The 112,725-nt window shown below is 57.2% G+C and overlaps 8 protein-coding genes and 3 long non-coding RNA genes across 22 annotated transcripts; 6 read left to right on the forward strand and 5 right to left on the reverse strand.

The window, feature by feature from the left end:
- Window positions 1-1,550: 1,550 nt before the first annotated feature.
- Window positions 1,551-6,983, reverse strand: GHRH (growth hormone releasing hormone). Its single transcript, XM_035548396.2, has 6 exons — window positions 6,474-6,983; window positions 5,486-5,617; window positions 4,498-4,602; window positions 3,765-3,902; window positions 3,332-3,428; window positions 1,551-2,340 (listed from the first exon to the last, which is right to left on the reverse strand). Exons 1-5 carry the CDS (start codon window positions 6,551-6,553, stop codon window positions 3,365-3,367), a joined length of 519 nt encoding a protein of 172 aa, XP_035404289.1. The 5' UTR covers window positions 6,554-6,983; the 3' UTR covers window positions 1,551-2,340; window positions 3,332-3,364.
- On the forward strand, window positions 3,387-15,108 carry LOC126913506 (uncharacterized). The gene is made up of 3 exons (XR_007708928.1): window positions 3,387-3,939; window positions 13,015-13,141; window positions 14,677-15,108. It is a non-coding gene; the product is annotated as an uncharacterized LOC126913506 (long non-coding RNA).
- A 668-nt stretch (window positions 15,109-15,776) lies between these two features.
- On the forward strand, window positions 15,777-24,567 carry MANBAL (mannosidase beta like). Of its 5 annotated transcripts, XM_035548389.2 has the most exons (5): window positions 15,828-15,865; window positions 17,615-17,663; window positions 18,926-19,006; window positions 19,386-19,580; window positions 22,093-24,567. In XM_035548389.2, exons 4-5 carry the CDS (start codon window positions 19,431-19,433, stop codon window positions 22,198-22,200), a joined length of 258 nt encoding a protein of 85 aa, XP_035404282.1. In that variant the 5' UTR covers window positions 15,828-15,865; window positions 17,615-17,663; window positions 18,926-19,006; window positions 19,386-19,430; the 3' UTR covers window positions 22,201-24,567. The 5 variants fall into 5 exon arrangements, with proteins under 5 accessions (XP_035404278.1, XP_035404284.1, XP_035404282.1 ...); XM_035548385.2 differs by lacking the exon at window positions 18,926-19,006 and having other exon boundaries at window positions 15,777-15,865; XM_035548386.2 differs by lacking the exons at window positions 15,828-15,865; window positions 18,926-19,006 and adding an exon at window positions 17,140-17,248.
- Window positions 24,568-30,146: 5,579 nt separating this feature from the next.
- Window positions 30,147-31,789, reverse strand: LOC118248897 (uncharacterized). Its single transcript, XR_004778893.1, has 3 exons — window positions 31,664-31,789; window positions 31,002-31,117; window positions 30,147-30,486 (listed from the first exon to the last, which is right to left on the reverse strand). It is a non-coding gene; the product is annotated as an uncharacterized LOC118248897 (long non-coding RNA).
- Window positions 31,753-58,438, forward strand: SRC (SRC proto-oncogene, non-receptor tyrosine kinase). Of its 5 annotated transcripts, none has more exons than XM_035548334.2 (13): window positions 31,753-31,864; window positions 44,955-45,020; window positions 47,385-47,634; window positions 47,859-47,958; window positions 51,524-51,622; window positions 52,052-52,155; window positions 53,462-53,611; window positions 54,117-54,272; window positions 54,381-54,560; window positions 54,642-54,718; window positions 54,856-55,009; window positions 55,171-55,302; window positions 55,410-58,432. In XM_035548334.2, the coding sequence occupies exons 3-13, from the start codon at window positions 47,394-47,396 to the stop codon at window positions 55,616-55,618; spliced, it is 1,602 nt and encodes a 533-aa protein (XP_035404227.1). In that variant the 5' UTR covers window positions 31,753-31,864; window positions 44,955-45,020; window positions 47,385-47,393; the 3' UTR covers window positions 55,619-58,432. The 5 variants fall into 5 exon arrangements, with proteins under 5 accessions (XP_035404227.1, XP_035404225.1, XP_050569984.1 ...); XM_035548332.2 differs by lacking the exon at window positions 31,753-31,864 and adding an exon at window positions 32,398-32,492 and having other exon boundaries at window positions 55,410-58,438; XM_050714027.1 differs by lacking the exon at window positions 31,753-31,864 and adding an exon at window positions 35,271-35,515 and having other exon boundaries at window positions 55,410-58,438.
- Window positions 58,439-61,932: 3,494 nt separating this feature from the next.
- BLCAP (BLCAP apoptosis inducing factor) lies at window positions 61,933-63,567 on the reverse strand. Its single transcript, XM_035548331.2, has one exon. It carries the CDS (start codon window positions 63,565-63,567, stop codon window positions 63,304-63,306), a length of 264 nt encoding a protein of 87 aa, XP_035404224.1. The 3' UTR covers window positions 61,933-63,303.
- Window positions 61,933-77,482, reverse strand: PIGT (phosphatidylinositol glycan anchor biosynthesis class T; the record flags this gene model as incomplete). The annotated part of the gene is made up of 13 exons (XM_035548327.2): window positions 61,933-63,650; window positions 70,877-72,051; window positions 72,437-72,520; window positions 72,657-72,822; window positions 73,359-73,559; window positions 73,664-73,829; window positions 74,108-74,205; window positions 74,288-74,375; window positions 74,693-74,779; window positions 74,895-74,995; window positions 75,668-75,795; window positions 76,594-76,771; window positions 77,359-77,482. Coding segments are annotated over 12 exons (1,674 nt in total), but the record flags the coding sequence as incomplete, so codon positions are not given.
- An 883-nt stretch (window positions 77,483-78,365) lies between these two features.
- On the forward strand, window positions 78,366-83,293 carry LOC126913505 (uncharacterized). Of its 2 annotated transcripts, XR_007708922.1 has the most exons (5): window positions 78,469-79,722; window positions 80,587-80,715; window positions 81,209-81,436; window positions 81,983-82,120; window positions 82,217-83,293. It is a non-coding gene; the product is annotated as an uncharacterized LOC126913505 (long non-coding RNA). The 2 variants fall into 2 exon arrangements; XR_007708923.1 differs by lacking the exons at window positions 80,587-80,715; window positions 81,209-81,436 and having other exon boundaries at window positions 78,366-79,722.
- A 7,936-nt stretch (window positions 83,294-91,229) lies between these two features.
- Window positions 91,230-95,106, forward strand: TP53TG5 (TP53 target 5). Of its 3 annotated transcripts, none has more exons than XR_004778892.2 (5): window positions 91,230-91,339; window positions 93,100-93,290; window positions 93,969-94,034; window positions 94,111-94,247; window positions 94,654-95,106. XR_004778892.2 is itself a non-coding variant. In XM_035548325.2 (4 exons), the coding sequence occupies exons 2-4, from the start codon at window positions 93,978-93,980 to the stop codon at window positions 94,970-94,972; spliced, it is 513 nt and encodes a 170-aa protein (XP_035404218.1). In that variant the 5' UTR covers window positions 91,252-93,290; window positions 93,969-93,977; the 3' UTR covers window positions 94,973-95,106. The 3 variants fall into 3 exon arrangements, 1 of the variants encoding a protein (XP_035404218.1); XR_004778891.2 differs by having other exon boundaries at window positions 91,251-92,670; XM_035548325.2 differs by having other exon boundaries at window positions 91,252-93,290.
- Window positions 95,107-96,879: 1,773 nt separating this feature from the next.
- Window positions 96,880-100,944, forward strand: LOC126913508 (neuritin-like). Its single transcript, XM_050714087.1, has 3 exons — window positions 96,880-96,931; window positions 97,433-97,568; window positions 100,704-100,944. The coding sequence occupies exons 1-3, from the start codon at window positions 96,880-96,882 to the stop codon at window positions 100,942-100,944; spliced, it is 429 nt and encodes a 142-aa protein (XP_050570044.1).
- Window positions 100,945-105,103: 4,159 nt separating this feature from the next.
- On the reverse strand, window positions 105,104-107,373 carry SYS1 (SYS1 golgi trafficking protein). Its single transcript, XM_035548324.2, has 3 exons — window positions 107,175-107,373; window positions 106,644-106,711; window positions 105,104-105,972 (listed from the first exon to the last, which is right to left on the reverse strand). Exons 1-3 carry the CDS (start codon window positions 107,334-107,336, stop codon window positions 105,732-105,734), a joined length of 471 nt encoding a protein of 156 aa, XP_035404217.1. The 5' UTR covers window positions 107,337-107,373; the 3' UTR covers window positions 105,104-105,731.
- Window positions 107,374-112,725: the final 5,352 nt, after the last annotated feature.

The raw sequence follows: 112,725 nt of genomic DNA on the forward strand, positions 1-112,725 counted from the left end.
ACTAGTCCCTTGACCTCCTCTGCACTCCTTCAAAGAACTGATCTCATGCTGCATTCGAGCCTTCTGGGAATAAAGGAGTTGTAAGCAAGAAATAGTTAAGCTACTATTTACACTATTTTACCCTGGAATTCCTTTTCACTGAGTTTTTGAGCCTTTTTTTTGTTGTTACTGCACACCTATCAGCTTTGTTTTATAACTTTGTTTTATAACTAATCTGCTGATACTCACACTATGACAGATGCTCCAGTACTTTCCCTGTAGCAGATCTCTGGCATGTTCTCCAATGACAGTGCAGATGCAAAAAGAAAATCATGCAGTTCTGTGATGCATTTTCTTTGAGCTCTGCTTGTTGCTGTTTTTTTTTTTTTTTTCCTTTTTGGCTATATGTTAGGAAAGGATGTTTTTTCTTCCTGTGGCCCTTTATTCTTAAGACACTTTCTGATTTGCTTTTTTTAAACATTTCATCTCCCAGAGTTTGAGCATTTGCTTCCTCATTTTTATTCAAACCAAGCTTTCAAAGGAATTTCTTTTATTCCAGATAGGTACACTCACTCAGCTGTTTAATCATACAGACTTAGGTATTTCCAAAGTATTTTATGATACATCTTTTGATTTAAAACTATTGAATGTAGTGTAGTGTCTGCATATAGCTTTCATGTCACTTGTAATTTTTTTGCTGCCTTGTTTACTTTCTAATTTATGAATATGCTTTTGGATGGGGGGGTTCCTTTCCTTGGAGCAATTTGTAATGGCTTCAGGCACGGTGGCTGGTGTTAGACAACAGCTTTACAAACCCACTTGGAAGCAGTCCCATTCAGGCTGTTTCTTCTGTTCCAGCTTCTCTGTCCAGCTGTACTGCGAAGCAGAAGCATGACTAATGTCTCACTGTGACAGTTCTCTGCTTGCATAAGGGTAGTGGATTACCCATTAGGGTACTGCTGCTGTCGTAGCTTTACTGATGGACCTCAGCATCCCCCCGTTGCTTCCCCCCCTGCTGGGCAGTTGATAGTATTTCTGTAGTGCTACAGTTGTAAAACTTCAACAGGGAGAATGTAATCTATAGGGATTTGGTGCAAGTATGAACTCATTTCCATGTGTGCTGGAGCCTACTGCACTATAACATGATCACCTGAGGAAAAAGGAGATGGTAAATACTGTGAATTACCAAGGAATTGTTTGGGTGCAGTGAGGGATACTTTAAGAGGCCCTCATATGTTTGCAGGTGTATTTCCAGCCTGGTTTTAAGTGGTTGGCACTGGACCCAGTGCCTTTGTAAGCACAGCTCTGAGTTGTCCTCTGTGTTCTTCCTGCTGTCTTTGAGCAACGTCTTCCATTTCCATTCTGTGCCTGGAATCAAGAAACTAACATCTCAATACACACAGAGCCATCTTGACCTGCTGTTGGACAGGTTTATTTAGAACAACTTTTATCCCCTGCTAATGATGGGAAAGCGTACCCCATCCTGATACTATTTACATTTCTGAAGACAGAAATATTACACGAACAATGGGATAATTGGGGTGACAGAGAAGGAAGTAGTTATGTGAGAGATCACTGGGTTAATAACTTCTTGTAAGTGGTAGTGGGAACGTTGACAGCTGTAACCCTAGCCATGGTGGCGTTCAGAGCCCCTGGATGGCACACTGAATTAAAGCAGTGTCAGCCCAATCTAATGCACAGGGCTCTCCTTTTGCTCTTGCGGAGCAAAGCTGTAGGCTCAGTGTAAACACCTCAGGGCTGAACAGTAACTGCTTGTCACCAAGCTTTTTAGAGCCCAGGTTTGCTGCCAGGGCTCTGTCCAGGGGCTGGGCAGTGACAGCCCCCAGCGGTGTTTGGAGGGTAGACTGGTGGATTTATGCGTTACCTCACCCTGCTCTAACTGTGTGTGGTTGTGCCATCAGCATCTTTTTGGAGGAGGCTGTAATCAGTTCACTAAACTGCCAAAAGGTGCCTTTTGGTGGCCTCATATTTATTAATCAGGCCCTCAAACAGAATGATGACTTGGCAGAAATTTTGCTGCACTTCATGATTTGAAAGCCTTAATTAGTAGACAATATGTCTCCAGGATTACAAGTGTACTCGTTGTTTTAGCCTTTATATATAAAGCAGCCTGAGGTTAAACCACAGAGGTATTTTTTTCCTGGTTCAGTACACAAACCAATGTTTAGAGAGGGGAATTAAATTGTAAAGACTGAAGTAAATTAAGTAGTGCATCGGAATTGCATTCCTTTAAACGGATTTGAGGACTGTATGCTTCAGTTCCAGCTGGTCACCTCCAGGAATGTCTTCATGGCTGTGAATGGCTTACTGTACAGTTAGATCCATGAGCTCCGAGTTATTCTGTGCAGAAGCAGGAGGAAAAGAGTATTACGAAAAAGCTATTGGTGAGTGCACACTTCTTTCTATTTTGAGGCTTTTCCTGGCTGACCTCATTTGTGAAAAGAAGTGAATGTAACCAACTCAAACATGGCAAGAGATGCTAAAATGCCATTCTTTCCTAGCTGAATCCATACGTATGATTTATGTACAGTTCTGGTCTTTCTCCCCTCCTCCCCCCCTTTTTTTATTTAATATTCTCACAGATCTCTCCACACTGCCTCATATTGTGCTGACTAGGGTTAGACAAGCTTAATTTCTGAGACAGGAGTAAGATGAAATTGCTTCATGGAGGAAAACACATTTGTCTGAATGAAGGTATTACCAAGGATGGCCTGTGTGCTGGCTCTGAATCCCCCAGGGCTGGCAAGGCTTAGAGCATATTTCAAGCTCCAGGTGACTAATTTTAGGACTGAGGGGAACAGAAAACTAAGGTTTCATTTCCTGTCCAGTGCAGCGAGAGGGGAAAACCTGCAATGTACTGGGCATCTAGAGGAACGTTCTGTGCCCTGGGAGAAGATTTTTGTCTGCGTTTAGGTTAGCTTCAGCCCCGGTGTCCCTCAGCTTTATGAGGATGTTTTGGTTGCTACCAGCCTGTTCCCACACATCCAAATGGGTGTCTGAGTTCCGCTGGATTTGCTGATAGATCTGCCATGAGAGCCGTGTTTGTGGTAGGGCTCAGGCCAGAGTAGTTAGACCAGGGGGCCTTTTGTGGAAACACGTGCCTAGGTGTCTGTTCAGACTAACAGGTCTGAGTGGTACTAATGCCAAGTACCTAAATAAGGTACTTGACAAAATTGGTTGGGAGCTTTTGTTCCCCTCAGTTGCAGTCTACACCCTTTTCTCATGGGCAGTGGTGGGAGTTGGCTTTGCTAAGGGAAAGCCTTTGGACCACTTGTTGGGTGCAGTGCAGCAGCAGTGTTACGTACGCAGTTGTGCAGGGAATGGTACTCACCAGAGCACAGGGAGATGAAAAAGGGAGAAATATTTACATGAGCTTAGCCAGGGTGTTGGGAAACCCTTCTAACTGGCTGCTGTTTACGTCCCGAGGCCTGTGAAAGAAGAGAATAGGACAGTGATGACATAATTGAGATTGAGTTTTTTTTTTCTACTGCTGTTTTACTGAATTATGGGGGTGAGGAGGCAGCACAGTGATGTGCTGCTGTGTGCTGCAGGCTGGCTCAGGACAGGCTGATCCTTCTGTGCACCCTACTTGCCCGTGAAAGGGAAGGGGTGGGTTATGGAGTCAGGTAGGAGCTTTATTTTTTTCCCTGGGTGTATCTGAAAGGTAGTACTTAATCCAGTAGCTTCACATCTAAAAGCCAGACAGCAGAAAGGACCTTGCCTTATTCCTGCGGAGAGCAGGTTACAGAACGATTCCCACCTACCTTTGATTCTGCAGAATGGCTCCCAGGAAGTCCCTCAGTACCATCCGCTGGTGGTAGCGGCTGTCCATCAGGATGCTGTCGGACTGGCGCCTCGTCAGAAGCTCGTGCACCCCTTCTTCTGGGCTGCTCTCACTGTTTCTGTGATGCGAAGATGAGAACCGTCTTTGTTTCAGAGGTATGTTTTAGTCCCTCAGGCTGAGCAGCGTGGCAAGGAACCTGCTGGGCCTGGGGCTGTTCTGCCTCATTTCAGGAGGAAATTGGGCAGCTCTTTGCTCCTGTGGTAGGAGAGGGGTCAGAGCTGGCTTGCATCTGACTAGCTGGTCGTGTTTAGTGGCAATAACTGATCCATCTAACCACAGCTGCCCAAGTTGTAGTGGAGAGGCTGTCTTCTGTGTTCAGACCAGGCATAACAGCGTAACAGTGGGTGTTTCCTAACAGCAAATGATCATTGCAGCTATTAATCTGCAAAGACTGTTGCTCATTGCTAGCATGGTACAGCTCGCAGCTGATCTGACACTGATAGCCTCGGAGGGATGGATTAATTAGGCCGTTTAATAATTGTTGTGATTAGAGGGATCTTAGAAGTGGGGATATAGGATGCCCTTTGAGGTGTGGAGCAGCAGGAGATTGCTTCTGTTGCAGTGGAAGGCAGCTGTTCCTGCTACATGCATTAAAAAAAAAACACCCAGTAAGCAAAGCACTGTCTCTGGGACAGCAAACCCCCGTGGCTTACCTGAGCCGCTTCCCAATGATGGTCTGTAAGAATTTGCGGGCAGAAATCTGCCCCAGGAATTTCCGGTAATTGTCAGTGAATATGGCATCTGCGTGGCGCTGCATCCTAGGGGTGAAAGACAAGCACAAGGTGTGCTCACTGAGCTAGCAGGGAGCTTTCTAGGTAAGAAATGGATGTTTCAGATGTCAAAATACACCAGATGTAACTGCTGACATCAGGGGTGTAAACATACCAAAGTCTTCTTAGTATTGGACTGAGTTAGTGTTGGAGGGTGAAAAGATTTAAGGGATTTTTGGTTCTGACAGGGAGGCAGCCAGAAAAACAAAATATATCTGTTAATCAGTATTTGCACTGAAACAGCTGATGGGAAGTGCCTGCAAAGCAGCAGTGAGGTCAAAGAAGCAGCAGGAAGGAGAACCAGAGGCTGGTAGAGGGCAGAGTTGCAGCTGGGACACTACTGTGCTCTGTAGCACCACTGTCACCTCCTGAGACACCCCTGTGGCTGGGGCAGGGTGACAGGAGCCTCGGACGGTTCTCCAGCTACAGAAACTCCACAGGTAGCAGAAGCACAAGCTATTTGCATGGTCCCCACTGTTGTGAGGATGAATCCACTGTACTTAAGATAAGCAACCATCCCTTGTCTCCCAGCAGGGGTGGAAAAGAGGCTCTGACAGCCTTGCAGGTGGGTTCCCAGAGCTTGGTGAAAAAGTATGCTTCCTGCTGAAGCGCTGGGCTTGCAGCCCTGCCCGTCAGAATGCTTTGTGCTGCTGGGGGAGAGCAGGAAGCAGCTCAGGACAGCAGCAGTGGTGGGAGCTGGCATGGTCCCAGCCTTCTGCTCCAGTTTCAGGGTTCATCTGCATTCTCCCCCTTGAGCCTGGCCTCTGTGGTGCTGGTGGGACTAAGTGACCTGCTGGTGTGCTCCTGGGCTGCAGGAAAATTGTAACCAGCATCCTCCGTGGCAGTGGGGGGTGAGAGGCGAGGTACAAACCTTTTCTCAGTAGGGTCTGGTAACAAACCCTCCTCGTCCTGTTCCTCTGTTGAGGGGTTATGGCTCTGCAGTGGGCCACGGTCCTGCAGCTGGAAGTTCATGGCCTTGCCAGTAACAGGCCCTGGGCTGTACCTGCAAAAAAAAAAATATATAAATAAAAAATGGAAAAATAAAAAGGGCATATTGCAAGACATGGTCAAATGCTGGTCAGGGTTCTTGACTGCTCCTCCTCGTTCTGCTTTTTCCTTTCTCTCTCCCTTTCCATCCCTACCTCATCACTAACACAAGCTCTGTCTGTCACTCTCCCCAGCCAGAAACTGCCCTGAAGCTGTCACAGCAGTGAAAAGGCAGTTAGTGAAGCTGCCCCAAATGTGTTTTCCCCTCACTGAGCTCCCAGCAATGTCAAGCAAAACTCCAGTGCTTGTGGTATCATCATGCCATGGCTTTGGCACAAGGCCTGAAGCATTTTCTGTGGGATGTTGTGAATCCACTTTAGAGAACTCTATGCCCAATTTTGTACATCCATCAATTTGTAATAGTGAGAAGTAATACTAACTTCAAACAGTTGGCGAGGAAATACTTGAAATATTAATATGCAGCTGCTGAGTTCATGTACTGAAATATCTGTGGCTCCGGTTTCAATGCAGGTAGCCTGCAGGCACAAATTTTAATCAGTGACAGTGCTGGTGGTGCTGGCTGCTCTGGAGTTCGCCAGATTCCCCTTCATAGAATCCAGCATTCAATTCCAAAACCAACTGTTTGGGCTGAAATATCCCGTGTTAGGTGTCTGCCTTCTTTGGAAACCACTCCTAAGCTAGTGGCATTCCCAAAAAAATAAGTCAGGGTAAAGAAACAGGTTCACCAGAGCACGTACAGTTTATCTGGCTTTCAAAAGGGCTGGCAAACTTAATTTGGCACGTGCTTATTTTGCAGAAGGTCAGAGCTAAGGCAGAGAGTTACAGCATGGATGAAGCATTCAGTATCTTACCTGAGAGCTGGGTAGAGAGGAGAGGAGATGGAGCATGCAACTAAATGCAGGAACAGGAGCAGGGTGGCCTTATCCAGCATCTTCCACCCTTTGGACTCACCTGAAATGCGGAACTGAGTCAGTGGCAGTGTCTGCCTAAAGCAACCTCCTCACCAGCCTAGCATCGCTGCACAGGACCTTCACCATCTGCAGCTGTCCCCCAGGACCTCTCCTGCCCTGCTGCGTCAAGAGGAGCCCCTTCTCCACTGGTCAGAAATGCCTTCGCAGCTCTCAGGACTTCGGTGAAGGCGGGATGGATCCCACCAGCGGTGTGTGTCTGCCCAGAGACAAACACTGTGGTATTTTGCACCCTGGGGCTGGCTGAAGGGCTGTGTATCCACCATCCCAGGTGGATGACTCAGGGCAGAGAATCACCCGAGGTCGCACACCATCAGAGCTGAATGCAATGCTTTTGTTACTGGAAGCGAGACGGTAGGAGAATATTGGTAGGAGAATATTCCAGTTAACGCTCTTCCTCGCTTTTGATCAAAAGCAATTGATCTTTAGCTCAGAAAAGATTCTTTAAGAAAGTAGAATGTGGATGGAAGTCTTTAAAATATCAAGTGTCCTTGTTCTGCTATGTTATTTTACACAAGAAAAGAGCAGAAAGATGTTTGATCTCCGTAACAGAAAAATGTTCAATTTTTAAGGAGAAAAAAAAAAAAAGCTTCCCAATGTTTAACAATACTTAGTTAAAAAAAAAAAAAAAGGAAAGAAAGAAAAAAACACCCCCACATTGCCAAATGGAAAGGTTTTGGCTGGGCTTCTAACTTCCCCAATGAACTACCCAAGCAGTGGATTTTACTGACGGTGGTGGCAGGAGGGGGCCCGTTCTGGTGGGAAACATCAGCAGTGGGGACTGCTTCGCTGCTCGGATATAGCTGAATGGAGATGTCTAATTAAGGGCTTGTGTGGTACCCACGCAAGTGGGTTTGATGTTGATCCCATGGAAGCTAACACCAGGATTAGGCAGTGCCCTAAGTGCCTGGACAGACATGGGCAAGGTGCTGCACTAAGAATTAGGGTTTCTTGCCACAAGCCCTTGCTCGGCCAGCTCCCTCTTGCCAGCTGCTCACACGCTCGGCCCGCTTCCCACCCGCTCCCTGGGAGCAGAGCCGATGATCCGACCCGAGCAGAGCTGACTTCTGGCAGCTGCAGGAGGAGCACCCCTTCCCTCCGAGACCTGGTCTCCTACAGAGCTGCTCTTGCCCCTCGGAGAGCTGAGGAATGCCCAGAAGCAGCAAAATAGTGACAGAGGCACACTGACAGAGCTCCTGGTCCTGCTGCTGCTTTTCCTCTCTTTCATTTGAACTTGAGAAAGCATGTCCCTTTTTCCCCTAAATATCTCTGAGACAAATCCCAAATCAGATCTTGTTCTAGATAAAGGAAATGATCTAAAGCATATGTTGGAGGGTACCAGGAGACCACGGCACCAACATCTGAAGAAAGTGCCAACCAGGAGACTTATTCAGCACCAGGAGAAGCCGTTACATGAGCTGTGAAGTAAAATATCACTAAGTGAAAAGAAAACCTAGCCCAACGTTGTCTGCTTCCCTTTTTAATTCCTAGGATACAGCCCTGATTATCTGAGTGCTGGGTTTTCCTCCAGGAAAAAAAAAGGTTTTCCTCCTCACATTTTGTCCCTTTGAAATTTTTCCTTTCTCTACTTTTAGTTTTTGTGATTTTTTTTTTTTGCTTTTGCCTTTTATCTCCTGTCTTGCTTTGTCTTCTCTTCCTTTGCTACAGCCTGCTTCTCATCCCTTCAGCTTTTTGGATATTTCTGTCTCCGTTTCTCCCTTGCGAAGGAGCCTAGAATGAAAGTCCTTCTCCCCTTTCCAGAAGTGCCTGCTATTTCAGAAAAGAGACTGGAGAATTTAAGTGTCACCCTGCGTACAGGCAGCTTGACAGCTCTGCAAAAACCTTGTCACCTTCAAAATTCTCCAGGGGCAAGAGATGCCTTCTTTTCTATTCTGGCAGCGTGTGAAAGAAAATGATTAATAATTTCCCCTTCAGATGAAGAGCTCTTACACCATTCCAACAGATAAAGCACAGTAGCTTCATTCCATCCTGGGCAACGTTAACACAGCGGCGTTTGTGAAAACGATGTTGGAGAGATTGGGTGACTGCTTCTGAAACCTTACCTGAGCCGTCTCAAAAATACCTCTACAGAGATGAAATGGAGCTTTCACTGTGCCTGCAGGTTTATGAAGTTCAGACTTTCATACTCGGATTTCTGCTTTTCTCACATCCTATTTCAATTTAAGTGGCTTACTCTGCGTCGTTGTGGCTGGCTTCGCGTTATCCGTGACACACAGCTGCCTTTCTCCTCACACTTGGGGATGGTGCAAACACAGTTTTATTGATGGGTGAGTAAAGCAGCGTTCATTTTCCAGGGTAAAAGGAATTTGCACGAGGATAGCAAATGAGGAAATCTCTGCTTCCTCTAGTAAATGCCTAAGAGTTTTACAAGGCTCACCTACAGCACAGCTCCACTGATCTGCACTTATCCACAGCCCAGCTACTGATTCGTTCTCTAACTTGGTACAAAAAAAATCCTTTTGATACGAAGGGCACTGTATCTGGCAAAGCTAATTACTGATGCCAGCTTTGATTGCATTTCGGTGTAGTTTAATTGCCTCCAATTTCCAAATAGACATTATCTTGTTAAAGCCACGTACAGAGACCCACTCTTACCGTTCCCTTAGACCACAGGCTCGTCCTGGATCGGCTCCCGCTGAGGTGTTCCCTTCCCCTCTCGCAGATACAACTTCTCTAGTGCTGCTTCTGAGAGCCCTGCTGGATGCGTCCCCTCCACCGGTACCCGGGCAGGACCCTGCGAAGCCGCTGAGCAGGGAGGACACGCGGATGTGCCCCCAGCTGTCCTCTAGCTGCCAGGGAGGTGCAGCTCCTCCTTTTATACCTGTGCTCCCTCGGGAGTCCCGTGGGCTTCTACGCGTCAGAGAGTCAATTATCCTCCTGGATTTCAAAGGCTGCGCTTAGCATCCTCTCTTTTTGTGTGAGCAAGGACGCATGCAGGGAGGTTGTGGGGAGGGGGCTGTGGCTGTAGTTGAGGGGTGTTTGCGTGTTTTCTCTGCCTTCTTCACAGAGTGAAGAGCAAATAACAACAATGATAATCCGGCAGGGTGAATGACAAATTGGCTTTGCAGGGTAAACTTCTTTCCCTTTACGATTGCATTTTTTCTTCCTACCCCACAATAAGGCAGTTAACCATTAATACTTTTTCACGCTGCCTGCTCAGGAGGGTTTATCTCTTTGCTATTTTCTTTCTTTGATTATCAGCATTTTCCTCCTTCCCTTTTGTTGCCCACACCTGCTAGCATTAGCGGGGCACTTCATGCTTCAGTCCCTCACAAACATCACAGCTTCGCACCGAGCTCACAGAGCAGCTGGGGAGCCCTGCTCTGTTCGTGTGCTCTGGAAAAAAGGCAAGGAAGGGTCTCCCCTGGGGTGCTCCGTGCACCAGCAGCTGTTTTCATTCTTGGAACAAGGAATGAAACCCCCATTAAAAAGAACACACAGCTGTGATGCCAGGAAGACCGGGACAGTTCAGAGGAGTTTAAAAAAAAAAAAAAAAAGAGGTGCCAGCATGAGTTCCACCTGCCAGATTTTTAGCGTTGGTTTTATAATGCCCAGAATTGATGGGGACCCAGACCTTCCCATCTCGGGGCTTGCGTGCCTTGGTGCTGGAAAGAAGTTTCAGCAGGTGAGATGACTCAGAGCCGCCTGCTGCAGAATGCCTTCACCTTGCACCAGGGAGCTCGTCGCAGCTACGGCTGGCAGAGGCAGAATGCAGGGAAGGACGCCGCATCTGGTGTGCGCAGGGGGCCAGGGCGTTCAGCACTGGTCTCTTTGCCATTGCTGAGGTGAGAAATCAGCACTGTGATTATGGCTCGCTTCTTAGCAGAACAGCGTCCTTCTGAACCATGTGCTCTTGGTAAGCAGCAAGCCAACGGTCAGAAAGACTCGAAGGAGCTCAGCACACCAAATAACGCCGTGGAATTAAATAGTAGCTGCTCTATACCTAGGCAGATGTGCGCTGTCACCTCTTGCTCTGCCTGCTTTGAATGCTCCAAGGGCTCGCCTTCCATTTGGTATCACATCAGTGCCAGGCCACTTCACAGAGAAATCAAGGAAAAGGACTGAAGGGACCAAAGCAGGAGCTGGCCCTGAAGTGAGCGGCTGACCAGGGGACTTCTGATATAATCCAGAAACAACCACGTGGAGAGAGAGCAAGAACTGCTGCCTGCTTTCCAGCCGTAAGAAGTGACACCAGCCAGTCAATGGGGAGATGATCTGCTGTACAAGTCAGGTGATAAACGTGTCTCATCCTTCCTCACGAACCCCAGAGAAGACTCTTTCTAGGCAGTACGGAGCAGGCTTTCCAAAACCACTGTACTGGTGCACGCAGCTGTGTGCTCTCTGCAACTGGAAAGGGATTTTTGTCTGTGTTTTTGAAACAATCTGTTCATGTTCTCTCATGTGTGAGGCTGGCTGCATTAATTTTTCAGCATGACTTATTTTTCTTCCAGTCTTGGTGCTACACTGGCTGAACAGATGAATCAGACCACGTTGTTAAACCAGTTGAGAGCCAATGCTATTCCAAGATATTATCCTATAGCTTGTTTTTGAGCTAATTCTCTATCTTCCTGGCCCGTTGCCTTACACAGAGCTGCTCTAAGACCCGGGGCAATATCTTTCTGATTAAGGGGAATCTGCCTATAATTGATTTGTTTATAGCTGCCTGCTGCCCAGCTTGGATTATGAGGGCTGTGCTCTGCATTCATATCTCAAGTGAGTTGCTATCAAAGAAGGCTATATAAAACTCCATGGTCCTAGGGGTTTCCTTGTTCTGCCTGGGCTGGGTTCCTGTCATGCACAGCTGGACCAAAGAGAACCCACACAACAAAAAGCTCTCTTTATGACCAGATTAATTGTGGGAGGCAGCAGAAACTTCTAAAACCCCTTCAGGCTCCGTCGGGTGGATACTGCTTAGGAGTTCTTAAATAGCATGAAAAGAGCAGCTTTTCTTTCCACAGCATTTCCTGTTCTAGCTTTCATCATAGCCCTGGTGTCGTCCCAGGGCCGATAAGGGTCAGTTCTGGAGCTCCTCTGCCAGGATCCTTCAGCTCTCCCTTGGCTAGCGAGGCCGCTCCTGGGGCAGCAGCGGTGGCTGTGATCCCCCTGCTGCCGGCAGCTTGAGTCCTGCCATGGGGGCTCTGGCTGCTGACTGCTCAGGACGAAGCTGCTACAGACTGCGGTAGGATCCAGTGCTGTTTGGAGCCAGTTCTGCACCCATCTGTGTCACAAAATGTAGTTGAACTGGGAGCTGCGCTCTTTGTTCCTGTGGTCAGTGTTTCCCAGCAGGGTGGTCGCCCAGGTGGATCCGTGCCCCGTGCAGGTACGCGTGCAAGCAGCGTGAAAGCATTCTTCATGGGAGCTTCATTTTAGGAGTAGCAGCAATTATAATTTGGCACAACAAATGACAAATTCTCTTTGTAAAGGGAACAAACAGCTTTTTCCCTTTAGGGTTTCTCTTGATTTGTTCCTAGAACCTTCCAGCTCTTCCCCACCTCTCCTTCCTCCTGCAGCCGGTTCTGTGGGCATTCTGCTGGCCCCCAGAACACAGGGCATGTGAATTTGGGATTACCCCCAGAGGTCATCACTTGGGGTCAGCAGTGCCCGCTGGATAGCTGTCTATTTGCCTAAGCCTACATCATTGCAGGGCGAATGCAGTCTGTGGCCAGGTACAGGCCACCACAGGTACCTTCTCCAGCTGGAGCTGCTGCATTTTGGAGTCACATGCGCGTAGACCAAACCTCCCTGGGTGAAGCACATGCCAGGTAGAGTTATATTTCACTGCTAGTCCTTTGCTGATGAAGGACACGGTGTTAGGATCCTGCAGCAATTTCCCAGGTATTGATTTCCTCTTAGCTTTACCTCCTCCAGTCTCCATGCCATGCTTTAAAAAATCGCCCCTGTCTATTCCAGGTGCAGAACGGGTAGGTCCAGATAAGCTGAACAGCATGTGAAATGGGTCTGCTCACCCTGGGAGGCTGAAACTAATGACAGTAAGAAGTAACCCATCAAATGACAAAAAAAAAAAAATCTTTCCCTATTCTCAGCTGTCAGGAGCTTTTCTGCACTCCTCCGGAATGTCACAGACAATGACTGTTGGCCTCCAGTTTCTCTAATCCCCAGTACTCCTGATGGAGCCACACACAATTGTTTCCTGTGGGTTTCTTTTACTCGTGAGATGTGGTGGTGACCCGCTTATCACAAGTGCCCTAATGGTATATTCAACAGAACTGACTAAGAAGATTAGGAGTTTTATTTTCTGCCTAAGTTTGCCACCTTAGAGATAGGCTGGGACACATTTTAGTTCTAATTTCTTATCCCGCATAGCAGACCTAAGACATATTATAAATAAATTGACCGTTATTACATTGTTGCTGGTACATACCCAGTATTTTTCATTCCAAAGGTTTTTTGCAAAGATGCAATAATTTCTGTGGAAAGCAAGCAAAATGAGATGAGAAAGACAAGGCTTGACCTGTGTTACCAGTTACTTCTACGGAAGAAATGGAGAACCCAAATCCCAAACGCAGCAGGTATGGTAAGACTTGCCTTTAGAAAATTATACGAGACTGGGTTTTTCCACCTTGGAAAGATAAAGTGCTGGGATTTGGATCTTCAGAGCCTCCAGAGTCGATCCTTTGAACAACAATAGGTATCCTGGGGAGAAATTTCCCTTGAAGAATTCAGTTTGGTAGGAACCTGAATACAAACAATTATCAAAATAATCTCTCGCAAAAGGTCCCTCTGGATGGGAGCGCAGTTTGCTCTGTGAGAATGAGTCTGAAGCAAGGGCTCAGATTAAAAATAGACAAAATAAATCGGTAATTCAAAACGTACAAGGAAGTGCTATTAGAAAAGACTGTCTCAGAGAGTTAAAAGCTTGCTTGAAAAGCCTACTTAATCTTCAAACATTACCGTATCACTGACACTACAATAGAACAAATGGCACCAGCCAGCAAGATACGTATGTATCAGGAGGCCTGATGTGCTCTGCGGGTGAGAACCATTTATAGAGCTGCTACCTGTCTGGCTCTGTTTATCTCCTGGTGGAGCGACAGGAGCATTTCAGCATCACCCAAGTGAACCGCCGGGAGTTTCAGCCAGATGTCAGCATCCTACAGTCAGCTGAGAGTCACTGGTTCCTGAATTTCTAGCTAAATACCAGCTCCTTCCTCTTCCTACCCAGGCAGACAGAGCTCTGATGCCAGCAGTGAATTCATCTCTGGTCTTCCACTCTCATTTCAGTTTGGAAAGGAGCTTTGCCTAGAAAGTTACACAGCACAATACAGCCACGCTCAAGGAACAAGGAGAGCTGGCGTTAAAATCCTAACCCTGTCACTGGCTCACTAAAGTCCTTCAGCTGCCGGTACCCCTCCTAAGGAAACACTGCTTTGAAAGCTTCTGATGAAAAAATCAGAGTTTAAGTAAGATGTGTTAGTTTATGGAGATGGAGTGAGGAAATTCGTGTTTCCAGTAAGGACCAAAAAACAAAGCAGTTATTTCTTCCTGGCTCAATAATGACCTGAGGATGAAAAGATCAAGGTGAGCAAGGATACGTGTGCAGTGTATGGTAATAAACAGGTCTCACTGCAAAGACTTGCAGGGAATACTGCAATGCAAACCAAACAAGGAATTTAGAAAGAAATAAAAAAGCTACGGATGAGTTGGATTTGGGAAAAGACTTCACATCTGAGCTCTGTCTCTGTTCAGAATTGGGTGCTGACAAAATTGCCGTTTCTGCTCGTTGAATCAATGCTAGCTTTGAAACCCACACAAATCTCGTAGGCTTTGGAAAATCATCCACCCAGCATACACCTCCAAACAGCCTCCTCTTTCATCATTTCGAAATCAGCGAAATGAACGGGTCAGTGCGGTGCAGGTGAAAGGCGCGCAGCCAGGGCGGGCTGATGGCACCACCTGCTTGCAGCTCAAAGGCTATTTCCCTTGCGCGGAGCCTGGCATTACCACCAAGGCGTTTGATGGTCTGCCAGGGGGCTGGTGGTAGAGGGAATGGGTGGGAGTTGTATAAAAGCTGCAACTTCTGTCTGCCTATTTCTCCTTTCAGTAGTTAGTGCCAGTTTTGTTGGCAGAGAGAAGGGAAGAGCTTTAACCTGGAAGGCGTACAGTACTGGCCGGGAGCCGTGTGTGTGCTTTCCCCTCTGCCTGCAACCTTCAAACCCTGAGGATCGGTGCCCGTGAGGAGGTGTACGTGGACAGCAGCACCACCCAGCTCAGCGTACTGGTAGTATGGAAATCATTTAACCTGGTCATTTAAGCCACACTGATAGGATCTCTCCTGACATTCGCTTTCACAAGTTATTTCTCCATCCTCAGTGGTTTTGTATCCTTGATGCTCTGTGTTCAGGACCTAAAAGGGCAGGGTTTATTGCTGTTCCTGAGCTCTGGGTTTATCCCTTGGCCATCACAGGTAGTGAAAGCTTTGATCATTATTTAAGAGTAATTTTTTCTTAATTTTTCAAGCCAGAAAAATTGCTTTGTAAAATGTCTTTGTCCTCTGTAACTCACAGCTGTGCACATTCTCTCGTTGTCCGTAAAGTCTTCTGCATTAAAATAAAAAGATAAAAGGTTTTAAATCCAATTGCTCAAAACCTTTGAAATTGTTTTTGTTAATACCTATTTAACTGAAATGCTTGGTAGCAGCCTGGAAAATCCTTTTACTACAAATGCCATCCCTTACATCCGCTGTAGCGAAGTAACTGATTTTTTTTATCAGCAAACTGATGAGGATTTCCTCAAAGTATTTAGACTCCTGGACAATAAGGCTCTGCAGCAAAACTAAGCTGGCACTACTGATACTTCAGGGTTAGGAAGAGGGCAAAGCAAATCAGATTCTTTAAATACCACGAAGAAACAAAGCACAGCACAAGCCAGTTTTCCCCCTTTATAGCTCATCTCATCGAGGCATCTCCATTTCAGAGCCGGGCGGGGGAAAAGAAAGAAAGAAAGAAACCCAGGCGGGAGCAAAGCAGCAGCGGGAGGCTTAACTATCGCTGCCCGGGAGTCCGAGGAAGCAGAACCAAACCCCCCCGGCTGAGGAGGGGACTGCGGGGCGGGGGGCCAGGACCCGGCGGCTCCGGGCGGCCACCGCCGTGCCCGAGGCTGGAGGGGGGGTGGGCGCTGGGCGCGGCCGGGCAGGCCGCCCTTAGCAACCGGGCGGCCCCGGGCGGTTGCTAGGGGCGGGCCGAGGCGGGAAGCGCTTCCGGGGCGGCGCGGCCTGGCCTGGCGGCGAGCGGGCGGTGAGGGGCGGCGGGGCCTGGGGGGCGCCGAGCGGGGGCCGGGAGGGGCCGGGGGGACCCGGGGGGTCGCGGCGGAGCGGGCCGGGCCCTGCGGGCTCCGTCACGGAGCGGGAGGGAGCGCCCGGCTGCTGCCGCGGGCAGGGGCGGCTCCCGCTAGGCCGGGTCGCTCAGGGCCTCGTGCAGCCTGGCCTGGAAGGCCCCCGGGGCTGGGGCACCCACAGCTCCTCCGGGCGGCCTGTGCCAGGGCCTCAGCGCCCTCTGAGGGAAGAATTTCCTCCTAACCTCTGAGCTAAATCTCCCCTCCTTCAGTTTAAAGCCGTTCCCCCGCGTCCTGTCGATATCCGCTTGAGAACAGAGTCGCTCTCCTGCTTTTTTATCAGCCCCCTCCAAGTACTGAAAGGTCACAGTGAGGTCCCCCCAGAGCCTTCTGCAGGCTGGGCAGCCCCAGCGCTCTCAGCCTCCTGTGCTCTGTGCTGAGCCTTGGCGCCTCGAGAGGGATCCAGTGTGTGTTACGTGAAGTGCTCCTGCGGCCTTGTCCTGTGTTAGGCATTGTACGCAGTGGTGGGGCTTGGGGGTGCCTGCTGGGAGGCGCGGGACAGCAGAAGGAAAGGTTTTATCTGCCCCTGCTGGGGTGGCTCGTGTATGGCCCTGAGCCTGAAAGCACGAGGTTCTTTATCGTCGGGCCCGATTCTGCCCCCGAGTGGCACTGAGCAAAGCCTCGAGCCAGGGCCCTGCAGCCCCACGCTGATTCCGTGGTGCGGCTCTGGCTGTGCTGCAGGAAGATGTACTTGTGGGTGGCAGCAGCTAGCTTGCTCTAAAGCCCTAAGAGTAGTTTTAAACAAATAATCAAAGTCAGTTCCTTTAGTGCGGTTCAGCTGTGTTTTTACCTGCTTCCACTGGTGTGTTCCAGTGAGCCAGCAAGGCCTGGGGGGGGAGGCGATACCTACTGTTAAACCAACTGGGAGAACTGGGGAGGGCCATGCTGTGTCATACGCTTATGTCTTTTGCCAGAGGAGTATAAACCTTTAAATACAGCCTAAGAACATTTACTTTAGGTATAGGTAACAGGCTAGGCCGTCTGGGGAAAAAGGTGGCTGAGCCTGTGGAGAAGAAGAGATGTTAGCAAGGGAAGAGATGGTGAAATTGTAGCCTCCCTGGAAGAGGGAGGAAGAGCCAACTATCGCTCAGGGACCTGTTGCATTGGCCGCCAGGCAGAGCGTGACGAGGTAGCTCCCTGGGTGAGAAAACTCCCTCCTCGTTTTGTGTGCGCTGCAGGAGGCGTGCCTGGTACCGAGCCTGGCTCCCCGCTGCTCTTTGGGCATCCTGACACGTGTAACTTGGACCTGCTGCTTCGCGTGAGGGTTAACCTCCTTCAGCGTGCAGGTCTGGGAGTCTTTTCAAAGCAGGGATTTTTTTTTTTTCCTTGTATTAGTTCAGCTCCGCTGATAGCAGCAAAATGAGCGGCTCTCCCGCGGGGCGCCGGCTGTGACTGCTGCGGTAGCTGCAGCGTGGTGTCAGCGCGGGGCGTGCTGCGTGGGTTGTGTTCGCAGGCCGCCACGCCGTGCTGCCACCTGGGCGCTCGGCGCTGCTCACGTCACTGGGGATATTTACAAAATTAATAACGCCCTAACGAGAGATGAAGCAGGAAAGGGAAGGGTGACTGGCGGAATACGAGGACGGGGATTTTGGGTTTTGTTGTCTATGTGTCAGTTCCCTTTTCTGATTTGTGTTGGTGTGTTGGTGTTTCAGGTGTGTGAATCAGGACTGTCGGTAGCAGCTCGTGCCAAAAAAACCCCAGGTGAGGAGAGAAGCAACGTGCCTTCCTGCTCTGCTTAGGAAGAGTGGGAGCAAGAATGAAGTTTTCTAAAGGTGTCCCAATAAGTAAAACCCAGACAAAATACAGCTCAAGGCTGAAGTTTTCCGTGATTCTTGCTTAGGAACTGCTGCCTTGGTAGATTAGAGGAAGGGTAATTTTACAGGCTGAGGGCAGTTAGGAGTGAATTACATTTACGCATGCTTTGCTGATGCTGTCCTAAGCCCAGTCCCCTCCTTGGGTCTGCACTGAGATCTGTGAGCCTGCATGGCCCGGTGCGTATTCCAGCTTCATGCACGGATCGTGAATTCAGTCAGAATTTGAAGTGTGTGGTTTTTTTTCTCCTCACTGAAGTACAGACCGCGGGAGGTCACCTGTTCTTATCTCCTGATTCAAAGGAGATATTAAATTATATCCTGATTCAAAGGAGATATCAAATGCAGTTGGGAATACTTTTGCTGTCTTTTTCAATCCAAAATAAGATCCCATACTTCAGCTGAATTAAAAGAAAATAATTATTATTGCTTGTGATTTATATACCGCTCCTTTTAGTTTGTACCCAGGTGACATTTGCCTCTGTCTGTGACAGCACAGAGTTGTTGATTTTTTTCTTCAATTTATCAATTACAACTTTATTCAAGTTATACTCTGCGTTTACCGTCCTTCTGAACTCGGTCACATCTGCAGGCTGTAGAAATCTCCTCGTAGCGTAAGAAATGCAAAGCCTGCTTTGGAGATGGATAAATTCTGGGAGACAGGTTACTGCCCTCCAAGTGGAACGTGCGTGCAGCACAATCTTGCACCCAGCCTTTAGTAACATGAAAAACAAACGAAAGCCAAGAGAGAACTGTGTGTATAAACAAGGAGTGCTGATTCAATAAGCACACGACTGAATCATGCAGATCAGGAAAACCAAGTAAGAGTAATCGCAGCTGAGTTCTGGTGGTGTCTCAGAAGAATTGAATTTCCCTTTTGTGACTTTCTGTGGCGTACTTGAGCAATTCTGGAGGGAGGGTTCTCGGTTATTATAGCGAGCCATTAGTCATTTGTAGGATGAAGCGATAACTCCATTAGGAAAAGGAAGGGAGGGAGTGGCTGAAAATCTAGCTGGGGACCTGGGAGATCAATATTTAACTCTGACACAAACTTCCTGTGTGACCGCTGCGAGGTATGTGGGGCTTCCTGTAACCATCCGCTAACGCACTGTTTGTAGTTAAACATTGAACTCATCCCCCTCTCTTCAGCAGATCTGCTCTCTGTGTGCTTTATCTAAAACGTTGGGTTTTGTACAACATCTAAAACAACAAGGCTGTGATTACACGTACAACGTAAGTGAAAATGAATAATTGGCATTCATCTTGCATGCATGATCGGCCTCAGGGAGAGGTATCTTCTTGCTTTTTAAGCTTTCCTTTATTGTGTTATGGCCATCTGTCATATTTTGCTTGTTTTCCCCTCACCTGCAAATGGACTAAAACTCATGTTTGAGGGCTACTTTCTTAGGCAGGTAGAGAAAGACGAGCATCCAAATGAATGCGAGCTTCATTTCCCTCTTTGTGGTTGCGTCTGTATCTGTACCAACGTACTGTGGTGATATTCAAAGGTTATCTTCAGCAAACCCCATAAGGTAGCCTGTAATTTTCTGCTGCTGGAAAGTAACGCCAGAACACACGATGTAAATAAGTACTCTTTTTTTCTTTCCCGTAGAAACCAGTCTTCCTGAGAGCACTGGAGGAGAAAGGTGTTTCCACTATGGCTGCTGAGTTGGATTTCTCCCCACCTGAGATCCCCGAGCCCACATTCATGGAGAACGTGCTACGCTATGGACTCTTCTTCGGAGCCATTTTCCAGCTTATCTGCGTGTTAGCCATAATCCTGCCAGTTTCAAAGTCCCATAAGACAGTAAGCAGTGTTCTTTAACGTTGTTATAGATGCACAGAATCACAGAAAATCGGATGGGAGGGAACATGTCAGAGCTGGTGGAGACACGATAGTCTGCCCCAGAACTAATGATCCACAGCTCGTTCTCTTTCCTTCCTTCTAGCTTTCCCACCTCCCGCTGGGTGTGCGTGCTGTTCCTGATCGCACACAAGAATACTTCGGTCCCAAGCCCACGTTATCATCCTACTGCTGATTTGCTCTATTAATTGCCAGGCAGGGCGTCCCCTTTGCAGGGCCTGCCTGTCAGAAAATGGCTTAGGGCTCTTGTTTGCGTATGATTTTTGGAAACAAGGTACAGGTGAAAGTTCGAGTGTATTCGAATGCCAAGAAGGCAGTTTTCAGTCCTGGCGCCCAATCCTGTGCAAGCGTGCAGGGAGCCGTTTGCTGTTAGCAGAAGAGAATGTTAAAGTCAAAGGTTGAGGTGAGCTACAGGGCTCTGATTCCATCTTCTGTTTACTTTAAATTGGGCCACAGTGGGGTGACCCGCATCCACCCAGCTGTTGTGATAAAAGAGCCCCAGGAGCTTGGTCGCGCTCGTGTTGGTGGAGCCGGCAGTATTTCAGCCTGCAAGTTTGTTGGTTTGATTCAGGTTTTCTCTAAATGTGCATGGTATTGTTTTCAGTAACAACTCAGAATGGAAAGCTTTGATGTCAGGCTCTATTGGCGTTTGCTCCCTCTTGTGCAGAGGAAGCATGGAGATTTTCAGCAGCACGTGGCATTGATGTTACCTGTCTTGTAAAGAAGCTTGTAGGAGAGAAAGTATGGCTAGGGTAGCTGGAGAAGGGAATGCCTGAGGGTGAGGCACAGTGCGAAGGAAAAAGGCTCTGGCCGATGTGTTCTGATAACAGCGGTCTGGGGGGTTAAAACCATACAACAGAGAGGGCAGAGCGAGATTTTCCTTTCTAGCTCAAGCAGGACAGTTCATGGCCCAACTTCCACCTTTAACTGTCAGCGGGATGTGGAGGTGTGTTGATGCACTGGATTCCCGATGCCCTGGCCTGGGTGCACGCTCCCTTCTGCTAGGCCTGCTGCAGCCACCAGAGCCCATCCATCTGAGTCCGTCGCTTCCCTTTATGAATTTATGGCTGTTCTTGAAAGCTGGGAAGAGTGACGGTTTTAGTTTGAAGTGGGAAGCTGAAGACCAAGCCTCCAATTAAAGTGATAAAGCTCAAGGACCTGTTCCTGTTTAAGGTCATCCTTTGTTGTTTGCATGCTCTTTTTTTTTTTCTCCATGCTGTCCTATTGATGTTCTGCCCTTGTGATTAATTTCCGAGACAATAAACAAGAAAGACTATCCCTCCAAACCTTGGGAATGGTGCTCGAGTCCAGGTAGGGTACAGATCGGCTTCTCTGTTTCGGAGGCTTCAGGCTTTGGAGACTACCTTGGTTTGAACATTAGAAGGCAGCAGTGTTCGCTTTATGGCAGCACCATGCTGCATCCTTGAGTAATAACTGCATGTTGCTCCATTTCTCCAGAGCCTGCCAGCTCCCTGCGCGCTGATTACAGCCTTTGGAACGCCAGCCAAATCTCCTTCCTTGGAAAGCCACACAGATGTGAGCTGTAATAGCCCGGTGACTTGAGAGGTGTTTGAACAGAGCTCCTTGATTAAAAGGATCCTGTCAGATACTTGCCTTCCCCTCTGTTATCTGGAGCTCTGTCTTGGAAGCTTGAAACTAGCACGTCTTGCTCTGCCATTTTCTGTGTGTCCTTTTCCAGTTGGCAAGCTCTGACTGATAGAAACCAAGATGCTAAGGCAATATTTGTACTCAAATGCATTTAATGGAAGGAGGCAATCTGTGTGTGTGCGCTTTCTCAGATGAGACTGGCGCTGCTCCCTTATGTTTTTACAAGATAAGTAGACTTTATTTCCCATGGCTGAAGTATTATCTGTCATCTCCCCTGAAGGAAGCAAGCTGGATACCTGAGGACTCCTTGTTAGGCCAGGTGAAGAGAGCTTTGCCTTTGGTTCCCTCCCTGAATTTCAGGCTTGGTTTAGTGGCTCTGAACTTGACGTTCTTACTACTGTTTTGAGGATTACTTTTTGTCTTGCACCGGATGAGGCTTAACATTTTGCAGAAATACCTATGGCATGTTGCCACGCATACTGGTGATTTTTATGGTGGCTTTTCATTTTCCCAGTTTGAATAGTTTTCATTTAGTGTTGGTTTTCTTTCTGCCGTTAAAATTGGGGTACTGTGTTTCTCCAAAGCCTGATTTAGACACTTACGCTTACAACAGCTTCTCTGGTAGCAAGCTGTTTCTGGGCATGAACTTGCACTCCTCAAACAGCACATGCAGAAGAAGCAGACATGGTGCTGCTCAAGTCTCATTAAATGTCAGCTCGGTTTGATATAGGTGTGTTCCAACAGAGATACCCAGCACTTGTTCCTTTGGCTTGCACACAAATTCCCAAAGTGAGCTGTCAGCAAACTGTTAAGAAGTCACTGACTGTTTCTTAATTGATTCCTGTAGGACTCGGACAGTTTTGAGCCGAAGACATCAGAGACAGTGAAGAAGCCAAAGGCAACTGCCCCGCAGATAAGCAAGAAACCCAAGAAAGAAACAAAGAAGAAACGATAAAGGCTTGACCAACGAACCTCAAAAGACAAATCACCTGTAATCATGCTTCCTCAGAGATGACATCAAAGGCAACTAACTATGTTAAATGGTTTTCTGGCATTGCCATGCTTTAGCTTTCAGGGACAAGGGAGAGGAACTTATAAAAGTGGAAGGGAAGGGCTTCTGCCTTAGATTTTTTTTTTTTTTAAAGCAAAGAGGACTTCACATATCCAGGACTTCATTTGACATGATTAATTTATCAGTCACCATCAAAGTGACTTCTGTCATTTTTGATGGGTGGAGAGGCTTGTCCTATCTACTTGATGCTGGCCAGGATTTGTAGAACAGTCCCCGTGGAAGGTGGAGCATGGGTTTGCTACTTTGGATACCGGTTTGTGTTGTATTTTTTGAAGGCAGAAGGATCAAATGGATCAAGGATACCACACTACATAGCTTTGCATTCATCTCTGTTGTCATCTAGTCTGAAATACATAGCTGCATTTTACAGCTCAATAATAATGGCTTTGTCATATTCTTTAATTCTTTAGGTAATAACTCATCAGATGCCAGACTGCTGTAGATGAAAGCTTTCATTTCCTCAGCGTCGCTACCTCTTTCTTATTCCCCACCCATGTACTCTTCCTTTCTATTCCCTTTCCTGAAAGCAGGAGTCTTTCAGGGAGTTGAGATTGTGGTGGAGACTGCAGTGACTACAGGAATCACCGTTCTGGAAGGTGCTTAATGCTTAGCGTAATGGGATGTTCTTGGAAGGTTGGAAAGACCCGATACTGCCTGTTGGAGAAAAGGTGCTCTGAGGTGGGGGACTTGAAGTGCTGCGTTTGGCATGCATCAACCAGCACTGCCTAGCCGTGCTGTTTATAAACCTTCCTGTGAGCTAGCTCAGCCTTAACCATGTGCTCCATTTCAACACAGCTGGGGTTTGTTGAATTTGCAAACACCCTCCCAGCCATACCTGCTACACAGTATGCTGCGTCTCCTCTTGGTGATTTCTTTCCTGAAGTTAAATAGGATCTCAGCCTGAGGAGGTGCGGTAAGCTGGCTGTGTAGCATGACTCTATGGCAAGAGACGTATACGCTGTGTTCCTTCAGGCTCTGGCTCTCCAGGGCCAGGGACAATCTAGTATTAGATTTAAATATGGCTAGACAGGACTGGAAAGAGATAGGTGGTGACGTAGCCACGGAGTCTCTGTAGGGCAGCTCAAGCTTCCTGATGCCAGCTCACATCTTGGTTTGTTTGATCACGAATGAGTCAATGGGAGGAGAACCTGCTGTTTTAGGCGCACCCAGGGTTCAGAGCGGCTTTGAAGGAAAGGGTTCTCTGGCGGGGCTGCAAGTCTGCGATCCTTTTTGCATACGTAGACTCCCGTCCTCAATTCACAAATGCCGTGTGAGCCTGGGTACGGCAGCAGCGCTGTGCTGCGTGTGGTCTCTAACAGAAGCCTAGCAGCACGTCTGCAGAAGCCATCGGTTTGCAAAAGGCCGTATTTTCTGCTCCTTCCTGCTTTTGGTGGGTGAGCCAGGTGGATCCCAGTGCCAGTTTGATTCCAGCCCCTTACTGCTTCCCTGCTCCACGTTCTCTGCTTCTCTTAACCAGAATGCTGATGCCATCGCGCTCCTTAAAATCCAGCTTAGAGCGCTGCTTGAAATTCAGCCCTTTTTTTTTTTTTTGAACTACTTAAAGGCAATACTAGGAGAACAGAACAAAGCATGTGAGACACAAGCACTCTAAAGATGCTTTGAGTTCTCAGTACAAAGAAACATTACAAAAATTTCCCACGCAAATAACAAAGAACAATATTGTGCTGTGAGTTTCCATTACGGGCTTGTGCTCCTGTCCGTGATCTGCAGGGGAAAGAAAAGTGTTGCCCTTCCCTGGATAGGTACTGTAAATCACTTCCTTTTTAGTAAATGAGGATGGTGGTTGTTTTATCTAACAACTCGGTCTTTCTGCAGGTTACCTAAAGGTGGGTTCTATTGCTTTGTTCTCACAGAACTGTAAATATTGAAAGAGTAGTGCACACATTACCCAAAATACAGAAGTGCTTCCACAGCCGAGAACCAGTTAGGGATGAGCCCTGTGTGGTTACCCTGGAATGGCAGGCTACTACATCAACATCTTTGTCTAGCTGTCTAGAGGCTTAATTGCTCATTGCTAAGTGGAAATCATGGACATTGGGGGTTCATTTTGTCAAGGGGAAGTGGGATTGTGTTGTATTTCCACTCTGTTTCTAACAGCTTGATACCTATTTCAATGTATTTGTTAACTGAACTTACACTATGTCTTTAGAAATTACCAGTGTCCCGTGTATTTTAGTTTTTGTTGAAATGTGTAATAAATACAACCTGAATATCTTTGTTTACAAAAAACCTTTTTTGAACTTTGCTGCTTCTTTCTGTGCGTTTACTGTGAAAGCTGCCAGAGCTCTCAGAATATTGGAACACAGAGACATAAATAACCTATTCATAAAAAGCGATCCATTAAGGGAAAGCCTTTGAGATCCTTTAATCTGTGAGAAATTGGTTAGTTAATACTTTCAGGCATGCGTGTATTTGTGTTTGACTTGGAGGTAGCAAGCAATCTCCCAGAACACCTTCACCTTCCTGGCAGGAGGAAATGGTGCAATGGCTAAATTAATTTGCCTCTCATGAGAGAGTTTGGCTCCAAGAGCCCACCTGAAGGTTCCAAACTAAAGGCAGCGTTTGTTAGTAATATGAGCAGGGGATTAGATGGGGATTCAGCAGATTGATAATAGGGTTTTTCACAAGCTCCTCGGTGTGTGAGTGTAGCTCAGGTTTCCGTGGCTGGAGCAAGGAGCTGCCTGGTGGCCGCTCTTGGGCTGTGGGAAGAGCAGGCGAGCTCTGGCAAGTGCCACGGTCGGTTCCCTCACCAGGAAAGGAAAGGAAAGGACTAGCGTGGTAAGTCCTTTAATTCCCAAGCACTTTTCTCCAGGCTGTTTTGTAATTAACATCCCAAAGGGAGCTGAAGACTTCATTAAGTCCCTTTTATTGAAGGGGAGGCTTTCAGATGTCTGCCTCCAGATACGAGGCAGCCAGCAGCACCTCTGTGAACTGCGCCTCGTGCTCCTGGCCAGAGCCCGGGAGCTGGGCTTCCTCTGCTGATGGGCAGTACCAAGTTCCTTTCCCTCAACAGGCCAAGAAGAAGAAACATGGCTGGGATTTGAGACATCTTTTTGCTTCGTTTTTGGTTGCATTCAGGCAGGTCTCCTTTTCCGGCCACTCATCTTGGGAGCCGTGGCCGTCGCTGTCCCCGTGAGCTGTCTCATTCACAATGCATCCTTGTGCTCCTCCGGTGCAAGCAGCACAATCCCCTGAGACAGCCTAATAAGTAGCTCGTGACTGGAGTTCCAGTTCACATAGTTCAATTAAATCCCTGTTAATCTTGTTCAGACCTAATTTACTTTCCTACTCATACACAAGTTTCTCTCTGCTTCAGAGGTACTCCGGTGAGGTTCCCTGCTGACAGGAGCTGAAGAGCCCGAGGCCGTCTTTGAAGAGGACTGATGTTTGCCAGTCGGCCCCTTGAAGAGGCTATCAGCTAAGACGATTTCCCTGTCATCAAGAATGCAAAAACATCCCTCCAGTGCCTGGATTTCAGGGGGCATCAAGGCTGTATGTGATACTTCAGGAGAAAACGAGGCTGTAGGAGGGGAGGAGCTGGTCAGTACCTCTGTTTCCCAGGGCAGGACTGAACATGCACGTGTTAATTTTTGGCCAGCCTAGGCGGAGATGTCCGAAGAGCTGGGGTGCTGGCCTTCCCTCTCGGGAGCCCCTCTAACAGGCAGACGCGTTTTCCAGGCAGACATTCTGTTGTTCACAGCCCGCGGCCTGTGGGGATCAAGATGGCTGTATTGATTTAGTTAGTTTGCTCATTAAACTCATGAGGCATCAGGGACTGACTACAGCGAGAAAATGGGATGATGAATGGAGAGTGATGGCATAGGGAGCACGCGTGCTTGTTTGATGATTAGGTTGACTGCCAGATTTGGCAGTTTGGAGGGATCTGACCCTCCTCATCCTCCCCAGACCAGAAGGGATGATTCGGCTGGCATTGTCTTGCAAGAGATGCCGGTGCTAGCCAGTGTTTGCTTGGGCATTTCTTCTGAAATTGCCAGTTATTGCAGGTGAAAGCTCCTGCTCTTCTCTGGTACCTGGTAGTTTGTGACTGTTTTGGGGGCTGTTTTGTGGCGTTTGCTATATGGACTAGTGCAGTAGCTGGTCTGTCTAAAATGGCTCTTGCTTGGGCTGGCAATTGCAGGACGATGAGCTCGGCTTCCCGTCTCTCCCTTGAAATTCAGCTCACTTTCCCATGTTTCAAGTTGTTCTCCCCAATCTGTGGCCTTTCTGTCACTTCAGTTCATCCCCAAGCACCCCCTTGGTGTTTCCACCCTGTAGGCTGATGTCCATTGCAGTTCTTCAGTCCTTGCAGCTGAATTTTAACTGCCAGTGACAGGCTGCAAGTATCGCCTCGCTTTGCAAGGACTGATATAAAGAAAGAACGTGGAGAGAAAGCAGCCCAGGAGGAAGAAGGGTGTCGCCTGTGATCAGCCCCTTGAGCTTGTTCCCCTTCCCTGACTATTTTTTCAGCATAACTGGGGAAAAGGCAGCTCTCTGTCCTGGGAACCCCAGGTGCACCCAGGCAGCCGTGCCACGCACCTCAGCCTACCCTTGAGCTACGAGGAGTTAAAGCAATTAAATATTACGCTCCCAAGCTCTTGCGCTACACCAGTGCGATGCTGCTGCGCCGCTTCGCGCCGCCCGTTCAGATCCGTTCCTCGCCAGCACGCACGCATCGGTGTTGTGCAACCCCAAACCTCTCGCAGTGTTTGCTTCCCTCCTCTGAGCTTGCCCAGTTCCATTGGGCGCCCGAAGTCCCCTGTGTGGCTTTGATGCTCTTTGCACCTTGCGCGCCGGAGGTGTGAGCAGCCACGCAGCAGACGCCCGCAGTCCCTCGGCGCACCGCAGCGGGTGGTTGGAGCGGAGGCTGACAGGTTCCTCCGTGGCTCGGGGCCAGCCTTCCTCCCACCCACATAACCACGCTGCTGTCTGAGGTGCGATCAGCCAGCCCGGAGAGAAGGAGCCTGTTTTTAATTCTAGTTTCTCTGCTTTGCAGCCCGTGGTAGCTTGTCCCCCGTGTGCTCTGGCGTCCTTTTTGGCAGGTAGGTACAAGGCAAGCCCGCTTTGGACCACGTCTGTTTTGCTTCCTTTGTAAAAACATCTCCTGCCTGGCTGACGTCTCTGTAGCACCTGAAGAGCTCAGCTGCCAGGTGGGGGATGCTGCGGGTGGAGGGGGTGAGGGTCTCTCAGTTCCTCACGCCTTTTCAAGTCGAGGCGCTGTCATCCCCAGTGCTAGGCTTTACTGATGTCCTATTTCCATGCTAAATGCAGCATTCCTTATTTGCGGAACCTGACCCTGGACTGTCGTCCCCTCCTTCCTAACCAAAAGGTCCCGGGGGTCTCTGTGTGCCAGCTCTGGTTCCACACTGGCAGCGGCACTGGCCTGGCATCGCGCATCTTGTCCGAGCTGAGGCTACCGCCCAGGTGTCCTTGGCTCCAAAGCCAGTTCCTACCGCCTTCCCTCTGGCCGCTGCTTGTGCGAAAGCCACCCCGAGCCTGTAAATCCCTCTCACGCAAAGCCAAAGTCCAGAGTACGACAGGCGGCGCGGGACGGGCGAGCTGCTGCAGGGCGCAGCCGCTCCCCTCACTCGGGGACCTGGCGGCTGTGTCAGTGCCAGGCTCCGGCTGCTTCCTGGGGGTGGCTGCGCCCTGCTCGGGCCAGGAGCTGGCCTGGTCGTGTCCCCCCGGCTTTGAGTGTCCCTGGGTGCCAGGGTGCCCCGGGCTGTGGGCTCCACGGGTGGGTGCTCCTGGCACTGCAGCTGCTCCTTTGGGTGGCTGGAGCAGACGTCCGAGCATCCCCGGGTGTCTGGGCTCCGAGGTGATGAGAACTGCAGGTTTTGAGAGACGCGGGGAAGCTGCCAACTGTTCCCCTGCCTCCCCCCTTGTTTAGTTCACCATAAACCGAGCGTGGATCCGAACGTCATGTGGTTTAAATTTGTCAGATTCAGACTTTGGCCTCCTCGGCCCGTCCCTCGCTCAAAGGACCGGCGCTGGGCGATTCAGGGGAAACACCCTCGTGTCTGCGCCAGCTCCGCTTAACGCAGGTCGCAGCCGCCTGCCGGACCTCGAGCAGCCCAGACGGGTGCCCTGGGGGCTCCTCTGCCCCCCAGGGGTGTCCCAGCACCACGTCCCCGCACACGCCCTCGGCTCCGGGGATTGTTGCGCCAGGGTGACCGCAAGAGCTTTGAACCGCCCGGCGGCTGGGAGTGTTCCCCAGCTGCCCCGCTCGCAAAGCGGCTGGAAAGAGGGTCATAAATCTCATCTGGACGCTTCTCCCTGAGCTCCTCTGAACCGCTCTCTGCTGCTGATGCCGAGGCTGGCCAAAAAGCAGAATTTCCACCGCTGGGAAATGCTAATGTTTCGTGGGCTGCTTTTCTCCTGGACTGAGGCGAGAAGTGGAAAGTGTCGGATTTTTGCCTGAGTGAGGTGTTCCAAGATGCTTAGTTCAGATCTTAGCAAAACGTTGTGCTTTATCAGTCCGAAGCCCGACAGGGAATGTTGTGGCTGCCCTGAGCACACGGAGCTGCTGAACTTGGTGCCTTCTTATCAGATGGGGACAAGTCCGTGGCTTCCAGCGGTCCTGGTCCCCGGGGCACTTTGCAGTGAGGTTTCCTGGCTCGTGCAGTTCGGTGCCGGGGTTGAGGGTCCCCAGCGCAGCAGATTGTCACCGTGCCAAGTGACAGGATGGGTCCTGAGCCCTCCTGGTGACTTCTCCTCCACTGCCCCCTTCATCACGCAGCCTGCCAGACACCAGCTCTTGCTGCGCTGCTCTTGCTGTCCCAGTGCTCGGTGCAGGGCAGACTGGCCAGAATTAGTATTTCTGCCATGAAATATTGCCACATAGCTCGTGCCTTGACAGTCCTTCTGGTCAATCCCCCTCGGTACGCCTAAGTCAGCCCCTGAGCTCGTCACTGCAGCTCTCCTGATGCTGACCGGCTGCTGCCGCGCACACTCACTCTTTGCAAGACCGTAAAGCTCGGGGACACAGCCGTGGCTGCTTCTGCGTCTGTCCAGCATCTCGAACACAGCCATTGTATTATTAATAGTAATAATTCATGCAAATATATTAGGGATTTGCAGTGTGCAAAATGCAGCTAGCCTCAGGAACGGAATCCATGAAACAAAACTTATTCGTGCTTGCCAAAGGGATGCTTAAAAATAAACCTGGCTGGAGATGAATGGCTGTTTTGTTGTAAATCCCCGGCTACGCTGGGGAGGGCAGGACTCGGATCAATTATGGGACCCCAGTGGCACCCTTTTGCTTTGCAGGAAGATTTTAGGAGCCCCGTGGAGGGTTTGGACGGGGCTCAGGTCGTTCTGGGAGCTCGGCGGCTTCTGCAGCCCCGGGCAGTGTGCGTGTCCCCAGCAGCGGGGCCGAGCCTCGGAGCTCGCTGGGGAGGAACGCTGCGGCACCGGGTGCTGCAACGCGCCCTCCGTGCACAGCACGCCTAAAGGGGGAAAAACCACATGCAGTTATTTTTCCTGCTGAAACTTGCTTAAAGGTCAGGAAAAAAAAAAAGCACAAGCATACCTGTGCTTGTCTCAAGGTGGTATTCTAACAAGAAACCAAGATGTGCAGCGAATTGATCCACCAGAAATACTCGGTGATATATATAAATATTATTTTAATTTGAAAGAACCTGCTTTTCTCTTAGTTTCAGTCCCTATAGCCTTCCTCCCCTCCCCCCTGTGTTATTTTCTGGTGGTGTTTAAAGGTGAAGAGAAGGAAGAGAATAGTTTTAGGAAAGAGACTGGAGTCCCTAGCTGGGTGAAAAACCAAACAGTCGTGCCTTGGGCTGTTTGAAGACAAATACTTGGAGTGCGGCAGAAGGAGCAGGAGAGCAGCAGGGCTGCAGGTGAGCGGCCTTCAGGCTCAGGACTTCAGCTGGGAGCCAGGACGGCACCGGGGCGTGCTGAGTTGCTTAAACCCAAATGGTTTAAATCACGTTATCGCCAGTGCTGCATGTTTAATGTCAGAGTCCTGCAAGGGCACATTCCTGAATCGGAGCCCAAAAGATAAGAGGCTGGTTTTAAAGAGTGTCTATTTGCCGTGTTAAATTTGCACGTTGGCATCTTCCTCCAGGAGGCTGCGTCGCGGGCCCGGTGCAGCGCGTTGAAGGCGCGCTGCCTGCCTCTGAGCACAGCCCAGCGCTGCCAGAGATGGAAACGCGATTGCAGGGCCGCAGGTAGAAAAGGGGCCGATTGCAAAAGAGGAAAACAAAATTCAAATATTTATAAGTCATAATTGCATCTTGGGTTCGGGTCTGGATCCGGCAGAGGCTGAGTCACCCCCAGCAGCTCCCCGGGGCTGGGGCCGAGCTGCCCCCGGGGCGGCTCCTGGGCTTCCCCAGGGGAGGCGGTGCTGGGCGGCTGGCAGGGGGTGCACAGCCCTGTCCCCTTGGGGCAGGGGCGGTGGGGACACAGCCAGGATACATCCCACTGGGAGACAGCACGGGGGACCCCATGGTATGATTTATGTGCCGACATGTGGCACGAGCAGTGCCCCCTCCATCAGGTGGAGGAATCCCTCCCTAACACCTCCCTGTGTCTGCCGGGCTGCACAGTGGCACCCCAAAAAGCCTCGGGGGAAACCCAGGCCACATTTCGGGGCTGTCCCAAGGGCTGCTGCCCCAAAACCAGCTGGCATGGGGTGCACTGGCCCTCACCGGCCTTATCGGCGGCGGCTCCTCCCGGGTAGGGCCCCTCGGCGCTGCGCTGGCCAGTGGTGATGGATCAGTGCGTGCGTGACTCCTCACTCCTGGTGACTCATGGATTCGCTGGCCTTCGGCAGTGTCATGGGAAATATTTTTTTAATAACTCAAACGAACGAGGGGGGAGGATTGGAAACAGAAAGAAAAGCTCCGCCGCATAGTTCCCCGAAACTCGTTCCCAAACTAACTTCCCAAATTGCTTCTAAAGTGCCAGGGCTTGCTCAGACAGGGCGGGCTTTCCAAAATCCCCGCTCAGGTGGCTGCAAGGGTCACTGGGATGGGCAGGGATGGTGGACGAAGTGTGGATGTGGAAATGTGGCCCGTGGATTGCCGCAGCCTCGTAAAACAGGTCAACGGGTACGCAGGGCTTAAGGAGCGGGCTGCTTCACCCCGGAGGTTCGCGGAGCACCCGGCGATGCCGTGGATGGCTGATGGGGGACGCGGGGGGGGCCGCCCCACTGGTCGGGCAGCACTGGGGCAGCCATCAGGGTGACATGGCCGAACCCCACTCGTGTTTGTCACGGCATGGGACACGGCCCAGCCCACGCTGTGCCCATAGGGCCTCCCCGCCGCCCATGGTTCTTCTGTCCCCACGTCCCCCTACGCTGAGGTTTTACCTCCTCCTGGAGATCGGGGGCTGGTGGATCGCAGCCCTCCGGGACAGCTGGGGGACGGAGGTGCCCGGTCTCGGCTCCAAGCACAAAATCTGCGACCAAACAGCCCTTTGCTCTGGGTCAATACACCAAAACGGACAACGGCCTGGCTCTAACCTCCCCCCAAAATCACCGCTCTCTTCTGGTGCCACCTTCGGCTGCCAGGTAAGCGCCAACACACGCCAGCTCCGCGCTGCGCCCAGCCCGAGACCTCTCGGCCCCGAGCCCCCCAGGACCCCCTGACCCTGAACCCCCCCGGCCCCGAGCCCCCCAGCCCCGGGGCCGCGGCTCCCACGCGTGGCCAGGCGGCTCCCACGGCCGCGCCCCTAAAGCCGCAGGCGGGGGCGGCTCCGCACCCCGCTCCGCACCCCGCGGAGCCCGGCTGCCCGGAGCCTTCTCCCTTAAAAAAAAAAAAAAAAAATACAGGGGAGGGGCTGCTTTTTTTTTTTTTTTTTTCTATAGCCGTTTCCGGTTTGCTGCCATATTCCTATTTTTTTTTTTTTTTTCTCTCCCTGTGGGTTGCCCCCCCCCCAAACACACCCCGGAGAAGGTGGCGGGGAGGGGTGGGGGGGGGTGGGGGGGAAGCGGGGGCGGGAGCGTAAGCGGCGGCGCTGCGCGATGCTGCCGGCGGCGCAGCCCTGAGCGCCCGGCCCGGCCCGGCTCGGCTCGGCTCGGCTCGGCTCGGGGCTGCGGGGGGGGCACCGGGGCTGCCACGGCTCGGGGGGGGCGGCGGCCGCGCCCCCGGCACGGAGACAAAGCCGCGATCGAGCCCCGGAGGGCGCGCACGGGGGAGGTGAGCGGGGGGCGGCCGGTTTGGGGCCCGGAGGGGGGGGGGCCCCGGGGTGGGGGGGTCCCCATGGGGTGCGGGGGGGTTGGAGAGAAGCCCCCCCGCCGAGCGGCTGGGGGTGTCCCCGGCTCGCGGTGGGCTTGGTCCGGGCGGCGGTGCCCGCCGGCCGGTTGTGGGGTCTGTGGGGTCGGGGGGGTCCAGCGGAGGATGCGCGGGGTTTTTGGGGGGTCGGGGTCTGCCGGGGGATGCTGAGGGTCGGGGTTTGGGGCGGCTCCGAGCCCGGCTGGGGGTGCCGAGGGTGCAGCGGGGTCTGGCGGGGCGGCACCGCCTGCCTGCGCTCCCCTTTGTTGTGCTCGGGGGCTGCGGGGGACCCCCGGGAGCGCAGGGCGGGGAGAGCGGGGCCGAATGTAGGCCAGGACACGAAATATTCATCGCCCCCCCGCTCCTTGCTTTGATGTCTCCCGATCCCTTTCCCTCGTAGGGTTCGCTCGCCGGTGATTTCGGGGGGCTCGTGTCCAGCCCCGGGGGGGGCCGTGTCCGGCCGGGGCTGGGGGACAGCAGCAGCCCGGTGGGAGGCTGCGGTGCCCCGGGTCGCCCCTCCAAGGGCTTTATCCAGCCGCCGAGTTCCCCCACGGCCACCCAGGCGACACGGTCGCCACGCGTGGCTGCGAGCCACCGCGCTGGCGCGTCCCCACAGTCCCCGTCGCAGCCCCGGGAAAGCAGCGCGGGGTTTGGCGGAGCCAAAGCGGGGCCGGGCTGGGCTCCTCTCGCCGTGGTGGCGCATCGGGGTGCCGACCCCGTCTGGTGTGGAGCGTCGCCTCGGAGAGCTGCGAAACCCACCGGGGGGATCCGCAGCATCCAACGTGCTCGGTCCCCCTCTGGAGCCGGGCGGTGACCTCGGTCCCCATTCCGGTCCCCTCCCTGCGCCGCCCTAGGGGCTCGGGATGCCGTTCCCACAGGGTGTTGGTACGTTGCTGTGGCCACCCCAGAGGACGTAGGGCCACGGGGCTGTCGCGGGTTGTTCTGGACACGACGTGAGGGAAGGGGACATGGTGCGGCCGCTCGGTGCAGGGGTGTCCCCAGGACAGGTCCCACCGCCCGGTGGCCTTCGGGGCCGGGGTACGGTGCTCGCATCCCGGGGACGGGACAGCGCGCCTCCAGCAGTGCCGGACGCCAGCCGAGCTGCACGAGGGTGGCAACAAAAGGCTTGGTTTATTTATTTTTTTTCCCTCCTCCCAGGCTGGTGCTCCCCCCAGGAGGAGGAGGTGTGCGGCAGGCAGGAAGCTGGAGGGTTTTGTCCCTCCTCTCCCACCCGATGAGGCGCCCACCGTGCGCCCACCGTGCGAGGCGTGCCCACCGGTGACTAGCGCGCGGGCATGGGACCGAGCCACGGCCACCTCCCCCGAGGTCCGGCCTTTGGGGCTGGAGGCCGTTTGTCCCGGGGAACCCCATCAGCACCTCAACGCGTGCCTGGGCTCCCGTGCGGCACCAAACTGTCACCACCAGTCCCCGGGGAGGTGCGCTGGGGACGCACAGGGGGACGTCGCCAACGTTGCACTTGAGAGCGGCGTCCTCTCTGATGTTCTGATATTTCTGATGTTCCCGCTGCGGGGCTGCTCCCAGCACTTCTGCAGGTGGGGAGACCGATCCTGCGCTGCTCCCCGTGCTGTCACCAGTTGTTCTGTGCCACCCCGGGCCAGCTCAGGATCTGGCCCCTGGACAGACCTCGGCTATTCGGTGCCTCCGAGATGAGGCTGCCCGCTCGCTCCCCGGGGAGCCGCGTCTCTAATCATTAGCCAGTCGGTGCTGGCTTTTCACAGAAGGGCACCTCTGCTTGGAAGCTCGCGGGCTGGCTCCCAGGGCCAGGCTTTGACCCGGGAGCAGCAGGGCAGGGGCTCGTCCAGGCGCCTCGCGCTCAGGAGCTTCGCCAAAACCCAGCCCGAGGATTTTGGGGACGGGGTTATTTATGGGGACGGGGTTATTTATGGGGATGGGGTTATTCTTGGGCTGACGCGGCAGTGAAGGGAAGTCCGCTGTTCTCTGTCTGGGTCTTTAGTGGCCTCGTAGTGTGATGGAGAAGCCCTAACAATATCTCTGCCCTTTAATGACTTTGTCCCACGTGAAGGCAGATCACCCCGGTGCGGCGGGGAGGCAGCGAGGGCTGGGAAGGGGAAGGAGCTGAAGCTCGCGGTGGCCGAGAGGCGCAGAGGCTTTGCTGCGGGGACAGGAAGCTCCGTGGTGGCATGGAGGGGACATCGGCGCTCCCGAGGGCGGGCTGCCCCGGGGCAAGCAGCACCGTTTCTCTGGGCTCATGGAGGCAAGGAGGGAGCAGAGGGAGGATGGAGCTGGTGGCTCCTGTGACCCCAGGGACCCCTGCCTCTCCTGCACGCCCCAAGCCGGGGCTGTGCCTGGCTCGTGAAGCCGCTCACACGGACGAAATTGGTATTTGGTGGGGCAGGGAGGACTTGGCCACTCCTTATAGCAACCAGCGAGTGCATGTAACGCCTTGACGGGAACAGCTGGAGCAAGCCCGGCTGAAGCAACAGCCCCCGCTTCCTCCCGGCGTGTTCAGGGGGGAAGAGCACGAGAGCATCGCTTCCACAAAGCGCTGCCCACTTGGCCTCGCGGGGGTAAGCGCGCCGGGCTATCTGAAGCACTATTGTTTCCTGTGCTGCCTATTCTGCTGCTCGGCTTCTAACTCGTTCCTTTATCTCCTGGAACAATTTCCCGTCTGACCTCACTTCCTCAGCACTTCGCCTCTCAGCCCTGAGTCCTCGAAGCCCCGCCGGAGCAGCGCGTGTGTGCCCGGCACGGGCAGGCTCCCCGTGGCGTGGTGCTCACCAACCAGCTCCAACCTCTTTGCATGGAAATTACCCTCCTGGCCGTGCCGTCTGTGTGACTGGAGCACGGATTGTCACCGTTTCCATTCCAACGTCCTTCTGCTTTCCGCCTCCTCTGACTTGGGGGCACTCAGAGCTGTTCCCTCCGGGGCTCGTGTTGTGCCGGAGCCTCCATCCGGGAGCAGAAACGTGCGTGCCTCGGAGGGGGGGGTGGGGAAAGTAATGATTTTGGTCCTTGATGTTTTAAACTGGCAGTGAGCCATGAGATTGTCCACCCTGTGGTCCAGTCGGGAGGGAGGAAAACACGGGGGAAGTGTTTGGCTGAGCACAGCTGGACCCGTGTGAGCTGCGTCACAGCTCAGGTGCGCCCAGGTCCAGTTTTGGCACGGACGGCCTTGGTGCGAGGCCCTCGGCGGCGCTGGGCGCGAGGGAAGCGGCGCCGCTTTGCACATGCCTCTGCCGTGCACGGCTTGGAAAAGAAAGCGCCAAAACAGATTTTGGGAATGAATGTGGTTTGAACGTGGGCCAGGAACCAGGACCTGTAAATCTGCGTCTCGCGCCGACTTTCCTCGAGGCTACGTATCTCCTCGCTGCCCTCCGCCTCCCCGGGCGCCAAGCTGGGGAGCGCTTGGGACGCACTGGGGGCTGCTGGGGCTGCTGCAGGGCACGGGGGGCACCTGTGGAGGCAGCGCCCGAAAACCAGCAAAGGGACCCTTGGGTCACAGAGGGGACGAGAGCAGTGCGCGGAGCAAGGAGGAGAAACCCTGGGGAAGGGGGATCCGGGTGGAGGTTTTGCTTCAGACCCTACAGAAGCCTGCCCGAGCCCCGCAGCTCCAGGCTATCTTGGTGTTGCGTGGAGATGCGGTGAAGCAGCCGAAATATCCGTAGTGAAACCCGAAGGTCAGCAGGCTTGCCTCGGTGCTTGGCTGCGTGGGGGAGAGGGCTTCGAGTTAGGAAAATGAGGAAGCGCAGCTTTCAGCAGCAGTGCGGTCTCGTGAGCCTGTGCTCTGTGCCCATCCCCTGCCTCTCCCCGTCACCAAACCCCTGCTGTCACCCTGGTGCCATCGCCGGCTTGGTGACAGCCGTCTTGCCATGCCTGTCCCTGGGCTGGGGCACAGCAGGGCTGCCCGAGGTGGCGGCACGGGCGCACCGAGGGCTCTGCAGGGACGAGCAGTGAGCTGGTCCTGCTGGATCAGCACCTCCCCCTGCGTGTGACTTGGGGACACTTGTGTCACTTGCCCTCGGTGCTGCCACAAGGCACCGAAACGCCCGTGTGAAGCCCTGGGAAAGGGAGGAGGAATCTCGCCTTTGCCTCGCCGCCACGGGGCAGCCGAGCTCAGCTCAGCCTCGTGCCCTCCTCCCACATGGGGTCCCCATGGACACGGGTGCCCCGGCTCGGGGGCAGGGAGCTCTTGGGAAGGGCAGGGTTTGGGGTCCTGAGGCGGGAGGGGATGGCAGGGCAGCCTTGGGTGGGCTGAGCTGGGCGGTCTCCGCTCAGCCGGGGCTAAGCCATGCCGGGGGGATGGCACCGGGGTTGGTGCCGCGTAGCCCTGGGCGCAGCGACCTCGCCCGGCCCCAGCAGCTCCCCGTGCCTGTGGGCTGCTGTGTGTCTGAGCAGCCACATCCTAAAAGTTTCCCCCCTCGCAGCCTGCTCAGCAGAAGCTGGGGGCTGCAGCGCTGCCCGAGTTTCACTGCTCCACCTTGCTTCCCCACCCGCGTGCCTCAGTTTCCCCATCCAGACCCAGCTGCACTCACCCAGGGCAAATGCGACCTTATGCACGTGGAGTGCTGCTGCTTCCCCGCCAGCAGCCTCCCGGGTGGGACTTTTAAGGGCTTCCCTCCCCAGCTCAGCTGGTTTTGTGCTCGGCTTCTCCCTCCCCAGCTCTGTGTCCCCGCGGCCGCAGGCTCGGGCTGCGCCTTCTGGGGTCTGGATGCTCCTGGGGCGGAGCCGTGCGGTGGGGAACTTCCCCAAAATGAAACAAAACATGGAAAAAAAAAGCAAACACAACAGCTTTCGGAGTCACTCCCTGCTCTGCCGTGCCCTTTCCTTTCCCCGGCTGCCTCCAGCGTGAGATAAGGGGAGCCCCAGCGGCCCAGGGAGGCTCGGGAAGCTTCAGCGTGGGGCTGAGCCCTGCCACCACGGCAGGACAAGAGGCCAGGGGACGAGAGGCCGCGTCCTCACAAGTCGGGGACGCTGAGCGGCGGCTGGGCTGCTGCCCGGGGTGAGTGCCTGCTGTGCCAAGGGGGGGCCAGATCAGACAGGAAAACCCAAATCCCACCAGCGCTGGTGGTGGTCGGGGCGCAGGGTGGGGAGGACACGTGTGGGGCCCCAAAAGGCCCTGCGGTGAGGGTCGGTGTCGTGCTCCCAGATCACTGCTGGGTTTGAAAGCCCGTGGGGGAGATGGGCTTAGGGCGCCGGGAGCAGCGCAGGCACCGCCGAGACCTGCCCCTGTGTGCACACGTCCGTGTGTGCTGCAGCTTCTGTGAGCCCTTCTCGCCCTGTTGGCGGTGGTGACGGCCGCAGGGCTCGGGGGGTTCTCGTGCTGTGCTCTGGCCACACTGTGTCCAAGCAGCCGGGGACCGGAGGCGATGGAAAGCAGGAGGTGCCGCTCGGCCCTGCCCCGCGGGCTCTGCCATCGGGAGGAGAGGGGCGCTTGGCAGCCCTGGGTGGGATGAGCGACACGAGCACGGGTGGGAGACGTGCCACGGGAGGGCAGAAGGTGCCCGTGTGCCCGCTGCTCGTCCCGCGCCGGCAGCTCTGGGCTGGTCCCTGCCACTCGCCCAGCACCCAGCCGGGCTCTGGGCACCCAAGTGAGTGGTGTGGGGCTGGGATGTGCACGGAGCCTGGCTCTCCCCTCCCGGAGCGGCAGGATGAAAGACACCAGCTCAGCGTTTTCCTTTGTTTTGCATCTGCTGGGGCTGTTTGCGGCGAGCACCGGCTGGGCTGCACCTCGCGGCTGGCTCCGAGCATCCCGCTCACCCCGGGAGCGGCTGGGGCACACCTGGGGAACCCAGCACGGGGTTTTTAGGCACAGAAACGCCGTGTGGGTCCGGCCGATCTCAGCTCGCCCCCTGTGACCCCTCTGGCAGCTGTGCTGAGCTTCCTCTGGTGCCCCCGAAGGCGGTCACTTCGTCTTAGTGACAAATGGTGCCAGAGATCAGAGTGGCCATGGGGACTGCTGTCCCTACCAGAGAGGTCCAGGCTCCCCGGGCACGTCTCGGGGCAGAGCGTGGTGGTGCTGAGAGCAGAGCTGTGCTCCCAGGCTGTGCCCGCTGCCACGTCAGCTGCTCCCAGCCCCATCCACACAGGTCGAGGCGAAGGCAGGGGTAACGCGAGCATCCCGGGGGGCTGACCCTGCCTTGGCAGCTGCATCACCCAGCCCTCACCCACAGCCCCCTGCGCATGCCTGCATCGGGGCTGGTGGCCCCAAGGTTCTCTGGAGCACGCAGCCTGTGCTCAGCAGCAGCCCCAGGATCCCCAGGTAGCCTGGAAAACAAGCCCACAATCAGCATAAATTTGCTGTGCGGGCTCCTTGGTACTCATGTGAAAACACTCAGGGTTGTGTCAAGTGCAGACTGCTGCAAAGCGGGGTTGGAAGACCCTCGGCCCTTCTCCTTCCCTTTGCGGTGCCGGCTGTGTCCTGCCGCATCCCCAGGGGCAGCTCCGTCCCCATCCAGGAGCGGGGCAGCGGCGAGGAGAGGCGATGCCCTCCCCGCCCCACGGGACCGCTGGGGACCCTGCGGACACCCTTCTCCTATTTTAGCAGCTGCCGTTTCGCTTCTTGGTCCACCTCGGAGCGTTTTGTGCCGCCGGGGTCCCGCAGGGGCTGCGTGGGGCAGGGGGCAGTGCGCCCCGTGCTGCGGCCCCCAGGGGCTTGGGGGGGCCCGGGGAGCTCCGCTGCCGGCCGGACTGGCCAGGCTGGTTCTGCTCAGCGGGGAAATGTTTTGGCAGTGACGCCAGCGTGGCCGGGGTGGTTGCAACTTGCTCGGATCCGGAGCTTTTCCGTCTCCCACGTGCTCCGTGCCCCTTCCTCCTCCCCCAGCCCGGAGGATTCACCGCCCGGCCCAGCTGCCATCCTCAGCCTGGGGCGCCCGGCTCCGCCGGCCACGCAATGGCAGCGGTGCTGCCCGGTGTGACACCCCCTGAGCCACGGCACCCGCGGGTAGGCAGCGCCCTTTGGGCCCGATCCGTGCCGTTCGCTGCCGGCCTGCCCCTTCCCCAGCAGCCGGGCTGGGCGCTGGGTGTCCCCGGGGAGCCCCAGGCTCTCTCCTGGCAGAAAGCAGAAGCGAGCTCCGTTTTCTGCAGCCGTCCTGGAGCCGGCAGCTGGGAGGCAGGAATGGGGAACTGAGCTCCCCGGCCTCGCGCTCCTCCTCCAGAGGCCAGCCCGGGTCACCCCGCTGCCGCCCAGCCCCTCTTCCCCGGGGGGGGGCTCAGGGGGAGGATGGGAACGACGTGCATTTGGGGGGGCTGCAGGAAATGGGAGCGGGTGGGGAGCCCCGGGGGCTGGGGGCATGCCCTGGGGCTGGTACTGACAAGGTGCGTTCTGGGGGTCTCTTTGGAGGGCGGTTTTGGGAAGATTTGCCCCGTGGCTCCGTCAGTCCTGGTGCTGGTCCCGGCTCCCCGTCAATGCTGCCCGGCCCCGCAGGCGTTCGGTGCACTTTGGAGCATTCCCTCCGCTTCTCCCGGCCTTGGCAGGAGGAGAAGGGTGCCCTCATCACCTGTCTGGGAGAAGCACGCTGCAGGTGAACGCACGCCAAGGGCTTTGGAAAGCATTTCTTGGAGCTGGTTTGGCAATCGCTGCTTCTGGCTCGTGCCCCGACGGGGATCCTGGAGGCACGGGGTGAGTTGGGCTGGGAGGCACCGGGAGGCGACCCGGGGCCATGCCAGGCTTGGAGCATCTCCCCGGGGACATCCCACCGCCTCGCCGGGACCCGTCCCTGTGCCGGGCTGGCCTTGGGGTGAAAAATTTCTTGTCTTTGATTGCCAGGGCACCCTTGCGCGGCAGAGGGGGTGGAGGACACGTCTGTTGGCTGGGGGCGAGGTGCTCCCGTCCAAGTGTCCAAATGCTCTCCAGAAGCACTCATGCGGGGGCTCCGGGAGCCTCCGGCTCACTTTTGCTTCTTCCCTGACCCCAAACACTTCCTAACAGTGCCCCGAACCCTGGGACCTCCTCTGGGACACGGGCACGGGGCTGGTGGACCTGCGGGAGCCCTGGAACCCGGGCTGGCACCTTCCTGGCTCCAGGTCAGTGGTGGCCTCAGCTCTTAGCCCCGGGGCTGGACTTGTTGCCTGGTTTGAAGCTTTGGAGATGTGGCTCTGTCGTGCCCGGGTCTGCTGCAGGTGGTGTCCATCTCTCTCCCATCACAGAAATCCCCTGCGTGCCTCCTAACCCCGCCCGAGGTGCTGCCACGCTGGGATTACGCCCAGATCCCGCTTTTCTTTACGGAAAGCCGCTTTTCTGCCCTTGCTGGGGAGGAGCCCTTGGGGCAGCAAAAGGCTTAAAACACCAGAAAGCACGAGGTGCTGGCACCCTGCTCGCCCCGGGGAGCTGGCAGTGAGTTTGGGAGGTCAGCCTTGTGATTTTTTCTGGCCCGCCTTAAGCAAGATCGAGCTTGCAGGGCGCCCGCTGTCAGGGTTTCCCTGCCCTCACCTGGCTTTGGGGTGCTCCGGGGGGCACTGGGGGGCACTGGGCTGTGTGCGGCCCCAGCTGCTGCTGGTGTGTGCAGAGCCATCCCGTGAAACCCTGCCTGCCTGGGTAACTTGCTTCCCATCGCCTCGAAAAAAAAACAAACAAACAAAAAATGACTGTCAAGGGCTGGCCCCGCCGCTGCGCTGGGCAGCGTGCAGCCCCGCGATGGTGGGGGGCGGCGCGGGCTGTCCCTGCCTCCCTGCACGCCTCTCTGTTTTTTTTTTTTTTTATGTTTCTGAGTTTCTTGGCCAGATAAACATCCAGCACCTGCTTTGTGCCTCTCGGGGCTTTGGTCTGGTCTCTAACTCGTGTTTTGACACGTTCCCAAATTGCTCCCGAACGTGACTCTCCCCCGTGCGTGGAAGGGGGGTGAATTTGTATGGCTGATTTAATTATCCTTCGCCCTGTCACGACCCGCTGGCCCCTGCTAGGTTGGGCTCTGCAGCTTTAATTAAGATAGCTCTAAATTTAACGGGAGCTGACAGGGTGGTAAGGGAGGGGCCACTCCTCGCATCGGGCGGCAGCTTGCTCTCTGCAGCACCAAGGCTGCTTTGCAGGCTGGGGGAGCAGCCCCCCTTTTTTCACCAGCACGTGGGACTCGTCGGGGATGTGCTGCTGTGCCGGGGCCTCGAGCTCCGGGCAGGGCAGCGAGGCGTTCCCGGGTGCACCTGGGGCTGCGCTGCCGTTTGCTGGCCCCCAGCCGCGTGCCTTGCTGCCATCGTGGTGCCCTACAAGGTGTCCGTGGCCCAGGATTTGTCCCCAGCCCCTCCATCCCACTGCCACCGCTCACGGCCGGGCTGGCGAGGCTCTGGCGCCGCCTCTGCCGTGGGTGGAAGCAAAACTTCGGGGGTCATCCCTGGCACCGAGTCCCCCATTTGGGGGCAGCAGCTGCGTGTGCGTGTCTGGGGCTGCGTCTCCTGCCAAAATGTGGGAGGGGGCTGCTGGAGGATGGGCACGGGGGCGCGCACCACTGGGGCTGCCTGGGTGCCCCCTGGCCGTGCTCATGGCGGCTCGTCGGCCGCCTCCAGCCACGGGTCCCACTGCCCTGTGGCACACCCAGCAGGCGATTTTTGTGTGCTGTGCGTGAACCCGTCCCTGCTCCCGGCGTGGGCAAGGGGCGTGGGGTGGGCTTGGGGCCGTGTCCCTGGCTTTTCGCTCCTTCCGTCTGGTTCTGCTCGCCCCCGGTGGGCTCGGCGCTGCACCACGAGGCGGCTTTGTCTCGCGCGGCGTCCCCGCCGTCCTGCACGCTTCATTTTTCAGTCTGGCAGCAGACAGGTGCAGTTATTCATCTCGCGGGGGCTCTGCGAGGCGCTGAAGCGGGCGGGCGCGAGGGGAAACCTGCCTGGGGCTGCTGGTGGCCCCCTGCCCACCGCCCCCCAGCTGTACCGGCGGTGATGGCTCTGATTTTGGTGTGTGCGAGCCGGGATTCAGGTCGTGCTTAATGCGAAGCTCTCACAGGCAGGGCTGGCAGAGGTCTGCCTGCAACCACGCTGCAGGGAAGGAAAGCAACACCTATTTAGGGGGGGCGTTAAAGCCTGGGGGGGGTCACTGTGCAGATGTCCCTGCCCGGCGTGGTGTCCCCGTGCTTGGAGCACTGTGTCCTGGTCTGCTCGGCACCCACCCGGCTCTTCAGCAGCCCCAAGGACAGAGCCTGTTTTGCCAGAGATTTCTCCCTCCCCAAGGCTCCCTGTCTGGCTCGGGGCCCCAGCGTGTCGCAGAATTTCCCAAGGTTTCTGCTCCTGCTACACAGAAGCCAGCAAACGTGGTATTTCTGTGTTTTGTCTGCTCCCAATCAGTGTCTTTTGTTAGTGTCTTTGGGAAAAAAAAGAAAAAAAAATAAGATCGCTTCCCCCTGCGTCGCCAAGCCTGCTATCAGCGTGGCTTTTACAACTTCCATTGTATCCTTGAGCCATCCGGGTGCAGCAGCAAGCAGCCTGGCTGGAGGAGACGCGTTGGCCCCCGAGCAGCCGCTTCCCCCCGGTGCTGCTTCTCCGAGAGCATCCCTGCGAGGTAGGGCGGAGGAGCCAGCCCTTTCTCACGTCCCACCTTGCCGTTTAATTTTTTTAGGGGGGGGAGCAAAACCCCGCGGATGTCGGTATCAGAGGGCTGGGGGTGTCGGGCAGGTCAGGCGGTGTTCCCAGCCCCGGCTGTGCTGCGCGGGGGCTCTGCTGCCCCCGGCACGAGAGGACGGGGAAGCCGCTGCCGCGTGCCGCGATGGGATCCAAGCTGAGCGGTGCAGCTCAGCACGCTTCGTTTAATTGCTTCTGGAGGGGGGAGCGCGGCGGTGCCCTCCTGCTGGGGCTCTCCTGGGCAGGGCTGCGCGGCTCGGCCAAGCCCTGCTGCTGCTTGCGGGGGGGGGGAACGGGGGGCCGGGAAGACCCCGTGTGCAGAACTCGGTGCTGAGCATCCCTTTGGGGATCCAGGCGGGGTGCCATGCCTGCTGCGGGGCAGAGCGCCTCACCACCCGAGGGATGCTTCCACGGGGCCACTGTGGGAACGTGGCTGTGCTTGGGGACACACGGCGGGGCGGTGGGGACACGGCGCGGGGCGGTGGGGACGCCACGTGCGTGCGCATCGCAGCCTTATTTGTATGTGCTGCAGCCTGGAGTTGAGACTGCAGCTACCCCCACCTCCCATCCCGCTGTGCAATTATTGGCGGCGAATATTAGTCAAGCACAAATTACAAACCATTCAAGTCGTAAAGGGCTGTCAATCAGCTGCTGCTCGTTACCCTCATCAAATGCACTAAAAATAGCCACAAAACTTACTGGCGGCGGGGGGGGGGAAGGGAAGGGGAGCAAAATAAACCCGCAGCGTGGCACATCCTCGGCACGGCGCCCAGCCGGTGGGGGGGACACGGGGGGCTGCAGCTCCTGTGCGGGTTTGTGCCTCGTGCTGCAAATTTGGAGCATAAGGAGCCCGGAGCAGCTGCCGTGGAGCTGCGTGCTGCGATGCTGCTGACACCCGGGGCTCCTGCATGAAGGCAGGAGGCTGTGGCTGGGCGGTGCGCGGCAGGGTTAGCTGGTGGCATGGGGAAAAGCTTGGTGCCTGCTCCGTCAGCACCCGTCTGCGGTGTGCGGTGTCCCTGGAGGCGAAGGGAAGCCTGGGCTCTGGCTTTTTGGCACGGCAGCATCCCTCTGCTGGGGGCTGTGGCCCATCTGAGGGTGCCGCGGGGGCTGCCTTGCAGCTGACCCCTGCATGTTTTGCGCGTGGGGAGGGTGTCCGAGAGCCCCCGGCTGCGTGGAGCCCTTCCTTGCTCTGGTTCTGACCCAAAGCTCTGCCCTGGGCTGCTGCTGCCAGAAAATAGCACGTTTTGCACTTCCCCTCGGCACCTGCGCTTGTAATAAGAATCTGTGCCTTTTGAAAATTTTGGTTAAAACACGCTTTTCTTGCTGAGTCAGGGCTTGAGCAGCGTGAGGTACTCTGAGACTTTGTGTGCGCTTCACGCCGTGGTTTGTCTGTGCTGTTGGGGGCGGGGAGGGCCACTCATGTCCCCAGGGACAAGGTCCCCGTTTGGTGGCCCAGTGCCCCTGCGGCCGGTCCCAGCCATCCGAGACGGAGCAATGGGTCTGGAAGCGCCCCATGGTGCTGACTTTGCTTCTCCTCCTTTGGGGAACAACCAAAAAACCCCGCAGCGGGTTGGGGTGCCCTGGGAGCCACGTGTCCCTGCTGCCCTCTCGCCGCCGTGCATCGCCCGGGGCTGCCCCCGCCGCCTCCTCGCCCTTTGCCGGGTGGGCGCGATGAAGTGGAGCAGAGAATCGTCCCCTCTTCACACATGAGAGAGCAGAGTGGGTGGGTGCGAGCTGGCTGCCCCGCGCTGGGGGGACCCGCCGAGGTGGGCGGGTGGCGAGGAGGAGGAGGAGGGTGGGCGCAGCAGCCCACGGTGCTGGCACGAGGTGGCGGGGACAGGGCCACTAACATCCCTCTGTCTGCTGCAGGAGCTGAGCTGAGTCCACTGGCAGCCCCCCACAACCCCACGGCCAGGCTGTAGCTGGAAAACGCAGGTAAGGAATCGCCACGGGGAGGGTCTCCCCATCTCCTGATGCCCCCAGGAGCCGGTCCTGCAGGGACCGGAGCTGAAACCTCGCAGCTCAGCACCGCGGTGGTTCGCAATTTGTCAGCGGCGCCGAGCCCCCGGAGAGAGGAAAGGAGAGGAGTCCCTGCAGGCTGCGACGTGCCTGGGGTGCTAATCCTGCCCGCAGGAGAGCTGCCGCCTCCAATCCGTCGGAGGCGAGCGCGAGGAACGCTGGCTGCGCTCCAGCCCGCTGCCTGCACCTTGGGGGGAAGCCCTGCCCAAATCCTGCCCGGCTGAGGACAGGAGCGGTGCTGAGCCCCCAGCACGGCACCGTCACCTTGGGGCGAGGAGGGTGTGAAAAAGGAAGGAGTGGGCAAGCACCAAGCACCGGCCGTGCCGTGCGGGACCAACCGGCTGGGTGCTGGGGCGTGTGGCTGCGAGGACACCCGCGGTGCTGCGCACACCAGTACCGGGCACGGTATCCGCAGGTGGGGAATGGCTGCGGGCGGTGGGCAGCTTTTTGCAACCCGATTGCTTAATCCTGCTGCCCAGCAGTGCCGCTGGAGCGTGCTGGGGGCCAGGAGCCCCCCCCTGTCCCCACAGCCACCCCCATGGGTGCGCTCGGGGGCTGCGGCTCCGTCCGCTGCCCGTCCCGGCCGTGTCCCAGTTGTGTCCCTGCTGAGTCCCTGCTGGGGGAAGTGCCATGGCCAGGGGAAGCTGTGAGCAGCGGCACGCCTTGCTCAGAGGCGCGTGGGCTGTCACGAGCCCCATGGTCACAGCCCTGCCGTCCCCGGGCAGCCCACGGGGCCCTGGGAGTGCCAGCGGGTGCCCGAGCCCCGCACGGAGGTGAGCGGAGGGAGGAGAGCGGGGGGGGGTTGGCTCTTGGTATGGGAGGGGACTTTGCTTCTTTTTTTCTAAAGACCCGCTTTCCCCTGCAACTCTGCTCAAGCATCTTCAGATTTAAGCAGCACATTTATTTATGGGGCAGCCTCTCTCCTCTTCTCCACCGCCAGTCTGCCAGCGGTGACGATTTGCAAGCACGGGGTTTGTATCTGACCTTTCCATCCCGCTCTGCTCCCAAATCCCCAAAGTGTGGGCTGAGGCCCTGCTTGAAGCCAGGTCTCTTGGAAAACTGACGGTCAAACCAAGCCCTGACCATGGGGAGGGAGCTGGAGGAGGGAGCAGCCCCAGCTCTGGCTTGGAAAATCCTCTGTGGGGCAAAGCCTGGCAGGCAGCTGCAGCCCACTCGCCCTCTGCTCCATGCCCCGCAGGCGCCGGCTGCCTCCTCTGCTCCTCACCTGCTTGGTTTTTCCTTGTAGAGAGGTTTCTCCGCCTCCCTTTTCCATCCTGCCTGCGTGCTCTAGCCTAAATATTTCCTTCCATAGCTGCAGGACACTGCTGTGTATCCTGCCATCTTGGGAGACTGCGAATAATTCCCTTCCTTCATTTATATCATTACCTTGGAGGTATTTATAGAGCAGGATCTTAACTGGAAGGGAAGGCAGGACTATATATAAAGCAGAGATCCCTTGGTCCTTAGCCGCTGACTGCCTTACACCGCTCCCGACCTAAACTTCTGCTCCTTGTTTCCGAGGGCTCGGTTTGCTGCAGGCTTTGGGCTGCACAGGACCGTCCTCAGCACCTAAATCCCCTTCCTGAGGAAGGAGAGCGGTGCAGCTGCAGATCCTCCGAGTTTCTCTGTTGGAGGAATCCTGTCCTGTGAACGTTTGTCTGGGTCCTATTTTCTCCCATCCATGTCCTGATAGAAACCCCTTGTGCGTGAGGAAGCACGGCCCTATAGGCTGCCCCGCTGTGCAGGAGGGGCTTTGGGGCACCAGGAGACTTGGCAAGCTTTTTTTTTTTTTTGATGAGCTTTTGACGAGCGGTGACCACACGTTGCGGTGGCTCTGCCACCCAGCTGTCCCCTCTGTTTCTGTGTGGTGTGGGGCTGCACCCGGAGGCACTGAGCAGAGATGTGGCCCCCCGCAGCATCCCCGATGTGTCGGCAGCGTGCAGGTGGCCCTGGGGCTCGTGCTGCTGCTCGCCCCGGTGTCCAGGAGCCTTTTCCTTCGAGGAGGGCTGGCCCTGGCGTTCCTCGGTGGGGTTGGTGGCTGTGCTGTTATCCCATCTCCCCACCCGCCTCATCTGGGGGCAGCGTGGGTGTAAGGGGGCAGCGATGCCGTCCCGGGGCAGGGGCAGGAGGGCCGGGCTTCCCGGCAGCTGGTGCTTGAAAAGCCTCTGGGGGTTTTGTTTCATTTCCTAGAGGGCAGGCATCTTGCAAAACCCCTGGGAAGCAGCTTAATGATGACGATGATAACAAATAAAAGTCCTCTGCATGTTTTGCCTCCTCCAGCCCGGGACCATGGGGAGCAGCAAGAGCAAGCCCAAAGACCCCAGCCAGCGCCGGCGCAGCCTGGAGCCAGCCGACAGCACCCACCACGGGGGCTACCCGGCCTCACAGACACCCAGCAAGACGGCTGCCCCCGACGCCCATCGCACCCCCAGCCGCTCCTTCGGGACCATGGCTGCCGAATCCAAGCTCTTTGGAGGCTTCAACACCTCCGACACCGTCACGTCGCCGCAGCGCTCCGGGGCGCTGGCCGGTCAGTGCGGCCCTGGGTCCCTCGGGTGCTGGCAGTTGGGTCTCGCTGGGTTTGGTTCCAGCTCCTCCTGGTGGTGGTGGGGTCCTCTCCTCTGGAAGGAGTTTTTTTTTGGGCTAGGTTGGCAGAGGTGTTTTGCCTGGTGGTGGGAGGATGGTGGGACAGGAGGGTCCCCCGGTGCCGTGCCGCGGGGTGGCGGCGCTCATCCTGAGCGGTCCCTGTCGCAGGTGGAGTCACCACCTTCGTGGCCCTCTATGACTACGAGTCCCGGACCGAAACGGACCTGTCCTTCAAGAAAGGAGAACGCCTCCAAATTGTCAACAACACGTGAGTGTCCCTGTGCCCCTGTGGCCAAGCCCCCGAGAGCTTAACCCCCTCGAGAGGGCTCCAAAGGGGTCACCGAGCCCAGCCTCGGGCAGGCCAGCTATCCCCGGGGACACTCCAAGGGGCATTTCAGAGCCGTGTGTGGAAGCAGTGACGTGTCCGAGGACATTGGCATTAGAGGCCATCGCTTGGGTGATGCTCGATGCTCCCCCGTCCTCCTGGCCCCACTGCTGGGCACCGCTGCCTTGCAGCTGCCACCAAGCCACCTCCTCGTCCCATAGCCAGTCCCCAGCTCGGGGTCACGTCCCTGCCTGCCCCCTGTCCCTGTCAGCGCTCGGCTGCCTCTCGTCTGCCTGGACTCATTCCCTCCACTCCCCAGATGCTTTTCTCGTGCTTACGCAGTGCCTGTGATCTCAGCTTCCCTCTTGACTGTTTTTCTTCTCTCCTGCCCGCCACGCTTTCGTTAGGAGGAAAGTGGACGTCAGGTGTGTATCGCGGGTTGGTGCTGCTACTGCTGCTGCCGACCTGCCCTGGTGAAAGGCTGCCCGCGGCGGGTGGGAGCAGGAGGGAGCAGAGGCTGCCGGGGGGGGCCGTGCCCGGCCACGTTTGTCCTCCCTGGGTGAGTGGGGCAGCATGCGGAGCCCCCTCCGTGCCGGCGGCTCTGCACCAGGGAGGTCTGAACTGGGCCTGCACCCCTTGTCTGCGTCCGGCACCCCTCATCAGTCCTGTTTCGTTTGGGTTTCTGCTCCTTCCTGGTCTTTTTTTTTTTCCTTTTGCATTTATTTTTGCATTTTTTAATTTATTGTTTTATTTTCTGTGAGTCGCTCCAGGGACTGGCACACTTCCTAAAGCTGCTGCGTGCTTGGTCCTGATGCGCAGCGCGCTCAGCTCGCTGTCCCCGCTGCTGCCGCCTTGAAACCTGGGGACCAAAGCCAGCCCCGCAAAGGGAGAAGGATGAGGGGCTGTCCCGCAGGCAGCGCTCCTGTCCCGCGGGGATGCAGCAGTGCCACACAGATAGGTTTTCAGTTCGGTCCTTGGTCTCCTCCTTCCCACACTCATCGTTTATTAATGGGGATTCGCTCAGTCCGTGAAGCCTGGGATGTGCTGCATGGAGGGCTTCAGTGGTGCACAAAAAGCCCCAATTTGGGGTGTTTGGTGCTTCTCCGCTTCCCAGCCCCAGCAGGGAGCTAGCCCCGGGCTTGTGCTCCGCTTCGTGCTGTGACGAAGCCAGCTCTGCCCCTCACGGGGTCTGGATCAGCCCACATACACGGGGTTTTTCTTTATGCATTAAATCACCTAGGAGGGGTCCGTGCTTCTTTTTTCCCCCCCTCTTCTGCTGCTGTCAGTCAAAGGCTTGGTCAGAGGGAAGGGTCCACGTGCCATATGCTTGGTGACATCCCAGGGGGCGCAAGGGCTGTGCTGGCGATGCAGACCACCAGGAGTCGAGGGTGCAGCACCCAGCCCCCGACCCCAGCGGTGTCTGCTGTGGCTGAGACCTTGGAAAGGAGCCAAGTGCTGGAGAAATCCGCCCCAGGCAGCACCACGCTGCTCGGCATGGCTGTGAGAGAGTGGTTTTGCTGCCTGGTGGCTGCTGTACTGGGGCTGGGTTTGCAGCCCATTGCTCCCCTCCCTGCTCCTGCATCCTGCAAAGCTCCAGCAGTGACCCTCGGCCTCCCTGAGGGCCAAATCCGCTCACCCCATCACCGAAAGAAGGTCCCCTCCCAGCCAGCTGGCAGACAGCGGGGGTGTAACGGGGTATTTTGGTTAAAACTGTGCAGGGAATTGTTGAAATGCTTTGTTTTGATGATGGCGATTGTTACTTTTTTTTTCCTTCCGCTGAGACATTTTTGGAATAGTTTGCTTTTGCCGAATTCCCAGATTGCAGCCTTTCAGCCCGAGCTGGAATAAAGCCCCGAGCCGAAATCTGGGCGCTTCGGAGGCAGATGTTTGCTCCGGCCCCGTGGGAAAGGAGCCGAAGCAGCCCCCGACCCCGTCCCGGCCTCCCCGGGGAAGGTGGAGGGCAGCAGCTCTGTGCCCCCTGCATCGAGGAGCGAGGGGACAGCACGCCCCGTGCCGTGGGCACGCAGGGCTGGGGCGAGGTGGAGGTGTGCAGGGATCGGGGCGGGGGGGCTGAACTCCCCGGGGTCAGGATCGGAGGGTTCAGGCTCACAGGGTCCGTGCCTGCAGCAGTCGAGGTTCTCGGTGTACTTTTGGGGCAGCGGTGCGGAGGACGCCCTGCGCCCTGCAGCCACCCGGCCCGTCCTTGCCGGGCTGCTCGCATGGATCCGCCATTTTCCCCTAGCCCTGCCTCGTGGGCGGTCGGGATAAATGAGGTGCCTGTCTGTGACGGATGAGAGCCTGGATGTCCTGTGAGGAACCCCCTGCTGTCTGCCTGGAAGGGGAAGCTGCCTCCCAGGGCCCTTTTGTTTTTATCCATTTATTGTCCTTCCCGTCCCGGTCAGGTGCGGGGTTATGAGGGGGACAACGGCAGAGCGCAGCGGGAGAAGGCTCCTGCACCCTGCCAGCACCTCGAGACCTTCCTGGGGCCACCTCCTCTCGGCCCCGGCTGCTTGGGGCCAGCCCTGGGACACGTGTGCCACAGGGAAGAGCGGGGCAGAGCCCACCCCGCAGCACCGGGGCTGGGCTTTGCCTGCAGGCAGCTTTCCCCCCATCGCCCAAATTCCAGCCACATCCCGGCCTGGGGCTGGGAGCACCCCGGGGGCCTGGTTTGGAGATGCTCGGCGAGCTGTGGACCACGGCTGAGCCCCAGCACCATCAGCCCTTGGCAGAGGCTGCAGGGGGACCCCCGGGCCTGCAGCAGGGACCCCTGTGCCTAGCACCAAGCCCGGCTGCCCCGTGCCTGCTGGATCCGGCCCGAGGGCACCGCAGCAGCCTAAAGAACACCTCACTCTGTTCCAGCCTGCTCCATTCCTTATTTATTTGATCCCTTTTGTTGCCTTGAGTAGCCTGTGTTTAACAAATTCTGCCTTCTTTTGTTTTTTTCTGGCGCTTTATTTAATCACTGCCATTCTGTCGCTTTTTTCCCCATTTCCCCTCCCTCCCCCTTTGCCTGTTGCTCCCCGCTTACCTGCTCGCTGGGGTTTCCATTGCGTCTCATCTCCAGCCAGACCCGGCTCAAATTCGGATGGCTCCAAAGGTATTTTGGCTCTCCGGCCTTTTTTCCAGCCAGGAGACCCCTCATTTCACAGCATCCCACATGCACATGGGTGACCCTGGCACCGTGGAGATGCTGCTTGTCCTGGGGTGGCAGCGGGGCACCCCTGTGCCAGCAGCACTCCCAGGGCTGATTTTGGGCAGGTTGGGCTCTGCTGCCACCCTCCTGCCCCATGCCCTGGGGTCTCCAGGGGGTCTTTCTGTGTGCCAGGGTCCTGCTGCGGGGCTGGGTGTGGGTGCTGCTCGCTGCTGTCCCCCCCCGGGCTGGGCTCTGCTTGCTCGTCCCATGCCTCTAGGGACACGGGGACGCTGCCCGGAGGTAGGAGAGGGCACGGCCCAGGGGGGCTTGGGGGCTTTTTGGCTTCACACTGAGTGTGTTTTGGTTCTCTTGCAGGGAAGGTGACTGGTGGCTGGCTCATTCCCTCACTACAGGACAGACGGGCTACATCCCCAGTAACTATGTCGCGCCCTCAGACTCCATCCAGGCTGAAGAGTAATTGCTATCTTTTAGACAGTTTTTTTAATTAAAAAAAAAAAAAAGCAGTAACAAAAAAAAAAAAAACACCACCCACCGAGCGCTTTTCCCTCTCTCCTGTCCCTCTCCTCCTGGGCAAAACCTGCAGGGGCCTCTGTTGTATTTCTTGGGGCTTTTTTTTTGGTTTGGTGTGGTTTGGTTTGGTTTGGTTTGGTTTCCAATCCACATGCGTCTCCGCAGACTGTCCCCACCCGGTGGCACAGCCCACGGTGGGGGAATCCCACCCCCGGCAAGAGCTAGGGGTGCCCCAAGGGCTGCCCTCCTCTGGGGAGGCTTTTGGAGCCCAGGTGCTGAGCGGTGCCCACGGTCGGCGGCGCAGGATGGCTGCTCGCAAATCCAAGGGGCGCGCGGGCGCCCCGTGCTGAGCCTGTGGCTTCCCTCCCGCAGGTGGTATTTCGGGAAGATCACTCGCCGGGAGTCCGAGAGGCTGCTCCTCAACCCCGAAAACCCCCGGGGGACCTTTCTGGTGCGGGAGAGTGAGACCACGAAAGGTGAGCCCCAGCCGCGGGGACAAGGGGTGCCCACCCTGCTGTGCTTCGTGCTGGCCCCAGCCTCTCTCCTCCCCTGCTTCCTCTGCAGAAAATGGGTCACGGCGCTGGGAACGGCCACGCCACCCTGAGCACCAGGGGACCCACGGGAGCATCCGCGTGGGTCCTTCAGCACTGGGCCACGCTCCCTGCTCCCCTGGCTTAGATGGGCAGGAGGAAGAGGAGCCTCACCCTGCGGGCAGGGGATGAGGCTCACGGTCACCAAACGGAGCCCCTGCGGCACGGAGAGCATCCTGCGCTCTGTTCCCCCGGTGCTGGTCCCCAGGGAGCGGGTGCCAGCGTGCCGTGAAATCGCCGGTGACATTTCTGTGCCGTGGGAAACTGCGGTCACCTCTCAGCCTGAGGTGTTTCCGTTCAGTGCAGCGTGGGAGCCTGGTGCTGTCCCCTCTGTGCTCAGCATCTGCCGTCAGGATTTGTGCCTCCGGGGTTTACTCCCCGTGCAGCACCCAGCTGCTGCTTTGCTTTGCTTTTTTTTTTTTTTTCCTTTTTCCTTTTTGTCCCCTTTCTGCCACATTCTTCTCCTGGCATCCAAGCTGGAGGCAGAGATGTCCTGTTTTTACCCACCCCGGCCCTAATGGTTTGCTCACCCATGTACCCACAGGCTTCCAAAACACTTTGGAATGGAACCAGCAGCACGTCCTCTCCCTGGATTTTTTCTGTTTTTGTTCTTTTTTGTTTTTGTTCCAAAAATACTTTTTTTTGTGTTTTTTTTTTTTCCTACCACCTGCATAATGTCAAATTCTTGCTTGCGAGCAACCAGACAAAGTCAATGATGAATTTTTAGGTCCTCCTTTCAGGTCTAATGCTTCTTGATCCTTGTTTTGTGCTTCCCGATTGTGCGAGTTTGATCTCCAGAGTTTGGCTGGCCGAGGATGCCGTTTCTTACCTGGAAACGTGCTTTAGTCTGGCTCCAAATGCACCTTTGGGAAAAGCTCCTTGATGTTTTTTTCTGCCTTGGTGCTTTGAACGTGGTGCTATTTGCTTTATTCCAGTGGAAACAGCTCATGCAGGCAGCAGCGTGAACCTTCCCTTTTGCTCCTTGCGGCCCCATCCTTCCCCCATGTCCCTGCCCCTTTATTGCTGCATTCATCCCTGCACCTCGTGGTGCCTCTTGGCTGTTGCACCAGTTGTAAATGACAGATAAGAGGGGCTTTTGGGGGTAAAACCGGCAGTCTGCGTGCACCATCCTGCTCCCCCCGTGGGGATCCGATGCCCGCGCAGCCCCTGAGCTGCTGGGTTTTGCCCGCAGGTGCCTACTGCCTCTCGGTCTCCGACTTCGACAATGCCAAGGGGCTCAACGTGAAGCACTACAAGATCCGCAAGCTGGACAGCGGCGGCTTCTACATCACCTCTCGCACGCAGTTCGGCAGCCTGCAGCAGCTGGTGGCCTACTACTCCAGTGCGTACCCGGGGCCGCGGCTCTGCCCCGTCCCGTGCATGGCGAGGCCCCCCTGCCCCACATCCCAGGGGTCTGGGTGATGCCCAGGGCACTGTGCCTGTGCGAGGGGAGGTTTAGGTTGGGTGTTGGGAGGAATCTCTTCGTGTAGGGGGTGGTCAGGCTTTGGAACGGGCTGCTCAGGGAGGTGGTGGCGTTCCCATCCCCGGAGGTATTTAAGGGATGCGTGGATGTGGCTCTAAGGGACGTGGTTTAGTGATGGGACGGTCGGACTTGGTGGTCCTGGAGGTCTTTTCCAACATGGATGTGCCCCTGCTGCAGGGAGCGGCTGCTGGAAGCCAGCACTGGCGTGGGGGTCCCCAAACCAGGATGGGGGCACCCCAGTGAAAAACACAGCTTGGGTTTCAGAAAGGGGAAAGGGTCTGGGTACAGGTCCCCGAGGTGTTTTGCAAGGAAGGCATCGCGTGCCTGAATGCCAGAGCATCACCCGCACGTTGTCCCCCGCTAGAACACGCCGATGGCCTGTGCCACCGTCTGACCACCGTCTGCCCCACGTCCAAGCCCCAGACCCAAGGGCTCGCCAAGGACGCGTGGGAAATCCCCCGGGAATCGCTGCGGCTCGAGGTCAAGCTGGGGCAGGGCTGCTTCGGAGAGGTCTGGATGGGTAAGGACCGCTTCGGCCCCGTGTCCCCAGCGCAGCGTCCTCGCCCCATCTCCCAGTTGGGGGGAGCAGGCAGAGGACACGGCCCCATAAATGTGTCCTGTGCTCCAGGGACCTGGAACGGCACCACCAGAGTGGCAATAAAGACGCTGAAACCCGGCACCATGTCCCCGGAGGCCTTCCTGCAGGAAGCCCAGGTGATGAAGAAGCTCCGGCACGAGAAGCTGGTTCAGCTCTACGCCGTGGTTTCGGAGGAGCCCATTTACATCGTCACCGAGTACATGAGCAAAGGTGAGCACGGGAGGGACACCGGCTGGCCCGGGGGGGTGGCTCTGCTCTGCCAAAGGATGCTGACCGCTGTCTTCCTCGCAGGGAGCCTCTTGGACTTCCTGAAGGGAGAGATGGGCAAGTACCTGCGGCTGCCACAGCTCGTGGATATGGCAGCTCAGGTGGGTTCGTGGTTCCCCTCCCAGTCCCGCGTCCCAGCTCCCATCAGCTGGGTCGGGCCCGGCTGCAGAGCCGTCCCCCCTCGGAGGGCCTTCGTGTCCCCCCCCGTGAGCCTCAGTCCCCATGCCCTGCCCCGCAGATCGCGTCCGGCATGGCCTACGTGGAGAGGATGAACTACGTTCACCGAGACCTCCGGGCGGCCAACATCCTCGTGGGGGAGAACCTGGTGTGCAAGGTGGCCGACTTCGGCCTGGCGCGCCTCATCGAGGACAACGAGTACACGGCCCGGCAAGGTGCGGGCGGGACGCGGGCGGTGGCCATGTCACGGTCCCCAGTCCCCACAGGGTGTGCTGTGGTGTCCCCTGGGTCAGTCCCGCGGTGCCTCGCGTTGTGTGCGGAGGGCCTGGGGGCTGCGCCGGAGAGGAGCAGCCCCTGACCCTGCCTCCCCTCCCAGGTGCCAAGTTCCCCATCAAGTGGACGGCCCCCGAGGCGGCGCTGTACGGCAGGTTTACCATCAAGTCGGACGTCTGGTCCTTCGGCATCCTCCTGACCGAGCTGACCACCAAGGGCAGAGTGCCCTACCCAGGTGAGAGCTGGCGCCAGCTGGCACGGAGCCCCTCGCCCCCCGTGGGGCGGGCACGGTGCGGGGTCCGGCCCAGCCCCCACTCAGCACCACGGCCCCTCTCTCCTCAGGGATGGTGAACAGGGAGGTGCTGGACCAGGTGGAGCGGGGCTACCGCATGCCCTGCCCGCCCGAGTGCCCCGAATCGCTGCACGACCTCATGTGCCAGTGCTGGAGGAAGGACCCCGAGGAGCGGCCCACCTTCGAGTACTTGCAGGCCTTCCTGGAGGACTACTTCACCTCGACAGAGCCCCAGTACCAGCCCGGCGAGAACCTATAGACCTGGAGCTCCTCCTGGCACCGCAGACCTCGCCGCGGGGCGTGGAGGGCTGGCCTCCCCGCCGAGGGGGCCGTTTTTGCGGAACAGCCCCGGAGCGGGACGGGGCATCGCCTCTGGTTGCGGCCAGGGGAGGTGCCGGGTGCCCCGTCGCTCGTTATGACTGCTGGCCCCTGATTAATGAAGGGGCGAGAGGAGCCCAAGGGTGCTGGCACCAGCTCAGGAGGGCAAGCGGGGCAGCGGGCTGGCGGGGCATCACCTTCCTCCCCCCGAGAGGCTTGGCTTTTGGGAGGCTTTTTCCCCAGAGAAATTGGGGGACAGCACCTCCTGCCTCGGACATGTGGCCACAGCTTCTTGCACCCTCCCTAGTTTAAAATCACCATGACTTTCCCTACCCCTTCGCCCACCCGTTTTGCTCTGGTTTGCCCGAAGGTGTTCACAGAGACGTTTTGCTGTGGGGAAGGCACACGCCAGCGCTGGTTTGGACTGGGATGCAGCTGGGGAGCAGACGTTGCGAGGCACCAGGCCCCATGATCCCGCAGGCCCGTGGTGCCAACAGGACGCTGGCCTTGAGGCTCCTTCCTCCAGTGCCTGCCCGTCCTCGCGCCACGAGTGGGACCTGGCCCTGCTCAGGGCCCCGCTGCCCGCCCTGTCCCGTGGGACCTCCTGGGCACACAGTCGAGTCTTCCAGCTGTGCCTGTCCCCCGCAGGGCACCACCTCGTCGCTTCTGGGATCGGCATCGAGGGGGGGGACCCCACGGAGCCCTCGCCTGGCCCCCTGCAGCCCCCCCCAGGGCTTCTCCACCCAACGCTGCGCCTCTCCTGGCCACCAACCCCAAATCGAGACCACGGGGCTGGGGCACGCGACAGAGGCGGCCACTCGGGCTGTGGGAGCATTTTGGGGGCAATACTCGTTTTTTGCAACGCGGTTGTCCACTGGTACGTTTCTAGCTGCCTTCCCCACTCCTGCTGCCACCACCCTCTGGGGCTGGGCTGCTGGGGAGCGTTGTGCCACGCAGATATCTGCAGGCTCACTGGCTCGCTCCCCAAGCCCTTGGCTGTGTTTCGGAGGTCACTGCTTACCCATGCCCAGCTTTGCCCCCCCGTTGTCCCCACCAGGCTGAACCCCTGGTGCCATGCACAGCCCTGGCGCCCACCTTGTACATAGCCCCCACGTGCCCCCCCACCAGCCGGCCAGGTTGCATGTGGCTTTGTTTTCCTCCTGCCATCACGCCGATGTCTCTGTCTGCATTTGTCCCTAAGCAGAACCCCTCACTGTCCTGGCGTGCGAGGCTGCAGCAGTCAGCACCCCTGTCCTGAGCACCCTCAGTGCCAAAAATGCCGGTGGGCTGGGTCGCTGGTGTGCAGCAGAGGGATGCTCGGGGCGTGCGCCCCTGCAGCCTGCTCTCAGCCTGGGTATTTCATCCAGGAGCTCAGCGGTGGTTTGTGGCACCCGCCAGCTCCTGCGGCTCTGCCTCGGTGGCCCAGCACCCATGGAAAACCAGGCGAGGAAGGTGCTGGGGCCGCACGCTGCAGCGGGGGGAGATGCTCCTGCCCCTTGCCTCCGCAGGAGCAGGGCAGAGCCGCCGCTGCCCCCCACTCGCTCCCACAGCTCCCCAGCATCTTATTTATTGAACAAGTTCTGGCTTGGTGGCCCCTTTTTAATAGTAAAGCCTTCAAACATGGCACAAAAAGAGAGATCCTGCCTTTGGCTTGGAGAACAGCAACTGTTTTAATGGATTTTTTTAAAACCACCTTGGGACTCGGAGCCTCTCCTTCCCCCAGCACCTTTGCTGTCTGCGTTCGTGCAGGGACTGTCATGCCCTGAGGTCTTCTAGTTCCTGGTCTTGTGGCCATTTGGCTGATGGGTCCCAGAGAAGCCCCTTAGTGCTACAAGGGGCAGCCTGTGCCATAACCATGGGAGGGACACAGAATCCCCAGCACCGGGAGAAGGCTCCTAAATCTCTAAATCAATGTGCAGAAGGCGGATTGGACCCACGAACTGGGGAGAGAGAAGGCGAATGCACGTGTTAACGCGTGACCTTTTGTTTTCTTTAGCACGGACAGGTTCTCATGAGAGAACAGCAGGGCCGGGGTGCTCCCAACCCAGTTGTTTCATTCCCTGGCATGGTGGAGCAATAACGCCCCTGCAGCGTCAGCACCGCCCTGGGCTTTCTTCCCTGCCCCGGGGGTTTGACGACAGGGAGAGGCTGGGGGCTTTTCATGGCAGAAGGCAGTGAAACAACCCAGGAGGAGCATGGCACAGGGCTGGGGATGTGTGTCTGTGTGTCCGTCTACGTGTCCATCCGTCTGACCGCGTGTGCGGGGCGTTAGGTGGGACCTGGAGTCCCTGCAGTCCCTGCTGCGGCTGGCCTCAACAAAGGCCACGCAGGCTCAGAGCCTCCCCTCCATCACCCTCCTGGTCTGCCAATTTGTTTTCAAAGCCAGTAATTTAGAGGGGAATCCCCCCTACCCCACGATGCTCCTTGGCATGGATGCGATGGGCCAATAACCCCGTACAAGGTATTTTCTGCTGGTGTAATTTTTTTTTTAAATAGCATTTTTGTAAGATCTCCAGACGAGACTATGCAGAGAACACGTGGATCTGGTTCTCTCTCCCCAGCTCCCCCTCCTCCCCACCTGCCTTTTTCAGTGTCGAAGTAAAAATATTTAGCTTTTTTTTTTTTTTTTGGATAATAATAAAACTTTGGAAAAACCTGAAAATGTCCAGCTTTGTGGGTGGTGGGGGGCGGAGATGCTTTGAAACTCTAATGTTGTTGTAAATACTTTGCAATTTGATAATTAAATACAAACAGACCTCACAAAAAAAAAAAAAAGCGTAGCTCATGTATGAGAGGGCTTCTTGGCATCCCGCGTAAGGGGTCGGCGGTCACTGGAGTGAGTACAACTTCTCTGTATGGCTCTGGGTGTTTTGGGGGGCTTTTTCCATCCGATGTGCCTCAGATTCGGTGCGCAGCCATGCAGGGTGCTGTGCGCCTCTTGGGGTTGGGATTGGGCTCAGGGGGGACCAGAGCTACCTCCAGCAAGGGGAACCTTTTCCATCACATCCCTCCTGCTCTGACAGAGCTCCAAATCCACCCCTGGGTAATGGCCAGCATGATCTATACCTTTATATTCACTTATAGACCACTGATTTACATAAGTTGCACACAGCAAGCATGGCTGGTGGTGCTGGGTGAGCTCCCAGGGGAGGCAGGGGCTGCTGGGGCTGTGCTGGGACAGCAGCCGGCTCCTCTCCCGCATCCATCCATCCTAAATCCTTTTCTGCATGGGGCCATGCAGGTGGCAAAGCCCGGGCTGGGGAGGGAAGGCTCCTTTCTGCAGCCTGCTGGATCAGTGGGCTGGCAAGGAGCAGGCTCGCTTCATTAGGGTAATTAGTGGGTGCTGATTGGGATCCCTCAGCTGGCGATTAACTAATTGATTTGTACCAGTGGTGTGGTGGGAATAGGCTCTTAGGAAGCAGGGTTGTGGCTGAGCCTCAGCGGTGTGGGGAGGTTTTGGTGCCCTGAAATCCACGTGCTGCACTTCTGCTCTGCTGCTGCGGTGCTCTCCTCGGGCTGGTGAGTGAGTGCCGTGTCATCTTTGGTGCCTAATGCCTTGTGTTTTACTTCTCCTTAAAGCAATTAAGCAATTGAGGGAGTGTCTGGTGTTGGTGAGCCCCCTGTGTGGGTTGGGGGGGGGGGGGGGGGGGGTAGGCTGAAGCTGCTGCAACCCTGAGGTCTGTCCCTGGAGGGACGGAGGCTTGCTGGGCTGGGAGGTGAGGAGGAGCCCCCACCACACGTCCCCATCCTGAGCCGGGCAGATGTGCCTCAGGATTATACCGCTCGCCTCCTTTAACAGGCTTAATCTCGCTGTTCGCTTTGTGCTCTCGCCTTGCCTTGTAAGCCGGGGAGAGGGCTCGGGCGCTGGTAGGGGGCTGCAGAGGGCTGGGCTGCTCCCGCTGGGGGGCTGCTGGAATGGAAAGGATGAGCTGTTGCTTGGCCTGAGCGCCCCCTTAATTTTCCCCGAAGCGTATCAAGTCCCAGCTCTTGATCCGGGCTGCAAGAGGGTGAAGGTGGAAAACGTTGTGGTTTTTGTCCTGGCGCTGGGGTCCTGCTGGCTGTGTTGTTCCAGCACCTGCCGTGGCGGCAGCGAGCCCGTCCTCCCTCATCCCGCTGCCTGTTTGCTCGGAGGCACAGCGAAGCCCTCTTGCCAAGGGTTAATCTCCGGGCTCCTGAGACAGGCTGAAGTCCTTACCCGCTGCACTTAGCTCCTGCCAGCTGCCGAGGGCGAGGAAAATGCCCCTTCCGTGCAAGGAGCAAGAGCAAAGGGCGCAGGCGGGGGAAGGGCTGGCCCAGAGCGATGCTGGCGGCTCCCCGGGTTCAGCAGGGCTTGGGCCAGCCCAGGGCTGGTGGGAGCAGGCGAGAGGTGTGGAAGGGGGCGCAGGGAGAGAAGCCCCCGGTCCCAAGGCTGCAGTGGGGAGCCCGAGGTGTGGCCAGCCCTGCTGCGGCTCTGATTCCCGGCATCTGAGCATGGGTTGGTGTTTTTTCTGTTCTCCTTCCCCTGACCCTGCAGCGCCACTGATCTGTTACGTGACCTAGAAAAGAAAACGATCTCCTTCCAATGGAGAGGCAAAGGAATAGCTTAAGGCTCCTGCTCCCCGCAGCCAGGGAGCGCGAGGCAGATGGGCAATTCACAAAGCGAGGTGATGAGGCTTGCTCTGCGCCAGATCCCTTCCAGGCAGTGCCTGGGCTCGGTAGGACGTGGCACCACGCAGCGGTTGCTCTCAGCCCCTCCGCTTCCACTGCCCCCAGTGCAGCAGGGACCCCCCGGGTGACAGAGCCACCCCGCTGGGGGACAGCTCCTGGCGAGCGGGGCCAGCGTCTCTGTCACATCGACTTTGTAGAGGAGCCGGTACCGCGCCTGTGTGGGCTCAGCCCAGTTTGTGGTGCACAGGCAGGGAAGCCGTGATGCTGCTCTCCAAAAGCTGTCGGGTTTGACCTGTTCTGCAGTTGCAGGCTGGTTTTTCACGGTCTCTTTATAGAGGGTGAGCTGGGGATCGGGGCATTAGCATGGGATGTGAGACCTGGTTGGCTTCCTAGCCCTGCCCGAGGCTTTCTGTCTGACCGCGATGAAGTTACTTTAATTTTCTATCTTGAAGATGAAGATTGTATCTCGGCGCACTGAGGAAGTGGCAGATAGTGCCCCAGTGAGGGCTATGCGCATAGCAAAGAGCGCTCTTAACTGCGTTTGGGGTGGGAGTGCTGTGAAAAGTAGATTTCCTACGCAGCAGTTTGAGATCTCTCCTGTCGCTGCACCGGCAGCCTCCCTCTTCTGAAGTGCTTCTCTCTCCAGGTCAGGCCTGGCGGAAGGGGAAGCCCGCAGCCCTGTCCTGGGCTGGGCTGGATGTACGAAGCCAGGGCTTGCTCTCACCCAGGGCTGTCTGCTTTTGTGGCTAGGACTTATTCAAATCGCAGTAGAGCGCATCTTGGCTCATTAGCAACTAAAATATAGCTTTAAACTGACTGCATTAGCTTAAATAAAAAAAAAAATCCTTTTAGCTTAAATAAATAAAACTTAAATGTTGTTCAGAGTGCAGACAACTGCGTTGCCATAGCTTGCAAATGAGAGGATTTCCTTTTTCCCTTCTATTTTTACGTACACTGTAGCTAGCGTGGCAGCTCTTGGGATTCCCCTCAGCCCGACAGGTGATGGGGCTGCCACCTCTCATCCTGAGGATGTGTCACGCTTGGTTTTTTTTGGATGTGTAAACACCGATATGCCTCGTATGCTTTCCAATTCGGGCTTGGTGTCCAGGGCTCAGGAGCGAGGGTGGACGGGCAGCAGCTGGGTCCCAGCCCAGTCTGTGCCCACGGCAAGGGGACAGCACTGGGGGGACACCGCGGGACAGGCTCGGGGGCACGTGTCTGGCTCTAACGCTGCTGGCGTTGGGGTTAGCGGGAGCTGGGATTAGCAGGACTTCAGAACACAGCTCTGGGGTTTGGTTCCTTAGTGAGTAAGGGAACGGTGAGGATCCGTCACACAAATACAGACACAACCAGAAGCTACCGCCTGTGTTGTGTGCAGAGCGAGCTTGTTTTAGGGATTGCCTGCACGTTTCTCAGCCTGCCCTGGGTTAGGTTAAACCGTTAACGCAGACAGTCGGTACTGGGAGCTGCAGGGCTGACAGGCTCTGCCTCCTGCTAGAGACTGGGATTACCGTGCTGGGAACAAAACAATACAGAGATGCACGATTGCTGGGCTGAGGCATCTGCAATGAGCAGTGAACGCATCATGCTGGGCAGGAGTCCATAGACCAAAGTTTATAAAGCTTTATTAAACATTTTGAACAGCTGTGCAATGAACAAACAATACTCGGGAAGTTTCACAACCTCATAGCTCGAACTTCCTCGGGACAGCAGCAGCCACTTGTGCTGCTCTCCCCTACGGGACTCGTAGACTGAAGTAAGGACGAACAGATGGCGAACGAGAGGGAACCCTTTGACAGTGCGGAGACAGTACTTTGTGTTAACCCCTACGGTTGCTCACAAGCAAACCCTTGCCCCAGGGAAGGCTCCCCCGAGAGCCGCTGCTGCAGGCAGCAATGAGTGCAGAGCTCTCAGCAGCGGCCGTGTAAGAGCAACCCGCTACCACCCAGCCCTGACATCCTTCTGCCAGGGGAGATGGAGGCACCGGGCGCCCCTCTGGCCTCTCCTTCCCCACTGCATAGCACCAGCACCCTCTGTCACCCCTGGCCTGAGAACACTGTCACCAAAAGCAGCCGAAGCAGCCACTGCTCCAAGCTACGCCTCCACCGCAGGACCCTCTCCTGCCCTGCCCACACCCAGCCTTCTGGGCTAGCGGCGAGCTTTGTGGGGTGAGGCTCGTGGCGCCTATGAAAACCCCACGTCTTGCAGCATAGCAGTTTCTTACCCCAACAGTCAATACCTCAGTAAACCCTGGAAATCTAGCAGGGGAAGAGGCAGCCTCCGCTGCCTGTGAGGCTTTATAAAAGCAGCAGCACAACTGAGGCTTTCAGGCTATGATCTCGGAGCGTAAGTAGTTCAGAAAGCACTTGGGCAGTGCGCGCATCTCTTTGGCAGGCTGAGCGGGAGGAGATGACTCAACTGCCTCTGGCTCCAGCAGCTTTTGGCCAAGTGCATCTGCGAGCTGTCGAGCTTTCCCTTGATCAGCAAGGCGGGAAGGCTGGCTCCCCACAAACAGAAAGCTGGAGAGGGTCCTGTAGCTACTTGAGCAGAGTCAGAGGGCCGGGAGCCCCGAGTTAGACCACCGTGGCCTAATGCAGATGAGTACCACGCAGCTCCACCACCATGCAACAGCTGGACAGAAGCCAACAGCTCTTTCCTCCACCAGTTCTCAGTTAGGAGGGCTGGTGTCCGTTCCCAGTGATATGGGAAGGGGAAAAAGAGAAAAAGATTTCTGCTTCTAAAAAAGCAGGTGGTGCTGCCAGAGTTCACACAGTAAACAAGTCAAATTTCACAGGCAGAGTGGGAGGGCTGGTCAGGAATTTACCACTCTAGTCCACACACATTACAGGAAACAGGCTGTTCTTACTCCAGTCACATGCCTAACACCCCCTCCCCTCCTCCCTAGTCCCCCCCCCCTTTTTTTTTTTTTAAAAAAAAAGCAAAACCAGAGCTGTCAGCAGACTGGCAGATTATCGTTCTCTAGGTGCCCACGATGCTGGGATCATGAGCTGATTCCGGCAACTGGGATCCTGTGCAGTGATACAAGAAGCAGTTCCCCCAGCAGCTGTAGCAGATGAGGAACAGAGCTGCCAGGAAGACCAAGGCACAAATCGTGCAAGGTTTCCGTTCCAGGAGGAAACTGAGCAGATAGAAGCCCATGAACATCGAGTGACTGAACCACAGCGCTGGGTTGAGGGGCTTGGGTATGAGCAGGACAGGCAGCAACCACTGAAGGCAGTACATGGTGTCCGGCTGGCCGGGGCCCTGTGGCAGCAGCAGTCAGATGTGCTCCCAACAGTCTTCAGCAGCTCCTCCGGTGGGCTGTTCTGTAGGGACGTAAAACGTCAGACTGTCAGAGACACTCAGCAAACAGATCAACAGCAGTTCTTCCACAGTTCACACGTTCTCAAGCATCATATACTGATGCTCAGACCCCTAATGCTAAATTCTGGTGACCCGGAGCTGGTGTCAACTTCCCTGCTTTCTGAGGGAGAAGCTGGGGACATGACTACCTACGGCTGATACAGCAGCGTGTGCCCTGCGTGCTTTGTTGCTCGGGCTCTCACCCCGGCTAACAGTCCTGAGACCCTTTTCTTTATGGTGCAGGAAAAGAAAGGTGGAGGGGGGAGCAACAGGAAAGGAAACAAGCTGCCTTCCGACACGTGTGTTTCTACAAGGCTGTCCAAAGTCTTGAGTGATGGTATAAATGTGCAACTGAGAGGTACACTCACAGGTGGCACAAAGGAAGAAGTGGAAGACAAAAATGGCCGGTTTGGTGTTCAGCCACGCTTCTAGGAAGCGTTAAGCGCACAAACTGCCTCCTCCCCAGGCACAGACCCACTGCGGTCTGCCAGTGGGACAGCAGAAAATCTGAACTCCACACGTAGCTGCCCGGGGGAGCCCCAACGGCGTCCATGCTGCTGAACAAAGGAGAGGACAGTCCCTGCTTAAGGGATTTACAATCCTTGCCAATCAGCTAAAGGCAGATAAGACAAAGCATGCGAATGGATCAAAGGGGGGGGACAGTCTCAAAATGGCAATTTTCATAAGTGCTGTAAACACAGGATTTCCTTACTTGGATTATTGCAAAACCCTGTGGAAGCAGCGAGCTTCAAGGGCTTCTCTAACCAGGGATGGCAGCGCACTAGAGGTCCAGAAAATACCCTTCTATCTTTAGCAACTAGATCAACTACACTGTGTTTTCTTCTTTCTAAGCCAAACATCTTCAAGTATTTTAGAGGGTTTTAAAAAATAATAAATGCCTTACAGGTGTTGTTACAGAGCCAGAACTGTTGAAGGAGGGCAGAAGAACGGAGTTTAGCAGTCTGGGATGGCAATAGCCAGTCAGGCTAGTAGATGTCGGTATCGCTGGGGAGAATAACTGATAAGATTTCCCTCAGTTTGTGGAACAACTCCTAGCTTATTGCCCCAAAAAGGCAAAAGCACACAGGGGAATGCTGCAAGAGGGACCAGCTTGGAAAATGTACTCTTCTCCCATGCTGTCCTGCAGCACATCATGGTGACACGCGGCTGCTAGCCAAGACATAGGAAGATGGGCAGGAGGACAGCCCCAGCCTTGCAAAACGCCACAGCCTCACCCCAGCTAACCAGAGCCTGGCCAGAACAGCTTTTTTTGCAGCGATCCTTTTATCTGAAAATACTCATCTGCGAGGTATGCTGTCAGAAGGACGAAGGGCTGAGCTGAGCCTGTTCGGATTAGGACTGGGGGGCGGGAAGGGTAGTAGGATGAAGGAGTGAGAAAGTAAACAAACAGCACATTCCTCCGGCTCCTGCTGGCAGGAGAAGGGATTTCCTGGCTAAGGGGGAGAGAATGAGGGACTGAACAGAAAGGCCAAGAGAAAACCACAAACGGTTCTCTTCCAAAAAACCACCGAGGTCAGGCCCGTGTCTCACAGCTCAGTAAGCTCCCTGGTATCAACCAGCTCTGGTGTCGGAAGCAGGAAGCACGCTGCCATTGCTGTGTTCCTAGCAGCAGGATCTATTTTAATGTTAGTGAAAGAGAACGCAGGCCAAAAGCTCCACCAGGGCAAACCGATTAAGAGTATTTGGGGAGAGTGTGTTGTGTTGGCTGTCCTGCAAGAGAGTGTTCTCCAGCAGAGAGGACAGCTGGGGTTCAATTAGGCAGCCAGAGGAATAAGGAAGTTATTTTACACGGCAATACGGCTGAAGTTAAAGGAATAAAATCCCGGTGTTAATCCCATCTCATGCAGCTCACATCTTTAAGGGCAAGTCTTGAGTTTCCCTCATCTGTGAACAGATGATCTGGGAATAATGATCACTTATTCCACAGCCAAACTTGCTGTCTGCTAGCCTCTGTACATCACCGAGCTGTTTCTGGAGTACGAGTGCTGCTGAAGCATTAGGTAACTTCTCCACGGGGAAGTACTCAGAGAAAAGATTTAACAGATACGGAACTGAACCACGCTCCCCAATCTCTTAGTTCCTGTCCTGCTTAGGCAAAGATGACGCTGCACTGAATACAACCAAGCTGTGCTAAATCAGTGGCGTGGCCAGCTTAATCCTTCTGAGTGTTCTCTACTTGACGTTTCCTGTAGCCTCCCTCCCAAGTGCCTTAAACGCTGTGCAGGGCAAAGCACTACATAAACATCCCATAACGCTGCGGCTAAATCCAGCCCTGACATCACGTCAGCTCGACTCCTCTTGCTGCACTTGTGCTGCAGTCTTCAGGTCACCCACTCTGAAAGCCTCAGCGTTAAGTGCCTTCAGATACCTGCTCTGGGCTCTCTGTCTCCGCAGTGAAGGATGGGTAAGAAAATCAGCCTAAGACAACGTGTCTAGCATTAGAGTACAAACTCCGGAATCTTCTAGGCCTGTTGTCATAAATATCTCAGGCGTAGCAGTGCTACAACTACTGAGCCTTTAGCTCTCAAACTCTGCAGTTGATTACATTTCACGAGTGTAATTAAAACTCGGGACAGCTGCATTGAACTCCACGGCCTGGCCTTCTCATCGTGGCACAGACTCCTTCCGACGAACGCCGCTCTCAGAACAAGTTACCCATTTTAAAATACTGGTATTTTCTGGAGGAGCCAGTTGCTCGTGGCAATCAATAAAACCACTCCGCAGAATAAAGAAACATTTAATAGTGGTTATTTTTACTGTGAAGTTTCTATGGCAGTGCCCTTCGCTCTGCAAACCTCTCAGGCTTCGAACAAACGCAGATGTTTGACCAGTTAAGTCTTGTATCCGTGGTAAGCTTTATTTTCCTCTGCCCCTTAACTACCCACCAGTTAAAGGCTGAAAACCTGTTGCCTGCGTGATCTAGCAGATCTTAGATAAGGTAACCTTTGCTTGGGAACCCTGCAGCTCTGCGTTCCTCAAGATGCATTCTCTTCCTTGCTCTTTGCTGGAGAACCCTTTATGCGGCTGGCAACGAGTGTTCTCTTTCCAAGCTCTTGATCCTCGCGCTGCAGAGGCCTTCCTACGGAGAAGCCGTGTCTCCCACGGTCAGCCCTTTAGGGAAGTATCACTCTCCTTAGTGCCCGGAACAGGAAGTCCCTTCTTGAAGCTGTAATAACATGCAGCTTTGCCTAGGTGCTTGAGCAATAATCTGCAGGTGAAACTTGCAAACGAGACGTTCCTCCCTTGTTTCCTTTGTCCCCTCCTCGTGATCCAAGCAAAAGATTACCGTGTGTCCCAGAGCCAGCCACTACCTGTCATCCAGCGGCACCTCTGCGAGCTCCCTGTTTCACAACCGCATCCTGCTTTTCCCCAACCAGTTGCTCCTGTTCTCCCCTGCCTATCTGACTCATCTCGTTCCTCAGCCGGCCGGGTGTCCCGCTCCCCTCAGGAGTGCTCGAGTCATCTGACTTGGCAGCCGCTCGTGTTTACCAGCCAGTTCCTCTCTGTCGCACCACCACTGCCTCCTCTCGCTCCTCCGCAGCTACTCAGCCGCTCCAAACGTGCTCGGAGCCCCCTCGGCAGCGGAGCACGTGCTGCTCCCGCTGTCCTGCCCGCAGCCAGCGCTCTGCGGCTCCCCTCTGATCTCCCCGCGCTGCCGGAGCCTCCCTGGCAGCTCCTGCAGGCAGAGGAGCAGCGTGGGGAGTTCCCTGCACGCCTCGGCAGTAAGCGAACGCCAGTGCTCTTCCACGTGCCTATTAACCGGTTCCCACCGCGCTCACAGTCCTTCCTCCTCCCTCCCGAGACCGTTCAGAACCAGCAGGTGGGACTGGCATGCGATCGCGGGGAGGGTTTCCAAACTCCCCCGCAGGCGTACCGGCACGCCTTTCCCACCCAGAAGCAAAACTTTAATCAGGACAAGTCAAAAGCGAGGAGCGCGGCACAGGTCTCGCCTTTTGCAATGGCTCATTCACCTTTACAACGCATCCGTCCGAGGAGCCAGCAAGCTGCTCCTTGGCGTTCTCCGAGCCAGTTCAGCACTTAGAAGGATGAGAAGCGCTCGCGTGCCACAGGCTTGCCGCATCAGGATGCCAATACCAAGTTTATGCGTTTCGCAAGAATGCCCTAAGTCCTTAACGCCCCATTTACCCTGACAGGACAGAATAATCAGCTGGCTTTCGCTAATCACTCAGAGGTACTTAAAAGGTAAGCTTGTTCAGACCTCACTGAGGCAGCTGTTAAGCCAGTGGTGTCCACAAGGAAGGGAAGGCAAAACTTGCACGTGCTACACAAACCGGTCACCCGGAGTCGCAACAGAAGGCTGAATAACTCCTTTTTGTGTGTGGTGATGCCAATCTCCCTCTCCCAGAAGCCCAAGTTCCCGCTTGGGAGTTAAAAGCCACTTGCCTAGACAAAAATCTCTCAGGTTAAATAGCGTGGTGTACTTACAGCGTGCCTCGGGGCTTGCACCCGGTTTCTTATGTATAAGGCTTGCCTATACCGTAGTTTGCTTAAAACAGTTTAAATCAAGGACCTTGTCAGAGCCACAGAGCTTTCTGTGTGGGCAGAGCTTCCTGCTGCCTGCGTGTGTTTGAAGCCAACTCTCAAATACTGCGTAGCGTCCAAAATAGCTGCTAAACACACAACATCCAAAGCACTGGGGAAAAAAAAGAGGTAAAAGAGCTATCAAGTGACAAGGGTGTTTGTTTTGGGTTTTTTTTGCCTTTTTAGCTATGAAAAACATCGGTGCGCTAGCTTTCTAGATGCCAACCCTCAAAAAAAACCAAAACCGCAAACGAAACAACTAAGGACCATAACTTTTCAAACTTTTAAGTCTTATTTGCAGTAACAGGGTTTTAACTTCAGCTTTTATTTTAGTCATTGCCACTATTTTTCTGTGCTTTTTTTTTTTTTTTTTTTAAAAAGGCTTATTCTGCCAGAGTGACTCAGCTGGAAAAAGTGAGTCTCCAACTTTTGGCAAAGGCTTTATGCCATTCTTTGATAAGTTCATGCCTTGGAACGCTTGATGGAGACTCAGAAATGGTGCAATACAGTTGCAAACCCTTTCCAAAAGGGCAGCAATTCCTTGACTAATCAAGCCTCGGGGGTTTACAAAGTGTTTTGGTTTCTCAAGCTAGGGACAATCCAGAGCAACACTCCTTCCATGAAAAGTGGAGGCGTTCTGTGGAACCACTCTTTACCATTTTCACAGCTGCTCTCTGAGCTGTGTTACTCTGACTGGGGAATCGATCAGCTGGTCTCCAGAGTCAGCACAGCATCCTGCCCCGTTTGGATTACTGCACACTCGGCACCAGAGCCGACAAACCTCTGCCTGTGAGCGAGGAGGGCAGCAGCACTACCTGTGTTTCTCAGACGTAAATCCCAGGAGCAGAGCCTTAAGTCAGTCAGCTCTACGGCACGAAGACGTACACACAGACAGCTGTCCTATGGAGTGTTGCTATTTTCCTTTGTACTAATTTCTTAATTCTCAGTGGCCCTCATTTTTCACCGCTGCCCTTCGCATAACTGGCAGGGATTGCAAATTACAGACCCGCTCCAAGTTCTCTGAAAAAACACCAATGTTTTTAGCTTTAATTTGGATCTCTTACTGCCTTTCCTGTTGTTGTGTTCATGCTGTGTTAGCGTGAGTACAGCCTGACAAAGCCCAGGTGTCTGCCTGTCAAGCAGAGGCAAAAAAAATATTACTGATTAGGGTTGTGGGGTTGGGACATACGGGTTGGAAAGGCAGGAGGTATTCCGCCGCGACAACGTTTGTAAAATTGGTTATGCTTTGGGCTAACGGAGTTCAGCGCGTTGTAGAGTGCACCTGAGGGCTCCCTATGTAACACCCTGCCGTACCTACGCGCTCGTGACACCGCTCCGCAGCCGGCTCAGGGTCCTGCGGCGGGGCCCTGCTGCCTGCCGGGCACGGGGGTGGCGGCGCGAGGTGCGAGCCACCGGGGGGGAGAGCGGCTGGGGGGACAAGGCCAGGAGTTAGGTGGTGGCGGTGAGCCGAGCGCGCTGCCCTGGCTGTGGCCAGACATGGGCCGGGTTAGGGCCGTGGCACCCCAAATAGGCTGCTTTGGCGCCGTGGCACCCCAAACGTGCCGGGTCAGGGCCGTGGCACCCCAAACGTGCCGGGTCAGGGCCGTGGCACCCCAAATGGGCCGGTCTATGGTTGTGGCACCCCAAACGCGCCGGGTCAGGGCCGTGACTCCCCCAGCCCGGCTCAGCCGCCCCCTCCCACACGGCCCCGCACGGCGCCCCCCGGGGCTCGGCGCCGCTCAGCCCCCCTCAGCCCCGTACTCACGGCGCGGCGCCTCCTTCCTCCTCCTCCTCCTCCTCTTCCTCCTCCTCCTCGGGCCGCCGGGCCGGGCCGCCCGCGCACGCCGCGCCCCGCCGAGGGCCGAGGCCGGAGGAGCGCCAGGAGCCGCCTCAGAGCCCGCCGGGCCCCGCCGCCCCCCGCCCGCCCTGCCCGGCCCCGGCAGCGGGGCCGCTCCGTCCGGCGGGGCGCGCACTGCGCCTGCGCGGCCACGGCCCGGGGAGGGGGGCGGGGGGGAGTGGGGGGGGAGCGCGCCTGCGCGGCCCCCGCGGATGGGGAAGGGGCAGTGCGCGTGCGCGGGGCGTGCGCGGCGCCGCCAGGCGGGAGCGCGCCTGGGCTGTGTGGCCTTGGGGGGGGGGCGGGATATGGGGTAAGGGGGTGTGGGGGGGGTGTGGGGCGCGGGGCTTGGGGGCTATGGGGTATGGGGGGTGTGGGGCGTGGGGGATATGGGGCATGGGGGTGTGGGGGGCTTTGGGGGGGCTGGGATCGCTGTAGGGCAGCGGGCGGCTCGGGGAGGCTGCGGCTGTCCCTGGGAGCGTGGGGGGGTCCTGGGGGCTGTGTCCACACAGCTCCTGCTTGGGTTCACTGAGGCGCAGCGGCCGGAACAGCCCTCCCAGGTCACCCGGCCCGACCGTCCCGCTGCCACCACCGCCCGCTGACCCGCGGCCCCAGGCACCGCGTCCAACCCGCCCCCTGAACGCCCCCAGGGACGGCGACGCCACCATCGCCCTTGGGCAGCCCGTCCCAACGCCTGACTGCTCTTTCTGAGCAGAAATGTCTCCTCATTTCCAACCCGAGCCTCCCCTGGCACAACTTGAGGCCATTCCCTCTGGTCCTATCGCTGGTTACCTGCGAGAAGAGGCCGACCCCCAGCTCCCCACACCTTCCTTTCGGGCAGTTGCTGAGAGCAATTCATTGCAATATTGCTCCTGCTGAGGTTCTTGCGCTTTGTTCACCTGCTTGAAGTCAGCTCCCTGCTCCTGTGCTCCCAGCCCAGTGCTGGGGGGCTGCTGAGCCCAGGCTCCTCAAGGCTTTGGGGACACCACGTGGCGCAGACAGGCAGAAATATATGGCAGAGGCAGAGCTTCGGGGAAAAGGATGGAGGATCTTGAGCTGCTGCGCAGGGTAAGCAGGTGGAGGGGTTTCAAAACACCGCGCATGAAAGCTCTGCTCCTGGCTTTTTTAAAAAAGGAAATAACCTCCTGGTATGAAAGAGGGGACAAGCAGATAGTTTGGAGGTTAATTTGCAAACTGGCTCAAATGTGCTGGAGTCTGGAAGAAGGGCGATGCAATGTGGCAACTGTGGAATTGTGATGGCAGAGCAGGTGAAACCATTCCTGCAGTGCAGACCATGCCCCTTCCCCCTAGACTGTCTGCATCTTCCCCTAGCCGACCACGGCAGTCTGCTAGACACTCAGCAGTGTCTTATGGGATCAGCTCTGCCTGTGGGGTCAGGAAAGCAAAAACAACGAGCAGCACAAATGTACAAAACAGCTCAAGTTTACTTCCAGCATTGTTCCTGGTAAATAAGTTACCCCTCACCCAAACAGACGACTTGCACATTTCCTAATCCTGTGTGAATGCAGTTTGGGAGTTACTGCGCTTAGAGCCCTTTTCCATCTTAATCACGGAAGCAATCTCAGCTTGTAGGACCCAGGAGAGACGCAGGCAGCAAAGACAGGAGGCAGCAGCGCTCTCCTCCCTGGGTCTCCCCACAGAGCTCTGGCCTTCCACCGAGCCCTGTGTCCAGCACCGGCGGCCCTGGTTGCCCTCAGAGGGGCGGCACGCCCCTGAACTTACGGATGATGTTAGCCAGCCGCTTGGCCAGCCCTCCCCGGCTTGGCTCTTCCACGTGAAAGGTTCTGGTCAGCAGGTTGTAGAAGGAGCCGTAGCACACTGCCACCACGGTGCAGGTCAGGCAGATGACGTTGTACGGCATGCTGAAGTCTGGCGTCGGCAAGTTCACCAGCAGTGGCTCCGTGTAGAGGCGCACGAAATAGCTGGAGCCGTCGGAGGAAGGGAAGCTGGAGAGGGGAAGCAGGAAGGTTAGCGTCACCCTGCACAAGACCACCGCTTCGTGCTGACCAGCGCTGGAGCCGGGTGGCCTCTGGAGGTGCTCACAGCCCCTTAGGGGTCAGGCTCTCCCCAGGACCTCCAAATCTCAGAGGAGACCACGGAAGAGGCTGCGGGGACTCACACCACCAGCTGTCCCTTGTAGTCACCTCCCTGCCAGCAGCCCCCCTCGAGAGGGCCCCTGGGCTGCTGTTCCCGACACATCAAGAACATCCCGCGGCAGCTCCCCAGGGACCCACGAGTCTTTGTAGGCTGGTGAAGACCAGGTCGGATAACTGCAACCAGCCCACACGTGCTGCAGCACAGCCCCTCTCTCCAGGGGACAGGAACACTCACAGCGAGGCGAAGAGCGGGCTCTCCTCCACGTCCACGTCCTTCATTGCAATGACGCTGGGCACCAGGGCACTAAGCACGGATGGACTGAGGAGACAAAGGACGCACTAGCGTCAGTCCTGCCAGCGAAGGGACAGCACAAGTTCTTCCCAGCCCCAGAGGCCTGGGTAGCCAGTCCTACACAAAGCCCAGAAGGGGACAAGGAGCTGCGGTATGTCTTTACCTGACGTAAAATCCGTGATTCGGGTCAGGCGTGTACTCCGTCCACTTCAGTAAGGCTCTCTCAAACTGGATTGTGATCTTGGTGACAGAGTTGGCTGGAAGCTGGATCAGCATTTCCAGTAGGTGAGGCCGTTTGCGGTCCTGGGCTGGCTGGTAGTGGATATAACCTAGCCCCAAAGACACTCATCAGCGGCACTGGAGTGGCACTTGTGCAGCCTCACATTGCCTAGAGATCTCGCTAAGTGGGTGATCTTTCTTCTGCTCTCCTGGGAAAAGTTTCTGGGGCAAGTGAAGACGGAACAAGTAATAAAAAGCATGTGTTAAAGCTAAATCTGGCTGATCTTTAGCACCGATGACCCACAAAAGTTAGGTGTTCATAACAAAAGGTAAAAATGTAAAATGTCATCCACTCATCAGTTTTACATCGAGGTTCCTTAACTACAAAAAAATCAATTTCCTTTGCTTTAGATTCTTGCTGGGTTATGAAACACTGCCCAAGGGACCCTTAGAGAACAGACTTAATAAAGCCTCATCTGCGGCGAGTGCTGAACTGAAGGCTGGGAAAACATCCTAAGATGTTTTGTTTCCCAGTCCTGTCCCCCAGTTATCGCTGGGGCTCAAGGGAGGGACTAAACCATCTCTGGAATGAGCTGCTTGTGCCAAGGGACTCGGATGGCATGCGCTGCTGGGAGGATCCACTCACTTGGCTTGTTTTCCTTCCCCTTAGTGATGACAGTCAGGGTGTGCACGTAGAGCCGCAGGTACCACGGCACAGTCTCCAGCAGGACCACAGGGAAAGCCCGGTACGGGTGAGTGTTGTGGATGAGAGTGCTGATTTCGCCAGTCTGCAGCCCGTAGCCACTTACGTAGCGCTGAGCGTGGAGTACGGGTGTTGACAGTTCCTCTGCAAAAGGGAAAAAGAAACAGGAATGAGAGGCTGCTGCCAGGTGCTTTTGGGCCCGGAGCCTGGACCGACGGTGCAGGGGGAGTAGCGCTCTGGTCACTCACGGCTGTCTTGGGGCCGCTTCCACTTCAGCTGCACGTTGAGGCTGCGGGATGAATTGAAGAGTGAGGGGCTGAGCAGGTCGTAGACTGCATAGGTTCTCTTGTCTCCCTGGACAACAGCTTCGTGTACGGATGTTGGAGTGGGGGTCACTTCCAGTAACTCTTTTTCCTGAGAAAGCAAGTGGGCCATGAAGAGGAATGTGCCTCTTGGAGTAACTGGCAAAGCCCCCCTCAGAAGTGGCCAGCTCGGCACGCTTGCTGACACTGCCACGCTCATCCTGAGCGCTTCTGAGCAGCCCTGCTCCGAGGAAGGAGACCACTGCAGCCCTGCAGCAGCCCTGGAGGCCTCCAGGACCTGTCTGGGCAGAGTGTGGAGGCAACGATGCTCCACAGCCACGTGAAGTGACCGAACAGGGAGCAGGGTGCTTGTAAGTGCAGGAGCGTTACCTTGTTCTTAGGGGAGATGTCAACGTAGACCTTGCTCTCCGATGCCAGAGGACACGCGTCAGTAAGAGTGCGAGAGAACATCTTAAACAAGGACCAGTCTGCGGGAAGCAAAGTCCGTGACAGCAGTGTGAGGCGGGCTGGGGGCACGCGGGGGCCACAGTGCGCTGGTGCTGCGCTTACCTTTCTTTCCTTGGCCGCTGGTAAAGCTGTCAAAGACCACAGTGAGGGTCTGCCTGAGCTCCCAGGAAACAGCCAGGCAGGAAGCATCCTGGGGAAGAGAAAGAGGTGGCTCTGATCATGCCTTCCGGAAGGGCAAGACGGCAGGAGAGAGCTCGAACTACAGCAGGACTGCGAGAGTCCCAGTGAGACACCGAATCCACAGCACAGGAGCTGGGTCATCTTGCAAGTCACAGCAAGGAGGGTTCCGGTGTTCTCTTGGGGGTTTAAAGCTGTCTAGAACAGAGCCCTGGGGAAAGCTTCCGAACATCGAGCCTCTCCTCAACGCCTAAAGCACTGGGCTGCCAGGAGACGCCCAGCTGCTGAAGGAGGGAGGCACAGGAGGGAGCCACTGAGCCCGACACTCACCCGGCAGATGGGGCGGATGTGCACTGCCTGCGAGTGGTAGCTGCTGTGGAACAGCCGCTCAGCCTTGAGCAGCACGGCCAGGCCGGCCTGCGGGGAGAGGAAGGAAAACTTGGTCCACAATTTGCTCTCTGCAAGGCCACGAGGCTTCCTGGTGTACGTTGCTGGACTGCCCCCAGCTCCCCAGAGCAGGACTCGCCGTTACCTTTGAGCCACACGGCAGCAGCTTCTTCCAGGGCGTGAGGTTCTCTGTGCAGACGACCTCCCGGGGCAGGACAGCGTAGCGCAGCAGCCGGTGATCCGTCCCTGGGCAGGGAGGCAGAGGGTTAACAGCAGGCACGAGAGCAGCAGACCTGCTCCGTCCTCCGGTGCAGTCCGGAGCCCGACACACTCCGAATACGCCCGAAGTGCCACAAACTCCTTCCGGGATAGATCCGACTCTGGTCAGAGTGATTTGGAAAGACTAGGTAAGGGTAGCTCTCGGCAGGTTTTTTTTCTGAGCGCCTTAAATCCTGCGGTTCTCACTCTCTGTTTTGTAAAACGCTTTTCAGAGGGACAGCTGAGGGCCTGGGAGCATCTGCCACGTGCTGCTTGTGGCTTTCCTCTGTTCAAGTGTAAGTCTCATCAGCAGGGAGAGGAAATGCTGCCAACAGGTTACCAACCCCCGCTGTCCATGCCCTTGTGTTCCGATACCTGCTGCTGCAGCTGGCAGGGAACCCAGTGGGAACGCTTCCTCTCCCTCCCCTCCGGGCCGAGCTGGCAGAGCAGCAGCCTCTGCGGTGTTTATTCTGGGACACCGGATTTCCCCTTCTAGGGCTATCTCATCACAGCGACTTGTGAACTCAGGAACAAACACTGCCAGAGCAGGAGTCCTGGCAGGGCCCGCACGCGGACTCCCCCCCAGTGTCACGGGGCAGAGCTCAAGCCAGGGACAAGCAGCACGAAGCCAGCCCTCGGGCACGCGCGGGTCGGGCTCACCGTTGGCTAAGCCCAGGGGTTTGAAGGACGCTGTCGGAGTGACCGTGTTGGTGGAGTCGATGAAGTTCAGGGAAGCGCAGAAGATTCCCGAGAGGATGTTACTCAGCTCTTTCCAGGCTTTGTCAACGCTGTGGGAACAGACATCACATCACGGAGGACTCGGCAGCTCGGGATAACAGGTGGCAAATCGGCACCGTTCAACAACTACGCTGCGCTGACCGTGCTGGCTTTCAGGAGCTCACAGCCAGAGGCCGGTGGTCACTCACTCTCCGCCCCTCTTCACGTTTTATTCTAACCCGTGGGATCCGGGCAACGTTTACTGCAGGGGCGGTCCCTGGGCGCAGCTGGTCAGCGAGGAGATAGGCTGGGGGAGCAGGCGGGGGGCGATGGGGCACCGTCGTGCAGCTCCGAGCGCTGACCGGGCAGCGGGGCCCCGCGCAGGCCCCCTCTGGGGCGGAGGCAGCTCTGCAAACCCACGCCGAGCTGCTGGGCTGAGCCAGAGGAAACGCGCGACAGGGAACGGTGGCAGATAGGGAACGGGAGTCAAAGGAAGCGAGTCACGGATGAGAGCTCGAGCTGTAACCCCACACCACAGCGAGGGGGTTGTCAGCGCAGAGCCCCCTGAGGGAATTCCTCGTTCCTTTAGGGAACTAGAGCTTTCTCTCTCTGCGCCGCCCTGCCCTTTGTGCCTTTTCTGCCGCGGCCCCTGCTCTTACGGGCTCATTATTCCACCGGACGTTGCCAAACCCCTTCCAGCTCCAGGCGGGCCCCAGTGCACGAGGCCTTTGGTGAGAAAGGCCCCGGGGAGAGGACAGACGTGCTGCCGGCCGCCCTGCCCTGCCTCCTGCAGTCCCCGCTTCCCACCCGGCTGCGACCCCAGACGCCCGGCGGTGCCGTGGCCGTGGTGTCGCCGTGCAGGTACCTACTCGGGGACGGCGTCCTGGAACCAGACCCAGAGCTCGGCGCCGGCGGGGGCGCCCAGGGGGGGCTGCCCCCAGCTCTGGGTGCGCCAGAAGCCCTGCGTGAGGGCGAGGTGCAGCTCCCGCACGCCCTGCGCCGCCACCAGCTGCCCCAGCGCCTTCGGGAAGAGCCTGTAGTGAGAGACTGCGCGAGGCGTCAGTGCCGGCCAGCGTGCCCCCGCCTGCTCGCGTCATCCCCCCGGACTGCTCGCGTCATCCCCCCCCGCCTGCTCGCATCATCGCCCCTGCCTGCTCGCATCATCCCCCCTGCCTGCTCGCGTCATCCCCCCCGCCTGCTCGCATCATCGCCCCCCGCCTGCTCGCGTCATCCCCCCGGACTGCTGACGTCATCGCCCCCGGCCTGCTGACGTCATCCCCCCGGCCTGCCGACGTCGCCGTGTCCCCACGCCCCGCGGTGCCCGCTGCCCCCTCCCTGCCACCGCCAGGACCCCGCTGACGTCCCCGCGCTGCGCCCTGCCCCCGGCGGAGTCAGCGCCCGGCGCCGTGACGTCACGCGCAACCTGCCGACGTCACGGCACGTGGACTCCCCCCGCGGTGATGTCACCAGCCCCCCCCCCCGTCATCACCGCCCCGCTCGCGTCATCCTCGCGCCCCCGCGACGTCACGCCCCCGCCGGCCCCGCCCCTCCCGCGCTCCCCACGTCCCTCGCCCCTCTCCCGTGACGTCACACCCCACCCCCCCCCACCGCCGCGGTGACGTCACGGCGCCTACCGGCCCCCCGCCGCAGGTCGGCGTCCCACCGCGTGCGGAACTGGAAGGCGGCGGCCACGTCCCCCGCGGGCAGCGGCCGCAGCAGCAGCTCCTCCCGCAGCGCCGCCCCCGGCCCCGGCCCCGGCCCCGGCCCCGCCGCCGCCGCCCCGAGCCCCGCCGCCCCCAGCAGCAGCAGCAGCAGCAGCAGCAGCGGCACCGCCGCCATCACGGCGGCCCCGGCCCCAGCGCTTCCGCTTCCGGCCCGCGGCGGCCGCCTCCGCCGTTGCCATGGAGACGCGGCGGGGCCCGGCCCGGCCGTGGAGGCCTCGGGCCCGGGGGCGGCGGTGGTGGCGGCCGGGGCCGGCCCCGCGGGGCGAGCCGAGGGAGCCCCGGCGGGCTCCGTGCCTGGACGGTGCTCGGCCCGCGGGACGGCCCCCGAGGGGCCCTGCTGGGGCCTGCCGCGAGCGGGGGCGCTGCGAGGGCCGTGCTGCGTCCCAGGGAGGTCCCCGTGTCCCAGCCCCATCCTCGTGTCCCGACCTCGTCTGCGTGTCCCGAGGCCTGTCCCCGTGTCCCAGGGCCTGTCCTCGTGAATGGGCTGCCCGGGGAAGTGGTTGAGCCGCCATCCCTGGAGGTCTTTAAGAGACGTTTAGATGTAGAGCTTAGCGATATGGTTTAGTGGAGGGCTTGTTAGTGTTAGGTCAGAGGTTGGACTCGGTGATCTTGGGGGTCTCTTCCAACCTAGACGATTCGGTGATTCTGTGCCCTAACACTGCCCTTGTGTCTCAACCTTGCCCTCGTGGCTCAGCCCTGTCCCTGTGTCCCAGCCCTTTCCTCTTGTCCCAGCGCTGTCCTCGTGTCCCGGGCCTGTCCAAAACAGCTTCCTCTTCCCAGACTGCCCCTCCGTTTTCTGGTCCCCCTCACTCCTTGACGTGCTCTTTCCAGAGGCAGCAGCGATCTTCAGACAGGGATCCGGCTGGATGCACGCTGCCTTCATCAGCCGCCAGCAAGATGGGGGCACCCCAAGGAAGGTCACGCCGGGACAGCGCTGGGACAAGGACACGATCGAGCTCACCGCTCCTCTTACCCCCGAGACCCAGCAGCCTCCATGCACGGCTGCCCGGCGCAGGAGGGATCATGGCAAGCAGGTCCAAGCACCCCTGGGAAGCAGCTGGATGCACGACATTGCCAGGATACTGTTGCTTATCTCGCAGGCTCCTTCCCCCCTCGGGGTGACTGCGGTTGTGCTGACACAGCCGGAGCAGTGACAGCACTTTCCTGGCCTGCAGCCATTGATAGAGGCAGCAGCCCCTGGCTTGCTCTGCAGTGGTTCTTCCTGCGCTCCTCAAAGCAGCCGCCAACCGGGACAATGCCCCCCGTACTGGGCCTGGGGAGCAAGAGCTGCTGGCGCTGCGTGTGCTAAAGTACTCTCAGCTGGTGGGCACGGGGTATCTCCCTGCTGTGGGTAGTTACAGGTCACTGGCAGCCCTCTCCGGGACAGCTGTGCCCACGCAGCAGCCTCCGTGAGGCAGGCAGCACGGGATGGTGACCAGCTCCACTATCGCCCATCCTTCTTTGCGGAGCAAGCAGAGGTCCGTGCTGCCTGCTCCCACCCTGTGCTGGAGCTGGGATGTATAGCAGGAGAAATGTGGCCATCTGCTTCTCAGCTGTACCCTCAGCACGCTTGCTTTATCCCCATCTTCCCTCCTGCAGCCCCCACCTAACCCTCATCCCCAGCGCTCTTTTCTCCCAATAACACACGCACCCGCTGCTGGGTTAGAGAGGAGTGTTATTTTTGTGTCTGCTGTAGCTAAATGCTTGTCCGGAAAGGATCCTTGTCAGTGGGACCGGGGGAGCTGGGATCCCAAGGGATGGCTTTCTAGGAACGGTGTGGGACTGTGGGATGCTGAGCCTTCGGGCGGGGGGGGAATGAAGCAGGGAGTGTTAGCAGCGAAGCCTGAAGAGTTAATTTTGGGAGCCTAACAACACCCCTTTCCTTCTCCCTTGGCTGCCAGGAGAACCTGTGGAGGGAGAGGCGGGGGGAAACATCTCCCCTCTCCTGCAGGGCAGCAGTCCAGGATGGGGTTTAGAGTGCCAGCAGCCTTCCTTCCTCCAGGCTGGCAGGTCCGTACGGAGGAGGATGGGAGCGGGGCAGAGCTGGCTGCTAGCTTCTGGCCGCCTGCTCTTTAGGACTGTCCTCCTGCAGGTCCTCCTCGTCCGACTGCACCACGGGGGTCTCGGCCCCCTCCTCGCTGGTGTCCAAGCTGTTGGGATCCGTGGAGACGGACGACGTGGAGGAAATGCGTGACTTGGTCGCGGCTGCGCTGGGCACTGGTAGGGTGATTTCCTCTGCGCACTGGCTGGCGTCCGCCCCTGGAGCAGAGGGAGGTAAGAGAAGGAAGAAAAAGGCTTCTGGAGGCTTCTTGCCCCCCAAACTTCACGGGTATCCCCACCAACGCACCTTGCTCCTCCGCAGGCTGCACTGCCCCCCCCGTACCCCACTTTCAGGTGCAGTGGGAGCCACGCGTTTGCCGTTCCCCCTCTCACCCCCCCCCCCAGCTTGGCGCTAGGCCGTGCCTTGCATTCCTTCCCCATTTTTGGCAGCGGAGCCTTTTCTGCCTCGCGTGAGGCACGGCTCGGAGCCACGCTGCGGGAGGCTGCCGGCTGCGGCCGGCAGGATGTGCTGGGAGGTGTTTGGGTTGGCCTCGGTGACTCGCTGCAGCGCATGTGCGTGGGGTGCTGGCACCCCAGGCTTCGCCTGTGGGACCTCAGCACAGCTCCGCTGCTGGATTATGGGAACTGGCTGGGGAGAGGAGGGCTCCCGCTGCCTCCCTGCTTAGTCCAGTGAGCTCTGCAGCCTGGTGGGGCCCTAGAACATCACGGCAAGACACGGGCTGCTCTGGAGGAGCTTCGGGACAAGAGAATTTGCCCCGCAGACTCTGGAAAGTGTCTGAGCTCTCTTGCCTTCTGCAGCGAAATACATTTACGGGCTCTGTACCTCCGGGCTGTGGAGGTGGACAGAGGCAGGGACCAGCCCAGGGTAAAGGGGCTGTCTTTGTACAGGGGGTGTGCGTGTGTACGCAGGCACGCTGAGCGCCGGGATGGGCGGCTGACAGAGCAGGGCGGCCAGGGCCGAAGGAGGAGCTGGTGGGGATGCTGGGGGCAGGAACAGCTCCCGTGCTGGACCGCAAAGTGCTCCGGCTGCCTGTACCTGGCAGGGGCCCAGAACCGCTGCTCTCCTCTGTCCCGCAGCCCAGAAACACGTCCACGGTGTCCTGGTCTGACAGGTCCATCATGTCCATCTGCTCCAGCATGTCCACGTTCACCTCCATGGAGGAAATGCTGCCTAAGGGGGCTGCGGAGAGAGAGGCCAGCAAAAAGGTGAGTGCAAGTGCCAGGCAAAGGGCGCTGATAGCCTGTGGGGCGGGGTCTGTCTGTCCCACAGATGCCAGGCAGGACCCCAGAGTGGGAGGCCAGCCTTGCAGTGGGAAACTGAATTCCACTTGCTGGTAAGAGGTCCCCGGGAGAATCCTGTTTCCTTAAAACATCCCTCTGGAAAACCTCGCTGTTTCGCTGCATCCCCTGCTCCTGTCCCAAACTGCTGTCTGGAGGAGCCTGTCTCAAGCCAGTAACTACGCAGGGAGCCAGCCAGGGTACCCACGTTCAGTGCCTTAGGTTAAGTGGTGTGAGTAATCCGCACGTACACCCACACGCAGTGTGTGTGGTCTTGTGTCCGTGTGGGACAGGCACGTCCCCAGCTGCCTTTGGACTGGGGACATCCAGCCCCTCTCTAACGGCTATGCCAGCTCCCTGAAATACCCCCAGCCCCGTGCCGGTGCCCGCAGCACTTACGTCTCCGATGCTCTATCTGCAGGTGAGACACAGGGAAGAAGAAATCTACGTCGTGCTGGAAAACCTCCTCAAAGAACTTCTGCCGCTCCCGTAGTTTCAGCTGCTGCTGCTGCATCTGCTCCGTGTCCAGGCTGCGCTGCCCCTGCTCCATGTCGGCTGGGGAGGAAGGCAAGGAGGGTCAGGCCAGGCGGGGCTGTCCGAGCCCTCCTGCCCGTCCCAGCTCACATGGCGCTGCTGTGCTGGAGCTTAGGTGATTCCCTTCTGCTCCGCTTTGCTGCTGCACAGTGATCTGGTCACCGTGAGTGGCTGTGACACGCTGGAGTGGCGGCACCACCAGCACTCGCTGTGCCGGAGCCTCAGACCTCACTTCTGAGATTCAGGGCAGCTAGGAGCTGGGAGGCCGCATGCTGCTTTCACTGCTGCTGAAGTAAATTATCGAGGGGGGAAAGGGTGTTGATGTGAGATCAGCCACGGTTTGCACATGTTCGGAATTCATCTTTCTTGCTGCAAAACAGAGGGTGCCTGTGAATGTCAACATGCAGGGGAAACTCCCTGGAACAAGAATTGGTGTCAGTGCTCCAGGCTTTCTGGGCTGAGGAATGCATAAGGAACAAAAGGGATTAGGAACCTCGTTAGCCCTGCACACGCTCACCCCTGCTGCCACCCCTGCCGCCACCGTCGCTATAAATACAGCCGCACCCACGCTCGCAGGCTCCCGCGCTCACATCCCCTGCTTGCACAGCCAGCTTGGCTTCTGCCTGCACAAACATTTTCATTCCTGTAATTCCTCCTGCAGTTCAGCGCTGGTGCTTGTGTCCCTGGCTCGCACGGGAACGACAGAGCCCTTGGGCAGTTGCTGAAGGAAAGCAGAAGTGAGCCTCGTGCTGCATCCCAGGAGCTGGTGCGTCCCTCGGGGGCTGGGTACCCACAGCAGGTAGGACCCAAACGCCACGGAGGGGCTGCGGCTAGTGACCCTGGCTGTTCCCAGGCTGGTGTTCGGCCTCACTTGTTCCGCAATTCCTCTCTGCAGCTCTTGGCCCAGCCGGCACAAGGAAAATGTGATTACTGGAGCAGGCAGTGCAGTAACCAAGGGAACCAAACAAACATCCCCTGCTTTGCCTGAGCGCAGCCCAAACCTTCCACTCCTCCGGGCTAGGGAGGGAGCCGAGCAGCAGCCAGCGCTCAGCATCCCCACCCTGTCTGGCAGGAGCAGGGGCGAGGGCAGCGGGGGGCTGTCAGCAACATTCAGTGGTGTCGGACCCCAACAGGAGAGAGGCGGCGCGCCTGGGGAGATGTCCCGGAGATAAACGTCACATCCCGAGAGCCCTTTCAGTGCTCTTCTGCCCTCTGCACCCCGTTCTCTGGGACATCCTTCAGCTGAACCCCAGGCCCCTGCCTCAGGAGCTCTTTTTGGAAGTGGCCCCGCTCCTCTTTTGACTGCTCAGCGTGTTCCTGGGATGGCCGGGGCAGCAGCCCTGGCCGCCTGAAGGGCCCTTTGCTTTGGCACGTCTGACCTGAGCACTGGGCACCCGCAGAGGCTTGCGGTGCCGAGCAGAACCTGGGCTGAGAGCTGTGGTGGCAAAAGCACAGTCCAGGTTAAGCTTTGCTTAACCAGCAGCTGACGGGTGCTGCTGCCCCTCAGCACGGAGCGCAGGGGAGGTTTTTGCCTTGCCACCTGCAGCAGGGCTCGGCCAGGGACAAGGAGGGGCTGCACTGGGACAGGGACGGAGGTGACCAGGGCACTAATTACAGAGCTGCTGCTTTGCTGCTGCTGGAGCCAGCCCTGTCCTGTCTCCCCCAGGCAAAGCTCTGCCCCCCAGCCCAGCTGTGCCAAATCTGTGGCAAACAGCCCAGGGTTCATCATGCTCCTCAGGGCTGAGGAGAGCTCATCGGGCTGGGCTCAGAGTGCAGACTGTGCCAGCTTTTTATCAGAAGGAGGACGTGACCCCCTCGCCTGCCCGCCTTGTCTCATTTCAGGCTCCCAGATTTGGGGGGGATGGACCAGCTCTCTCTGTGCAGCATCTTCCCAAAGGCGCCCTGATTTCAGGGTAAGGTGGAGAGTCTCCAAATCCTGCAGTGCAAATGCAAAATAAACCAAAATGCTGGCAGGTGCTGCCTGTGGTGCTGTGAGCGTGGCTGATCCTCGCCGTTCACGTTCTCGCTGTCCATCTCGGAAGGGCGCGACGGGGACAGCCGGAACCAGTGCTGGTGGCAGCATTCCTGTGGGCGCATGGGGAGGGCACGCCGGGATTTCTCTTGCGGGAGAAATCAGCAGGACCTGTTTATGAACTTGTTTGTGAGCTCTGGCCGGGGCGCTGGGCACGAGCACTGAGATGCCATTATGTACGTAACGCCGGCAGCGGGAGACGGCAGCTGCGCCGCTGGGCTCTGCCTGACCCGTGACCGTGGTGAGAGTCGGGGACGGAGCCTCCCCCCTCCTCCCGCGCCTTGCCGGGCACAGGAGGAGCAAACAGCCCTGCTAGTGTGTGGCTGCTACTCAGCAACCCTGGCTGGGGACATAAAGGAGAGCAGCGTTCCCTGCCGCTGCCCTTCCCCATGTGACGGCCGGTCATGCTCCCTGGCTGTCAGTGGCGGGGATTGTCTCATCCGGCTGGCATGTTCCCACCGAGGGACACGTTCACACGCACAATGCGGCCCCTGTGCTCCGCGGGGGATTTGTCAGTACCTGCTGGTGGCCTGCCTTTTATTACTATTGTCATGGTTATTACTACAGCGAGCTCAGCCAAGGGGCCGGAGGCTTATCTGCATTCAGAGCCAGGCCCTCCTCGGTGGTGGCTGAACCTCCCGCGCGCCTGGGCCGGCACCGAGCACCCCGCTGCCTGCAGATCCTTCCGGCTCTCACGGCTCGCCGGGCAGTGAGGCGCTGCCAGCTGCCCCGTCCGCATCCTCCCTGCCGTGGGAAGGAAGGGGAGCAGCTCCTGGGATGTGGCTAGCATGGGGCGAGGGCAGAACAGAGCTCGAGGGAGCACCCATGGAAAGGTGTTCAGCCAGCGTTCACGCTGCGAGCTGAGCGCGTTTCACTTGTCTGGCTGCGTTTCCCCGGCGAGGAGACGCGTTTTCCATTTCTCCTTGTCTGCGGGATCCCGGTACAAACCCCCCTCTGTGCTGGTGAATGGGAGGGGTGTGCTCGGGGGTGGGAGAAGGCTTGTTAGCGGAGGCACGAGGCCAAGAGGGGATGGGGACGGCCTTTCCTTCAGACCGTAGCTCTTTGATACCTCGTGGAAATTTCAAGGGAGTCGAGTTTTGTTTTTCAGGACCTTCTTTGGAAAGGGGTGACGGCGAGGCGTGCAGTTTAAATGAGAGGTTGCGCCGAGCTTGGGCTCGTTCCCTACAGAGCTGGGGCAGCCTCACGCGGTCTCCTTTGCCCCTCTCCCTGCGCTTTCCCAGAGCCGACCCCCTGACCGTGCACCTCCAGAGCGGTCTGGGGCACCCCGCTGCCGCTGGCTCGCGGGATGCACCTCGCGCTCCCTGCCTCTGCAAGGAGATCGGGGCGGGGGAAGAGGCAGCTCCTCGGCTGCCACAGCATCCTCTGGGACGCCCCGCAGAGGTCACAAGCGTTTCCCTCTCAGCCCTGCCCCAGCAAAACCACTGTGGCACAAGGAAGGCCCAGGGGCTCTCAGCTCCTTCAGCCTCGGGAGAAGCAGCCGGAGGGGAGAGCTGGGAACGCCGCTGAGGAGTGTGCAGGGCAGGGAGGGGACGCCCGGACACTGGCTGCTTGAGTGTGAATTCCCTGCGCGGTCCCTTCCCAACCGGCACGCCTGACCTCGTGTCCAGCAAAGCAAAAAATAACCCTAGCCCCGGTGAGAGGAAATGCACCAGGCGAGTGCGAGGGAGGCGGTGGTTTTGGCAGAGCCGTTTGCTAGGAAAAGCGGGGGGGTGACGGGACGGGAAGGACAGGGCACCTCACAGCCCCTGCCTGCGCAGCGGCCTCGTCGCCTGCGCTCCTCTGAGCGATCTCCAAATCCCCTGCGTCTCAGCACTAAAAATATCCCTGCCGCCCGGAGCTCTTTCCCCAGCAGAGGCTGTGTCATAAGACCCTGCTATTTACGGTCCCTTATCCAATTCCCGCAGAAGCGGGAGGACGGGGCAGCCGGGAGGGCAGCGCGGTGCCCAGGAGGGGCCAGACGCAAGGCAGGGCTACGGCACCCCGTCCCCTGACACCTTCGCACGTGCTGTCGCTCCGCTCGGCCTCCTCTGGCCCTAAACCTTACAGGAGTGGGGGCACCCGCTCCTCCGGGTGCTGGGGGGGGGGGGGGGGCCCGGGGGGTGCCCACCCCACCGTGCCCCAAACCTGTGCCCCAACAGGTGCCCGAGCTCGGGCTCTCTCCGGGCAGGTGCCCCCGCAGCGCATCCCCCCGCCGGGCACGGAGCTTTCCGGGCAGCCCCTCACAAACCAGCCGGGGTGCAGGGGGCCAGCACCGGGGCTCGGGGGTTGGGGGCCCCCGTTTTATTAGGGCCGGGCTTCGAGGCGAGCTCTGCAAGGAGCACCCCCGAGCTGCGCCGCGGGACGAGGAGACCGGGGTGGGGGGGGGGTACCGCGTTGCCCGCCCTCCCCCATCCAACCCCTCCGACCTCCCCCCGCCGTTTACCGGCCGGGACTTACCGGGCAGCCGCCGGTTGCGGCTCCGAGCCCCGGAGCCCGACATTCGGCTTCGGCTGCTGCTGCCGGGCCGCCTCAGCTCGGGGCCGCCGCGGGCCGCCCCTCGCCCATGCCGCGCTGCGGGGCGGTGCTGGGCGCTGCGCGGGGCGGTGCCGCCGAGCCCGGCCCCGGCGGGCGGGGACCGGCAGCGGGGGGACCCCCCCCGGGTCCCCCAAGAGGGGATGGGGCCGCTGGGGTGGGGGGACAAGTGGAAAAAGGGGGGCGGCGCGCAGCAGCCGGTGCGCATGGAGAGGAGAGGTCCTGGGGGGGGGGGGATGTTCCGCGGTGCTGGTGCCCCTGTAGGGTCGCTGGTCCCCGGGGTGGGGTGGGGGGCACGGCTGGGCAGCGTCACCCCCTCTGCAGCCCGCTGGCAGCCGGCGGGGGAGCTGGGAGCTCTGCCCCACGCGTGGCGGGGACAGCAGCCTCTGTGGCAGGGCAGGGAGCGCGCTGGTGATTCACGCTCCCTTTTTTTTTTTCGCTTTTCTTCCCCAAACGGGCAGCTGACGCAGCTCGGACAGCTCGCTCTGTGGCCGGGCTGTGGACTCCTTCCGCAGCTCACCCCGACTTCCCCCAGCAGCACCTTCGAAATCCCCTTTTGGGGTGTTTTGCCCACTTCCAGCAGGGCTGCTCCCAGCGGGGTGACTCGGTGCCCGCCGTGCCCAGCGCCAGCCCCGCACGCAGGCTGCTCCAGGCCTCTGCGTCCTTTCCTCTGGCTCCCGGGGAGTTCCCAGCATCTGTGGCATCCTGCCGGCCCCTCTCAGCCTGTTTATCTCGCTGTCTGCATGGCTGGAGATAACTGGGTATTGTTTGCGTCCCAGCTCTGCTTTGGCTACTGTCCCTTTGCTGTCCCCAAATTGCCTCCTGCTGCTGAAAGTGGGTTTGAGCTGGGGACCTGTTCCTGCACCCCCTGCTCTTGCCCACGGCTGCTGGCTTCAGCTCCCGTGGGTGCGGCAGGGTGCGAGGGACGAGCTTTGCTCAGGAGACGGTGGCAGGAAGGGGGAGGCTCTCGGGGCAGCCGCCGGCCCTCGCTTGCCCCCAGCTCCGAGCACCCGGCACGCATCCAGGCAGCGTGCTCCAGCATCAGCTCTCCCTGCTGCTGACCCCTCGGCCCTGCCCGGCCCTGCCGGCGGGGAGGCGAGAGGCAGGGCCAGGGAATTAGCTCAGGTCTCTGCTATGTGAGATGTCTGCGCCGATTGGCACCGCTTTCCCCTGTGAGGCGTTGAGGCCGGTTCTGTGCTCGCAAGCTCCCTGTGGCTCCCCAAATCCCCACGGTAGTGACGGCACCGGCAGCGCCGAGGGACCCCGCACACGGGCACCCCGCTGCTGCGTCCCCTCCGTCCCGCCTGGCGGGGAGGGGACTGGAGAAGCTCTGATATCATCCGCACGGAGACTGACTCATCCCGGCTCCTCAGCACAAGCCGTGCTGCGCAGCGGGGCACCCATTTTAGTCCCATTATACGCACGCAGGCAAGCCAGCCCCGCGTAATGAGTTTTGCTCCTGGCCAGGCGTGCCTGCCCCCGGCCAAAAGGCAGGAGGGGACGGAGGGGACACTGAAGGTGGTGGAGAGTCTCCACTTGCTCCCTGGGCTCCCTACTACAAGCCTTGCCGGCCCCTGGGAGATACCCGCAGGGTCTGCCCCTACCCGCGGCAGCATCCTGCCTCGCTTGTGCCGCGGGTGCAGGCTCATGGCATTGTCGTGTGTCACCAGCACTCGCCCTAACTGCAATTCCCAGGTCCCTGGGAGGTGTCCCCTGGAGATCCGGGTCGCCAGCCCAGGTAGGAAATGACACATCTTCTTTCCAGGACACAGAGCTCAGCCCCTGCCAAAGGTCCCCGGGGAAGCCAGCATCAAAGCGTGCTCGTCATCAGGAGAAAACGCAACGTGACTCGTTCCTCCTGCTGCTCCCGGTCAGGTTTCTCCCTTCTATTACAGGTCTGTAGAAAACAGGAGGTGAGTCAGGGTGCTGCGGGGCGGGAGGCGAGGATGGAGCTGCGCAGGGAGACAGCTGCTAAGTGAAAGGTGAGCTAGTGCCAGGCAGGTGAATCACTCGGTGGTGAAAATAGATCTTATTCTTTGCACGCAGCGCTGGGAATGAGACGCAGCTTGACTCGCTCAGTAAATCGTGGAGCAAAGAGAAAAACAAGGCAAGTTGTTGGTTTTTTTTTTTTTTTTTTTTTCCCCAAGGCAATAAATTGCGAGGGAGCAGCCTCTGAAACTCCAGCGACCGAGTTCCCGAGGCTCCCTTAAAAGGGGAGATTTTAGTCCGGGACAGCGGGGAGACAGCAAAGCCATAAACACCCCCGAAGGAATGTGGCTGCTGAGAAATGAGCATCCCGCAGCGTGGGGGCCAGCTCAGCGGGGGGAGCGGGGCCGCACTGCCCGGCGCCTTGGCCATGCCCCTCGGGGGCACGCGGTGGCCACCAGGGCTAGCGGTCCCCAGGAGGCTCTCGCTGAGCCCCGTGGGTGTCGTGTCCCTGCCTCCTCAGGCTCCACACCATGCAGATGTCCCCGACGGCCAGCTGCTGGCACGGGAGCTGGTAGAGCTGGCAGGTCCTGTGAGGGCAGCAGGACACCCAGCCCCGGTGCCGGGCGAAGAAGGGAAACTCCTGGAGCACCTCCACTGAGACCTGGGCAGGGCGAGGAGAGGGCCCGCGTCAGGAGCAGCCCCAATGCCACCAGCACCCGCATCAGGAGCAGCCCCAATGCCACCAGCACCCCCTGCTTGCCCCACTGCTGAAGGGCAGCCTCCTGAGGCTGGGAGGCTGGCCACCTCCTTCCCAAGCTGCCCTCCACAAGCCCAGCAGCCCCACCACACCCCGCAGCTCCTTCTTTCCCTCCCACATCAGGAGACGTGACCAAGGCCATGCAGCAGCTTGGTGGCGGAGCTGGAGTTCACCCGTTTCGGCCTTCCCTGGCCTCTGACCCTCTCCTCTGTAGGGCTGGGGCCAGCCTGGCGTTGAGGAAAGCCACCGATTCCGTGGTTAGGGTGCCAGGGCCGGCTGGTCCCGCTCTGCCTGCGCGCTCTCAGCTCTCTGGGGCTGATGCTTGGAAGGGTCCCCTAAGGATGAGGCTGGTGATCTGGTGGGGACATGTAGGTGGGACCATGCAGCCTGGCCTGCCTCTCCCCGCGGCCCCACTCCCTCCGCGCAGAGCAGGACTGATGTCCTTGCCCGCTTCCCTGCACCTGGCAGCCCTCACTGCCAGCTCCTGGAGGCGCAGAGCTTTTGGGGAAAAATATTTGCAAAGCCCAGGCAGCTCCTTTGGGTGATGAGAGCGCAGGGGATGGCTGCTCATGTCAGTGCCTGCACTGTGACGGCCCCCGTGCGTTTGGGGACGTGGGGATCCCCTTCCCGAGGACAGCCCCTCACGCACCTGCCCGTCCTGCTCCCCGAGGCAGACCCGCAGGGAGGCGAAGCCGGCGTGCGAGCTCCTCCGGATGCCCCGCACCACACACGAGCTGATGCGCAGCTCGGTGCCAGCCGCCGCGCACCGCAGGAAATCCTCCTCCCGCAGCTCCTCCACCTTCCTCTGCTCGCCGCCGGGCAGCACCGCCAGGGAGCCCCGCTGGAAGTGGGGCAGCACGAAGGCCGTGCTGGCCGTGGGCAGCAGCATGGCCCAGAGCCCCCCGGTGCCGGCCGGGGCTCGGCACTGCCAGTACGCGACCGCGGGGCAGAGCGGCTGGGAGTAAAGCAACGCGTGGGACGGTGCTGTGGGGGTCAGCCCTGGGGAGGTGGAAATGTGGGCAGGCACCGGGGTGGGCACCGTGGGGACGGTCCCCGTGTCAGCAGGCTCCTCGCCTGTCCCCTGTGGGGAAGCCACCCTGGGAGGGGGCTGCGGAGGGGCAGCGCTGGTGGAAGGTGGAGGTGAGGGGCTGGGGGGCTCCGAGGGATTTGGTGTGGGTGGGGGGACACTGGCATCGTGCAGGCTGGCAGCTGCCCTGCTCAGCTTGCCCGTACCCACTGCCAGTCCGTAATACACCCGTGCCCTGGGGACACTGCCTGTGGGCAATGGGGTTACTGGGGGGAGCCCCCCGCCCAGCTCTGTGCCCCCTGCGCTCCCAGCCCCAGCTGGTGCCACCGGGCTGGCTGCAGACCAGAGCCCTGGCAGGGCCCCCACCACCCCTATCCCCATGTCCTGCCTGTCCCCGTGCTGCCTGCTGGGGGACATCCAGGCTGGGGCGTGCAGGCAGCTGCTGGCCCCGGGACAGCCTCGGGGGGTGCCCCAGCCCCTTCTGTAGGTGGCGGTGATGCCCGGGGGCTGTGGGCAGCCCCCTGCTGCCCCATCAGCAGTGCCTGTGGTGGAGCCGGGGTCCCTCGTGTGCCCAGGCAGGGCGCATCGTGCCCATGGCTGCTGGGTGCCCGCAGGAGCCACAGGCCTCACGCAGCGGGGTGGGTGCTGGGGCGAGGGGCAGGCAGCCCTGGGCCCCCCCGGCAGCACCCAGGCACCTGGAGCTGGTGTGGAGCCCCAGTGCCTGGGGCTGCCCGGGGCCGGCAGCGCCTTCCTCGCTGTCATCTCCCGCTTCTTCGGGGGCAGGCTGAGCCCCCCCGTGACGGTCCTGCTTTCGGCACCCTCCGGCAGCCCCCCTTCTTGGGACATTTTGTGGGGCTGCTGCGGGCAGGTCCCGGAGGCACTGCGTCACCCGTGGGGCTCGGCGAGCAGGAGCATCTAGGAGAGCACCAGGAGCAGGGTTACAGGGCTGGGAAGTGGTGGGGCTGGGCGCACAGCATCTGTGAGGCTGGCAATAATCCCATGCTGGTGACATCGGTCCCCGTGGCAGAGGAGCATCAGGCCCTGGGGGGATGCTGCCTCGGGGCTGGCTCGTCCCTGCACCCCTCGGGGCTGTAGGTGCTGCGGGGACAGGGTGGCACCTCAGGGGGAAGGGGCCAGGGCCAGGCTGGGCTGGCTCCATCCCCATCTCACCGTGACAGCTCGGGGCTCCCATGGGGGGTTTGGGGAGGGCTGACGGGGGGCAAGGGAAGCCCCTCCTAGGACTTGGGGCCGATGTGACCCGTAGTGGGTCAGGCAGTGGCACCAGGAGGCAGAACAGATGCAAGAGTGAGGTTGAGCCCCTTTGAAGTTGGGCAGGAGCTGCCTAAAAGCAGCAGGTTCAGCTGGTGCTGAGTTATTTCTCTGGCTTTCTGAATGCCAGCCGCAGGTCCCACCGCCCCCACTGTTCTCCCCTTGTGCTCGGCTCCCAGCCCTGGCTGGCTTCCCACGCCAGGGAAACCACACCAGCTCTTTTTACTTTCACGGGGGCTACACAAGCTGCAAGGGTTAGTGACAGAGCCCGGCCACTCAGGGATGCTCTTTTCTGCCATAATCATGATTTTTTTAATTTTTTTTTCTTTTTTTTTTTTTTTTTTTTTTTTTTTTTCCTGCACAGCAACAGCTTTAAAACTCAGCTGGCTTAATAGAAATGCAGCACAACTGGCCCCAAGCGGGTGATATCTCTGAGCTGGACATGCCTGCAGCAGCCCCCAGCCAGCACCAGGTGGGTGCTGTGCCCTCTGCAGCTGCTCTGCACCACTGCAGGGTGAGGGCACGGCCTGGCGAGGGGCTGCGGAGAGGCTGGGGGGAGCGGGATCTCTCTGCCCTGGTGCCCGGGACCAGCCTCGTTAGCCCTCGGAGCAGAGCTGTGCCATACCACCGTGAAGGGTGGGCAAAATGGGATGGGGTCTGCAACTTCCCTGCTGTCTGTGGGGCCAGGGGAGGACAGGAGCTTGGCAGGGACAGCCACCCTGGGTGCTCAGATGGGTGCAAAGCCACACACCCCCAGACCAGGTGACGTTCCCTCACCCTCCTGCTCACCCCAGCACGGCACTGCCGAGCTCCAGGCTCTCCCCCAAAGCACTTTGCTCCCCCAAACAGCTCGGACACCCCATTACCTCCTGCCTGGAGCCCCCCGCTCCCCATTCCCTGCCCCAAACCAGAGCCCCCCGCCTTGGCCGGGGGCCGGTGCAGCCCTTACCTGCTGGGGGGGCCAAGTGGGAGCCAGAGGGTGCGCGAGCCGCCCTGTCTGCCACGGCACCGGGGCGCACTGCGTGCGGTGGGGAAGGTCACCACGGGCCACGTGGGAGGCTGCCTTGTGCAGCGCTCCTGCTCTCACCGCCTCCTCCTGAGGCAGCCGCAGGAGGGGACGTGGGACCCTCCAGCTATGGGCTGCGGGGCCGTGGCCCCCCGACCTGAGCCCTCAGGGTGGGAAGGGGGCTGGGGATGGAGGTGGATGGGGACGCTGGTGGGCTGCACCCTCGGCACGGTGACCCCGTTGATGCTGCCATGTGGGAACCCACGGGGAGAGAGGGTGGCCCTGGGGACTCCTGCAAACAGCCCGTGGAGCTGGTGCTGCACGAGGGCTGGGCATCCCGGTGTGTCCTTGTTCCCAAAACCATCCCGGCAGCTCGGGGTCCCGACACCCACCCAGGCCCCGCTCAGCTGGCGGGGAAAGTGAGAGGAGGAGCAGCCGAAACAGCCTCCTCCAGCAGTGACATTTAAGCCACCTTCTCTGTCGCTGTGTTGTGGTTAAACACGGCTGGGTGAAAACACCTTCCCCGGCTTGGCAAAGCGCTGCTCACAGTCATCTGGGTACCGAGAGCCGGGGACGGCGGCGGGGAAGCACGCGGAGCTGCTGACGTTGGATGGGCGGCCGGGCCGGGGAAGCAGGGCTCACCGTGGGTGCCTGCCCCGTCACCCCGGTGTGGTCACACAGCCCCGGCCCCGAGGAGCTGAGGGATGCTCAGCACGGTGCTGAAGGCACCACGGGGCTGGGAGAGATGCTCGCAGCCAGGACCGCAGAGGAGAGGAGCTGCCTGCCCACCGTGCGAGGTAGGGATAGCTGCTTGTTTCTGCCCCGCTGCTTTTCACCAGCCTTTTGGTTCCTTCACGGCTTGGTTTTCCTCCTCTCTGGGCAGGAGGGGAGGAAGGGAGCGCTTCAAATGGGAAGATGCCATCGGGGATTGAAGTGTGGGAAGTGTGCATGCATGCTCACGTACGGACACAAACGCAAGGAGGTCTCAGTTCAGCCACAACAAGGTTTTATAGCTCACACCCGCACAAGGCAGCCCTCCAAAGCTGCTCGTGGCAGTGGTGTGGTGCTCTCCTCGGCAGGTCCCCGAGTGCGCTGGGCTCACCTCCTCGCCTGGTCTCCCCCCATGATGTGCCCAGCTGAATGAAGCACGTGGCAGTGCAGCCGTGTCCTGCTGCCGCCCACATCCAGCGGTCGGGCACGGGTAAATGTGGGTAAATCTCCCCCAGGGCTGTACCCGGACTGCTGGGCTTTGGCCCTACTCAGGTTCGCTTGCTGCCGGCTTGTGGGATGATGGAAGAAGGAACGGGATGACCCTCGACCTGCAGACCTGGCCCTGTGCCCTGTCCCTTCTGCGCTTCAGAGCTGCTCCGTGCACCCGCCCTGCCCCCAGGACCTGCTCGAGGACATCCATGGTCAGGTTGGCAGCTCCCCTGTCCCCACCCAGTCTCCTGGGCTGTCCCTGCCCAATTCCCTGGGCCCAGCCGGAGCAGAGGGGTCCTGCAGCTTTCCCATACCCCAGGAAGGGAATGGGAGCCCTGCTCCCAGCCACTTCTTGAGCTGTGTCACCCAAGCTGACTCCCCATTAAGCTGTGCCCCCCATTACGGGACCGTCCCTGGTCCCCTTTGCGCAGCTGGGCGCTGAGACCGGAGCTCTGGTGTCACAGAGGCGTGAGGTCACAGCCCTTGTCCTCGCTGCCACCATGAGCTCCGAGCACAACCCAGCCCTTGTCCCCCACTGCCGCTGCCCCAGCGCCTCACCCTGCGGCCCTACACTGCCATCTGAGGCCCCCAAAAAGGAGCCGGCTGCCCCTCAGGAGGTACAGCCCCACGGCATGGCACTGTGCCCCCCCAGGCCACCATCGTGGGGACATCCATGGGCAATGCCGTGGGCTGGGAGGAGCCCCCGCTGGGTTACCCGAATTACGCACCTCTGCCTTGTGGGGACATGTCCCCACGTCCCCAAAGGAGCCCAGGGAGTGCAAACCTGCGGTGATGCTTGCTGGGACGAGCTCGATGCCACCCTAACCCTAACCCCAGTCCTAACCCTAACCCTAGCCCTAACCCTAACCTGCCTCCTTGCCTTTCCCTCTCCCAGGCTGGAGACATGGGGGACCAGCCCTGCCCGCTGGGCAGCAGGGATCCAAAAAGCCATCTCCGCAAGGTAAGGGTCCCCGCGGCGGGGCTGCGCGGGGGGCTGCGGTGCTCGGGGTGCTCACCCTGCCCGCCCCGCTCCGCAGGTGCTGAAGGAGCTGTCGCTGCTCAGGCTGCTGAAGCGCACGAACCGCAGGATCCTGCGGCTGCATGCCGTGGCCGTGCAGTGCTGGCACTCGCTCGCAGCGCAGAGGCTGCCCGGCCTCCTGCCGGTCCCTCCCAGGTAGGTCGGGGGGGCAGAGGGGCCCCGCGCCCCCGGCCCTGCTTGTTTGCCACGCGAAGGCACAAATTTGGAGGGGTGAGGATGACCTAAAGGGGGATAAACCGCAGGGATGTGAATCAGAGGTGGGTTTGGGCTGGTCTGGGAGGGTGCCGGATTCAGCCGTACCGGAGGTTTCTGGGCTCAGGGCCAGCCTGGGGTTCACCAAACCGCCCCGTTCCCTGCACCCCATGGGCACTGCAGCCCATGGTGGCCTGGCACAGGCATTTCCCTGTGCTCCAGAGCCTCTCCCTCCGTGCTCCCTCCCTGTGGGCTGTTTGATGGGGCCGCGCTGAGCCATGCCCTGGTGCTGGCTGGGCTGCCCAGGGCAGGACAAATGTGCCCTTCTTCTTCTTGGATTTGGGCGCAGGATGTGCCACCTCACACCAAAGCCACAGGAGGTCACGGAGGAGGCCGTCGGCAGCCCGGCAACCAACGCCACCAGCAGCAAGGATGTGCCCATGGACCCCGAGACGGGGACCCCGCTGGGGGACCCCCAGCCACTCGCCAAGAACTGGGGGGCTGGCGAGGCCAAGAAGGACATGCTGGGGACCCTGCCCCAGCGCTTCCACTTGCCAGCCCCCAAAGTGCTCTGCCGGCCGTCGGCCCAGCGCTGGGTCAAACCCTGCTGCACCCGCTCCTGCGGCGAGAGCCTGGAGCAGGTGCTCACCATCCGCTACCCGCAGTGAGGGCGAGGCACCGCTGCCATCGGTACGAACCCCAACGTGCAGCGTGCCCTGCTGGCTGAGCGGGGGTCTTTCTGCCTCGGGGACCCCCATTAAGGCCCAGCTCGTTAGCGAGGTGGCCGTGCTGCTGGCTTTCCTTCCAGGGCTGCCGGAGGTTCGGGGCTGGGAGGAGCAGGAGGTGAGCTGCCAAGAGGAGGTCTGTGGGGCGACACACCGAGCCATTGCGCTGCGAATAAAGGGAGCGAGCTGTGTCTTCCTGACCCAGACGTTCTGCCCGAGAGTTGTGTTTGGTTTGGCATCCCGCTGCGTTTGCAGGTCGGTGGGTTCCACTTGCTTTGGATTTGAGGGGCTGGAGACGTCGGGGGTGATGCCCGTGTACAGAGGGGCTGGAAATCTTTCCTCCATGCACCCCATCACCAGGCACCAGCAAAAGCTATGCCCCTGCTGGGCTCGGGGACCAGCAGTCCCCAAGATGCCTGGCCAGGGTCAGGAGCCTTACACAGGCAGTTAGCAGCTGCAGGGCTCTGCTCCCCTGGGTTTCCTTCAGGGGAGCACGGCAGCATTTTCCCACCAGCCTCGCAGGCAAAACCCCAGCTATCCCCATCTCTCCAGCCTGGAAAAGGAGAGAAAACTGTCGCCCATCTCCTACGCGAGGAGGTGGTGGGCTGATCCACCAGCAGGATTAATGGGCCACTGGTGTGGCAGAGCTGTCACCAGGCTGTGAGCTGGGACGTGCCCAGCCCCCAGAGCGATGTCACCAAAGCTGCCAGGAAACCTTCCGCTCCCATTTCGGCTGGAGTAAAGGAAAGTGGCTCGCTGGCCAAGAGCCAGGGCCAGGCTGTAAGGATGCAAAATGCCGTACGGTCCCCTTCAGGATATTGCAGCGATGGGAATTGCCGGTGCCAGGATCAACAAAGTCTTATAGCTGTAGGTGCTGAAGTTTAAGGCTTTGAACCTACACGCACTTTGGTCTTTGTTTAACGTTTGGCCTTGGTTTACCCTGCGAAATTACAAGTGGCGGCCGGGCCCGGGGGCGAGCGCAGAAAGCAAAAAGCGTGGAGCAGGAGCACGAGGAGGGAGCACGGCCCCGCGGCACCCCGTGTCCTGCCCGGATTGCTGCTGCTGGGGGGCAGCGGGGTCCTCATGCCCTGAGGCCAAGAGCCGGGAGCTGCAGCTCCGGGGGGTGCGGGGCGGGGGGGGGCTCTCGGGGCTTCCTCGGCAGCGAGGGGGGCGAGCCCAGCACGGGGCACTCGGGGCGCACGGGTCGGGGGTGCGGAGCGCGGCTGGGGAGGGATGGAGGGAAGGAGGGAAGGAGGGAAGGAGGGATGGAGGGAGGGAGAGAGGGATGGAGGGAGAGAGGGATGGAGGGAGGGAGAGAGGGATGGAGGGAGAGAGGGATGGAGGGAGGGAGAGAGGGATGGAGGGAGAGAGGGATGGAGGGAGGGAGAGAGGGATGGAGGGAGAGAGGGATGGAGGGAGGGAGAGAGGGATGGAGGGAGGGGGGTGAAGGGAGGGATGGAGAGAAGGAGGGAGGGATGGAGGGAGGGACGGGACGGGTTTCGGAATCCAGAAAAGGGGCAGGGCGACCCCAGCCGGGGGCTGTGCGAAACCAGCCGGGGGAGGTCCGAAAGGGTCGGGCTGGGGGCTGGGGGGTGCCTCCCGCCCCCCCAGGCTCTGCCCCGGCAGCCGCGCAGATCCGGGGGGCGCTGCCCCAGGGGCGCGACGAGGAGCCGGGCTGCCCCCCTCCAGGTGCTCATTAGCGGCGGTCCGGCCCCCTCATTAATTAACCGTGGTCAAAGCCGCTAATTAGCTGCGGCCGGAGCTGGGGCGGGGAGCGCTGGCGGCCATGGGGGGCACTGGCACGGGATTGGGATTGGGATTGGGATTGGGATTCGGACTGGGGTTGCGGGATGGGGCAGCGGCGGGGCACGGCCGTGCTGCTCGTCCTGCTCGTCGCCCTGGGTAAGGCTGCGACCCCCGGCGGGTGGTGGGTGCTGCCCCGGCTGGGGTTTGGGTGCTGGAGCTGGGGAGGTGCTGCCCGGGCTGGGTTTGGGGGCTCTGGGCAGGGGCAGTGTCCCGTGCTGGTGTGTGGGGTGTGCAGGGGGGGGTGCTGGTGGGGGTCCCCTGCCTCTTGTCCGTGTCGTTGTCCTGTGGTTTTTCTCTGGGGGCTCCTCGCAGGCTGTGCCCCCCTGTTCCTGTCCTCAGCTAGAGCAGGGCAGGCAGGGGGGGGGAGGCACCCAGGCTGCCCCCCACATCATCTCTCTGACCCCCCCCCCCCCCCCCCCCCTCCAAACTGGCAGGGCTGGGAAATAAGCAATGGGTGCGTGGTTTGCATGCATCCCGCTCAGAACGGGGAGCTCGCCCTGCCCTGGTGGCCCAGGGCTGCCCGGGTCGCCCCAGGAGGGAGGTGGGCACCGTCCCCAAAGGTCTCTGAGCTTGTTCTGTCCCCTCGGTGGCTGGCAGGGCACCGGGTGCTGGGCACCACGTGCACGGATGTCTACCGAGGCTTCTCGGACTGTGTCCTGAAACTGGGGGAGAACATGGCCACATACGAGGAGGAGGAGAGCATTGAGCCCCAGGGGCTGCACCGGGTCTGTGGGTGAGTACGGCCCCGTGCCTGGACCCCCTGTGTGTCCCACCCTGTGGGGAAGGTCTCTGGGGGGGTGGGATGGGGCCCCAGACCCTCACAGGCTCCCCACCAGCACTGAGAGGACAGGGACTGGGTGACTGGGGGCGCACATCCAGCACCCCTCCGTGCTGCTGTGTGCCTGGATCCCTCCGTGCACACACCCTGCCTCCCTCCGACCCCAAACACAGGGAGAGCTCCCTGCATCCATCCACCTCCGGGCAGAGCCTGCATCCCCAGCCCTTAAAAATAGCTCCAGCCCCCAGGACATGCACCGTGACCCCCTGCGGGTGTGGGGCTGGCAGAACTCGACCCGGACCCTCAAGTGTTTGGATGGAAACACCAGGACCTGGCTGCGGGAGGCAGGCTGCCTCCAGCTAGGTGCTGCAGCCCCGGGCAGGCTCGCTGCCTCCCTCCCTTCCCAACCCATCATCTTTCAGGCTGGAATTGCCACCTGCCCCTGGTATTTTGTGTGACTGCAGTGCTGGGAGGATGTTAACTGTAGGAGACCCAGAATAGTAATGAAAGAGGTAAAAGAACCGAGAGCTAACTACCCTCAGTGCTTTCATTTCTAATTATTTGCTTTGGGGATGCGTTCCCCCGACAGAAACCCTGCTGATGGGGAGCTGGCTGTGTCCTGCTCCTTCTTGCCTCCTTCTCCACCGGACAACCTAGGATGAAATGCCTCCCTGGGATGCAGTGGGAGGCAGGGCTGAAATGGGAACTGCTTTTTCTAGGCTGTGATGTGTGTGGCTCCTTGGTATCAGATAATAGCCGTGTGTGTGGCTCAGCATGTGCTTGGGGGGCTGCCGGAGGCATGATTGCTCTCTGCTGAAACTCACAGCTCCCGCTCAAATGAAGTGTAAGAGGAGGTTTTCAACAGGCTCTGGGGCACTAAATAGGAAAGAACAGGACCTGGGAACTGGGGCTCAGGATGGGACCTTCCTGGACAAGCCGACTCCTTGTGCTGGTCCTGGTGGGCAGGTGGCGGTGCGTGGCAAGCTGGGCTCGCTGTGGCTGGAGGAAAAAGATGAAGTCCCATTTTCCTGCCAGGAAATATTTCTGAGTTATGGCCTTTAACCCCTTCCCTCCTCAGCCGCCACCTGCCTGCCCACGGAAGGCACCGTGCTCCCCTCCCTGGGAGCGTGGGTCAGGGATGGAGATGGGGATGAGAGGCGGCGTGGTGTCGGGGGTGTCGCCACCTCGGCTCTGCGTGCGCGGTGCTTCCCTGCCCGACCGCAGCCTGACCAGATGGAGGCTGTGAAGGGTGAAGGACCGGGGACTGCGATCCCTGCTGAAAGCAGAAGCAGGCTGGAGCTGCTTCTCCCAGCCACGTTTTGCCCAAATATTTAAGCCAGGCTAAACCCTCTCCTGGCAGAGCTGCCTGCTGCCGGCCCGGGGCAGCAGCAGCAGGTCAGGAGCGAACGCGAGGGGTTGCCTGGATTGGCACCGGGCTCTCATTATCTCGGGATATTTATTCTGCCACAGTGACTCTGTTTAATGAACTCGATCACAGCTGGTGTTTTGATGTAAGCCTGGTAAGAAAACTAAATAAAGGAAGTGCTCCTGCCTGCCTGGACAAAGGTGTCATCTCCAGCACAGGGTGCTGAGACCGAAACAAGCTGCCCCTTCCCGCGCAGGGTCCGTTTGGCTCCCGTCCATCCCAAAGGACCCCGCGGCGAGCTGGTGGCCCAGTGGGGGCAGAGCAATTGCTCTCCTCATTGGAAGAAGTCACGGGGGAAGGTTAGCAGCAAGCAGGCTCAGAGCCTTGTCTGTCCCTTGGCAAAATCCTTGTTGAGGAGGGAAACTGCGACTTCAAACCACGCTGGGAGATCTGTGCCAGGTCGGCAGCGCTGGGGTCTTGACTGCAGGTGCTGCAGGTCCCTGGGGGCTGTAATCGCCCTCGCTAACAAACCTGATTCAGGAGGAGTTGCCAGGCTTGCTTCTCTGGAGGAGAGGAGGGTCCATAGCGTTTGGAGACTTCCAGACTCCAGCTGGTTTGTTTTGTGGGTTTGTGTCTCCGAAGCGGGGACCTTGCCTGCGAATCCAGCTGCGCTGGGACGCGGCCGTGCTGCCGTGCACGCTGCAGCCTCCCAGGCTGTTGGTCCCCTCCCTGCCAGATCGCTGCAGTCACAGCAGCCGTTGGGTAGTCAGGAACTGAGCCTAACACTCCACGAGCCTCAAACACTCAGCAGCCACCCCCCAAAAAACCCAAACAGAACCCAGGCAGGGGGAGCCGCTTCTGGTCCCTCCCGGAGCAGGGCAGGGAGACGTGGCTCAGCCTGGTGCCCGCTGTCCTTGCCTGCGGGCAGCTGCAGGGCAGGGAACTCATTGGAAACAGCTCAAAAGCAGCTTGTCCACCACCCCCTGGTTTCTTTGTCAATGGTAAGAGGGAGATCTGGGGAAGGAGAAAGCCCTGAGAGATCTGGATAGAAGCAGCAGGGTCGGTTCTGGAGGCTGCTGGCACCCGCTGCACCTTTTCTAGACCCGTGCCTATTTTGTGTTTCTGTTTCTGGAGCTCCTCAGAAGTCTCTTGCCATTGAATGGCTTCTGTTTGTGCAGGATAATACTGAGATAAATAGAGGTGTCTAATGAGAACACAGTTCCCCAGCCTCTGCTGATATGTTACTTATAAATCCACAAGAGGCTGCAGGAGCCGTTGTTCTCCTTTCCGTGCCTGTGTTTTGCCCCGAATCAGCCTGAAGAAAGCCATAAATTAAGTGCGCGGGGCCTTTGACCGCAGTTTCAGATGTTCAGGGTGCTCAGTGCTGAAAGGAAACACATTGATGAAAAATAATGGATTTTACTGACTTGCAAGGGGAAAAAAAAATAATAACTTCAGTGATGTTTGGAATTTTAGCCAAGATGCTCTGAGAGACTGCAGCGGGAATGGGTAACGGTGTGGGGAAGGAGAAAGAGCAGTGGAGGGCTGTAGGGCCAGGCTCCTCGCGTGGCTCCTGGCGAGCTGTTCTCACCCCGCAGCTGGACAGTTCCTCCAAAAATCTGACGCTGCAGCTGCTTGCAGGGCCAGCACAGGGCAGCGGGACTCTGCCTGGCTCCTTGGCCTCCCCAGACAAAGGGACTGACGGTGGTGTCTCTGGGCTGCAGGTACTGGGATGAATTTCACATCTGTGCCCTGACGGTGCTCTGGGAGTGCCAGAAGGAAGCGGCGGCTGTCTGGGAGATGCTGAGGAGGGAGGCCCAGAAGGTCAAGTTTCGAGGCAGCTTGTTTGACCTCTGCAGCCCCAGCACGGCCCAGAGCTCTGCCTGGACCCAGGTTCCCAAAGCTTCTGTCCTCGGCATCCCCCTCATCGTCACTTGGCTGAACTCAGGACCCGCAGCTCTGTAAGTACCGCAACAGAGGTGGGGGCAGCACGTCGTGGCACCTTTCTGATCACTTTCTTCTCCAAACCCTTGAGGACTGCAGGGTGTGGTGCTCAGTGAACGCTCAGCGCTGTCCCGTATCTGAGACATGGAGGAGCCCGGCAGCATCTTGTGGGTTTTGTTGTTCCTCTGTAATTTGGGATAATGCTTGTCCCCTTTTGCCTCAAGGCACAGGCATGGCTCTGGCTGCCTGCAGAATTTGTGGACTGTACACGTGGGATGGAGGACTTGGGGAAAAATGGGAAATTGCCTGTGAACACTGAAATTCTCTGGTTGTGAACACTGAATTCTTTTGCACTCTTCTATGGATGGAAACCTGTGAGTGTAGCTGCCTGTTTCCACCAGATCAACTCCTCAGATTTTTTGACTTAGGCACTGAAAATTAGATGGGAATTTTCACACTGGTATTTGTGAGGTGCTGGGGATGGTGTATGTCCTGCCAAAAGCATAGCGGTACTGGCCATCTGTCTTTGAGGACACTTTGAAAACCCACTGAAGAATAATCACAGGTGCATGACTTCTTCACTAGCACACATCTGGACTCCTGAGTAACTCCTGTGTTATGTGTAAATCCCTTTTCTAAGGAAACAGAAAGGAAAAAATACTTGTGAGGAAAAGGGGTGCCAAGCTACCTTTTTAAAAAAAAAAATATATAAAATTATTTATGGCAACTCTTTTGCTTTACAGCTTTTCCCAATGGTACCTGTAAGCAGCTCTGTGGGTAACTGTGTGTAATTCCAGAGAATTAAATTTTGTTGTAGAGGCTGAGGCTCTTTGTCCTGCGTCTTGTTTGAAAGCAGTCTCTTCTAGCTTCCTTTGCGGCTTTGGTACAAGCATAAAAAGTATTTTCGATAGAGGGGTGTTTGCGTGTGACTCCTGGGTGTGCTATAAAAACTCAGATACTGGGCAGTATGAGGTAGCTGTGCTTTAAGGATGCTGATGAAGCTCTGTGCCCTGCCATACTGCACAGGGCCACGGGAGCTGGAGACACAGCATGGGCCTGTTCCTGTGAAGGTCTGGGGCCAGCCCCTCGCTAAGAAGAGCACCGTGAGCCTTGCTGGGTCTTCCTGCTGCTCCAGTGTGCTCCCCATGTGGTGCTGCTGCTCCTGGATGGGGAAAGAGCTGGTTTCATCATGCTCTAAATTAGGGCTCAACAGCTGGATGTGGCTGTGAACTACATGTTCTAATTACGGGACCCAGCTGTCTTTCATCAGATCTGAATTGTCCATGTTTAACTAACAGGGTATTTCAGTCTGACTTCCCTAAGTACATCGCTTTGGCTGTTTGCACAGACTGGCCACTTATCAAGGCACTTGTGGTGTTTTCAGTAAGGGAACAGTGGTTCAGGGCTCTTTAATGACAGCTCACATTTCTCTCCTGGCACGCCTGTGCTCTCTTACCCGCTCTATCACCTATCCTTCAGCTCCAGGAGGGAAGGAATGGATGGAGGCACATTCCAAGTCGTAAGTTGGTGAGGAGCAGCTGGTGTTCAGACAGCACTTCAGTGCAAGGTTAAACAGGCTTTCTGCAGCCACCACTTATGTACTGAGCATTGCTGGCACAAAGCCTGACGATACGTGGGGGAGAAAGGCTAAACCAGAGCACTGCAGAGCCTGGACTGAACCACTTGGCTGTTTTGGTTTCCTTTCTATTCTGCTCCAGCAGTGTATGTTGCTTGATCCAGTCTCCCCTTCCCCCATTACCTTTTTTCCAGCCTGTTGTTTGCAGCAGGGGAAAGCTGAGGAGGTGAGTATTGCGTGCAGCCAAGGCTGGAGTCTTTTGAATCCAGAAACTGCACCTGATTCATCTTTAGGGAAACAAATAAGCCCCTCATAATTACCCTTCCTTAACTTCTCTTTGAATTTGGCATCTTCTCTTAAAATTTTGTACTTTTAAATGGCTTTGGAGGGGGGGAAAAATGTAGAAGTTGCAGCAGAGATCTCCAAGAACCCAGAGACCTTTTTGCAAACCTTGGGTGCAGATAGCTAGTTGATACTATCACTGTCTCTAAGAAGAGCAGGTGTTGGGGAAAATCTTCCCTGAAAGCAAATCCAACTCCATTGCGCACACACAAAAAAGAAAACTCATTAAGAAACAAAGACCATCTGCCACCATTCAGGTATGGAGCAGCAGAATTTTTTAAAGCCAAAGGTGCTGCGGAGACCTGACAATGCACACAAGTGATAATTAGGTTTCACAATATGGGAGTGATGAATTTCAGAGGTTTTCTCCTCAACTAGTATTTAATTTTTTGCAGAACTTCCCCTATGACTAGGACAGCTACAGTAGATTTCCTTTATAAAATAAAAAGCACTGTACAGATTGACCCCTCAAAGGGAGCCTGCTTAAAGAAAGCACCTCTAATCCTACAGCATGCTTCATGCTAGTGCAGCGTGCTCGATGTCCCACAGCCTTGGTGTTGGATCCAGGTTTGGCAAGTCGTCTTGTGTCCTTGCTCTACCCAAGTGTCCCCAGATACAAAGCTGCACTGAAACTTCGGATCCCCCTGCAAGGAAGTCTGTGACAAGCAGTCGAAGCATATCTTATGCATACAGAAAGTAAGGAGGTAAGTGTGTTCCTTGGTCTAAAGTCTTCATCCCTGTTCCTCCAGGGGAACAAAGCTAGCACCTCTTTAACACAGTCTCACAGCAACCCTGGGATCTGCTGTCTGTTCTCCTTTAAAAAATGGGACTAATGTGACTTCTCTCCTCTCCTTTACGTATGCTCACTTATATTCATTCACCCAGTCCTCTGTTCCACAGTTGCCTGGAGATCATCCCTAAGGAACACTGGGATTTGGTGTGGTATTCAGCCTTGAATTAAACCTGCAAACCTTCCCTGCGCAGGGCTGGGACATTCCTTCTCAATACTAACAACAAAAAGCAGGAGAGGACAAAATGACCCTGAAAGAGTCTTAAAATACAACTGATGATAGTGAGCCAGTGTTCGGCAGCCCCGAGGCAGAGCATGCTCTGTGCTGTGTGCTGTGATCGCTCACATGCATCTCATTTCTGAAGGAGATACTGGCACCTACTGGAAGACCAAGCACCAGTTTGTTTATGTCTGGGCTGAATGTGACTGGAAGGAAGGCAAGTATCCTCATATGGGAGAAACCAGCAGGTTTTAAGGAGGGACAAAGTGTCTTGCTGAGTTCACAGCAGAGTTAGAGGGGAAGCAGTAGGAAATGGCCTCGGGGTGGCCCTCCAGAAAGTTTTGGCTCTTGCACAGAAAAACTTGTGTAAACTTTTTCCTCTGAAAAACTGCTGCTGTACTCATGATGGGACTAAAACTGGGCTTAAAGGGGGTTTGGTTAGCAGTAGGCATTAGTGAAATCTCAGACTACAAAAAGTTCTGTCTAAACACATACAGCCATCAATCCTTCCTTCTCTGCAGCAACCCCCCAAAATACTTAAAATGTCAGAATTTCACCCTGTCTGAATCCATAGTATCTGGATAGTAGAGCACAAATTGAAATAGTTTCTCACCAGTAATAAAAGTCAAAAGAGCAACTTCAAAGAGAGTTTATCAACCTCAAATCATCCCATCAACTCTCAACAAACTAAATTAGCAAATAATTTACACAAATTGGCATTTACAAACATTGACATACAAAGGAAAGTTACTGCAGCAAGATGCTGCACAGGAGAACAATCTTTCTTTACGACTTGCTTTGCCCTCTTCTGGGATCTCACAAACAAAACACCCCTTAGCAGACAGCATGCAGGATGCAGGTCTGCCCTTTAGCTGTAAGGTTTTTGTTTGTGGTGGCCCAACAGGTGAGGTTTTTGAAGCATCTCTAACTGACGGTGCATCCTATCACTTTGAGAACCAAGTAGCAGTTTCTTACTTGAATAAATGGTACCCCAATCAGGCTAGCTCTGCTGCTAGATTTTTGAAGCCTGACAGGAAGACCCAGGCAACTGGGAATGGTAGTGTGGCTCTAGAAACTTTTCCAGATTTCCCCTAAAACAGCTCCAGCCCAGGACTAAGCATGTGGAGGTCCTGGGCTGCTGACACGCTTCCTGAAGCGAGCGTTATGCCGCCTGATTTCCCAAGACACTTCTGTTGCCACAATACAGACATTCATGGTATTTCTTGAAGTGCTTAGCTTCCCAGTAACACACTCACAGCAACATAATACTTTTATTATTACAAAAGACTTCTTCAGCAAACTGCTGTCTGACATCTCTATGCATTAAACATGGAAACAGCAAACAAACCCATCTAAGATTATAGGTTATTTAGGGTCTCAGCTGGTGATTCACATTAAGTACAGTTATGTTCTTTTTCCCCCGCCCATTCACTTCCTTGACTTCTTTCCAACCAAAGCACATGTGAATTACAACCTGGTAGCAGCAGCTCCTGGCCCCACTGCTCACTGTGCCAGCTCCTGCAAGATGAGCTGACCGCTGCAATACCCATACAGGGACCTCTCACGTTTGCTTAATTCCAGGTGCTCCTCAGGCATGAAGATTTGCTACTTGGTTTTTAGCAGTCTCATGAATGAAGAGCTTAAGAGCACACTTGCCATACAGTCATTAATGCTTTGTGTTAATAAAATAAACATCTGCTCCTCCCCGTTGTCTGATGATGACAGAGGAGATGCTCACACTCACGCAGTCACCAAGATCTTAAAAAAAAAAGAAAAGTCTAAACAGACCTGCTGTGCTTCTTCAGTGATGACTTTCAGGCATTAGATGTACTTGTGCTGGAAACAATGATGCAATGCAGCATGTTGTTGCCAGAGCAAGTTTATACGTTGGACTTGGGAGCAGAATTCAGTGGGATTTCTCTGAGTTCTATCCTCATGCAGAGGTATTCCCCAATTGCAGCCATGAGCGCTGTGCAGACGATGTGCACCAGCCACCACGTCAGAGTTGAGGGAAAGTGCGAGTTATAAATCCAGCAGCCCAGAAGATGGAAGAAGTGAACTGTGACTGTGAAATCCAGGCACTGCTTTCCTCTTCGGATGAAGTACAGCAACCCCAGAGCACTGCAAAGTAAACACAGAGATGAATAAACACATTGCACTGTGCCTGTGGAAAAGGGGATATGGCAAGATCTATTAGGAATTGTTGGTGCTAGTTATCAAGATGTTTTAGGACTTCTTAACTGTTTTAAGGATAGGTTGTTCCTCACCTTGCTCACAGACGCTGTAGCAAGATTTAAATGGCTTACAGCATTTTAATTATATGATGGCAGGCAAATGAGTTTTTAGTTTAAAAATTCCTGCCTGGCTCTCTGCACTATCTCCCCCAGTAATCTCTGCCTAGTGGCAGGCACAAAGTACAGTACAGTTTACAGATCAGTGTTTGTTGAGACTCATTAATTCTAATGTTCAGTAAAATCTCTCACGGGAGCAAGACTCATTTTTGGACTGGGAAACTGAGGCAGTAAAGAGAAATGACTTATCCGGGATCAGGGTAAGTCACCTTCAGAGCCAGCAGTTCCCAGCTGGCCTCCTCTCCAGACCAGAGGGACAGGGAATAACCTGACCTCAACAGACGTGCTCAACCAGGCACTGGGCTTCCAGGAGGTGTTGTGAGAGAGGCAGTGGTCACGCTGAATTCTCACAAAGTTCAATGTTATGAAAGAGTAAGCACAAGACACCGGAACCGTTGGAATAACAGGAGTGCTACATGTTCTAGCTATTTGCTGACTTACCAGGTGAGTGCATTGAGGATGAAAGCCATCATGGAGAGCCTCCCAGGTGGGGTTGAGAAGCCTAAAATCTGCACAGCATTATTAGTAAGAAACCACAGCACACATCACAGCCAACCTCACCCCACAGCCAGCCACACAGGCACTGCCCTGCGCCCACCACGCTCCGTAAGAAGGGCCGGGGCGGTGACAGCAGCCCTCCCACCAGCCCGTGCCTCCACAAAAACCACACCTCTGCCTCACCCCGGGGCACTGCCAGCTGTGGGGGCGCGTACCCCAACACCGGGGTACGACACAACACAGGGGGTGCGCTGTACCCCAACACTGGGGTATAGCACTCTGTGCGGGGGGCTGCCCGCTCTGGGGGTACCCCGCAGGGACCTGACGCCGCCCAGAGCCCCGGCCGACTCTGGTTCCCCTCTGGGGGCTCCTACGAAGCACCCCCAGGCCCGGGACCCCCACACGGAGCTCGGTTTCCCCAGGGGGGCAGCCCCTGCTCTGCTCCGGGCCCGTCTCCACGCCGCCCCTCCTCACCTCGTCGCTGAAGACCTGGTGCAGGGAGGGTCGGGTGCTGCCGAGGGCGCCGAGGAGGGCGAGCCAGAGGCCGAGCGAGCTGTAGTAGCCGGCCTGCAGCAGCACCATCTGCGCCACGATCAGCGCCGGGTCCCACACGTAGCTGCGGAACTGCGCCGCCATCTCACGGCGGATGCGGCCGCGGGGCGGCGGGGGGCAGCGCCCCGCAGCGGCCGGGAGGACCCGGCGATGGGGGCCCGGGGCGCGTTGCGAGCCGGCATCCCTGTGGGCTTCTCCTTTTCCAGCCTTGTGGTGTCTCCTTTGCCTTGTGGGCCCTGGTCAAGCGGCGTTAAGGCGTGGAAGGAGCGCTGCCCAGCGGCGTTCATTTCCATCTCTCTCCCACCGCCCGTGGGGTCCCAGCCCGCTGCCCGCCCGTCCCTACTTTAGCATTTGGCGTAGAGCACCAGATGTGTGCTCGGGCAACAGCTTTGTGTCTCAAGGCTGCTCATGTGTAGGGCTCGGCTTGTTTTTTGCGAGGGTTTCTGCTGTTACACAGTGTTTTCTTCTTTGTATGCCTCACACAAGGGGCAGGTGCCGGAGTCCCTCCTGCTCTGCTGTGCCCGCTCTGTGACCCGCTTCTGGCTGCTGAAGCTCATTTTTGGGGCCTGAACGACCTTCCCTGCCCACATGGCTCCTGGCATGAGAGCCATCGCTGCCTGCACACCCATGTCCCCAAGGCTTCGGGACAGCGGAGCCATCCAGAGGTAAGATTTCAGTGGAGAAGGGCGAGGGGCGGCCACAGAGCTCTCAGTGGCTGCAAAAGAGAGGAGGAGGCTGAAGGAGGAAGGCAGCTTCATGGCAGGCGGTGGGTGAGCATCAGTCGTGGGCGTGGAATATTTCTGGCTATGGGAACTCAGATTACGATCTCTGGTATTCTCTTGTGACGTTTTTTCCACTTCCCAGTAAGGGAAGTTCCACATGCTGCTTTGCTGCGTGTTTCTCCTTGTTCTGTGGATGTCACTGTGCCGATGCACGTTTGACATGTTTCCCTCCCTGTTCCCGGACCTGTTGCTCCTAGGAAGGATTATGCAAGGCTGCACGCTGCGGATGTGGGCCATGACTGCTGAGTTTTCACATGGGCCTTCAGAGAATTTGTCTCTGCTGAAACTTACCAACCTTAGCGAGTGTAAAAGTGAACATGGGAAAATCCCAGGCCCTGTCAAAGCTGCCTGCTGGCAGCACATTGCCGAGCATGAATTGTGAGGCTCAACACATCCTCTGGTAGTTCTTGGTAGAAACTGGTTTCCTTTCCTGAAGTCTGCTGCGCTTGCCTCTCTGAGATGTGCAAGCCATCACATAGATACTAACTTTCACTTCCCTGGTTCCTTTTTAAGCTTTGTAGGACTAAATTTCCTTTGCCAGCAAAAATTCTGGTTGTTTCGTCAGAGCTGACTAAAACTCCACGCTTGTGTAACAGAAGTCCTGGCAGGGCTGTTGGTGTAATTGCTGAGTATCTTTCCACAGCCTCAGTCATCAGCAACAATATTTCTGCTTTATCCGATAGCCCCTGGGATCACACGATACGAGATAGTGTTTTGGGAGGTACCTGCTTGAATTCCTTCCAGATTTGAGTGTCCTCCCTGCTTGGTTGCTGCCCCATAATTGAAGCTGTCAGTGTGGCAGCAGTCACGTCAGACACGCGAGTTCGGATTCCCTCCTACCCTGCAGGGGGAACAGTCGCATGCAAAGGCAGCGAGGTGTTGCGGCACGAAGCTCTGCGCTCAGTCCTGGGGGTCAGCTGCAGCCCATCTCGAGAGATCCTGGCTGGCATGGTGATGGCACGCTGTGTGGTTGTGTTTGTTCATCTCCCGAGTCCAGCTCTTCCTCCTCCCCAAGCTGCCCCTGCTTATAGGGCCATGTCCTCCTCCTGAAAGAGAAGATCTCACCAAGGGGAGCCTCGCTTCGCACCTCTTCTCTGCGGGAAGGGTTAAAGTGGACCTGGAAAGGAAAAGTTTGGGGGAAATAAGTGCATTTTCAATTTTCATTTTCTTCTTCTTAGATGAAACGAAAGTCGCACACAGCTGTGGAGGAAAGATGTGTTAAGGGGGAAAGGGATGTCGAAGCACAGAGGTTATGCTTTCTAGCTTACCACAGTACATGTTGCTTGCCTGGCTTCTGATTAGAATGTCTTTTTCTAACCAGCTGACTGTTTTGCGTGTGACACCTGCGTGTCATGAAGAGCAGCAGGTGGAAGAAGAAATGGCGATATGCCCAGGACACAGCAGATACCCTGAGAATGTACTCGGATCACATGTAACTTCTCTATCAGGGGGATGGAATAAGAATGCCCTATTTAGCCAGGGATTCTTTCCATAAGAAACGGCTGTATAGGACAGTATTGTTTTGCCTCCTCAGGAATCATGTCCTAGAACAGGAAGTTATTTGTTTAGATCATCTACATTTTACTAACTGACGTACAAAGGGCAGTGCTGCTATCTGAACTGATCTTTGTTGGGGTTCATTTACCCCTTGGAAGGTAGGATGTTTTTTAAACTCTACCTAAGGTTTCTCAGTGCTTGAGAAAAATATCTTTTCCTGCCCAGTGCAGTAGCATTTGTGATCTAGAATTGTCTAAGATGGCTCAGCATATGGCCTCAGGATTATCTAGACGTTTCTTCATATGTCGTATAAAAATGCAATTCCCCTCTCTCCAAATGTAGTTGGACACTGCATTCTACTTCCAGCATGTTTGTGTCATGTATTGGGAACTGGCAGGCATTTATGTTTATTTTCAGTGTAAGAGTTAGTTAACTGCTCACTAAGGAACACGGGGTTAGGAACAATTGTGGCTCGCCTACGTTATTTCTCTGCCAACTAATTTTAAATGGAGAAGGGAACTGATACACCTTGAATGTGAGCATTCACTGCCTGGAACAAATATGAGGCTTGGCGTGTGTTTTTTTTTTTTTTTTTTTTTTTCCTTCTGCTTCCCTCACTTTTAGTGAGGCTTCAGGAGAGTACAGTTCAGTCGAGCATTTTTCTGTCTGGGTCCATTTGTCCTGTCACTCTCGGTGAATGTCATATACCCACGATTTTTCTGCATTGCTCCTAAGAGAGGAGAACGGCAGTGTTATAAGAAGAGACATTTGAAGGGCAAAATGAAGCAGGCTACTTTATGTCATGGTTTTAAAGAACCGTGTTACGATTTTTGTGGCTGCATTTCCTCTCATATGATTGTTTTTGAGACACTGAAAGTGTTGTGTGTGTGTGGTAGGGAGGTAGAACTACAGAATGAACTTTGAAAATGTCATCGGTAGAGCTATATAAATTTGTTCTCGAGGCTGGAAAATACATTACGGTCTAGTTTAATTTTCTCTTCTGTTTTCCAGAAGCCCGAGATTTCTTTCAGGTTATTTGCAGGATTGTGCACACAGATGTGACTGTGACGGATGATGGTGTGGTCCCAGGACCAGGGAGGCAGGCTGGCTCCTGTCCCCTCTGTCAGAGCAGGAATGCCCACCGTGATCGGAACTTCCCTAGGAGGGAAAATGGGGTCTGGTGCCACGCAGAGGGATTTTGTAGTGGACGGATGTGTGTTGAGGGGTATAAAAGCCAGGAGGTGTATTGTGCTTGTTGCAAGAGGAAGTTAACAGGAAAATCAGCACTGTTTGTAGCCACAGTACAGGCAGCTGTCTTCGAAAGCACTTTTGTGGTTGCTGCTTTACCTGGAAAGAGGTGTGGAGGGATCACAGCACACAAACATGGGCCTCATGCAGAGGGTTAGGGAGGAGTACACTGCTTCTGTCCACCTTGTGCTGCTGAGGCTGTCCCTGCCTGACAGATGCTGTCGTAGCAGGGGCCAGCCTTTGCACATTCACCCCATCCCATGTGCTCTTGTTCCTTCCTGCCTTCTGCTGCCCACCTCTGTGGGGTGTCCAGAGCTGGAGGCTGACAAGAGCTGGGCTCCCCGCCGCGCCAGGAGTGGCTCTTTGATCAGCTACTCTGCGTGATGAAACAAGGGTAATAAGGAAGGAGAGTAATCCAGCCCCCAGCGCAGAGCCCTCCCTGACGTCCTCAACGGCCTTGGATGCTGAGGTGAACTAGAGGTTTACTGATAAATCGCTGTCCTGAGCACAGAGGGGCAGTTACTACAGGAAACTCCATCCCAGCCTCCAGGCCGGTTCCTGCCCCTACCTGGCTGTGTGCCATCTTCAGATTTTGTGTTTGCAAGCTCAGAGCAGTGCTCCTTGTCAGTTCATACGGAACCAGCTCCACAGCCAATTCAGGACAGTGCTGCAAGGAGGGTCTCCTGCCAGCAAAGTCACCATGCAGGTACAGTCCTAACACAACACGATGAGACCTCGTGTCCTCAGCTCGCACCCTCCGTATATATTTCTTCCCAAAGGCAGTTGGGAACGCTGCTTCACCTGAGAGATGTCTTTGCTTTGAGGGTCAGCATGTAAACATGGGACAGGGAGGCTACAAGGTCTCATGGGGCAGCACAGGAGCGGTGGAGCGGGCTGAGAACCAGATCTAGCAGAGTTTGGATCCATAAGGGGCTGATGGGGTCGTGGCACATGCGCTTTGTAGTCTGGGCATTGCTTCCTCATTAAGAATACATTGTACTCTCTATAAAATAAAATAAAATAAAGTGCAATCCAGTGTGACCTGCAGTGTGAACAAGGGACAAAGGGCGTGCCAGTATGGTAGTTCAGCTGCACCCCAGGCTGTTACAGGGCAGGAACTGATGCTGTCAACAAACACAACCAAATACCCACGATCAGGCAAAGTAATTAATGGCAAGAAAAACCTGAAATAGTTAAACTCTGCTGTCGATTTTTTTTTTTTTAGCTACCTGGGTTTTTTTGCACATGCTGCTTACACAGAAAATAGATGGAGCGGTTTCATTTTCTGTCTCCAAAAAGAACTGCGTGATGTAACACGCCGCCCGATAACCACAGCGGTGGCAGAGACTCAAACAGAAAGTCCCACTCGGCTTTCTGGAAATGTAACACTGTCACTTGTGGAATGCTGCGAAAACGAGAACAAATACCGTGTGTTTGCTTTCCCCCTCCTTTTCCCTTTCGCTCCCCCCATTTTCTTTTTCCCTTTCTCCCCTCCCCCTTTTCCTTTTCCCTTCCCCCCTTTTTTTTCCCCTTCCCCTTTTTTCCTCTTTCTCCCCCTCCCTTTTCCTTTTGCCTTTCTCCCCCCCTTTTTTCACTCTCCCCTTCATTTCCATTTCTCCCTCCTTTTCCTTTTCCCTTTCCCTTTCTCCCCCCCTCCCCCTTTTCCCTTTCCCTTTCCCCCTTTTCCTTTTCCCTTTCTCCCCCTTTTCCCTTTCCCTTCCCCCCTTTTCCTTTTCCTTTTCCTTTTCCCTTCCCCCCTTTTCCTTTTCCCTTCCCCCCTTTTTCCTTTTCCCTTCCCCCCCTTTTCCTTTTCCCTTCCCCCCTTTTCCTTTTCCTTTTCCTTTTCCTTTTCCCTTCCCCCCTTTTCCTTTTCCCTTCCCCCCTTTTCCTTTTCCCTTCCCCTTTCTCCCCCTTTTTCCTTTTCCCCTTCCCCCTTTTTTTCCCCT

Source organism: Cygnus atratus, chromosome 16 (assembly GCF_013377495.2).
Source record: "Cygnus atratus isolate AKBS03 ecotype Queensland, Australia chromosome 16, CAtr_DNAZoo_HiC_assembly, whole genome shotgun sequence".
Taxonomy (NCBI): Eukaryota; Metazoa; Chordata; class Aves; order Anseriformes; family Anatidae; genus Cygnus; species Cygnus atratus.

Coding starts and splice junctions, on each gene's coding strand:
- LOC126913508 (XM_050714087.1), top strand. CDS start 96,880: ATGGGGCAGCGGCGGGGCACGGCCGTGCTGCTCGTCCTGCTCGTCGCC. Junction 96,932..97,432: donor CGTCCTGCTCGTCGCCCTGG/GTAAGGCTGCGA, acceptor GGTGGCTGGCAG/GGCACCGGGTGCTGGGCACC. Junction 97,569..100,703: donor GGGCTGCACCGGGTCTGTGG/GTGAGTACGGCC, acceptor TCTGGGCTGCAG/GTACTGGGATGAATTTCACA.
- TP53TG5 (XM_035548325.2), top strand. CDS start 93,978: ATGGGGGACCAGCCCTGCCCGCTGGGCAGCAGGGATCCAAAAAGCCAT. Junction 94,035..94,110: donor CAAAAAGCCATCTCCGCAAG/GTAAGGGTCCCC, acceptor CCCGCTCCGCAG/GTGCTGAAGGAGCTGTCGCT. Junction 94,248..94,653: donor CTCCTGCCGGTCCCTCCCAG/GTAGGTCGGGGG, acceptor ATTTGGGCGCAG/GATGTGCCACCTCACACCAA.
- GHRH (XM_035548396.2), bottom strand. CDS start 6,553: ATGCTGGATAAGGCCACCCTGCTCCTGTTCCTGCATTTAGTTGCATGC. Junction 5,618..6,473: donor CCTCTCTACCCAGCTCTCAG/GTAAGATACTGA, acceptor TTTTTTTTGCAG/GTACAGCCCAGGGCCTGTTA. Junction 3,429..3,764: donor GCCATTCTGCAGAATCAAAG/GTAGGTGGGAAT, acceptor CTTCTTTCACAG/GCCTCGGGACGTAAACAGCA.
- BLCAP (XM_035548331.2), bottom strand. CDS start 63,567: ATGTACTGCCTTCAGTGGTTGCTGCCTGTCCTGCTCATACCCAAGCCC.
- SYS1 (XM_035548324.2), bottom strand. CDS start 107,336: ATGGCGGCGCAGTTCCGCAGCTACGTGTGGGACCCGGCGCTGATCGTG. Junction 106,712..107,174: donor ACCAGGTCTTCAGCGACGAG/GTGAGGAGGGGC, acceptor AATGCTGTGCAG/ATTTTAGGCTTCTCAACCCC. Junction 105,973..106,643: donor ATCCTCAATGCACTCACCTG/GTAAGTCAGCAA, acceptor TTTACTTTGCAG/TGCTCTGGGGTTGCTGTACT.
- SRC (XM_035548334.2), top strand. CDS start 47,394: ATGGGGAGCAGCAAGAGCAAGCCCAAAGACCCCAGCCAGCGCCGGCGC. Junction 53,612..54,116: donor GCTGGTGGCCTACTACTCCA/GTGCGTACCCGG, acceptor GTCCCCCGCTAG/AACACGCCGATGGCCTGTGC. Junction 54,719..54,855: donor TCGTGGATATGGCAGCTCAG/GTGGGTTCGTGG, acceptor CCTGCCCCGCAG/ATCGCGTCCGGCATGGCCTA.
- MANBAL (XM_035548385.2), top strand. CDS start 19,431: ATGGCTGCTGAGTTGGATTTCTCCCCACCTGAGATCCCCGAGCCCACA. Junction 19,581..22,092: donor TTTCAAAGTCCCATAAGACA/GTAAGCAGTGTT, acceptor TGATTCCTGTAG/GACTCGGACAGTTTTGAGCC.